Genomic DNA, 144,179 nt, shown 5'->3' with positions numbered 1-144,179 from the left:
TCTCTCTCTGCCACTCCCCCATTCACAATCTGTCTCTCTCTCAAAAATAAATGTTCTAAAAATTTTTTTTAAGATAGATTTCATTATTATTGAAGGATATGAACCATTTATATACTTTTTCATAACATCTATAAAATATAATAATTTGGAAGGAATTATAATCAAAGTGTATATACAATAACATTTTCTTGACAGATGGGAATGGGTGTGTAGTCCATCATTTGGTGAATCTATCCCAAATTACAAGTCTAAAGACAAGATAGTTATTGATAATTGGTAATAGCAATTGAAAAATTAAATGAACACCAGCTTGCAAGACCTTATATTGGAGATGACTACCATTCTACCCACCAGTCATTTTCTTGCTGCCCACTTTCTCCTCTTAGAGAAGATGTCTGACTGTGACCAGAAGGGATCCTAGAAAATGTGTCCTTGCCTAGCAGACAGCCTGAGCTGATTGGACCAAGGTTGAAATCTCCCCAAACCTGAGGCCATTACATTCTCTCTCTTGGTTTTGGATATGCAAACTAAAATTCCATTTGTAATTGGAGATGGAAGCTGCTATTTTTAGGGCCATATGTAATAGAATATTTTTCAACAGACAAAAGCATGAAGCAGGTGCAGCAGGATAGGACCTGGAGCCAAAGAAACAGGGAAAGAAAAAAAAGTGAGCAAAAGAGAGAATTTCACTGATAACTGTTTGGTTCTGTAAAATTTGGCTATACATCCTAAAGTTGGGCACCTTGAAATGCATCTATATCCTTAAAATAAACTTCTCCTTAATTAGCCCAACTTGAGTGAATTTGTTCTTGCAACCACGCATAAGAAACTTTTCAACCACTATAGTAATTTTCAAGACTTCTAAAGATGGTGATAACTTAACATTTTTCTGCCAGAATTTCAGAGAAAGGCAAGCAAAGCAGATATCAGAAATGCATTTGCCTCACTTTTGATTTGGATCTCAAATCAGGTTAGGGAAGCAGTGTGTGAACATTACCTTTACATGACCCACAGTCAACTTACTCTACTCAAAAGTGGGACTGCAACTCTATGGAGACAGAAATAGCCAAGAATTTTTAAATTATTTTATTTTAAGTGATGGTAATACCAAGTGTGGGGATTATGTGGAACAACTAGATCTTTCATAAATGACTTACAGAATTGTTAAATGTTACAATGACTTTGGAAAACAGTTTTCTATAAAGTTCACAATATATCTACCTTTCGATCCAGCAATTCCACTCCTAGATATTTACCCCAAAGAAATGAAAACATGTCCAGAAAAATATTGAAATAAGAATTTACTTATTGTAGCATAAAGTATCACATATAGCATATGGTATCACTTATTATAGCATAAAATTAAAAACAATCAAACTTTCCATCAACAAAAAGATGAAGAAACCAGCTATGGCATAATCACACAAGGGAATGCTACTTAGTGATAAAAAGGAAGAAACTACTGATACATACAACAGCATAAATGAATTTCCAAAAGACTACTGAGTGAATGGAGCTAGACCCCTAACCTACATGCTGTGTATTCAATAACAGGCAAATTTAATATATTGAGATATATAGAGGAGAGAGGTTGTAGACTTCAAAGAGAATTTTCTAGGGTGATGGCAATGTTCTATAATTTGATTGGAATATTGGTTTATAAGTGCATACGTTCATCAAAATTCATCAAACTTTACACTTGCAATGTGTGCACTTTACTGTGAGAGGAAAGTAAAGATATTATTTGACCAAAAGATATATAAGAGGACAAAAACAGTTACTAAGACAGAGTTGGTAGGGGTGCCTGGGTGGCTCAGCTGGTTAAGCATCCAACTCTTGATTTCAGCTCAGGTCATGATCTTGCGGTTCATGGGCTCAAGCCCTATGTTGGGCTCTGTGCTGGCAGCTCAGAGTCTGCTTGGCATTCTGTCTCCCTCTCTCCCTGCCCCTCCCGTGCTCACTTTCTATCTCTCTCTCTCTCCAAATAAACATTAAAAAAAAAAGAGAGTCGGTAAAACAGGAGAACAGAGGTGAGACACATTCAGAGGAAACATGCTCTAGCTTGTTGTTCAACTCCAAGGTTTTTAGCATATCTGCTTCCTCTGGAGACCCAGTAATAGACACTGACCTTGAAATTCTAGCACACATGAGATGTGTGAGACCCTAGACAAGTTAGTTAACCTCTCAGCTGTAATATGGTGATGGTGACAATGATGGCACTCACTTAGTGGGACCACTATAAGGATTAAATGACTTAACACACATAAGGCTCTTAAAAAGTGCTTGGTATATAAGAAGTACTTGATAAATGTTAGAATCTTGTTCTTTTTTAGAAAACCAAAAAAGAACTGTAAAGTGGATCCTCTTGCTTAGATACACTATTGTGCAAGTCTTAATACACCAAGTTAAAAAAAAAAAAAGATATATGGACTTTTGAAAATTTGAACCTGCCTATGTATTTCTCTGAAAATAATGGTTTCTATTCAGGGAAGAGGCAGTTATGAACTTGATAGGGCTTTTCGCAGGGAATCAAGAGGCTGTGAATTGTAGTAACGGTTTCACTATGTTGCGTACCACAGTTGGGCGGGAAAGGCACTACTGGGGTTAAAAGCATTCCTTCCCATCCAATGATTGTAAAGTGAACATCCCATTAACTGAGGCAGTTATTGTGTCTGCTTGTTTTCTCCAAATTACATGAACTATAACTAGTCAGACTACTAGTGGAATACAGAATGGTGCATTTGCTCTTATTGGTTCATCCTTCATTTGATCAAAGGCCATGAACATCTTCATTTCACTTCAGATTTTACCAACAATATCCATGAATTAGACCTCAAAATGACTACATTACTGCAAACTAGATTAACTTAGTAGGCTTATGTTACTGGCAATAGTTTGTCTTTGTTCTGAGATAGATATACTGTCCTAAAAATCTGATATAGCCCTCTTTAAAAAAAATTTGATGAATTCCCCAGTAGTGTACAGGAATCCAGAGACATTACTTACTGAAATGGATGCAACTGTATAATGTATCTTATTGAATCAGGACTATTTCCCAGTTGATTATTGGATGCATAAATCCAATCAGAGTTATCACCTATCGAACTGAAAACATTAAACTTACAAAGAAAAATGGATCACCTGGCAAATCATAAATATTGCCATGCCATTCGACATCATGGTACTCTGTTGTTTTGAGTCAGGACTAGGGAGAAACATTAACTCTTTCAGGGGACCAGGAGTTAAAGTGTATTCTCCTAGAGATGACCCCCTGTAATCAGGTTTAGGAAGCCAAACTATCCTTCACATCTGAAAAGTTACCTTTCTAAGCAACACATGACAGCCTCCTTCCATCTCCCTGTCCTTTCTCCCCCTGGAAGCCAATGACCTCCAGAGCTGTAGACAAATCAGCTTTTCTGCTGCATTTGAAACAAACAAACAGCACAGGAAGGTGACCCCATGTGATCAAGAGAATATTAGGCTGTTCTCACTGATCATAAGAATGTAAAGTTGAACTCTCATTAATATGCTGTTCCTGCCTTCTTCCAGAGAGAACGTTGAATTTGGGGTTAGCAGGAGAAAGCAGGGCCATCCCAGGGTAAAGTAAAGTGGGCTTTTAATTTTAATTTTAGAATGGCTTGTCAAATCCTCTATTATTCCCCTCCTCTGTATGCCCCATTATGTTTTTCTTTGTCTTGTATGTACACTTACACATCAAGTAACCATACATCTTACATATTTCTAGACACTTCTGCTTTCAAATATGTTATGCTATTTTAATTTGGAGACCAAGGTCACTAGTACACCCATGATGAAAAGACTGCCCTGTTTCCATACAGGCTGTCTGTCTTCATTCCTCTATCATTAAAGTGTGGCAGACATTTTGCTACATTGGTATTCTCTGCCATAGTCTGTATGTTAGTTAACATTCTTTTGGTTGCAAGTGAGAGAAACAGTCTCTGGCTTAGTTAAGTAAAACAGTAGTTTATTGAAAGGATGGTGAAGCAGTTCTCAAAATCTAATGATGAAGAAAACAGCCAAGACTGCTGGCTGAAATCTTGGCAGCAGGAATCCCTGGACCTTCTCTCTGTAGCAATGCCCCTGACATGAATCAGCTCCAAGTGGTCCCATCTCTGTGTGTCTCCATTCAAAATCCCAAATTGGAGAATCCTTCTGGAATCTGATTTTCTTAGATTAGGTCAGATGTCCCTTGCTGTATCATTCAACTTTAGCCAGAAGGGAAAGCACCTTGACATAATATGGCTGCTGAGGACTGCCCCCTCTTCCCATAGGGCATTTCTCTGATAGGCACGGGAAAATAGCTGTGAACTGAGAGGTGACACCAAGAGGCATTTGAAGCTCAGCAACCCCTCTGTCTATTGCTTTGCCTGGCAAGCATTTCTTCAATACTTTGCCAGAGTACTTTCAACAATGGCTGGGAGTATTGCCTTTCCATCCAAAAAGAATGGCACATTCTTCAGCCCAAATGTTTTCATGGCTTTAAAAACATCGTTTGACTCACCTTGACATGGTATATCAAGAGTGCAAGTTAGCAATGGATTACAATATACCTACCAAGCGTGATAGACCAAGTTTTGAAATAGAAAACTTCTAAAGCCAAATAAGATACATCTACCTCCCAAAAGACATAATTTAGGATGGAAGAAAGAAGGGCTCTTTTAAAATGCCAGCTGGTTAGTTTATAGCCTCTATCAGAGCTGCAGAGATGGAAAAGGAAGGTGTCAAAAAAGTAAAATAGCTGATTTACTATCTACAAAAGATTAACAGCTTTGCTAGGCCAAGCAAGTCTGGAAGTAGAGCAGAGTGAAATGTTCCTGTTGGACCCACACTAATGAAAAGGGGTTGGGTGAGCAGATTGACCAACTTCTTTCTATTGTGGTGAAAAAAATTGCTATCCATCATGATGGAATCTAGTCAAGGATTTGGAAAACCAGATTGTTTAAGGTTCATTTTCACAAACAGAGACAAACAATGATTCTGGAACTAAATAACAAAATTTCCACTTCTTATCTAAATTAGTCTCCTTTGAGGATTTAGTCAAGTCCAGGTTTTTAAAGTAGGGGATACCAAAAGCCCCAGAAGAAAGTTGCAACTTGGTGAAGGTTAACATCGGTGGAGTTGATATGACCAAAATGCGGGTCAAACCTGGGAAACAAATGTCAGGCAGGATTGGAGGCAAGCCAGTTTCAGAGCCAGAATTGGCTTGTCCAGGCATCACATTGGCTCATCTTCTCTCTGAACACTGTGAGAGGCAAGTGCCTTGCTGGGAACCACAGCTCCTTCTGGCCTTGAAGCAAGAGCAGCACCAACCTCCCAACCAAGCCTGAGTCTGGAGGAAGGGGATGAGGAACTGAGCACAGGACAGTTGCTTCCACACAATGGCCTGGAACCCAAGACCACTGACTGAAATAATCTAAGGAGGTCATAAAGGCATGGCTAAATTCTGGAACATATTGAGATAAAAATTAATAAGAAAATACCTTTCTAAACCTATAAAAAAAATCATGTTTTTTAGCAGTGTGCTAAGAAAACCCATCAGAACCTTATCTAATTTCTAAGTATTTCCAATGTTAAAGATAGTTTTCTATTTACACATGACCCTGAGTATGACTCATGGAATGCACAGCCCCTATCATATTTAAAGTGTGCTACTTAACCCTCAGAGATATTCGGGTATTAGGGTAGTACTTTAAAACCCTGTCAGACCCAATATCTCCTTATAGAGCAAGTATTTTATAGACTCTTCTTTCCTATTTTGAAATGATAATCACAGATAATGTATCTTAACTTCACTCATAACTTGAAAAAATCAATATAATGCCATAGCTGAAATTTTAAGAAATAAAAGGAATGTAATTTATAATAAAGTATTGTATATTTCAATATGTAAAAGCTCAGACATGCCTGCATTACAAGAATGAAAATGTCAGATGTTGGTACCCATATGTACGATTACTATGACCACAACACCTAAAAACGCCAGTGTTACAGGCACTATGTTGGCAACTCCTGTGCCCCAAGCAGTATTGCTGTCAGTGATAACAATTTTCTGAAGTGGCTAACAAGTTTTGTTAAATTCACAACAAAGCAAAGTATAATCTTCCATCAATTTGCATGGTAGTTGCACTCATAGATAATTCAGTATATATTTAAACTATACCCAATATGGTCTGTGTTTATGTGAAAGGAGAGTTAGGCTTTAGGCTTACATAATTATAAACAGGTTATTCACCTACATTGATGTCTTTTGGGATGTTTAAAAGTCGTGTAGATCATGCATCAATTATTCACTATGCACAACCATCTTGTTTATTGCAGAATATATACAATCCCTGACACTTATCTCATGAATGGTCATTGTGCCCCCTAAACATTATGACAATCAAAAATTCTCCTCCGTGTTTCCAAATAGTCTTAGGGGAAGGTATCCCTGACTAAGGCATCTTAGTATGAGATACCATTTAAAAAATAAGGATCAATTAATTGGCCCTTAGGCTGTATCTTAAAGCATACAAGACTTGAATCTAGGGGCAGGTTGAGAGAGGGGACAACTTGAGGGTCCCTCAAATAATTGAAGCCAAGAACAAATAAGAATGTTATAAAAATTAGGCATTTGATCTAGAGAACTAGTAACTATATTGTTGAAAACTAAAATCATGGACTAACTTACAAGGCTGAACCTGCCAGGTTTTAATCAATAGTCCAGAATGGAAAGTGTCTGTCCATTTTAGCTTGCCTCATCCAACCGAGAAATCACTAACATGGTGTTAGATTCTACTCTGTCCTGTGCTTCTGACCTTCTCGAACCCAGGACCACAAAAGCAGGTCCTGTGGCCTGCTTTTATGAATGGGACACTAGCAAGCATACCAAAGGAAGCTTGAAATATGCTTGCATGTTGGGGTTCAGAACTATTGCTTGGAAACCATGTAAGCAAGCTTGAACTTGCCTCCTAAAGAATAAGAGGGTATGGAAATAGGTTGCAGCCATCCAGTCCATCCACGGGCCGACCAAAGCCACATGAGTAAGCCTGGAAGACCAGCAGAACTGCCTATGTGAGTCCAGCCCAAATGGCCAACTCCTAGAATCATGATCTAATTGGTAATTGTTGTTTTAATCCGCTAAGTTTTGGGGATGGTTTGTTACATAACGCAGTTGAACTGATGTAGTAACTCCACATCTCTCGGCGATAGAGACCTCATCACCACCAACAGCCGCTGTGAAGTTCTCCCGATGGCGCTGCAGAAGGCTTCATTATCTGGCTCACTGGAGACATCAAAGTTCCCAGCTTATCCAAAGGAACACTGGCCACTCTGATTACTGACTTGTTTTATATATCCAACTTTCACACATAAGGATTGCAATCTTGCGAGGTTATCAGATTCTGAAGCTGCCTGAGAAAAAGAAACTTCATGGTCCAGTACACCTACCTGACATTTTTAGGCAGTTTCTCTGACTTTAATTTTACCTTTGGCTTATGAAACCTTATATAATGCATCAGTTTTGCTCCCTAAAAGCTTCAGGGTTTTATCAAATTACATGTTGTTAGTTGACCTCTATGTATTTCTTCTTCGTTATGCTGGCTTACTACAAAGTACATGTGATTAAATAGCATTGACCAAAGGGAACTAAAGAAGTCTCATATACAGACGGGCCAACCATTGAGCAAATACAGTTCACAGGCTATTTCAGAAAAGAAATGCTGGAGTTTTCTTTTGGCACGTCTATTTCTGAGTTAAATTGGGGCCATATGAGGTGAAAGGAGTGCTAATGTAAGAGTAGAGAGGCCTGGTTTCCTACCTAGGCCATTCCCTCTATTTGCCATGAGATCTCAGAGTTATGTAACTTCACTTAGCCTCAGTTTTCCCATTCACTAATGGGGATGATGAAACCTGTTTTGCCACTCACAGGGTGCCACTCACCACGTTGGATCAATGGACACTTTCTGTGCCTGCAGGATTTCTACACTCCTTTTATCCATACCCCCTGACTTTCGAGGGGCCTGGGGCAGGAGGAAAAATGGGAATCCACATTCTCTGTGTGTAAATATTTTTAAGGTATCAAGTAAACTGGGGCTCCTCGGTGGCTTCAGCTCAGGCATGATCTCACTGTCCATGAGTTCGAGCCCTGTGTAGGACTCTGTGCTGACAGCTCAGAGCCTGGAGCCTGCTTCGGATTCTGTGTCTCCCTCTCTCTCTGCTCCTTCCCTGCTTGCACTCTGTCTCTCTCTCAAAAATAAATAAACACTAAAAAAAATAATTTTTAAAGTACCAAGTGAAATAATATAGTGGTTAGGTAAATATATTGTATTCTCATATTTTGACAAACATTGACCTTGAAGGCCAGTTTCAAATTTAGAATTCCTCAGGCTTCTCAGACTTCCTTTCCAGGACACTGGCTCCTAGCTCACCCTTTATATTCCATCCTGCACGTGGAGGGGGTCTTATGATCACACACATGTGGACATCTCTGTCCTCAAGCCCAAGCTCCAACCATACTCTCCATAAATGTTAGTGTTTTGGCCACTGGTCAGGCTGAAGAGTGTGCTGGGGGAGTACTGTCCACATTCAGCAAGGCAGGCCCAGGCAGTGGTTTGCACAGGAAGTGGGCCTGTTGGGCAGAGACTTCTAGGGCCCTAGATGCCTGGAGTATGGTTCAGAAAGGGAGTCAGGGTCCCCTTAATGGCTGTGTTCCCTTTGTCCCATAGACTCCTGATACCTTCAGCTCTCAGTTTCACCACTTCCCTTTCTCCATCTTCAAAAGCAAGCCATGACTCAAGAAGAGGTTGGTGATGACATTAAAAGCTGTTGTAAAAAATTTTTTTTAATGTTCATTTATTTTTGAGACAGAGAGAGAGAGAGACAGAACACGAGTGGGAGAGGGGCAGAGAGAGAGGGAGACACAGAATCCGAAGCAGGCTCTAGGCTCTGAGCTGTCAGCACAGAGACTGACGTGGGGCTCAAACTCATGACCTGTGAGAACATGACCTGAGCCGAAGTTGGACGCTTAACCAACTGAGCCACCCAGGTGCCCCTAAAAGCTATTTTAAAATGAACATAGCATGAGTACCATCCAATCATCCAACCATTCTACCGGTAAAAATAGACACAGATTATGAGCAGTTGCTATGGCCATACTTCTGCTTGGAGCTGGCATTGCTTTCTATCTGATATTTGTTCCTGGCTCATCCCACTCCCTGCTACACTGGCAAAGTCCATACAACTGAGGTTCTGTCCCAGTCCACTTGCTAGAGCTGGAATGCTTTCCTGACTCCTGTGTCCTTGACCGGAGCCCTGATACCCTTCCAGTTCTTCCCAGCTCCTCTTACAGGGACTGGATGCCCCAGTCAATAAAATGACCTAGATGCCTAGTGCCATTACCTGTCTGGCTGTGGTGAAACCTGCTGCCTGTATCCCCACGCCCCTCCCCACCTGCTGGCATGGGCCCCATTGAGCTTGTCTGGAGATATTCTTCCCTTTCACGTCCTGGGCAGTGGGGAGCCATCAAACTAGTTAAATGGATAGATGAGATGTGAACACAGAGAACCAGAGGCAAGTCTTTGATTCAAGCAGAGTCCCATACATCTGGCCTCTGCTGTCCCTGTTTCCAGCCTTGATGGTCCCCGGTTTCTACCTTTGTGGCTAGGAGCTCCCTTTCATCCCATCCCTCCAGCCCAGAATTTCTCAATTCAGCATCTCCTTGCTCCACTTTCTTTCCACCCCTTGTTGGCTTCCCTCATTGGCTCTTTCTGCTCCCTGCTCCTAGCAGAAGCTGTGTCCTGTGCTCCAACATACCTTCTTGCTCACCCAGGTAGAGCATCTGACTTGTCACCTCCTGCCTGGGAGAGGTGGGATTCCTGGTGCCCTCCCTGGGGCAACAGGCCCTGTGTCCCGGGCAGGGTCATGTGGAGGACCTGGGCCCCAAGTAGAAGTACAAATAGAGGTCTATATATAGCATGTCTAAATATGTTGAAGTTCTACATACATCAGGCCAACCAACCGCTAAATAAAACATGTTCTATTATGTTATCTGGACAAATATACCTTCACACTGTCCTTGAAGTCTAGATTGAAAATTCGTTTATTGAACTCCTCAGAGTTTTATGCCAGAGTGTGGAGGTGCATAAGAACTAGGCCCCAACCTGCCCGACAACCCCCTTTTCTTTCTGACCTGGCTTTGCTCCACATGGGGAGCAATCATGCAAGGACATGTGTGGACGGACATCCCAGTCCTCATGCCCACCTTCCATCCAATTTCCTTGAAAACATGTTTCCTTTTCCCACCCCATCCCTGGGGTGACTAACCCAGGGAAGAAGCCAGCACAGGCCCTGGAAGCAGGCCTGAGGCTATCTGGACAGGGAATTCTGGGGTACTGGATACCCACGCAGGTGTGGCCTAAAGAAGGGGATGTGGCTTTAAATGGAGAGTTCCTGTGACCCATGGACTTCTTGCCTTGTGGGGACTGGTGGGGAAGGGAGGGAATGAGGCCCTGTAATGCCTGAGGTCCAATGCAGGGCTCCTCTTCCTGGCCTGGAGGCTGTTAGAAGGGAATGAAGAAGTTTGGCTTTAGATGTGTCCAGTTCGAGGATGTGGCCAGAAACCCACGTGGAGATGTCCTGAAAGCCTTTATAAACATGGATGTAGGGGCCCCTGGGTGGCTCAGTCGGTTAAGACTCTTGATTTCAGTTCAGGTCATGATCTCACAGTTCTGAGATGGAGCCCAAAGTTGGGCTCCTCGCTGGGCATGGAGGCTGCTTAAGATTCTGCATCTGCCTCTTTCTTTGCCCCTCCCCCACTCCTGCGTGCCCTCTCACTCTCTCAAAAAGAAAAGGAAAAGAAAAAGGAAATAAAAGAAGAGAAATATGGATGTAAAATTTGATCAAAGAACCACAAACAGCAGGGGCACCCTGGTGGCTCAGTCGGTTAAGCGTCTGACTTGGGCTTAGGTCATATCTCATAGTTCTTGAGTTCAAGCCCCAGGTTGGGCTGAGCCTGGAGCCTGCTTTGGCTTCTGTGTCTCCCTCTCTCTCAGCCCCAACCCCTGCTTGCGCTTGCTCTCTCTCTCTCTCTCTCTCTCTCTCTCAAAAATAAACATTAAAAAGGAAAAAAAAAAGAAACACAAATAACAGAAACTTGAACATCACTGAGCTAAAGAAAAAAATTAAGTGGGATTTCCCATACTAACTGAGATGGTAGAAAGTTGTTAGACAGTGGAGCTTTGCTATGCCCCTAAAATCACTGCTCCTAACAGTGCAAATGTTGTTGCCTCTGTTTGCTTGGTAAGGCTGTTTTAGTAGGATACATGGCTTACCAGGGGCCATCAGGGGCATTTGAAGGTATACTAAGACTAGGTGTGACTACAAATGCCAAAAAATATTAATGGCTTATATAGTAGCAGTCCAAGCTGCAGTGTTGGTGCTGCAATCACTAGGAGCCCAGACTCCTTCTATCTATCATTCTGAATAATAGTTTCTACCTCATGGCTCAAGGTAGTTGCTCAGGCTCCAGTCATCACATCCACATCCTAGCAAGCTGGAAAGAAGAAGAAGAAAGTATATACCTATCCTTTTAAGGACATTTCTCAGAAGTCCCGCAAGGCATTTCTGCTTTCATTTCATTGTCCAGAACTTAGATACATGGCCAAATCCAACTGCAAGGGGCTTGGAAATATGGCATTTATTCCAGTCAACTTGGATTATCTTCTCACTTCCCTAAAATGAGGGATTCTATTACTAAAGAATAGAATGGAGACTTAGGGACAATCAGACAATTAGGGACTCTGCCATAGGTTGGAAGAGAAGAGGTAACAAAGTTGCCTTAGCAACAGCCTCCCTTTGCTTCTGATACACTGAAAGGTCCTCGAGGGTATGCTCATGTTTACACCCTGGTCCTTCTGCTGCTGTTTAGGAGGGGGTGACAGAAACCTCCCCTACTCCCCAGCCCCATTCCTTTTCAAGAAAAGCCTGCAGCAGTAGGTATCTAGATACTGGGTGAGAGTCACGTCTTAATTTGTCCTTGCTCTGCTCATCAAAGGCTATTTCTCTCTTTGAATGAGCTGTAGCTGTAGCCGTTATTATGCCCGGAAAGGCTGTGAAGTTTCCACGGATCAGCAGTTTTGGTAGTTGACTCTGCCTGATCAGATGTAGAGCAAATCATAAACTATTCAACATGTAAACACTGAGGATGTGCTCTGCATGGGTAAATCATAGGAGGTTTGGTTTGGCTCAATGGGTCCTGGGAGGGCTTTAATCCAGTCCTTGTGGGGAGGGGCGATTCTAAATCCTATCAGCCCAGTGTGGCAAAGTTAGGGAAGGAGAGGCAGTTGAAATGAGGGAAAGGGAAAAAAATAAGGAGTGGAGTCTTCCCTATAAGAGTCTGTCCTTTTCCTTCCTGATTAGCCCCTAGAAACCAAAGACTTCCTGGGAGCTTATTGATGGAAGTCTTCCACACACCATCACACAGCAGCTTAGGGAAGAAAAGATGGCAGTACAAGTCCCCTGGGGCACCAGCAAAGTGGCCACTCAGGCTCACTCCCAGCACCAACTTGCCTCACCTGCTAAATCCTTCACCAGAACAACGATCTCATTGATCTGATCTTTCCACCTCTTATCACTCACTGGAGGCGCAGGATGGCAGAGCACCATTATGGCAGATGCTTTGGGTTTGGGGCCAAGTAGACCAGGTTAAAATTCCAGATCTGCTATCTACTAGTTACATAGTCTGGTTTTTTTTAAAAAATTATTTATTTATTTTGAGAGAAAGAGAGCGCATGTGAGTGGGGGAGGGGCAGACACAGAGGGAGACAGGGAATCCCCAGCAGGCTCTGCGCTGTCAGTGCAGAGCCCCAAGCGGTGCTTAAACTCACGACCTGTGAGATCACGACCTGAGCCGAAATCAAGAATCAGATGTTTAACCGACTGAGCCACCCAGGCTCCCCACGTAGTCTTAAACGTAGTAGCTTTCTGAGCCTTAATTTTCCTACCTGTAAAAGGAACGGGAGGGGGAAATACCTCACAGGACTGCTATGAGGCTTGAGTCAAGATAGTACGAATAAAACCCCAAATCCATTCTGGCCCATTCAGGTGTATGAGCTGTACTCTCCTTTCATCTTCCCTTCTTCCCCACTGGAAACACCGAAGCGTATGTAGAACCTGGCCAGGAAGACCTGCTGTATCTAACAATTCTTGCCCACCCCCGCTGCTCCCAGCAACAAACTCCCTCTCGGCTCTGGTTCCTGACTCTCTGATGGAGCCCCACCCTTATCCAATTCTGTTCTCAGCAGTCACAGCATGTCCTTCCTCAACAGCTGCCTGGCCTGCATCAAGTTCTCCCTGCCCCAGAGACTCATGGAGGAAGTCTTTAATTTCTCCTGCTACAGAAAACTGCTTGTTGGCTACGCGATACCTCAGCCCAGATGACCTGCCTCTGGCCAGTCCAGGGTGACGGTAAATCCACAGCTGTGAAAACATGCAGTCCTCATAACTGAACGTCCCCTGATTCTGAAGGCCCTCTACAATACCCTCACAGGGACAAAAATCTTCTCTTGGATCAGAGCAGGATACAGGACTAACTGGAGAAACTGGAACCCTGGAAACTTCCTTCTGGGCTGTTGCACGTATTTGCAGTTCAAATCCCCTCATTCGTTCCTCAACTGCCTCTGACCTGTGACATCAGCTGCGGCCCAAGGAGCCTGGCCACAGGGAATCCAGTTAACCCTAGAGGCTTAGAGTGGCAGATACAGAACTTGCTCCTGATCCTGACTTGCTTTCTCAATAAGACACACTGGGGAGAACTGCATCTGCCTTATTGTCTTCTTCCTGCAGCCACAGGGCCAGGGCCCTGGTGGCCAGCCCTCTGCTTGGGCTCACACCCCAGTCCTTGAAATGGTGTCTGCCATTATCTCCTTTCTCCTCTTCATTATGAATGCTTCCTTCTGGACTGGATCATTCCAAACACCATACAAACACACTTTATCATCTCCCACTTAATAAACAAAATAAAAGAGACTCTCTCCTCACCCTGCATCACTCTCCAACCATTATTCTACTTCTCAGAACCTCTTAGAAGAATTGTCAGTACTATCTGCCTCCTCTTTCTCATCCCCATTCCCTCCACAACATAGTCATAGTTGTGGCTTCCCTTCCTTTCTCTCTGCTGTCACTGTTGTTATCAAGACCCCCAATGATCTCCATGTTGGAAAATCTAGGAGAATATTTTCTATCTTCATCTCGCTTGACTTCACATCAGCTTTCAGTGAAGTTGACCACTGTCCTTTCAACCTTTCCTCCTTGGCATCCATAATGCCAACTGTCTCCTGATTTCCATCCTTATTCACTAATCTCCCTCTCTCTCCAGCTCCTTTGCTAGTCTACCCTCTTCTGTCCAACCCCTAAATACTGGGATTTCTCACTGCTCAGTCCGAACCTCATTTCCTTCTTTACACCCTATCAAGGGCCAGATATGTCTCCTCAATTCTCTTGGGTTTAGATCTCTTTAAATACCATTTATATGCTGATTACTCCTCAATTCACAAATATTCCTCAAACTTCACCTCTGAAATTCAGACTCAGCTCACTAGTAGAATTCTCCATTGGGGATCTCATAGGTATTTATTTGCAAATGGCCAAAATGAAACTTTTGATTCCCTTAAACCTCTTTTTATTCCTCAGCATTCCTCAACCAAGAAAAAGGCATAGCAATTCTACCAAGTTAGTTGCTCTCGCTAGTGATCCTTGTTGAGTGTAAGATCCACAAGGGAAGGGATTTTTGTCTGTTTTCCTCGCTGGCATATCCCAGACAACTACAACAGTGACTGGCACATAGTAAGCACTCAATATGTATTTGTTGAATAAATGATTCCCTTAATTTTTCTCATGCTCCACACCTAATCCACCAGCAAATCTGATTAATTATACTTCTATTTCAAACCATACTCCCACCTGCCCATGTCTCTTTATCTCATGGCTACCATTCAGATGATCTCTTACCCGGATGTCTGAAATAGCCTTTCTTTTTGTCTTGCTGCTTCCACTTTTGCTCCTTGCCAATCTGTTTTCTCTATAACATCAGATGGTATCACTCCTTTGCTTAAAATCCTTCAGAGGCTTCCCACTGGGCTGCAAGAAAAAATGAACTCCATTCTTTGGTTTACAAAGACTTGAATGGCTCTAACTTTTTGACCTCATTTCATAACCTTTCACACTTTCTCATTAACTTTTAGTCATTGGTCTTCCATGAATTCCTGGAAATCTCCAATTTCCTTCTGCCTCAGGGTCTTTTCCCTCACTTCTCCTTTTGCCTAGGAGTGTTCTTTCTCTTTGCTCTTTGTATGGAGAATTAAGGTCTCAGCTTAAATATTCCTTTCCTAAGAGACCTCATTGACTATCCTACATAAATAGCCTGCCTTGGTATTTTTTATTACAGTCCTCCCATTATTAACATTGGATAGAATCTATCTTTTTTTTTTTTAATTTTTTTTTAACGTTTACTCATTTTTGAGAGACAGAGTGTGAGCGGGGGAAGGGCAGAGAGAGAGGGAGACACAGAATCCGAAGCAGGCTCCAGGCTCCGAGCTGTCACCACAGAGCCTGACGCAGGGCTCAAACCCACTGACCTGAGCTGAAGTCAGGTGCTTAACCAACTGAGTCACCCAGGCACCCCAGAATCTATCATTATTTTGACCATTTGTGTCAATGTTTATTGTCTCTCCCCCTGAGTCTTCCCCTACTCCTCCCACACAAATGTTAACTTCATAAAAGCAGAGGCTGTGTCTGTCCTGTCCATCATCATATGCTACTGGGTCTGGTATATGTACCAGCATTTGCTCTATACTGTATTTATTGAATAATGAGTGAATGACTCAGATGTGCCTCATCTGTCAATTTACATGTGCATTCTTGAGATATCTGGTCCTCCTTCACAGGTATTTGAATGTTAAGTAACTCAGACATCAGCCTGAGGTACCCATTCTTTCAGATTTACATATAGTTGAGAGGAACTCTCTTTCCTGCAAAAGTTCAATGTCCTCTTCAGGATGTTTATGAATTCCTGGTGTCTTATGTTCTCAAGAGCACTTCTGGTTTTAATTTGCTGCTCCTATAAATTCTCCGTCTCATTCACATCTTTCCTCACGAAGCTGTTCTTAGATTTCTGCTCCAACATGACCCAGATGAGAAATGGCTTTCTCATTGGTTCCAAACACCACCTGACCAGGCATTTGAGGATGAAGCAGACTTTCTTGAAGTCTTGGAGCATTAGTCAGGATGGAGAAGAAGCCAGGGAAGCAACAGTGTTTACACTTCAGCACTAAGCAACAAATAGCTTTAAATTTCAATGTTGAGCAACAAATAGCTTTAAATTTCAATGTTGAGCAACAAATAGCTTTAAATTTCAATGTTAAGCTTCTTGTTCTTAAAAGTCCTAGAGCCACCACCATCACCACTACCACCTGCCATTGGTGACTTTCCACGGATGACATTTCATGGCTCCTCTTCTCCTTTCCTATTGTTCTTCCCCTGATTTCTTTTCAAAAGTAGCTTAATGCTCTTTTCCTGTTCTTTTAAACCAGAAGGTGGTGGGAGAAAGCAAAATGGGAGGGGAAAAGCAACACTTGCCTTTCAAATAAATACAGACATAGTCCGGTGCCTTAGAAACAGAGTGACTTCAGGTTGTGGTTCAAAAAAGCACTTCTTTTTTACTCTATTTTACCCACTTATTCTGTGTACCAATTAAGAGAAGTATATTTATTGCTATAAGTACCTACATTAATAGTGATATAGAGGGATGATAGAGGGATAGTGAGATAGAGATAAAGATAGAAACAGATAGAGACAGAGATAGAGACAGAGATAAAGATAGAGACAGAGATAGAAATGATTGGGCCACTGTTTTGTTTTTTTCCAAAGAACACCTGTGGAAATGCCAGAGTCCCGTGGGCTCGACTCTCGATGAGTCATGACTTTGGAGTCTGAGCAAAGATTCCTTTTGACTGGGTCTGCAGCCCCCCAACCTCCACTCCTTCACAGTGTACCTGTTGTATACCTTGGCTCAGGTAGACCAAGTAAACAAGTCTGGTAGAGTGAGCTGTGAAAAGGATTTAAGACATTCACAAAAATCCCAGTTAATATTGGAGCCAGAGAAAAAATAGGAATCCTTATTTGGATATAAAAGTATGGAACACCAGTGCAATGGTTTGACTTGATTTCCAAAGAACAACTCTGAGCACATAAGAAACCCCACACATCTCAGAAACAATAAGGAAAATAATAAAAGGACAATGTTCCTCTGGTGAAAGAGAGTGAAATCATTTGCTTTAGATGAAAACATTTGGAAAGGTCATGTTTAGATTACCCAAGGAACATAAGAGCTGACTCCCCAGAGCTCAGAGCAAACTGCATTCTCAGACTTTACTCTGCAATTGAAGTAGATTCTCTTTTGCTCTGAGTACAAGTCGATATATTCTAGACCATTCAGGTCAAGAAAACCTGGTCTCTAAATACAGAAGAATTTCTACTTTAGAGAGAGGTCTGAGCCATTGCCAGCTTGCTTAAATTAATGGGGAATGGGATTATACATGGAATGGTAAGCATCAATATTTCTGTGGGTTACTGAGAGAGATACATGCTCTAGAAAGAACAGAGAGAGGACCGTCCCACCATCTATGGATCCATGGTGAGGTGGAGAAACGAGTGGCTGTTGTCGTTCCTGTGGCTGTCCTCTTCCCCACAGATGGTAAACAGGGCCAATGCTTGCTCCCAGCTCACTGCCTCTCCCAACATGCTTCCTTTGTAAGCCAAGCCTTTGAAGGAAGCTGGGGCCTGTCCACTGGGCCAGGCGCAGTCCCCCTGATGACCAGAGCTGTACTCTTGTTCTCCACATGGCTTCTACTACCAATGCTTCCATTACACCCTCCTTTGCCTCTTGCCTTCTTGACTGCTACCTCATTAGATTAGGTTCAGTGGAGGTCACTTGGTCAGAATTAATGACTAAATGAATTCCTACTCAGTCTCTTCTCCTCTGCCTTCAGTCATAACTCACTCGGGATACTTACAAGTGAGGATTTAGGGGGCTTCTGGATTGATGTTTGTGGTCAGTAGGAACCCAAAGTACTTTTACTTCCTTCACTGAGTAGTTCTGTAGCGCTACAGGCACTGACATGACTCCTCCCCTTCCTCCACTCCCTCCAAATTCAGTATATAGGCCACACATTCAGATAGATCTCTCAAAGCCACCTCCTTCTCTCCATCCCCACTGCCACCAGCCCAGCCCAAATCGAGACTGGTGTGATTACAATTCCAGACACTTCCTTTTCTTCTCTCTGTTCCCCATTTTCCATACATTGCAGCCAGAATGATCTTTTAAAATGCAAATCAGATGATATCTCTGTCCTGCTAAAGCCTCCACTGCACTTGCAGCTTCAGAATTTCTATACAGGTTGGAAGAAGGACTGTTGAGTGTCATTTACCTAACATTGTGGAAGCAGCAAGTAAAGAATGAGGGGAGGAAGGACTGATGGGGTTATTGGAGTGGGGGAAACCTCAAAACACTTTGAATAAAGTCTACTGTATCCTATGGCTTGAAAAGCCCTGCGAGGGGCAGCCCTCCTCTTTCTCTCTGACCTGGGATAGGCCTGCTGTCCCTTTGCTCACTGTGGGATGGCCACACTGGTGCCTCCCACAAGCCGAGCTGCTCTGGCCTAAGGTCCTTAGCACATGCTCTTCCCTCCATCTCTGCTTCTGCATGACTGGATCCTCCTTAGCCACAACGTCACCGCCTCCCCCCCCCCCCCCCCCCCCCCCCGGAGAGATCTTCCTTGTCCTCTGTCTCTGTGAACCCCTTTCCCTCCGCCCTTCTCCCTCCCTCCCTCCCATTATTCTGTATCACCAGTCTGGGTTTTCTTCATAATGCTTTTCTCCATTTTGCCAGTCTTCCTGACTAGACTGTAAATTCCAAAAATACAAAAAAGCATTTTGATTTTGCTTCCCAGCACCTAGTACAGTGTTCATCCTAGCACAGTGCTCAGCACTCACAATATATTTGTGAAATATTCGTGAATGAATGAATGTACACCGGCTGGCTATTATTCCTTTTCTGGTTAAAAGAAAGAATCATGTGTAACTAAATTGAGAAAGTAGCAAGGATTAACAGTGAACTTGGGCTCTGCACACACAGTTTCAACCACTCACATGCATAATCTTAAAACCGGAGTTGGAAGTATAGATATATTATTAAAGGAGAGTCTGATGGCGTCTGTATCCAGAGACCAGGTATCCGGGATCTGGGAAGGCACATGCAGAAATATATCATTACCACGTTCAAGTACATCTAGAACCATATGGTCTAGTGCCGGGTTTCTCAGCCTCCATAATGCTTTATTGAGGGACTGAATAATTCTTTATTGTGAGGAGCTTCCATGTGTGTTGCATGATGTGCAGCAGCATCTCTGGCCTCTGTGCGCTAGATGCCAGTATCATCAATTGTAAACAACCAAGAATGTCTCCAGAAATTGCCAAACATCTCTAGGGAGCAAAATCATCCCAGTGGAGAACCACCGGTCTAGGGAAACACTTACCGTCTTCAGGTGGATTACAATGATCTGAAAAGCCTTGGATACCACAAAAGAAAGCAAGGAGAAGATGAAATTGGTGATAGGTTGCTTTTTATTCCTGGCATGAGGACGAGCACGAAGTATTCAAAGGCCAGAATGTGTAATCAATCTAGCTTTAGCTTCAGAAATAGACAAAAGATCTACAGGATGAAGCCTGAAGCTCACTAGAGATTTCTAAAAGAAGAGAGAGGTGAATTAAATATGACGAGATAAAATAATTCATGCAACAGCAACAGGACTTAATTATGGGTGACTGCAGACTATGAATGTGAATCAAAAAAGTGCCAAAGGCACATCGAGCAATGATGACTGAAATGATGCTCATCATAAATGACTGGCTTATAAACCAGGGCTTGCTGGATGGAACGCATGGAATAGCTGCATCTGGTAGTGGCCTTAATCAATAGGCGAGTCCAGGTAAGCAGTTCAGAAGCGGCGAAACTGATGGTATCATTGGCCCATGGCACTGGGATGAGAGTGCTTTATAAATCATCTTGACATCAATCCAAGCAGTAGGAAAGCAAAACTGAGGTTTCAGGTCTCAGGTCTGGAAGGATGCGGCATGTGCAGAGATAAACTGAGCCGAGAGAAATGATAGGGAGGAGACAGAAGTGAAATGTGCTCTGCCCATAGGAAATAAATGCCAAAACTGTTATTGCGGAAATGCAAATTTAGACACAGAGAAGGCGTCAAAACAGTTAAGTAAATCAGCCCAGAAGGCACTTGGAATGGAAAACCGATTACAGCACAGAGCCCTCCCAAAGAAAACAGGAAACACGCTGCACAGGGAAGGGGGGGGGGGGGGCGGGGCACAAAACCTTCCTCAAACAGACGATCTTCCATGCAAGTAGAAACTTGAAATGAGACATGGAGCCACAAACTCTCACACAAACACTCAGTAACCACATAACAGCTGCCTGATGCAGAGCAGAGTCTGTGAATATGTCTTTGAAATTATCAGTGGCAACAGCTGAATAAGACAGAAGCTGTGAAGGCTTCTTCTCTGTTAAGCGAGGCTTTTAGAAAATATCTAGGAGACCACGGGCTTCATGATTTCAGCAGCAGGGAAAGCGTTTTGAAGCTCCAAGCCACAGCTTGAATGTAGGGATTGCTAAGAAAGTTATGTTTAATTACAAAGAAATCAGCACACATTTTCAGCAGGGAAACTGTCTTGCAAACCTGTGAGGTTAAGCTGCAAAGGAACATGTTAATGGCTGAAGCAGCCTATCCAAATAATTCAAACACCTTTCTGGAAAGCATTTGACACCATTCTTTGTAAAAACCCTAATCTGCCAAAATATATTCTGGCATTTACAAGGCAAGCTATTTTAACCACAATGAGGAAAATAATCCTCCCCACCCCCCCTCACCAATTTTGAGATAGGCTATCGGGTTACAGTCAATATTCTGGCATGGCAGGAAGAACACAGGCTCATTTGAAATACGGTGTGCAGCTCTGATAAGGACATAAATATGGAGAAGGTGGAGCAGAGAGCAACCAAGTGATAAAGAGACTCAAAGGAGACATACTTTACATTAGCACGTATCTTGCAAAATCAGCAACTGCACAGCACTTGGTCAGCAAAGAAGGGGATTTATGAGAGAATTTCATTGAGATGTTGAGGGAAAATCTAAAGGGATTACAAATGATAATGCAACAGGGCTGCTTGATTTTGAATGTAAGACCAGGGTCTGCAAATTTAGGTGAATTTTAAAAATGTAAAAAAAAAAAATCCTGTTTGTTCATTGGTGAGGGCTTCGGTTTTCTGAGGTGGGGAGGGGCCTTGAGCAGTGTTGGGAAAGAGGGCACAGTGGAGCTGCTGTCAGAACAGTGGGAAGGATAAACAAAGAAGGAAATGAATCTTATAGCATCTTGGACATGGCAGGGTAGACTCATCCCATCCGAGACCAGAGAAATAGATATTTTCCTCTTTGGGTCTATCTCATGGTTTTATGTATGGATATTTTTCTTCTTGGATCAGCCTCATGGTGGGTTTGTGTAATCCTACTCCATGAGGCAGAAAGCAGGTTGTTTCACCGTCATAGAGATTCTAGACCACATACATCAGGCTTCTTAATGTTCTCTCTGGCTTTTCTCTTCTCTTATTTCAAGCCCAACACATCTTCCAAGATTCAACCCAAATTCTATCCCCTCTGTGAAGTCTTTGCTGGCTTCTTCGGTTGAAAGTGATTTCTTCCTATTCTGAACCCTTCTGGCATTCTCTTCTTTTCGTGACACCATTTATTGTGCGTTTACCTTGTACCTAGCATAAGTTATATCAAAGAAAAAAAATGAAAGACTATGGCATTTTGAGTGGGGAAATAAAGTAGGAACAGATGAAAATTAGAGAACTGGGATCTAATTCTAGTTAAGATTTGAAATGGAAGAAATCAACTTTCTTAGAAAAGACAAAAAGGACTTTAAATGCTAATATAGGATTATGTTTAATGCTATATTATTTCATTATGTTTTCATTATGTAAGCATAGTCTATGATATATGAGTGTGTACACACATGTACGTAAAAAAAAATTTTTTTTTTAATTCTGGAGGGACAGATACCTGCTAATAACTGTGACTTCCTCTAGGGAACGGAGTAACTGATAGGCACTCAAAAAAGACCTAATTTACTTGACCACATCCAATATGGAGTATGAGAAGGGAGAAAGGATGATTAAGGACTTGCATTTGCCTCTATTAGTGGATTATTTTTATTTTTGTAAATGCATGTTCCCCTGTGTATCTGCCAAGGTCTCAGAAGAAATAAACCACCCTAATTATTTTAACAGTGAGAATTTAACATAAAGAATTTTTAACCAGGTGTAAAAGAATTAAAAAAGCATAAAGAGAACACTGAAGTATCACAGAGGTAATAACTGCACAAAGTACCCACCACCTCCATCTAGGGAATAAAGAGAGGCCAGGATTATTAGTAGTAGTATTTTTTGGATTATTACATTTTAGACGTTTGGAAGGGAGCTTGGCTGGTGCTGGTGCCTGAGGATCTTAGAGAATGAATTCAGATCTCCGACAAGGGGTGTCAGCGAAGATTGGGAAAACTGCACAACTGAAATCATTGCCTCTGGGCGAGAGTCAGGGGGAAGGGCCATTGCTGGGTAACCCCCACGGGAACAGAAAGAACAGGAAGCAGCTAGTTCTTCCTCCTCCTTGCACCTTTGTCTCCTCTTTGGCGCCCCCTAATGGAGACAAATGGCAGAGCTTCCCTTTCAGTCCCAGGGAATTGTGTATAGCTTGTCGATGAACCTTATTCACAGTTTATCGAGTAAGTTGTATTGCAAACTCTACGATCCTTGTGGGTGAAATAAACAATTCAGCTCTATCATAATCCTAGGAGTCAGAAATAGCCTCAAAGAGGTTAGAAACATAACTAGTTTTCTTGGGGAGGAACATTGGTTTGGTAGAGAGTATGCATAGGTAGGAGACAACAAGTTTTATTCTTTTTCTGGCTCTGCCACTAAGTAGGCAGTCTCATTCAAACCATGTAATCTCTTTTAAAATAGCAATATTACGAATTAATCCCTGTCTAGTGCTTTTTATGTGTTGAGCACTAGGTGTTTTACATATAGTAACTAATTTAATCCTTACAACATTTCTATGAGGAATAAGGACTTGGGGTGCCTGGGTGGCTCTGTCAGTTAAACATCTGACTTTGGCTCAGGTCATGATCTCACAGTCAGTGAGTTCGAGGTCCGTGACTTCAAGCACCACATTGGGCTCTGTGTTGACAGCTCAGAGCCTAGAGCCTGCTTCAGATTCTGTGCCTCCTTCTCTTTTTGCCCCTTCCCTGCTCATGCTCTGTCTCGCTCTCTCTCTCAAAAATAAATAAAGATCAAAAAAAATTTTTTTCTTTACAGGAATAGGGACTTTAGTTAATTCACCCAAGGCCACAAAATAGTAAGGGGAAGACCAGCATATGAACCCAGCAGTCTGATGTAGAGATTTTTCTCTCCACTAACAAGCTTTGCTGCCTCTCAAACATTTATATGAGGCTTATCACATGCCAGGCACCTTTCTAGGCCCTAAAAATATAGGGCCTCATCTACAGATTAGGAAAATGAAGCCTGAAGAGACTGTGACTCTCTGGCCTCCGTTTCCCTGTCTGTCAAATGAGGAGGTTGGACCAGCTGACACTGAAGGCTTTTTCTACAAGACACTAGGATCCTATTACAAAAAAGCTCAAGGGTCCTGACTAAAACATAACTACAAAGAAAGCCTGTCTCACATATTTAGGGACCCCTGATCTCACAGGACTGATAACAGCACAATCTTGTACTTCAGTACAAAAACTGCCAACTTGACATAGGTTATTATTCTCCATCATCTATTCTCCTGCTAGGAGCTAGGTGGGAAACAAAAGGAAGGGGATCAATAGCTTTTTAGGAAAAAATCATTTAAGATAATCTGTTTCTTGCTTTGGGCATGTGGCACTGTGGTCATTTCACATCTGACTATAGCCCTTAGTATTAAATTGGGGAGAGGATAGCACATATTTTTTTTATTACTTTTTTTCTCCCATTTTTATATCCTGTTTGACTTTTAAATTTTCAGTCTACCACAGGCCTTTGAGATGGGTTAGTGTTTTCAAAACGGGAAGGCCCAGAGACCACGGATGCTTGAGAACTTGCCTGAGGACACCCACCTGGTAAGAACTGAGCTGGGATTTGAACTTGTTATGAGTTTTACCTATAGTGACAGTACTAGGACTGCCAAGGCTAAAACTGATCTTGTCTTAGAAATCCTAGTTTTTAAATAAAAACTCTCCTGTCAGCGTGTAACCTTGTAACTCTTGACAGGCCAGGGATAGGGACATTAATAAATTGCCAGCCCCTCAGTCAAATGACCCGACACTGCTGAGTTCCTGGAAGCATCACCAAAGCAAGTCACAGGCCAGCCGTCCACCATGCTGATGGGGTACACAGGTGTCCAACATCCCCAGGAACTTCACACCCCACTATAAGGCCTGATAGGTAAAATACGACAAAACCCCTAAGAGCCTCAGGAATTAAATGATTTTATAAGGACAGACACCCATTTTCTTAGAAATGTTCCTGTGGAAAAAAAAAAATTGTGCACCTGAGCTAAATCAAGCCTTTTTCACCAACATATGCCACTTTGGGCTTATGAAAAAGTCCCTAATAGCCTTTAGGACCCTACTCTGCTGGGAAATAGAGGGCTCACTGTAATAACAAGAGTCCTGCCTTAGAGGAAGATCTTGATTCTTCATCTGAATATCCATAGAGCCCAGGAAAGAGCCTGGATAAGGAAGCAAGTGAAGGGAGAGAACAAGCCTCCCCAAAGAATGGTCCTGGAGTGCACATTCCACGGTGGCTCTCCAACAACAACTAAGCAGGAGGCTGGCACGCGGTTCCTGTTTCTCCTCTCCCCTCCCCAGATGGGCTAGAGGTCTTTTAGGAATTCCATACCCTGTTTGCAATGCAGCCACAGCTTGTGCCCAATGTCTCCCTGGAACCTGAAAATGAATTACTTTAATCCACTATCAAAGTTAACAACTAATTGAATCCAATATTGCTGAAGGGAAGTTGGAAGGCACTGGGGGTTTCTTAAATCAGGGCTCAAATTCCAGGTCCTCCACCGGCTGTGCAAATCTATGCAGGTATGTAGCCTCTTGAGCCTGGTGTCTTCATTTGACAAAGGTGAGTAATAATGCCCCTCTCATTGGCTGGCGTGTTAGTTTCCTATGGCTATTGTAACAAAGCACCACAAACTGGGTGGCTTAAAATAACAGGGACTTTTACTTTCATAGTTCTGGAGGCTGGAAGTCCAAAATCAAGGTGTTAGCGGGGAGGGGTATGTTTCTTCTGAAGGCTCTAGGGAAGAATCTTTCCTTGTCCCTTCTGGCTTCTTATGGCTCAGACATATCTTGGTTTATGGCAGCATAACTCCAATCTCTGCCTCATCTTCTCACTGCCTTCTCTCTGCATCTTTATGTCCTCTCCTTTTCTTTGAAGGACATCAGTCATTAGATTTAGGCCAACCCTAATTCAGATGATCTCATCTTGATTCTTAACTAATTACATCTGCAAAGACCTTATTTCCAAATAGGGTCAAATTCTGAGGTTGCAAGTGGACATGAATTTGGGGACAGGGTACATGAAAAGTGCCTCACACAATACTTGCATGTTACAGGTCTTTCAGAAAGGAATGGTTCTTGGTTTTGATATTATTGCTGCCCCTGGAGCCATTTTCTTCCTAGAGAATTTTAAAAAAGGTTTGACCTGGGAATGAAAGGGCAGGCCTGAGGAGTGGTAGGGGAAGGGACAGCATAAAGGCCCGACAGAGAAAGTAGGAGGTTCAGAAAGAGGGAGGAGAAAGTGCTGAGGTGACAATTACTGTGTGGGCTTGCTGGGTTTCTGAGTGCCCCCAAGGCTGAGGCCCAGGACAAGCTATCAATGTTGGTCAGGAAAACTGGACCTCAGCTGAGCACAGCCTGGCCATCTCCCAGTGTGGCTGAACTTTTATGAGGGAAAAGGAACAGAAGAATCTGGGGAAAGAAACTCTCCACATCCCCATTTCTAGTGTACGTATTTCAGAACATTTCTTACAGGAGTGGAAGAAGAAGAGATTCTGGAAGCCACACTCCCATGGGCTGAGACCTTCTCACTGAAAAGTAAGTGACTCTCTCTCAGAGCTGAGCATGGACAGAAACTCCTACAATTTCAGATGATTCCTCAGGTGATTTCAACCAAGTGTAGTGAAAATGTGAAATCAAAGGCACTGGAAAAGCTAGGTCCCTTCCTCCCCCAGGTCAGGATGACAGGCCCTAAAATTTACTCAACACAATTCTGAATACACTAAAATTTCATTCTGATATAAATTGTACACTGACAAGCACTGTAACTGATACTTTTGATATGTTTGACATATCTTTATGTCACCAGAGGAGATGGAAGAGCAAGAGGTGAGTCACAACTAAAAATTATTAAGTGTAAAGATTCCCTTGAAGACTAACTTCTTTTTCCCAGAGACCAGCCTAGTGGCTTCTCAGCCAAGTGTTCCTAACCTTCTCTCTATACCATGAATACTTTTGACAGTTTGGTAAAGTCCATGGGCCTCTACTCAGAATGTTTTAAACAAAACAAAGTAAAATAAAATGACATAAAATAAAATAACATAAAATGACATAAAATGACATAAAATAAAATAAAAATAAAGCAAAGTAAACTAATTTTCTCAATATTAAAATACCAATAACAAAAAACAACAAATTTGCTCTATGGTCCATATGTGCTTCTTTATTAATGTATTAAATAACAAGATCCAGCAGCAGGTCCTCTTGCTACTGGAATTTTGAAGTAATGAGGGATACAACCAATATTTCAAGATCTCTGCCACAACTATGTTGGGATCCACAGATACCTGTGATTTGTTACCTGCATTCATAATTAAAGAAAATGCTAAATTTCAGTTAGAGATTAGTGAAAATAAACAGTTTTTCCCTCACCCAGGTTCACAGAATTCTATCCATAGAGATGGTGGCCCCCAAATTTAGAACCCCTGTTCTAAGCAAGCTTTTCAGAGGTACCCAATTTCTGGTGGGTAGCCTGAGCTACCCAGCTAGCCTGAGCTAGCCTGAGCACCAACTCAGTTATGTTGGCAAAGGAGGCCCCCTGCTGGCCGGAGGGCTCATGCTAGTCCTCGGAAAATTCATTTAATTGGCCGTGTTGGAAAACAATGGGTCAGGCAATTAATTCACTGAGTCATATCAAGAAATGGAGCAGGAAAGCTACTTGTCAGCCAGGCTCTGGGGTATCTAATCAGTGCAGATTTAGAAGTTCCATTTGGCTTAATGGGGAAGTGCTGATGGCTTGTAGCTGTTGGTCATTAGTTGAAGAGGACGAGATGCCAGCCTGGCAGGCTGTTTGTAAGGGGCTGCTTTGACCTGCTCCTGCTCAACAATAACAAAAGCCCTGCAGATTGCTTAAAGGTTAGATTTCCCAATAGGCTTGTCTAACCAAGATCTTTAGGACCTGCTTTCAGTACTTGGAGCATGGAGCCAAGTGGAAGGGAAGGAGAGCAGAAATGAATTTAGGACTTACTGTGCCGGAAACAAAGGTGTGTACAAATATGCTATCTCAATCAATTCCTAAAGCAACTCTGCATGGAATTTTTAGATTATTTTGTTTGTGTGTTTGATTTTATATACAGATGTGAATGAAGTTTGGAGAGGAAACTTGTCACTTGCCCATGGTCACTGAAGGAACTGCCGTGTGGGCTGGGGGGATGGGAGCCCATCTGATGCCCAGTCTCCACCACCAGAGGCAGGACAGTGAGATACCCACAGCACTACCCATTCAACTTGGCACAGAGTTCGGGACCCTGTTGTCTGGTTTGAATCCCAAGCTGTACCACCTACTAATGGTGTGAATTTAGACAAGTTAACGAATCATTCTGTGCCTCAGTCTCTTGATCTGTAAACTGAGAATAACAGTACCTGTAGTAAGGGATGTTGCATTGATTACGTGTAAAACCCACAGAACAGTGCCCAATATCTGTAGCAATCGCTAAATGAAAGGTACCGTCACTCTCCGACAATACTGCCTCCTGAATACCAACACGGCAACACAGCAGCCAATAGCTTAAACCCGTGTTCTTCAACTGACGGCGAGTTTGTTCCCCTGGGGACACTTGGCAATTGCAAAGACGTGTTTGGTGGTCACAACTCGGGGCCAGAGATATTATTAAATACCCTCCAGTGAACAAGACGGCTCCTCCCACAACAAAGAAGTGTGTAGCCCAAGTGTCAGTAGGTCCGAGGTTAAGAAACTCTGCCCTGAACCGAACACAAATGAGGTAAAGAGTATTTTGCCAGATATGAGGAGGCACTAAGTTGAAATCAGAAGCCCCCATCCTAGTGGAGGAAGGCCAGACAATACACAAATAAATAAACAAGAAACTACTGGATGACAGTAAATGCTGTGAGAAAAATAAAGCAGGAACAGAGCATGATCGGGTCGGGCTGCTTCAGACTGGACGAGCAGAAAGTCTTCCTAGAAGAGGTGACATTTAAACTGGAACCTTCTGTCATTGAAGATCTGAGCAAAGAGCACGGAGCTGGCAAAGGGACAGGTTTTGCGGAGATACCACAGTAGGGACAACCTGGATGTGCCTCAGGAGCAGAATAGGAAGCTAGTGCTGAGGAAGGAGGTAGAAAGGCAAGTGAAATTCCAATCAGGCCACACAGAATGGCTTCTTTTGGACAATGCTGCCTCGTGGTGTACTCCCTAGGAAAAAATGTTGCCTCAAAGCACCTGATGGTAACTAAAATACATGATTTGGTATGTGGCATAAATTTTAAGTTGGTCTTTTTCCTCCTTTAGGGAGCAATAAGAGGGAGCCTCTTTCCTAGCAGTAAATTAGTTAACAATAAATTAGCCAATTATTGGAATTGCTGTTTCTGTTTGAGATCAACCGTATTTTGCTCCATCAGAGCTTTTGCCCTGAGTAGGATGCTGTATCGCAATGCATATTCTGAGGAGGGATAAAGCCAGGATAGGGGGCGGGGAGGGGGGCAGACAGGGTGCTCCGCTAAACTCATGCAGCTTTGCCCATATCTCCTCTGCACTCACAGTCAGAGGCTAAGGAAAGTCTCACCAAAGGATCTGATTAGGTACTTTTTCCACCGTTCCTGATGGATTTCTTCACATGAAGGCAAAAAGTATCACAGGATACTTTAACTACTACTCATACAAAATTGAACCAGAGTTGTAATTTATTAAGCAAGTGTATGAGGCAAATTTTGATAGAATGTCCAACAGACTGATTTGGTTTATAAAATGGAGGGGAGGACAGTCAAGAGGAGGTTTCTATTTTTGAATATGGGATAAACTATATCCAGAGTCCTCCAGGCAGGAATGTGTGTGGTGTAAACAACAGGAAGTGAGCCCTCAAAGGTCTGGATATATTATCTGGAGCATCTTAAGCCACTCTGGAATCAAAATTTTCTCTGGGTGCTCTATTACATCAAGGTTTTAAAAACTAGTTGGGCAATGTTTAGGACTACTACCAGACCCCAGCTAGAAAGCATGTGGGGTCTCTAAAAGCTCGTTCTCAGTCAGCAAATCTGGCAAGGCGAACGTGTCAGCCATCTACCAGAGTCCACACTCACGATTCAAATAACCTAATTAGAGCAAATTGCTAGTTGCGTCTTCCTCTTCCTTTAGTCTTAGAACCCCTAGTTTTATTTGGGGCAATTAAATGTACCCAGCTAAAACACTGTATTTCCCAGACCTAACAAAATTGTGTATGGTCGTATGACTAATTCCTAGCTAATGAAATTAAGTGCAAGGGTTTTGTATGATCTCTGGGAAAGCATCTTAAAAGACAACTGATGTATATCTTTGCTTATTCTTTCCTTCCCCCCATTCTGCCACTGGAATGTGGATTTAGTGGCTGGAGCTCCACTAGCCATTTTGTACTATGAAGACAAGGGTCATACTCTCAGGAAGGCAATGCTGACTGGAAGAAGCGTGGACGCCCAAAGAGTGTCTCTGTGGAGACTCCCAACTCTGTGGAGACGCCCAACTCTGGAGTTGGCATACCAGTCCAAAGAATCCTATACCTGGACTTTGTGTGTAAGAAAAATCAACTACTTCTATATTATTTAAGTCATGATCTTAAAAGTTTATTTCACGCAGTCAGAACTAATCCTAAATGATATATCGATATTTGCATAATCTACTCGAGATTGAATGACCAAGATTAAGTACTCTCATAAGGTCTTATTTTATCTAAGTTTCTTAAAATTATTATTTTGAAGCAATAAACAACTTATCGGGGTGCCCAGGTGGCTCAGTTGGTTAAGCATCCGACTCTCGATTTCAGCTCAGCTGGTGATCTCAGGATGCGTGAGATGGAGCCCCGCGTTGTATGGCTTTGCAGTCATAGCATGGAGCCTGCTTGGGATTCTCTCTCCACCCCTCCCCTGCTCAAGCTCTCGCTCTTTCAAAATAAATAAATAAACTTGGGGCTTCTGGGTGGCTTATTTGGTTAAGTGTCTGACTTTGGCTCAAGTCACGATTTCTCTGTTGGTGAGTTCGAGCCCTGTATGGGGTTCTGTGCTGACCACTCAGAGCCTGGATCCTGCTTCCAATTCTGTGTCTTCCTCTCTCTCTGCCCCTTCCCCACTCATGCTGTCCCTCTCTCTCTCAAAAATAAATAAACATTAAAAAAAAGATAAACTTTAAAAAATAAACAATATATAATAAAGGTTGACACTACATAAAGTCTTAGCCAATCAATTTTGAGTTTGTTTGATGCCCCCATTAGTCTAAAAGGTTTTGTCCTTTTTAATTCACTTATTTATTTTTGAGGGAGATTGAGAGCACAAGTGGTGGAGGAGCAAAGAGAGAGAGAGGCAGACACAGAATCCAGAGCAGGCTCTAAGCTCTGATCTGTCAGCACAGAGCCCGTCATGGGGCTTGAGCTCCCAAACCATGAGATCATGACCTGAGTTGAAGTCAGATGCTCAACGAACTGAGTCAGACAGATGCCCTGCATCAAAGGGGTGTTTTATTCTTTATTTTTTTTTCAGTATATGAAATTTATTGTCAAATTAGTTTCCATACAACACCCAGTGCTCATCCCAAAAGGTGCCCTCCTCAATACCCATCACACACCCTCCTCTCCCTCTCACCCCCCATCAACCCTCAGTTTGTTCTCAGTTTTTAAGAGTCTCTTATGCTTTGGCTCTCTCCCACTCTAACCTCTTTTTTTTTTTTTTCTTCCCCTCCCCCATGGGTTTCTGTTAAGTTTCTCAGGATCCACATAAGAGTGAAAACATATGGTATCTGTCTTTCTCTGTATGGCTTATTTCACTTAGCATCACACTCTCCAGTTCCATCCACGTTGCTACAAAGGGCCATATTTTGTTCTTTCTCATTGCCACGTAGTACTCCATTGTGTATATAAACCACAATTTCTTTATCCATTCATCAGTTGATGGACATTTAGGCTCTTTCCATCATTTGGCTATTGTTGAGAGTGCTGCTATGAACATTGGGGTACAAGTGCCCCTATGCATCAGTACTCCTGTATCCCTTGGATAAATTCCTAGCAGTGCTATTGCTGGGTCATAGGGTAGGTCTATTTTTAATTTTCTGAGGAACCTCCACACTGTTTTCCAGAGTGGCTGCACCAATTTGCATTCCCACCAACAGTGCAAGAGGGTTCCCGTTTCTCCACATCCTCTCCAGAATCTATAGTCTCCTGATTTGTTCATTTGGGCCACTCTGACTGGCGTGAAGTGATATCTGAGTGTGGTTTTGATTTGTATTTCCCTGATAAGGAGCGACGTTGAGCATCTTTTCATGTGCCTGTTGGCCATCCGGATGTCTTCTTTAGAGAAGTGTCTATTCATGTTTTCTGCCCATTTCTTCACTGGGTTATTTGTTTTTTGGGTGTGGAGTTTGGTGAGCTCTTTATAGATTTTGGATACTAGCCCTCGAAGGGGTGTTTTAATGAACCTTGGTAGATCTCATCAAATGAAGAAAATGGAATTCAGGTGTTCTATGGCCTTTTTCATTTAACACTGGTTTAAGATCTGCAATCATTGGTATATAGAAATAGAGACCTTCACCTTCAGGCTCCTATAGAAGAGTAGTAAATAATTCTCAACTAATAATAAGTCACCAGAAGATCTGGGAAGTTCCTTTTTCTCCTGAGCTTCCTGATCTTTCTGATGCAATAGTATGAGTTAATTGGCTCTACAATAGCCATTCTTAGAATTAAAACAAGAGAGATAGTTACCTGCAACATGTGCTAACTATTGTTACTGCTTACCCAATGCTTCTCAATCTTCCAGCCACATGATAAAATTGTACTTGGGAGACCTCTATAGTTGAGAAGGGTCATGTTCTGGCCAATAAACTGTATCACTTCCAGGTTTAGTATTTAATTGCTCATGTGAGATCCTTCAGAGGTAGTGTCTCATTTACCATCATATCAGAGGCTGACCATCAGCTGAGTCCAGGAGGGCAGGTGATACCACTGCGGAGCACAGCCCCCAAGTATCTCTTACTGGACACGTAGTGTGAACAAAAAATATACCTTTTGTTTGTTTGTTTGTTTGAATCCACTGAGATTTAGAGATTGATTGTTACTGCATAATCTATATTATCCTAACTGATATACTACACCATCCAGAAAAAAACCTTCTGAAGATGGGGGTAATCACAGCAGAACTCAATGATAAAATCTGTGGTTCCAGCAATCAGAGAAGAGATGTAGGTAAGTTCCCTCTGATTTGACTGATGCACTTAACCCTTTTAACATCAACAAATTCTGTCTATTAAACTTTTTACTGAGCAGTTTCCTACAACATATCCATCTACGAAAAATCTGCCAGTAAGCAAAGCCATCTTCCCATTGCTCAGTGACTTCAGACCCTATCAAATTTACTGCCCATCCTGGCATTTAGATTCCATACACAATTAGCGCCACCGTGTGGTATTTAGAATAAATGACATTTATTATAGGACCGTAAAAGCAAGTTCACCTTTCAAACTATACCATTTACCCATTGAGAAGGGGATTATACATAATAAAAGAAACTACATACACCTTGCTAGGGCATCAAATCAAAAGCAGGAGGGAAAATGTTCCTGTCATGTGAGCATGGAAACTCAGTAGTAGTGAGGCTTGCTCATTGATTTATTCATTCAACTAATATTTCCTGAGGTCTGCCATGTACTGGATATTGTTTTGGGCCCAGGAAATACAGCAAGGAACAAGATAGACAAAGTCCTTGCCTTAGTTGGAAATACAGACAATGGAATAAATCAACAAAGTAATATATACTACAATGGCAGATATGATAAGTCCTATAAACCAAAATAAATCTGGGCCAGGGCATAGAGAGTGAAAGGGAAGGAATTATTTTAAATGTTGACAGAAATAAAAGAAAACAGTCTACATTTAGCTGCCCCAAAATTACTTTAGATAAATGATCCAAATTTGCAAATATATATAAATATGAGCATTCTCTTGCAGATATTCAATGTTTCAAGATACCCAAAACTTGGTTTCTAAACATTATCCTGTTTTGGTCCATTCAGGTTGCTGTAATAAAAATACCATAGACTGGGTGGCTTAGACAACAAACATTTATTTCTCATAGTTGGAGAGTGGGAGGTCCAAGATCAAAGTGACAGCAGATTCAGTGTCGGTGAGAATCCCCTTCCTGGACTGTAAATGGCCATCTTATCACTGTGTCCTCACATGGCAAAGGAGCTAGGGAGCTTTCTGGGGTCTCTTTTTTGAGTGCATTAATCCACTCATGAGGTCTCTTCCCCCATTACTGAATCCCTCCCAAAGGCTTCATCTCCTAATGACATGATATTGAGGGTTGGGATTTTAACATATGAATTTGAGAGGGACACATTCAATCTATAGCAATCATTCTGAAAAGAAATCATGATTCTTTGAGGTAACATTGATTTTTTTCAAGTCTGAGGCAGGATATGAAGATCCTGGGGCATTTTGTTATGCTAAAAAATGCAGAAGCATTCAAAAATTAAAAAACAGGGTGATGATAGTCTTTAACCTGTCACAGTAAACAAATTATAGGGGCTCCCATTAGCCAAAATGGGGACTAGTTAAGCATCAAGAGAACATTAACTATAATTGATATTACATTGGATGATTAAAAATCATGAGTTTGCAGTGATTTATTTCTTTGAAGGGAAGGGGCTCTGTTTTATAGAATGCCAATAGAAGGTATTATGGAATTAGAGAATCATTATTTTGCAAACTGTAATAGAAATTCATGCAAGGATCATCTTGTATATTAATTTCCTCTTGCCGACATAACAAATTACTACAATCTTAGTGGCTTAAAACAACACAGATTTATTATTTTATAGTTCTGGAGGTCAGAAGTCTAAAATGGGTCAGCATGGCTGTTTTCATTCTGCAGACTCTAGGGCAAATCTGTTTCTTGCCTTTTCTAGTTTCTAGATGCTGTCTACATTCCTTGGCTCTCATGGCCTCGCATCTCTCCCACCTCTGCTTCCATTATTGCATCTCCTTCTCTCTGACTCTAACCTATCTACTTCCCTTTTATAAGGACCCCTGTGATAACATCAGGCTCACCCAGAGAATCCAGGATACTCTCCCCATCACAAGATCATTAACAGTATCTGCAAACTATCATTTTGCCATGTAAAGTAACATATTCACAGATTCCAGACATTAGGATATAAACATCTCTGGAGACTTATACAGCCTACCACACATATATATGTGTGTATATATGTGTATATATGTGTGTAAATATATGTGTATGTGCATATATATGTGTATATACATATACATACATATATATATACACAGAAACACATATATATACATACATATATATATGATATTAAGTACACAGATCACTTGTAGGATATTCTTGCCAAAAATGTTTAACTTGAATCTAATCAAACCTTTAGCCCTAAGTTCCAGCCAGCTTACAGAAATGACACCATAATAAAATAACAACACATATTCCATATATGGGACATGCTATGTGTTTACTACCCTAGACTCCTCAAAATTACAATGTCATAAAAATGAATGAAGGATATTCTAAAAGTTTTTTTAGTTTGAAAAAAAATGTTTTTTTAATCTTTATTTATTTTTGAAAGAGAGACAGAGTGTGAGCAGGGGAGGAGCTGAGGGGAGGGAGACACAGAATCAGAAGTAGGCTCCAGGCCCTGAGCTGTCGGCACAGAACCCGACAGACCCGACGCAGGGCTCGAACTCACAGACCGTGAGATCATGACCTGAGCCAAAGTCGGACGCTTAACTGACTGAGCCACCCAGGTGCTCCTCTCCTTTAAAAGTTTTAAAAGAACTTAAGAAACATGATAAATATATGCAATGTATAAACCTTGATTGGATCTTGGTTTAAAGTTATTTTAAAGACAATTGGTGGAACTTTAAACTTGGCTTAAATATTAGATGATATTGTGGAATTATTGCTAATGTTCTGATATTTATGTAGGATAATGTCCTTTTTTTTTGGAAATGAATGTTGAAATATTTAGGAGTGAAATATACACTGCCTGAAACTTACTTTCAAATGATTTAGATAAAAACTGTATATGTAGAGAGGTGGGAGAAAGAGCAAACATTATGGCAAAATGTTAATGTTTTTTGACTCTAAGGAGAGAGTATGTAGTTGTATCTTGTACCTGTGACAGTTATTTTTATGAGTCAATTTTGCTAGGTCATTACACTCAGATATTTGGCCAAACATTATTCTAGATGTTTCTATAAAGGCATCTTTAGATGAGATTAACATTTAAATCAGGAGATTTGAGTAAAGCAGATTTTCTTGCATACTGTGGGTGGGCCTCATTTAATCAGTCGAAGGCTTTCACGGAAGAAGACGGATACCACTCCTCTGCAAGAATGAATTCTGTCAGCACACCACTTTTGTCTTGAACTGCAGCATCAACTCTTCCCTAGGTCTTCTGTCTGCTTGCTTATCTTGCAGATTTTCAACTTGCCAGCCTCCACAATCACATGAGCCAATTCCTTAAAATCTCTCCCTCCATCTCTCCCTCTCTCTCTAGCACATGTATACCAGGAAATATTTTATTATATATCATATATAGAGCATTATATAATATATATAGCACACACATAATAGGATATATATGTTACATACTAGTGTATATATATATATATATACACAGTTACACAGTGTATATATATATATATATACACTGTGTATATATATAGTATATATATATATATACACTGTATATATATACTGTATATATATTGCGTGTGTGTGTATGTGTGTGTGTGTATACATATATATATACATACAGTAAAACCTTGGTTTGTAAGCATAATTCGTTCCAGAAACATGCTTGAAATCACAAGCACTTATATATCAAAGTGAACTTCTCATAAGAAATGGAAACTCAGATGATTCATTCCACAACCCAAAATATTCACATAGAGATTATTACAATACTGTAATATAATATAAAATAGTAAAGAAAATACAAAATATAAGAAAAACAAACAAATTAACTGCACTTACCTTTGAAAACCTTTGTGGCTGGTGTGAGAGAGAAAAGAGAGAGGAGGGTTACTGTGCAGGACGACTTCCACTATTGCTAATGGAATCACTGCTATCTATTGGCTCAATGGAATCTTTTTTCTGCATGGGGCCATTATATTCGCTTGCACAGATGTTGACTACAGTACTTACTAATAAACTCTTGTAATATACTGTATTTAATGTAACTGGCAATAAGACAGCAGAGGAAAGGGTCTATATCTCTAGACAGCCTGACCTAGAATGAAGCAAAGAATTCCTAAGCTTACTCTTGCATGGAAAAAGAAAGGACTCTCCATATGTGCTTTGAAGTGACAAAAATTACACTGGTGCCAGTTGTGGGCACCTTCCAACGTTGTGAAAAATCATTAATTTCTGCCAAACACCATACCCTGAGACTCAGCATCCAAGCATAGGAGACGATCACCCACAATCCCGCAGAGAGAGAGAGAGAGAGAGAGAGAACCATTGGCCCAGTTGTGATCATGTGACATTGGACGTCACATACTTGTAATTCAAGTCATTGCTCATTTATCAAGTTAAAATTTACTATAAATGCTTGTTCATCTTTTTTTTAATGTTTATTTATTTTTGAGAGACAGAGAGAGCATGAGTGGGGGAGGGGCAGAGAGAGAGGGAGACACAGGCTTGGAGAGGCTCAGAGCTGTCAGTACAGATCCCGATGCAGGGCTCAAACTCAAGAATGGTGAGATCATGACCTGAGCCAAAGTCAGATGCTTCACCGACTGAGCCACCTAGGTGCCCCAGAAATGTGTGCTCCTCTTGCGGAACACTCGCAGAACAAGTTACTTGCAATCCAAGGTTTTACTGTATATGTATCTTCCCTGGCTATCTAATTTATACAGTTAGCTTGCTTAATTTCTAGCCTCTCAAAAAGCAAAAAAATGATTAAAAGCAGCAGGATGGGGGACAGCAGGAGGAGATTTAAATAACCCAACTGTGCATAAGAAAATGGCTTCGAAAGGGAAAAATATATATATATATGAATTGCACTACATAGGAACATGTCATTTTTCTGTTATGGATAATTGGAGGCAGATTCAAAATTGTAAAGGAAGTGATGATAAATTAATAACAGACTTTAAAAATAAACTTCAGGAAACTTTTAAACAGTTAGAGTAGACAGAGTACACCCACCACCTGAAAGAAAGGAACATTGTTCTCTTAGCATGACTGGGCTCACACCTAAAATAGGGGATTTAATCAGAAAAAGTACAATGAAATGGAAATTTGCCAATTTGGAGAGTTCTAACATGTAGCTGAACATTTTCAAAGAGCTTTAAATGGTAAACTAGCTAGAAATCAAACCAAACTTATGTCCCTTTAGATAAAATAACTGGCTCCCAATTTAATACCTTGGCAATTGTAAATAATGCTGCAATGAACATGTTTTAACTTTTCTAGAATTTCACAGAAATATAATTATACAGTAAGTCCTCTCTTGTATCTGGCTTCCTTCACTCGATTGTCTATCCATCAATCTACTGAACATTTGGGGGTCTTTCCAGTTTGGAGTCATTAAGAAAAAAGCTGTTATGAACATTCAACACTTTGTGTAGATGTATGTTTTCACATCTCTTGGATAAGTACCTAGGAATAAAACTGCTGGATCCTATGGTAAGCACATGTTTAACTTTATAAGAAACTGCCAAAATACCTTCCAAATGGCCGTACCATTTTGAGTACTGACAATGTTAGAGAGTTCCAGCTGCTTCAGATCTTCATCAATATTTGGTACTGGCAGTTTTTGTTATTCAAGCCATTTGGTGGGTTTGTAGTGGTATCTCCGTGTGGTTTTCTTTTCCTATGGACTAAGGATGTAGTGCATCCTTCTATGTGTTTACTGGCAATTTTAATGTCTTTCATGGAACATCCATTGACATTTTTTTGTTTTTTTTAATTTCCTTAAAGCCTTTATTAGGTGAGATCTCTCTTGCAGTTTAGATACCTGGAGAGAGCCTTCCTGGTGATTCCCCGTGGTCATACAGCATGTTTGCTTTTAGTGGGTTTCTATCAGAGGCCAGGACAGATTTTAACTGGAGGTTGTTGGAAGAAGGCCTCTTTCTTGCTCCATGAGGATGTTCTGACCCCAGGAATAACCTGCCACATCAGCCCTGAAGGTGGGCCCTTTGCCTTTTGTGCAGCCTTGAAGCCAGCAGGGAGTTCCAGTGGATACCTGGAAGCCTCAGGGGCTTGGAATTAGGCTGGAGCTTTTCCCTGCTCAATATTTAGCTCATTATGGACCTATAAGCATTATGTATATATTCCAAGTATAGGTCTTTTGTCGAATATATTTATCCCAAATATAGCATAAGTTTTAATGTTAATATATTCCAATTATTATTTTTTTCTTCATGATTCATGCTTTGTGTGTCTTAAGAAATCTTTGTCTATCAAAAGAAAGCGATTTCAAAATTCAATTTCTCTCTAGAATTTCTAGAGTTTTAGCTTTTATTTAAGTCTATGACCCATTTCACAATCTCAATTTTGTACTAAAATTACGTATGGTGTGAGGCAAAAGTTGAGCTTTATTTCCCATTTGAATATGTAATTTTTCCATTTGTTAAAAAGACTACCTTTCAGAGTGCCTGGGTGACTTAGTCAGTTAAGCGTCCCACTCTTGATTTCATCTCAGGTCATGATTTTATGGTTTATGGGATCAAGCCCCACATCGGGGTTCTCGTCCCCTCTTTGGCTCTTCCCCACTCGTATGCACACACATGCATGCTCTTTCTCTCTCAAAAATAAATAAACTTAAAAAAAAAAGACTGCCTTTTCCTTACTAAATTACTTTCGCACTTTTGTCGAAAACCAAATGTCCAATAGGCATGGATCTATTTCTGAACTCCATTCTGTGCATTGGTCCTTAACATTTCTTATAAACCAGGTGTGCTGGTCTACTGGCAACAAATTTACTCATCTTTTCCCTGTCTGAAAAAGTCTTTTCTCACCTTTTCTGAAGGATATTTTGGCTGAATATATAATTTAGGTTGCCAGGCTTTTTCTTTAAGCACTTTAAAGATGTTATACCAAGGTCTCTAATTTCCACTTTGAGAAAAGACATATATAGTCATTCTCTGTATGGAATGTATCTTTTTTTTTTTTCTCCAGCTGCTTTACAATTTTCTCTGGTTTGATAATGGTATACCTTAGAGAAGTTTTCTTTATGTGTCACCCTTCCTGTTGAATTTCTTGGATCTGTGAGTTTATAGTTTTCATCAATTAGGGAAATTTTCAGACATTATTTCTTACATTGTTTTTGTCTCCCCTACCCCAGCTTCTAGGATTTGAAATACAAGAATGTTAGAAGACCTGATATTATCCCAGAGGTGGCTGAGGCACTGTTGTAATATTTTACTCTTGGTGCTTGTAGTAAGCTTCAACTTCATTGATCTTTAGTTCTGCAGTGACCGATACAGAATTCCATCTAGTCCTTCTCAACTAGCTAGTGAACAGAGGTAATCAAATAGCAGCAGTGATTTTTAAAAATAAATCTTAGACATACTTGAATTATTGGTATAGATGTATTAACCACAAAATATTTAAGGACTATTAATTTAGAAATGTGTAGTTTTTTCAATACCTTCTTTACTGTCTATAAAATTAGCTTATGTATATACATAATATAGGTAACATTAGAAATGATACTGAAGGGGAACAGCATGGAAGTTTTTTTGTGTGTCTCCCATCCATGAAATACAGCCAGACCAACACTAAACCATCCTGCACACCTAGAAAACTGGAGGATTAACACAACAATCTGCACAACCTGAACCACAGAATTCAGCAGGCACCCGGTGCGGAGAAGTGAACTTGGGGAGCAAGAAGGCACAGGAAGGGAGGTGCTTTTGCAAGCAGAGAGAGGATGGAGACTGGGTGGGGGGGAGAGAATACAAGAAAAGCACCCTTCCCCAAAAGCAGCTGGAGAGAAAGTGGAAAATTGGAAACAGCCACAGGGACCAAACTAAAAAGGGAGAAAGGAGAAAGGAGGGGGTTTAAATTCCATGAAGACTGTAAACAAGGGGATCGCAAAGGCTGCAGCTCTGCAGCTCGATACCTGGTGGTGCTCTGGTGGGAAGGGCGAATCCCCAGGAACAGAGTGGGGTCCGGGAGGTTCTCAGGCCACACAGGAAAAAGCAGTTCCACTGCCGGAAGGACATTTGGTAGAGACTGTTGAAGCCACCTGGTCCAAGCAGACCCCAGAAAACGACCACATTCACTGGTGCTGGAACAAGGTGGTTAAGGGTAAAGCCTGGTGCCAGATGTGTGATGTGATTTCCCATAATCCCTGAAAAGCTGCTGCTACACTAACTCGTGAACTTTTTCTGGGGCGGGCTGGCACCTGGCTGCAGTCTCGGGGCACTGGCAGCAGCAGGGTCCAGCAAGCGTTCCTGGGTGCGGCCGACATTTGGCCATTGCTCATTCGGTATTGCTTGGTGAGACCCTCCCATAGAGGGGCAGAATGGGTCAAAGCCACAGTCCTTCAGAAGTAAGGGGTCAGGGAAAACAGCTGCATCTGTGACAAAACTCGGGAGAGAGGTACTGCCTGGAGTCTGGTCACGGAGAGGGAAAAAGTGGGGAGTGGACAAGGCTGAAGACAGAGGACAGGTGCATGATTGCTGATCCTGGAGAACAGAGTTCCCAAACTAGAGACTGGGTAGCTGGGTGGCACCATTTTCACCGATCCCGTGCATGTGCACATGCACCTACGAGCGCCACAACACTCCACCCAGGCTAGCAGTGCCATCTAGTAGAGAGCTGAGCTGTTACACTGAGCCCCGCCCAACTGGGCCAACTTCACTCCTCAAGAACACAAATCACACCGGCTGCTTAGTTTATGGACTATAAAGCACTACATAGTCTGACTTCTAGTGGAAAACAAAGTAATTTCAGTCCTACTTCAATCTGTTACCAGCTCCATCTATTCAATTTTTTTTTCTCTTCTATGCTTATTTTCTTTTTCTTGAATACAGAAAGAGAAAAAATTCATTTCTATTTTCAATTTTTATTAAAAATCTTTCTTTAATTTTTATTACTATATTTTTTACTTTTGTGTAAATTTTTTCAAATTCTACTTTACTTCCATCATTTTATTTTAGTCTACTACAGGGTATTCACTTTTTCAAATTTTCAAACTATTTCTTTTTTTAATCTTTTTCCCTTTTTCATTTTTTTCTTGAATACAGAAAAATAATTCATTTTTATTTTTAATTTTTATTAAAAATATTTTCTTTAATTTTTTCCTACCATATTCTTTACTTTTGTGTATATTTTTTCAAATTCTATTTTACTCCCATCATTTCATTTTAGTCTACTTCAGTGTACTCAATTTTTCAAATTCTCAATTTCCTTTTTTTTTTTCTTTTCTTTCCCCCACCCCCAACCCTTTCAACCACTTTCAACCCCCAGACCAAAACACACCTAGGATCTAGCATCATTTATTCGATTTGTGTGTATGTGTGTTTAATTTTTTAATTTTAATATTTTTTTAATTTTAATTTTTCTACATCATTAATTCCTTTATTCCCTTCAAAATGACAAAACAAAGGCATTCACCCCAAAAGGAAGAGCATGAAGAGAGGGCAGCCAAGGATTTAACCAACACAGATACAAGCAAGATGTCTGAACCAGAATTTAGAATCACTATAATAAGAATACTAGTTGCAGTAGAAAATAGATTAGAATCCCTTTCTTCAGAGATAAAAGAAGTAAAAAATAGAATGAAATTAAAAATGCTATAACTGACCTCTAATCACGGATGGATGCAGCAGCGGCAAGGATGGATGAGGCAGAACAGAAAATCAGCGATATAGAGGACAAACTTATAGAGAATAATGAAGCAGAAAAAAAAGAGGGAGATTAAGGCAAAACACGATTTAAGAATTAGAGAAATCAGTGACTTATTACAAAGGAACAACCTCAGAATCATAGGGGTCCTAGAAGAGGAAGAGAGAGAAAGAGGGTAAAAGGTATGTGAGCAAATCATAGCAGAAAACTTTCCTAACCTGGGGAAAGACACAGACATCAAAATCCAGGAAGCACAGAGGACTCCCATTAGATTCAACAAAAACTGAGCATCGACAAGGTATATCATAGTCAAATTCACAAAATACTCAGGCAAGGAGAGAATCATGAAAGCAGCAAGGGAAAAAAGTCCTCAACCTACAAGGGAAGACAGACCAGGTTTGCAGCAGACCTATCCACAGAAACTTGGCAGGCCAGAAAGGAGTGGCAGGATATATTCAATGTGCTGAATCAGAAAAATATGCAGCCAAGAATTCTTTATCCAGCAAGGCTGTCATTCAAAATAGAAGGAGAGATAAAAAGTTTCCCAAACAAAAATTAAAGGAGTTTGTGACCACTAAACCAGCCCTGCAAAAATTTTAAGGGGGACTCTCTAAGGGGATAAAAGATGAAAAAAAAACATATATATATATATATCTGTAGATATATATATCTACAGATATATATATATATATATATATATATATACACACACACACACATACATACATACCAAAAGCAACAAAGATTAGAAAGGACCAGAGAACACCACCAGAAACTCCAACTCTACAAACATCATAATAGCAATAAATTCATATCTTCCAGGACTCACTCTAAACATCAATGGACTCAATACTCCAATCAAAAGATATAGGGTAACAGAATGGATAAGAAAACAAGATTCATCTATATGCTGTTTACAAGAGACCCACTTTAGACCTAAAGATACCTTCAGATTGAAAATAAGGGTATGGAGAACCATCTTTCATGCTAATGGTCAACAAAAGAAAACCAGAGTAGTCATACTTATATCAGACAATCTAGACTTTAAAATAAAGACTGTATCAAGAGATGCAGAAGGGCATTATATCATAATCAAGGGGCCTATCCACCAAGAAGACCTAACAATTGTAAACATTTATGCGCCAAATGTGGCAGCACCCAAATATATAAATCAATTAATCGCAAACATAAAGAAACCCATCGATAGTAATACCATAATAGTAGGAGACTTCAATACCCCACTCACAGCAATGGACAGATCATCTAATCAAAAAATCAACAAGGAAACAATGGCTTTGAATGACACACTGGACCAGATGGACTTAACAGATATATTCAGAACATTTCATCCTAAAGCAGCAGAATATACAGTCTTCTCCAGTGCACATGGAACCTTCTCCAGAATAGACCATATACTGGGACACAAATGAGCCTTAAGTAAGTACAAAAAGATTGAGATCATACCGTGCATATTTTCAGACCACAATACTATGAAACTCAAAATCAACCAAAGGAAAAAATTTGGAAAGGTAACAAATACTTGGAGACTGAGCAACATCCTACAAAAGAATGAATGGGCTAACCAAGCAGTTAAAGAGAAAATTAAAAAGTATATGGAAGTCAATGAAAATGATAACACCACAACTCAAAACCTCTGGGATGCAGCAAAGGCAGTCATAAGTGGAAAGTATATAGTAATCCAGGCCTTCCTAAAGAAGGAAGAAAGATCTCAGATACACAACCTAACCTTATACCTTAAGGAGCTGGAAAAAGAACAGCAAATAAAACCCAAAGCCAGCAGAAAACAGGAAATAACAAAGATTAGAGCAGAAATTAATGCTATCAAAACCAAAACAAAAAACAAAAAACAGTAGAACAGATCAACGAAACCAGAAGCTGGTTCTTTGAAAGAATTAACAAAATTGAGAAACCACTAGCCAGTTTGATCAAGAAGAAAAAGGAAAGGACCCAAATAAATAAAATCAAGAATGAAAGAGGAGAGATCACAACCAACACAGCAGAAATAAAAACATAATAAGAGAATATTATGAGCAATTATATACCAATAAAATGGGCAATCTGGAAGAAATTGACAAATTCCTAGAAACATATACACTACCAAAACTGAAACAGGAAGAAATGGGAAAATTTGAACAGACCCATAACCAGTAAGGAAATCGAATTAGTAATAAAAAATCTGCCAAAAACAAGAGTCCAGGGACAGATGGCTTACCAGGGGAATTCTACCAAACATTTAAGGAAGAGTTAACACCTATTCTCTTGAAGCTGTTCCAAAAAATAGAAATGGAAGGAAAAGTTCCAAACTCTTTCTATGAAGCCAGTATTACCTTGATTCCAAAACCAGACAGAGACCCCACTAAAAAGGAGAACTATAGACCAATTTCCCTGATGAACATGGATGCAAAAATCCTCAACAAGATATTAGCCAACTGGCCCCAACAATACATTAAAAAAATTATTCACCACGACCAAGTGGGATTTATACCTGGGATGCAAGTCTGGTTCAATATCCACAAAACAATTAACATGATCCATCACATCAATAAAAGAAAGGACAAGAAACATCTGATCCTCTCAATAGATGTAGAGAAAGCATTTGACAAAATACAGCATCCTTTCTTGATAAAAACCCTCAAGAAAATAGGGATAGAACGAGCATACCTCAAGATCATAAAAGCCATATACAAGTGACCCAATGCTAATATCATCCTCAATGGGGAAAAACTGACAGCTTTCCCCCTAAGGTCAGGAACAAGACAGGGATGTCCACTCTCACCACTGTTATTCAACACAGTATTGGAAGTCTTAGACTCTGCAATCAGACAACACAAAGAAATAAAAGGCATCCACATCGGCCAGGAGGAGGTCAAACTTTCACTCTTCACAGATGACATGATACTCTATATGAAAAACCCAAAAGACTCCACCAAAAGCTGCTAGAACTGATTCACAAATTCAGCAAAGTTGCAGGATATAAAATCAATGCACAGAAATCGGTTGCATTCCTATTCACCAACAATGTAGCAACAGAAAGAGAAATCAAGGAATTGATCCCATTTACAGTTGCACCAAAACCCATAAAATACCTAGGAATAAATCTAACCAAAGAGGTGAAAAATCTATACACTGAAAACTATAGAAAGCTTATGAAAGAAATTGAAGAAGACACAAAAAAATGGAAAAAGATTCCATGCTCCTGGATAGGAAGAATAAATACTGTAAAATGTCAATACTACCCAAAGCAATCTTCATATTCAATGCAATCCTTACCAAAATAACATCAGCATTCTTCACAGAGCTAGAACAAATAATCCTAAATTTGTATGGAACAAGAAAAGACCCCGACTAGCCAAAGCAATCTTGAAAAAGAAAATCAAAGCAGGAGGCATCACAACCCCGGACTTCAAGCTATACTCTACAAAGCTATAATCATCAAGACAGTATGGTACTGGCACAAGAACAGACACTCAGATCAATGGAACAGAATAGAGAACCCAGAAATGGGCCCAAAACATATGACCAACTAATCTTTCACAAAGCAGGAAAGAATATCCAATGGAATAAAACATTCCCTTCAGCAAGTGGTGTTCGGAAAACTGGACAGCGAGATGCAGAAGAATGAACCTGGACCACTTTCTTACACCATACACCAAAAAAACTCAAAGTGGATGAAAGACCTTAATGTAAGACAGGAAGCCATCAAAATCCTCGAGAAGAAAGCAGGCAAAAACCTCTTTGATCTTGCCCGCAGCAACTTCTTACTCAACACGTCTCTGGAAGCAAGGGAAACAAAAGCAAAAATGTGAACTCTAGCGACCTCATCAAAATAAAAAGCTTCTGCACAGTGAAGGAAACAATCAGCAAAACTAAAAGGCAACCCACAGAATGGGAGAAGATATTTGCAAACAACATATCATATGAAGGGTTAGTATCCAAAATCTACAAAGAATTTATCAAACTCAACACCCCAAAAGCAAATAATCCCGTGAATAAATGGGTAAAAGACATGAATAGACACTTCTCCAAAGAAGACATCCAGATGGCCAACCGACACATGAAGAAATGCTCAACATCACTCCTCATCAGGGAAATACAAATCAAAACCACAATGAGATTCCACCTCATACCTGTCAGAATGGCTAACATGAACATCTCAGGCAACTACAGATGTTGGCGAGGATGCAGAGAAAGAGGATCTCTTTTTTTAATTTTTTTTTTTTTTTTTTTTTTTCAACGTTTTTTTTATTTATTTTTGGGACAGCGAGAGACAGAGCATGAACGGGGGAGGGGCAGAGAGAGAGGGAGACACAGAATCGGAAACAGGCTCCAGGCTCTGAGCCATCAGCCCAGAGCCTGACGCGGGGCTCGAACTCCCGGACCGCGAGATCGTGACCTGGCTGAAGTCGGACGCTTAACCGACTGCGCCACCCAGGCGCCCCAAGAGGATCTCTTTTGTACTGCTGGTGGGAATGCAAGCTGGTGCAGCCACTCTGGAAAACAGTATGGAGGTTCCTCAAAGAACTAAAAATAGAACTACCCTATGACCCAGCAATTGCGCTACTAGGCATTTATTCAAGGGATACAGGTGTGCTGTTTCGAAGGGACACATGCACCCCCGTGTTTATAAAAGCACTATCAACAATAGCCATAGTATGGAAAGAGCCCAAATGTCCATCGATGGATAAATGGATAAAGAAGATGTGTTATAGATATACAATGGAGTATTACTTGTCAATCAAAAAGAATGAAATCTTGTCAGTTGCAACTATGTGGAAGGAACTGGAGGGTATTATCCTTAAGTGAAATTCAGAGAAAGACAAAAATCATATGACCTCACTCATATGAAGACTTTAAGAGACAAAACAGATGAACATAAAGGAAGGGAAACAAAAATAACATAAAAACAGGGAGGGGGACAAAACAGAAGAGACTCAAAAATATGGAGAAAAAACTGAGGGTTGCTGGAAGGGTGGTAGCAGGGGGGATGGGCTAAATGGGTAAGGGGCACTAAGGAATCTACTCCTGAAATCATTGTTGCACTATATGCTAATTTGGATGTATTTTTTAAAAAAAAGTAAATATAAAATAAAAATAAAAGACACACAAATATAACAAAGAAAAGAAAAGAAAAGAAAAAGAAAAGAAAAGGAAAGGAAAGGAAAGGAAAGGAAAGGAAAGGAAAGGAAAGGAAAGGAAAGGAAAGGAAAGGAAAGGAAAGAAAAGATACTGAAGGGGTGCCTGGGTGGCTCAGTTGTTTGGGCATCTGACTTCGGCTCAAGTCATGATCTCGCGGCATATGAATTCGAGCCCCAGGTCGGGCTCTGTGCTGACGGCTCCGAGCATGGAGCCTGCTTCAGATTCTCTGTCTCCCTCCGTCAATCACACTCTGTCTCCCTCTGTCTCTCAAAAATGAATAAACATTAACAAAAAAAAAATTTTTTTTTAATTTAAAACAAAAAAAGAAATGATACTGAATATGACACCAACAATGAGCTGTTGTAGTTTTTTTACTTTGATCTCTTTTATAGAAGGTGATAATAATCTGTGGAAAAGGCTTTACTGTACCATGCCAATATACTACAAGGAATATTTCAAAATAATACAAAAGTGATCCACAGACTTGACTATGTGAAGATCAACTGATCCAAAATGGTTTTTTCCTTAATTTTTCCTAGTAATTGCCAAAAGTCCAACAAGCTGATTTTTCAAGAAAGATCATTCTAATAACTTTGAGTGTTCAATCCGTGCGATGGTCCAGTCAGGCTTTACTCCTTGTGTAAACTCCCTCTGAAATCTAGGGAAAAAAATTACAAATAATATGAATCTTACATTAGTCCAAATACTTCTTGGATAACTATATCATTTCCAAATGTACATTAGAGGCAATTTTTAGCAACAAGCTAATGGTTAATCATAAATAAAAATCAAAACAAAACAGTTTAATTTACCAATTCAATCAGGAAAAGTATCGTCACAAAATTAGAACATTTTCCACTAAAATGAGAGCATGCACAGAGGAGGGGCAGAGGGAGAAGGAGAGAGAATCTCAAGCAGGCTGCACGCCCAGTAGAGCCCAATGTGGGGCTCAGACTCATGATGGTGAGATCATAACCCGAGCTGAAATCAAGAGTCAGACATTTAACCACCCGACCTACCTAGGTGCCCCTAAAATGAGTATTTTTAATGAACTGATATATACTCCAACATCTACCAGTCCTTGAGAGAAACTTGGGTATTATTCTGTTGTTAAATACTAGCTAGAACATATGCCTAATACGAGAAAAAATAAATTGGGTTATGGTGATGGAAAGGGTATTTTAGTGGAATTTGGTTTATATACATTAGATCAATCTTGAAAATAACAGTGTTTATGAGCTGCCCATGGCCTTAGTAGGGAATATCAGAGGAATCAAAGGTGAGTATTGATTATATTGTTCTTTAATTACAAGTGATATCTTTAAAAGGAGATGATTCTGTAGATTGAAGTATTTAAATATATATTTTATATAATTACAAATAAAGCAAAATTTAAAAAAGAAAAAAAGCACATTTCTTTCAAATAAAGTGAAAAAATAAGGATACAATTCCCTTTTACCTTACTGAAACAGAACAGATTTTCTTAGGTCATTTTTGGGATTTGTTATTTTAAATTAGGTTTATATACTTTCGGCAACGTAATAGTATTCTCTTTTAAATATTAAATTATGTCTCCAGTAACCTGCTTGACTGGTTCACTGTTCTAAATTTTATTAGCAAAAAATACACGATAGTGTCTCTTTTAAATACATTGCTAACCTACTAGATAGTACCTCTTTACAGGCAGGAACTCTTCATTTTTGTATCTGAAACCCTAACAGGGTACTTGATAAAGAGGGAATGATCAGTAAATGTCTAGTGAGTGAATCACCCATGTGCCACCTGTGGCAGATTTTATTTCCCGAGTAAGGTTATAACCATACGCCCATCCCACATGCTCTTCTGCAATGGGACCCTGCTATTGCCCGATAAAAAGTGGAATCTCTCCATGTCCTTTCAACTGTGTAGGTCCTATGACTGCTTTGACAGGTAGACTAAGGTGGAAACGATGTTCCGATCCTGGGATAGCCCTTTACCAGACTAGCTGACCACCTGGTAAAACATGTGAACAGCTGGAGACTGCCACAGGCCCAAGCCATGAAGAGAGGCCCTGGGGAATGAGACATTATGTGCGGAAGTCAAGGAGCACCAAGCGGGGCACGTGTGAGTGAAGAAGCCATCGTGGAAATGATTTCTCCAGCCCTTGCCACCCTGGTTGATGGCAGGTGAAGCAACAAAAACCTCATGGCTGTGCCTTTCCAAAATTCCTGAGCAGTAAAGCAGCAGACAAAATAAATGGCTGCTTAAAGTTACTGAGTTCGGGAGTGGTTTATGACGCATCGATAGACAGCTGAAACACCTTTTAATTACATTCAGCAGCATTACCTCTTTCTAATTTCTCAACACTTCTGTTTCATATCCAGTATGCCTTTATGACTTTCTCTCTTCTTAAATAACTTGCCAAATTTCAATGCTTTTCTTCCTAAAGCTCCCTTTAGCTTTCATCCCTTCATACTTCCTTCATACTACCTTCCATTTTCTAGAGAAAGGAAACAATGAGATGGGATTAGACTTACTCATAGCTTGCACTAAGAAGTTGTTTAGTTTCCACGTTCTGATCTCCCAATTTAACCTGGAATACACTGGCTCCACTTAAAGTTTCACTGGGGATGTTGGCACTGGTTAGATACCAAAAGCACATCAGGATGTTAACAAACTTCCTTCCTTAGAGAAAAAACACACACACACACATACAAATACAAATCACAATAATCTATCATCCATATATTCAAAATGAAATTAGAAAGTGGCAGTAGCTACACGAGTTTGTATAGATCCTATTTTGTACGTATTCTAGTCTAACTAGAATAACAAAGTAAGATACATTGATTTCTTCTTATTTTTAGAAAATTCTCCTAGGGTTTATGACATATTTACCTTCTCTGTATCTCAGAAATAATAGTTATGATTTATTGAACATGTACTATTTACCTTCATTCACTCTGCTATGTGCCTAGTGATTCTAACAAGGTCCTGGGTTAAAATCAAGTAGTGACCATGGTGCTGAGATTTAATTTGAAATGTTAGGGAGAAGAAAATATTTATCACTAGAAGTACCTATAAAAATGTTTCAAGTTAACATGCGTATGAAAAATGTTTAACTATTAAAGAGTCCTATGTCAGAACTGCCTTGGAAAGTATGTAAGCAAAGGCTAGATTTCCTGTGTGCCTGGCACATAATACATTTGCAAATATTTGTAAAAGGAACAAATGAGTCAATAAATTTTGGGGAATAGTATAGGGGAAAATGTTTGCATTGGACAAGGAGAAAAATGAGATAACCAGTAAAGTTCCTTTCAATCTTTTTCATTATCTCCAAATAAATCCAATTTGGGAGTTCCACAGTTAATCTTACTTTCAAAACAGTCTTTAACTGATATTTTTTACTTTTTACTCCTCACTCTTATTTAATCTACAGCTAGACATTTAAAATGTTCAATTGTTTCCTTCAAATTAGGAAATCTGAAACATATTTTCTATTTGAGACATGATAGCAGCCTTAGACAATCGTCATCAACTTAAGTGACAATACCTTCTCTTGTGAATGAAATAATAGTAGAGGAAGGTGCTTAGATAGAAGGGCTTAAATAACTATTACCATATCTTAACTCTTTCGTAGGTAGGTCCTTAAAGAATGAACGTATTATTTTTCTTGAATTTCTAAACATATCCACTGTACCAACAAAACCCCACTATTTCATGATTATCCACTAGTTTAGCCTATCTGGGCAATTATTTATCATTTAAAGTTGACTATGTCCCAGCAGTACCTTTCTCATCATAGTAAATGGAGATGTCTCCTGTTGATGTGTATACAATCTCATCTATGTCAGCAGCAAGGGCATTTTTATGGTTATCAGGTAATGAAGTAACCTTTTCCTTCAATACATGTAGCACCTAAGTATGGAAAAAAGCAAACCATAGTTCACCTACTGAATTTTCAAAAGCCTTTCAGTAAGCAGATGAATTCTTTATGGAATGAATTTTTCTAAACCTACTTTTTTTAATGTTTATTTATTTTAGAGAGAGAGCATGAGCAGGAGAGGAGCAAAGAGAGAGGGAGACACAGAATCCAAAGTAGGCTCCAGGCTCTGAGCTGTCAGCACAGAGCCCGACGTGAGGCTCAAACCCACGAACCGCAAGATCATGACCTGAGCTGATGTCGGATGCTTAACTGAGCCACCCCAGCACCCCTAAATGTATTTTTAAATTTACTACATTTACTCATATTCAAAAGCAATCCTGAAAGGCATCTAATTGTTCAACAGGTAATTCCTACAGAACATTCAGTACAAAAACAAGTGTAAGACATCGTATTTACTTAGCTATACCTTAAGTAGCAAGCATTCTATACTTTTATATGACCCAAAGTACCCAAAAGTAAAGATACAAGGACTCTACTTTGGCTGATGGCACACATACTACTTTTAAGCATAAATAAGGGTAATGCATATCATTCTATTGCAAGAGAGTAATACACTTATTTTTAAAGGAAAATTAAAAGTATACTTTACCTCTTTGGCCACAAGTTCTTCCAATAGATCAAATTTGCATTGTGACAGCAACTTGGACACATGAGCAAAAGCCTTTTTAAAAAAAAAGGTGGAGTGGTAATCATTATTTCAAAACATCATGCAAAATACCATACAACATACAATGCTCATACTTAATTAGCTTAATATCACAAAGACTATTTTATGATAAAGGATAAACAATGTCAAATACTATGATATGCTTCAAAGTTGCTTGGCTTGTCTCTTCTCATATGGCCTTCCCACATATACAGTAGTGAGCTGATTGCCAATTAGGTAACCACTCTTAGGACCTGGGAAAAGATGGTATGTGTATAAACATAACTCTTCACATAAAAATCCTCCTACAGAATTCCTTTTAAAATAATAATGAAGTAATCACTGTTATCACTGTAATGACTATTATATGACCCCTCCCCCTTCCCCAAGAACCCAAAGAATTTTGTAAGTAGTACATTCTAGATTGTAATGGGAGTCTGGAGATCTGGGCTGCAATCTGAACCTCATTAAGATAGGGAAGGCAGGTTTGGGAAAGTGGGAGAAAATATAATGAGTTTACACAGTCTAATACAGTGAGATGTATGAGATCCCATTTAAAAAAATATTTTATTTATTTTTGAGAGAGAGAGAGAGAGAGAGAGATTATGAGCAGAGAAGGGGCAGAGAGAGACACAGAGAATCCCAAGGAGGCTCCACTCTATCAGTGCAGAGACCAATGCAGGGCTTGAACTCATGAACTGCGAGATCATGACCTGAGCCAAAGCCAAGAGTTGGATGTTTAACCAAATGAACTACCCAGGTGCCCCGATACCCCATTTTAAAGTAGGGAGGAACCGACTACAATCCTCCATATTTTTAGCCATGAGAAACGAAACTCTGTATAAGACCTACCTGTTTTCAAGTAGCTTTCAGTCTACTTGAGAAGGGAGGCAAGTAAACGGACAAGTTCAAGAATTATGACAGGGGCAAGAACAGGATGACTTGAGCAGAAGCACCACTTAAGTCAATCTGGGAGGACCAGAGAGGGCCTCTTAAAGGAAGGAACATCTCGGATGAAATGCAAAGAACTGGCAAGACAAAGCAGATGCAAAGGCATGTCAGACAGACAATAATTGTTTGGGATGGAATGTTATGGGATGAACTGTTTCCCCCAAATTCATATGTTGAAACCCTAACTCCCAGTACCTCAGGGCTGAATTTGGAGACAGGGTCTTTAAAGAAGTGATTAAGTAAGATGAGGGGGGGCCTTAGCCCAACCTGACTAGTGTCCTTATAAGAGGAAATACTGACACACAAAGCACCAGGGGCACATGCACACGGAGGGGGTGGGGGGAACAAGAGTGAGGACACAGAAGACAGCCATCTGCAAGCAAAGGAGAGAGACTTCAGAAGAAACCAAACCTATCAATACCTGGATCTTGGACTTCTATCCTCTAGAACTGTGAGGAAATAAAGTTCTGTGCCCCAGACTGTGGTATTTTGCTACGGCAGCCCTGGCAAACAGACAATAAGAGTTGTTGAATTTTCAGAAAATGCATATATCCAAATGGATTCCAGGATGCCTTGCAAACATGTGAGAGGCCCTCAGGGTTCAAAGACACTATCTGTATTAATAAGCCTTCGTGAGGAAGGCGGGTGGTATTTAGGTAAGAAGAAAAAAGACCATAACGATCATGGTGAAACCAACCACTACATTCTAGTTTGTATGGCCAAGGTGTGATGTTTGTGTGGCCTAAGAAGATCACACCTGAGCAAACTATCTGATCAGATAATAACGATCAGGAGGCTGCTCTGAGAAGGCTTAGATGATACAGGAGTGTCTAACCTAAAGAGGCTAGGAAATAGCCTATACAACATGCAAGAAGATACAGGAAGATACAGGAAAATAAACACTATATGATTAATGTAGTTTGATGGCAGTAATAGGGAAGATGGATCACATGCACATATCCATAGTGTGACATTGTGATATAAGAAGAAAATATACACTTGTTCTCTGTTCCACCTCCTGGCACAAAGTTCCTAAAACAAGCCCCTTTCAACCATACTGGAGTTCAAGCTAATGAGGTGACTGTTGTCAGAAGAACCAACCACGTGATCAGAGGGTTGAAACTTTCAGCTCCACCCCTAGACTCAGGAAGGGAAGAGGGGCTGGGGATTGAATTAATCACGAATGGCCAATGATTTAATCATTCGTGGCTAAATAATGGAACCTCCATTAAAAACCCTAACGAAGGAATTAGAAGAGCTTCCAGGTTGGTGAACATGTGGAGATGCTGGGAAAGTGGTGCACCCAGAAAGCACGGGAGCTCCATACCCTTCCCACATGCCTTGCCCTATGCATCTCTTCCATCTGGCTGCTCCTGAATTGTATTCTTTCTAAAAAACTGAAAATAGCAAGTAAAGTGCACTCCTTAGTTCTATGAGCTGTTTTGGCAAATCATGGAACTTGAGGAAGGGGAATGTGGGAACCCTCCATTTATAACTGGCCAGTTAAATGGAGGCCTAGACTTGTAATTAGCATCTGAAGTGGAGTCAGTCATGTGGGACTGAGCCCTTAACCTGTAGGATCTGTATTAACTCCAGGGAGTTAGTGTCAGAACTGTCGTAAGCTGCCCTGATGAGGTATTGATGACAAAGAGTATCTAACCTAGAGAGGCTTCTAAGAAATAGCCCTCTTTTTCATAGAAAAGGACAAAACTTAAGATATATAAGAAAACATACAGTATATGATTACTGATGTTTGATGGCAGTAAGAGGGAAGATTCCATATTATATGTACATATTAATGGAAAGCAGGGTCTGTGGAGCTAATAAAGCTATAGCACTGGACCACATATTTCCCTGGCTCATGTGATGAATAAAAGCTTATTCAGACCATAATTAACCTTCTCAATTTCTAGTGACTGGAGGACCAAGACTGCTTATAGACAGGGTCACAAGACATTGCTTACAATGCATCCTTGAGCCAACTGTTTTATCATCTGTAAAGGAGAATTAGGCTAGAATGGTCCTGAAGATGCCTTTTTGTTTTCATGTTCTCTGATATAAAAAAAAAAATCTGAATGAACGTGCTCTAATGATAACTTGATATTCACAACCCAAGATAACATTTTATTGCTGAGAGGTTAGATTAAGGAGAAAGGGCAAGTGGAGCCCATGAGAGTAGATGAACTAGCTAAGGCTTTTGCACCAGATTATTCCTAAGCCCTAGACTTTTAAACCCATGCAAAGAAGACACAGTTGCATTATTGCATAAAGAGATCTAGTAGGGTGAAGGTTTTTTGGCCATGTCCTCTTAAATCTTAGGTGTTAAATAACTGATTTGCTTGATATAAAAGGTATGTTATAAGTAAGCACTGGTTTAAAGGAATTGATAAATATTTGCCATGGATGGCCCAACATTCCTTTTGGAAATCACAATGGTTAAATGCACAAAAACCGACTTAGATGAGGCAAAACGTGTATACAGACTGGCTGATGCTACTTAATAGCAAGGATGAGGGCAAAAATAGCTAATAGCTGGAGACCAGAGAGTGATCTGGATCAGAGAGTGGCTAAAAAGTGTCCCATGCTCCTCTGTGTTCAGAGGACATGGGGTGTAAAACCTGATTCCTGCCCAAGAAGGGGAGAGGGTTTCCATTCCTCACTGACACATAAATGAGCTGGTACAGTCATTTAATATGTTATGAGGCACACAAGTTCATGTGTCCTCAGTGGGCATTGTGGAGGATAGTAGAATCACACCAATTTACCTCTACATGACAAAAGAGTTTGAGAACTGATATGAGCAGAGGTTTACCACTGATAACGCTATTAATCAAGCCTGCCTTTTGCTTTTTAACTTTTTTATAAACACATAAATCAGTCAAGAGTTGATTCAGGGAAGCAGGAGGCAGGAGTTAATATTGACACTGATTATATGAAGTTGGAAACATTTATTTATACAATCAGTACTGCAAAATAATTACAGTTATAGTATAAGTTTAAGGTATATGGCAGTATGAACTGGGAAATAAACTATGACTTCTATTTATCAACAGTTCTGAAATGTTTGGGAATGACAAACTCTCCGAGGGATTCGAAAGACATTTATAGATGGACTTTCATCCTAGAAAAGTGCATGTACACAAAAAAATCCGTAAATAATCTCAGGACCCAAAGTGACTGTTATGGGACAAGGGTAAGGCAAGGTATTATCAGCCACTCAGAAAGAAAGAGAAAGAAAAGGGAAGGGGTCAGGGTTATGAATCACCAAAGGCTATTTCTCAGTGTGTAGGATGTTATGCACTTATTAGCGACCAGGTTGCTCAGCAAATTCTTTGAAAGGGTAAAACTCCTTATCTCTAAATTAGTCTTTAAAGAGTATGATGGGGGAGAATTCGGGGGTAGGGAGATGGGCTGGGGAGCTCTGCCAAATGGCTAGCAGGAAGTTTTGTTTTTCTACCTAAAATTACATTATTGCATTTGAAAATGCTACCTTATTTACTCTTCAAAACGATCGCATCTACTCATTCATTTATTCAACTAACATTTGTGGAGCGCCTGCTATGTGCCAGGCATGGTCTTAATTTTGCAGAAAGTGATGTTCAGAAAGATAAAACCATGTAGCTTTTAGGTAGCAGAAATGGGCTTTGAATCGAATTCATTTCTATCGGATTCAAAACCTGTAGAGCAGAAAAAAGGAATTGGAGGACTTCAGCTGGTGGAACTGGTGTCTCAATCGAACCCCTCTTCCTCCTCGGCGACCGTGCAAACGTAAGAAGCAGCTGAATTTTAGTCAAGAAGTAGCGGAGGGCTGTGTCTGGGTCACTACCCACTTTGGATACCTTGGGACCCAGTGAGGAAACCTCATCGCTAAACACTTTTTGCATGGAACCGCTGAATGCAGGAGAGGCGAATAGGTCACCCCCAAGCAAATGAACAAACCTGCTTCGCTCCCTCAGAGAATTCTGCGATGCTGAACTCTTGGTCGAAATAGGCCCAGATCAGGAAAGCGTAAATTCGAGTCCGAACCCAGTTGATGGGGTTGGAGAATCCCAGAATGATCATCTTGGTTTTCTGGCGCGGCTGGGGCTGCTCCTCGGCGCTGTAGCTGCGCCGGGGGTAGGCAGGGAAAGCGGAGAGGGCTGCGGGTAGTCCCGGAGGGCTGAGCAGGGGACGCTGCGGGCCCCGAGCGGGCAGCGCCGAGGCCCAAGTGACTCGAGGAAGCGGGACCGGTCCGGAGCCGAGGCGGCGGCGGCAGAAGCGGCAGAGTTCAGCCAACGGCGGTCTCACCTCGGCTCCACGGGGAGTCCGGGGTCGGCCGGCCCCGCCGGGCAGCGGCGGAGCGAGCAGCAATCGGGGCAAAAGACGAACGGCCAGCGCCATCTTTATGGCTTTTCACCCCAGTCCCTGTCTGTGCCATGTCGAATGAAAGTCGGTGGGAAACCAGCTTGGCCGCATCCGGAGGAGACTAGAGAGTGAATCTGGCCTGTTGCTGCCACCTCTGGTGAGTCGGCCTCACTCGGCTCTCCGGCACGCAGCTCACGCGGAGGCCCTGTGGCCCCGGGCCCGGATCTCCGACCAGCCGCTCTAGCTAGTCGAGCGGCCCCGCGGACCTTTTCTCTCCGGGTCGCGTTTCCGGGCGGATGGAGCGCTGACGGACGTGTCGGGCCGGGGTTCCTGGGACTCGAGCGGGACAGGCGTGAGCGACCATGGCCTGGCAAAGCATCCCGGTAGCCCGGCTGGAGGGCGTTTCGCAGGAACAGTTCACGCAGCAGCTCTACCCGCAGGTGAGGCCCTCGGGCAGGCCGAACCGCAGGGAGCCAGGGAATACCTGTCCCTGCCACTCGGGCGGCTCCGAACTGGTTTCTGGAGACCCAGGGTATGGGGAGGAGGCGGCAGGCGGCTGAAGATGGCTTGTTGGCTCTGTGGCCAGGGTCGAGAGAGCACATGGGGAATGTCGAATGGATCATCTGTCAAGTTTTCCAGGGAGAACAGCGCCACGTTTTCGGGGAGCAGGGTGACAGCGGAGCCAGGAGTGCGAGAAATAGCTTGCCTAATAAGCGCTGCTCGCTGCGAAGGGTGGCTCTGGAAGGACTCTATTATTTTGTCTTCCTCCGTTACCATGGCAACGAAGGGAGTTGCGTTGGGTTTCTTAAAGTTTAGAGGTTTCGTCGCCCCACTGGTTGCGTGAAAGGCGCGTGTTAGTCTACTCCACTGACTGGGTTCAGAAGAGCAATTTTTCACTGCATCGAGCCAAAAGGGAAAGCGATGGGAATCCCTCGGGAAACTGACTTCCCCTGGTCTTGGGTTCTAACTAACCTGAATTCCAGTTGAGACGTTGGAACCTCTTATATGTGTAATTCGAACCTCAGTTCCTTAAGAGAATACTCAAGAGGATAATATTAAAGAGAAGTGTTTTGACTCGCGGTGCTTTGTAAGGGAATCCAGGCTTCAGAACAGACTAAAGAGTCCAGCAGGTACTTAAAAGAAAAAATATAATCCACAAGCTTACAGTTAGTATGCTTATGGTAGAACTCTCCCTCAGCAATTTTACTTGATATTTAGAAGGGTGGTCACAGACCTACAGTTCTCAGTATGAAAAAAGTCAGGAACGAAGTTTTTTGCTTGTTTGCTTGTTTGTTTGTTTGTTTGTTTGCTTTTAGGAGTTAGCAATCTAGAGCGAAGATCTAAGCCTTCATTTATTTGTGGGTCTAGTGCTGGATGGGTTGTTGCCCTCCCTACTCCCACCTCAGGATGTGCTCGCATAAGATGCTTGTAGGGCACGATTGTGGAGAAACAATGTATGTGAAAATGCTTTCTAAGATGCATGGCAAAGAGTATTTTGTAACGTAATCTTTACAGACAAGATACATATAATATGTCACAAAGTGGACATACTTAAGTTTCCTAAAGTGGAATATTGCAAACAACACCCTGGCCACGATGTAATAAAGTAGAAACTAATAAAACTGTGAAACAAGACCTTTCTACTTGGAAACACTAAAGAAAATCGATGAGGGGGCATAGTCCTCAGATTAACATGTTTTAATAATTAACAGTGTGATATAGGTGCATGAATAGATAGACCAGAGAAACAGAATAGAAAGTCTGGAGGTGTACATCTAGAAATAAGTTTCCATTCATATGGGCATTTAGTATGTGATGACCATGATGTGTTAAAAATCACTGGGGCAGGGGCGCCTGGGTGGCTCAGTCCGTTAAGCGGCCGACTTCGGCTCAGGTCATGATCTCGCGGTCCGTGAGTTCGAGACCCGCGTCGGGCTCTGTGCTGACAGCTCAGAGCCTGGAGCCTGTTTCAGATTCTGTGTCTCCCTCTCTCTGACCCTCCCCTGTTCATGCTCTGTCTCTCCCTGTCTCAAAAATAAATAAAACGTTAAAAAAATATTTAAAAAATCACTGGGGAAAAGGAACTTTTAAATAAGTGATGCGGGGGCAGCTAGTCATTTTAAAAAATGATAAAATTAGATTTATATCTGACATCATACACAAGAATAATCAAATCTCTAAATGGATCAGAGACATAAATGTAGAAAAATTAAACTACATGGTGTTAGAAGAAAACATGGATAAATTCCTCCATAATCTAGGTCAGTGGACAGTCTAACTGTGACTGAAAATTCAGGTGTGGTAACAGATTAAAATTTGAATACATAAAATACAAGCTGGGGAAGAAAGTATTTGCAACATGTTTCATAAAAGGGCAGAAAAGGCCATGTATATAAAGAACTTCTAAAAATTAAAGGGGTGGGGTGTGAAAGGCCAAAAATCTGATAAAATGTGAGCAGTTGACCAAAAAAAAAAAAAAAAAAAAAAAGATAAAAAATAGCCTCTACACATGAAAAGATGTTCAACTTTACTCATAAGAGAACTTAAAGCTACACTGATACACCATTTCTTATCTATGGCTTTAATAATACTCTTGGTGAGGCTGTGAAGGAACTGGAACTCTCACACTTTATGCCAAGTGGTACAACCCTTGTGGAGAGGAATTTGGCATATCTAACAAAACTATGTGTGTTTACTTTATAACTCAGCAATCCCTCTTTGAGGAGTTTACTTTGGGGATTATTGCAAATAATCTAAAAATACTATGCACAGGAGAGTGATTGGTTAAATTGTTCATTTACATTATGGTGTACAAAGCAGTAAAAAAGAATGAGGGAGATAATCTGAACTGATAGCAGCGATTTCCAGGATATATTTTTAAATTAAAAAAAAAAATCAAATTACCAAAAAAAAACCTCACAAAACATGCCACTTTTTTTTTTTTTTTTGTAAAAAAGAAGGGGAAATAAGGAAGTATATGTGTTTCTGTTCTCTGCCAAACAAACAAACAAAACCAGGAACGATAAGACAAAAATGAGACTGGTTATCTATAAGGGATGAGTGAGCAGGAAGTGGAAGAATATGGATGGGATGACCTCTTCGCATAGTTTTGACTCTGGGGATCACATTAATGTTTTACATTCTAAAGTAATACTGATAATAAAATTAATGGTGAGTAGTGATTAAAAAAACCGAAACTCTAATGTAGAATTTAAAAAAATAACAAGTGAACTTAAGTAAGGGAGAGGGAGATAAGTAACCCAAATCACTTTTGAGCACAGTACTTGGTATGTCTTCAGTCTAAAGACAAAAAGAACTGTAAACAAATACTGAAGTCTAGTTAATAGACTTGCTTTTTACAGTGATATGACTTAGCAATCGCGAAAGTATTTATTGTGAATTCTGGGACTATGCAATTGATTAAACATTGAAGATGATAGCAACAAGGTTTCTCACTGTTAACAGAAGAGAGTTACAAATATATAAACAATGAAATTTAAAATGAACCTTGTGTAAGTTCGGTATTGGTGGTATTTTAGTTCATACATACATCTATTAAGTGCATATGTGTATATAGTGTATATGTATGCTTGGAGAGAGAGAAATAAGGATATAGGTATATACATATGTGGGCTATGTGTGATTATGTGTGTGTCTTTGGGAAAAGGAGAAATGAATATACACAGACTTTCACACATTTCTTAGCTCTGTCCACTGAGAAGGCCTAGAAGTAATGACACCCCAATAGCAATGAGCACACCTAATACCAAGATCATGGTTTCTAAATATGAAATGACTGTAGGGCTGGGACAGAAAAAGTATAAAAGGATTCTGGATTGTGGTTTTTTGCTATAAAGAAAGGATGTGTTCAGGTAAAAATTCACAAGAGCCAGCTTGATTGGATCCTACTGGCCAAATGTGAGATATTTCAAGCATCAAATTAAATCAGTAGATTAAACCAAGTGAATAAAATAAATAAATGGAGATGTTAGAGCTCATTTTGACATTAGAATGCTACCTAATGTAGAAAATGATGAAATTTTTTAAAAATCATGATTTTTGCATTCATCATAGTAATACTTGATTCAGGCAGGAATTACCAGTTGCTCAAAATTAACATGACAAATAATAGAGCAAAATATGTGCTACCTGATGTGTTGCACTGAGGAAGACACAGCATTGCTTCTGTGGTACATTTCTTCCAAAAATGTATGACCTGAATCTAATCACGGAGGAACATGAGATAAACTGAAATAGAAGGGCATCCTACAAAATAATTGGCCTGTACTTTTCAAAAATGTCAAGGTAATGGAAGAAAAAGGCTGAGGAACTGTTCCAGATTAAAAGAGACATGGCAACTAAATGCAATGTGGGATTTCAGAAATAGACAAAAAAAAAAAAAAAAAAAAAAAAAAAAGCTATAAGAGATAATAGGACAATTAGCAAATTGGATATGGATTGTAAAGTAGTAGTATTTTTATCAGTGTTAAATCTAATTTTGATAATTATTCTGTGGCTATGTAAGAAAACGTCTTTGTTCTCAGAAACTATACTCATGTTTTTGGAGATAAAGAAGTGTGATGTCAGCAACTTACCTTGAAGTTAATTTATTTTTAATAATATGTTCCTCTCTATACACATAGTGAACATGAGAGCAAATGGTGAAGTAAATGGGGCAAAATGTTAAATTAACAATTGGTGAATCAGAGTAAAGAGGATATGGGAGTTCTTTGTAATGTTCTTGCAACTTTTTCACAAGTTTGAAATAGTATCAAAATAAAAAGTTACAAACAATATTGACTGTACACATTTTAATTATTTATATTTTTGTTATAAATAGCACTTGTGAAAATGCTGTAAGTAATGTTCAGATTTGTTGTTCCTAGCTAGTGATGGCACTGCTGTTTTGTTTGGTTTGTTTTCCTAATGTTAAATTTTGTTCTAAGTGTATTACATTGTTGCTCTTCCTGTTTCAGTTACAGCATGAATTGTCAAAAGGTCTGAGTCTGAGCATTTTAGGATCAAGAATCATTTCTTACTGTTTTTGTCCCTGTATTGCCAAATATAACTCCTCATATATTATTCATTTTCCCTAATTTTTTGTTGTATGTTTTTGCCACTTACAGAGAAAACCTCTAGTGTTGGAAGGAATCGATTTGGGGGCATGTACAAGCAAATGGACAGTGGATTACCTGAGCCAAGTTGGAGGGAAAAAAGAAGTAAAGATTCATGTTGCTGCAGTTGCCCAGATGGACTTCATTAGTAAGAACTTTGTATATAGGTATTTTCTTCTGAGGCTTACTCTGGGATTACAAATAGCTTTTAAACCTTTATAAAATGGTTTTGTATTATTATACAAGGACCATACTGCATTTCATCTTTTGGCTAGTTTGATACAGTCATGGAATAGCTTACTAATTTTTAAATTCTAAATTTACATAATTATATAGAGACATTTTCAAAGACCATTTTTTAAATAGGGTATATGCCTGCTACCTTCTGGAACTCTGGAAGGAACCAGATTTCTATAACTTGAGTTAGATTAACCCCCAAATTGGGTCTGCTGTAGTCATTCAGTGCTTCATTAATTAATTGATCCTACCTCATTAGTAATTGTTATCTAGAGTAATGGATTCTAAAGTTTCCCTTCATAACCTAGCTTGATTTTTAATGCCCTTATTTTTAAAAGATTTTCTAATTCTTCATTGTTAGAAAAGCATAAGCCCATGTTTTCTTTTTTCTGCTCCCTCCAGAAATATAGGTCAGGTAGTTGCTATGTTTGCTATAGGTTTTCATCAACTTGGATAACTTAAAAAATCATAATTTTCTTTTCTGACACAATAACCTTAGATGCTTTTAATTTCCCTTGTGTTTATCATTTTATGCTTGAGATGTCTTAAAAGTAAGTAAGATAGTTAAAAGCTGCTGAATGTCCAAACTTCAATGTTTTAAATGCTATAATCTTACAGATTTAATATGCTATTTATTCCCATAAGTTTCATTAAAAATGTTTAAAAAAAAAACAAATTTTTATATTCTGTGCACATGCAGTTTCCAGCAAATTCAGTTGAAAAACCATGTAGTTCACAAAAGACTGATTTTTAAAGAAAGGTGGTTCTCACTGTTCCTTCCAGAGTTTAGAGATGAGTTAAACAGAGCTTCTAATGTCCAGAGCCATTCCTTTATCATTAGAAATATCCAAGCTCATATAGCAGCTTGCCAAAGTATTTCTTAGTTTTTGAGCCTTTGAATATTCACCATTATAGTTTTGGTGTTTAGTAGGCCATGAATTGAATTTAATTGCCATAAGTTTTAATAAGCGCAAGAACTTTTCATTTTTTATTAAACCAGAAAAGTGGAAGAAAGTGCTGGAATGATGAACATTTTTAAGCCAGCAATTAATGATGTTTATTTTCCAGAGAGTCCAAAACCATAACAAATGGGCATTGAAACTTCATCTTGAATTGCTTTGATGTTTTGTCATGTTCCATAAACTTTTCAAAACTTGTTTTGAAGCACATACATTATGTAATAGTTCTTATCCCAGCTTTCTCCAAGCCTTTCACTAGAACTACTAAAGAGTTGCAAGATTATTTTCTTAGTGCAAGAAAAAAATAGATGCAGTCATTTTTGGCATTTACCAACCAGGGAGTAGGAAAGAAGGGAGGCATCTAGGTCAAAAGGAGTCTAGAAAGTAAGAAATCCTACACACATGTATCATTGTTACCACTTCAGTTTAAGGTTGCATTTCTGCTTATTAAATATTTGAAAAACAATACATTCCCAAGTCTTAGCTTTTACTTCTTCCTTCTTGGTGCCTTTCATTGTTCCTCTAGAATCAGGGTAGTATGAGGAGAGTCTTGTGTGGTGAAAGAATATTGTTGGTATTTTTCTGGGCGTTCAAAAAAATAAATAAGTCTGACTCTTACATAAGCTTTATTTAACTGCTTCTGTTTATCACGTCATCTAATTCCTGTCATCATCCTGCTCTTACTTATACTTTTATTAATCCTGATCTTGATTTTGCAAAGCAGCCTTTGCAAATGGGGACCAGGACAGTGAAGATTTCTTTTTCTTTTTTAAAATGTTGGTAACTACTTTCATGCTGCTAATGGGTACATTATCATTGTTGTTCACCCTACCATCTGTCCTTTCCTGAGCACTTACTATATATATGAGGTGCTGTGCCAAGCATCCTAGATTATATTAGTCATTTAATTTGGAAACTGTCTGTGAGGTAGTTTTTGTTGTTTGTTGTTGTTGTTTATGATTACACAGTTGAGAAAACAGAGGCTTAAAAACATTAAGTAACTTACCCAAGATCATATACCTTGAAATAATGAACCAAATCTATACCCAAATTTGCCTGACTCCACAGAGCCCATGAGACTAACCCCTCTTTGATACTATCTCCCTTACTGGTCTGTCTACCAGTCCAGACAAATGGAATTTAAATAGCAGGTGTCCTTTTTTTTGAAACATGCATAAGATAGATAAAATCTCTAGACCAAGGAACTTCCTAATTCATACCTCATTTCCCCCTGTCTCAGCTTTGCTTACATAGACGCTCTGACAGGCACCACTACATGAGGGAAAAGATTGCTGATAGCACCCAAGTTCTGCTTTTCTTCCTTGCCCTGTTCTCGTGCAGGTCTTAAAACCCTTCTGAGTTTTCCTAGTAAAAAGATAAGCCTGGGCTACTGTGCCAATGACAGGGGTAGCTCTGGACCAGAGAAGCTTCTGCATTTTCCCCAAACTCTTCAAAGATGCTTTAGTAGGAATAAGGGTATGTGATGAGGTCAGAGAGGAAAACATTGCATAGGGGGATTCCAAGTAAATTTGTTGATATAATAGCCAGAAACTGTAGTAGGAAATTGGTCTGAGCAAATGGCAGACTCCTTTCTTCTCTCTTGGCAGTGCTCACTCTTGTACATAATTATCAGCAATGTCCTCAAGTTCAGACTGACATTCATAGCCACAGGACTCACTAGTTCGTAATCTGGCATCAGATTCACTTAGCTTTACAAAAGGATACAAGGCGGGAAACCACATTCTAGCAGTATAGGATCAGTGGGAGTCTTTATTCCAATACAGTAGCCATTTTTTGGCTCACCAAGTGACAGCTTAGTTGTAAGGGAACAAGACTATATAGGTGGGTACAGAAACACCTTAGTTTAGTCAAGCCACAGAATCCACAGAAACCAGTGACATGAAATGGCCCCGTGAATTTAGCTTCTAGGTTCCACCAAGGGACAAACTCAGTTACAAGAGTTACACTGCACACAGGGAAGCCAAATCTTTTGCTTCTTAACAAATATTTACAGTCCACTCATAAGCCTTTTAGTTCAGACATAGTTTATCAATCAAGGGTCATTTTTACAATACACAATGTTACCTGATATCACAGCTAACATTCCACATTTATCTTAAATCAGTAAGTTTTTATGAAAACATTGCTAGGAGAAGGTAGGCCCAAGGTCATCTTCTTATAGAGAAGGAGAAAGGGTTTTTGCTAACCCTTTGTCCCCACCTCCTCAGTACACATTTAAGTAGGAAGATATTAGGTAGGAAGAATGAAAAGATTACAACTCTTAATTGGACTTTTGGAGGTTGGAGTGCAGTGGAGGGGTGGAAGAGAGGCTTTTGACCCAGATGCTTTTGAAGACTTCATTTTCTTGATGTTACTGTTGTCATCTTCATGTGGGGGTCAGTACTTTTGATTCTAGAATGTTGAATAGATAGGATGGGACCCAGAGAAATGGTAGCCTTCCAGGCTCAAGAGTAAGACAAAAGGAAACAAACTGCTTCTGTGATGTTCATCTCTGTTTATAAGGGTGGAAGGAGATAGCCATTTAAACAGAAATATTGAAGAAGAATAAAATTTGGTCACTTCACTGAATTCTTCTTGAGGTATTCCTCAGGATCTTAAAAAAATTTTTTTTAATGTTTATTTATTTTTGAGGGAGACAGACACAGAATGCAAATGGGTTGGGGCAGAGAGAGAGGGAGGCACAGAATCTGAATCAGGCTGCAGGCTCTGAGCTGTCAGCACAGAGCCCGACATGGGCTCGAACTCACAAGCTATGAAATCATGACCTAAGCTGAAGTCAGATGCTCAACTGACTGAGCCACCCAGGCGCCCCACCTCAGGATCTTTAAAATGACAGAGTGGTGGTGGGGCGCCTGGGTGGCTCAGTCAGTTGAGCATCTGACTTTGGCTTAGGTCGTGATCTCATGGATCATGGGTTCAAGCCCCGCGTTGGGCTCTGTACTGACAGCTCGGAGCCTGGAGCCTGCTTTGGATTTTCTCTCTCTCTCTCTCTCTCTCTCTCTCTCTCTCTGCCCCTCCACCATTCATGCTCTGTCTCTCTCTCCCTCTCAAAAATAAATAAACACTAAAAAATTTTTTTTTTTTAAATGACATAGTAGTGAAGGAGACTGAGAGCAGTGTTATGGGCCTCTGTTTTCTGTGGTAGTGCCTAAAGGCAGGAAGATCAGTGAGAGAGGGAAGGACTTGATCTTCACTGGACCATTCGCTTACTATCTCTTCCAAAGTAGCACTAGGAGTTTGTTCCATTTGTCAGTCACAAGACTTGTTTTGCCATGACACTTGAAAATAAGTAGCAAGTTTGAAAGTTTGTGTATATGGAGAGATAACCAGATACCACAGACACATTTTGCTAACAGTAACTTGGAATAGGAGGATATTGACATTAGAATGATTCATTTGCACCATAGATTTAAAAACCTTTAATGTTTGAAATCAAAATTTTAGACAATCTAGGTCAAATAAGCACACTGTTAAATGAATTTTGAAAAATTGCACATAATAGATATAATAAAAATTATGGATACTGTAAAACAGAAGATCATACAACTCCAACAAACCTATATATATACCTATAGAATATTACTGGTTGATTTATTATTAAGTCTAAGGCTACTTTTTTGTTCATTTCAGAACTTTACCTTTTGATTTATTAAGTCTAAGGCTTCTTTTGTGTTTATTTCAGAACTTTACCTTTTGATAAGTTGGTTCAAAGGGCAGCTGAAGAAAAGCATGAAGAATTCTTTATTTCAGAGGTAACTGCTTTGAACATTATTTTCTTTAGAAAGCATTAATATCTGTATACTAGGTGGATTTTCTTGTACAAGAACATTAGATATACCAGAGTTGTCGCCTTCTCTGATAGCTGTTTTTAAGGTTTGGTTGTATATGCCATAGATCTAGTTTTGCTATTTATTAGATCTCAAACCTTGGCCATGTTATTTTTCTGTGCTTTGATATACATCTATAAAACAGGAACAATAATAGTACCTATTTGATAAAGTTTTTGTGATAGTTAACTAAATAAAATCAATGCCTGACATGTAGAAACTACTCACTAAATGTTAGCTATTAATAATACTTTCTTAGAAGATGCTTTGGTGTGTGGGCACCTAGGTGGCTCAGTCAGTTAAGTGTCTGACTTCAGCTCAGGTTATGATCTCACGGTTTGTGAGTTCAAGCCCCACATCAGGCTCCATGCTGACAGTATGGAGCCTGCTTGGGAATCTCTCTCCCCGTCTCTGCCCCTCACCCACTCATGCTCTCTCTCTCAAAATAAACAAACTAAAAAAAAAAAAAAAATGCTTTAAGAAAAATGGTTTGGTCTGATATGCAAAGTCCAAATGCTAAAAGAGAACTTTATTTTCGTATCTTATTGACTGTTAGACTGTTTCTATATTTTATTATTGTTAGTTATTATCAATGTGATTGCTGTTGTATTTGCTGTAACATTTGTTCAGGATTAAATGCAGAAGAATTCTACTTATTTACATTATAATCCAGTTTTAAATAATTCAATTTAAATATCTTGAGATAAGACATTGCGGCTTATATAGAAATACATTTTTAACAAATTCACTGTTATCTCTAAAGCACATTTTAAAAATAAACTGCTTGTTAAGTTTTGAATAAAGCTGTTGTCTGCATTTGAGCCAGCTGGGCTGGTGGCCAGTTTGGTTGTGATGGGTGCTGCCTGTTCACAGTTGTTTCAGCAGGTAGTGGTTACACTAGATTATCACCAGGATCCCTCCATACTCTGCAGGGCTGTGATTCTATGATATGATTAGATTGTCTACTAAAACTGAATCCATTAGCTTTACCTGAACTAACAGTATATATTCATCTTATTTACAACTTTCCATAATTTTTAGACATAAATCCATAATTTTTAGGTGTAAGATGAATATAGACTATCAACTCAGTCCTCCAGGAAGCAGGTGCACAGATGGGCTTAGGAGTGCAAAAAAGTTTATTGGGGAGTAATACTTCTGAAAAGAAAGGGGAGGGTTAGGTGGGGGAAGACAGCATCTCTGCCAGCTCAAGGTGGAACTCCTCAGCAAAGACTGCCTGTTAGAGGAGTCCTGTGTGGGTGGGTGACAGTGTCTATCTAGTCCTTTTCCATCTTGCTCAGTCAGTGGTTGGGGCTACCCCGACAAGAGCGTGACCTTGAAAGGCTGAATTTATTTTTTTCAATCCTGAAATATTAGAACGGACAGAAAACTTAGAATTCCGAAAACCATACTTTGAAACCTATTTACCCAGTAAGAAATTTATAGAAATTATATGACGCTAGTTAAAAACATAAAAACACTGGATCTGAGGGGCGCCTGAGTGGCTCAGTCGGTTGGGCGGCCGACTTCGGCTCGGGTTATGATCTCACGGTCCGTGAGTTTGGGCCCCGCGGCGGGCTCTGTACTGACAGCTTGAAGCCTGGAGCCTGCTTTGGATTCTGTGTCTCCCTCTCTCTCTGCTCCTCCCCCATTCACACCCTGTCTCTCTCTATCTTTCAAAAATTAATAAATGTTAAAAAAAAAATTGAAAACACTGGATCTGAGACCTGAGTTAAATTTTTGGTCCTAGATTTATAATATGTTGTTAAGATAAATAATGTAGATTTTGAATTTTGTGTTATGATGGTAAGGTGTAGGTATAAAAGAGGCAGAATTCCTGAGTTGGATTGCCCCTGAATTGACCCAGTATCTCAGTTCTTTAATTTTTAGAGGAAATGCAAGCAACAGTAGTGTTTTATAATTCAAACACTTCTCTACTCTAGCTACTCAGTGAAGGGTAGTTGACAGTTTTTTAAAGTATCAACATAAATTTACTACTCTGATGTGACGTATTTCTAATTCATACATGAGCTGACTCTAAAGGATTTGGCTTGAGAATTTATATGATCAGTTATAAGGCTTACCTTGAGAAAATGCAGTGTTCCGGATTTTTAAAATATTTATTACTGAAAATATAAATTGTTATATTTATCTCCTATTCTACATTTGCATTACATGAAGAAGTTTGTTGTTAGCTTCCACAATACGTTGAGATCATGTGTGTTATACAAATGAGAATTCTTTTCAGTCTTATAAACTGTTAAGAGTCTAAGTAATTTAGAGCATAAAATCTAAACTAAGCATTGTCGGGACGCCTGGGTGGCTCAATCAGTTAAGCTTCCAGTTTCGGCTCAGGTCATGATCTTGTGGTCTGTGAATTTGAGCCCTGTGTGGGTTTCTGCGCTGAGCGCTCAGAGCCTGGAGCCTGCTTTGGATTCTGTGTTTCCCTCTCTCTCTGCCCCTTTCCTGCTCGTGCTCTATCTCTCTCTCTCAAAAATAAATAAACATTAAAAAATAAATTAAGCATTGTGTTTTAGACATAGTAGGTATGTGTTGCCTTTCAAATTTATTTCATATAACATTTTGTGGATCTAGTCCTTCTAATAAGCGGCCTATAAAGCTATTTCTTCATATGGCCACCAGAGAGCATTAGTAGAAAGGGTAAGAAAACAGAACTGTTTCGAAAACAACTTAACTGGGTTAGATTTTAAGACTCATTTCCTTCTGTCTTTACTTTCTAGTATTTTTAAGTGAACATTTATGTTATTTTTCTTTGCCATATTTAAGGATGAGAAGTACTACTTACGGTCACTTGGGGAAGACCCTAGAAAGGTAAGAATTCTGAATGTAAAACAAATGCTTAAAACCTAAATGGATATATATTTTTAATTGGCACTGTAGTTTTATACTTAGTGCCTGACACATGACTTGTTTCATCTTTTTCCATTCTTTTCTCAATGATTTGTGCCCTTGAATAAGATAAAATTATTAAAAGTTGGTTACTTAGTTCTTAGGCAGGACCATAGTATCTTAGTGTTTAAAGTCATCTACTCTAATCTCTATATAATTAAGAAATCCTTTCAACAATATATTTTACAGATGGCCATTCAACTAATAAAATATAATCTAAAATAATTATAAACATTCTGAATAATTCATTATATAAGTTTTGACATGTATTCAGAGTCAAATTAATATGGCTGCCTAAAATGATCAAGTAAGGGGCGCTTGGGTGGCTCAATCGGTTAAGCATCCAACTTAAGCTCAAGTCATGATCTCATAGTTCATGGGTTCGAGCCCCACATCGGGCTCTGTGCTGACAGCTCAGAAGCCTGGAGCCTGCTTCAGATCCTGTGTCTTCCTCGCTCTCTGTCCTTCCCCTGCTTATGCTCGCTCTCGCTCACTCTCTCTCAAAAATAAACATTAAAAAAATTAAAAAATAAAACGATCAAGTAAGATTCTGGTTTTTCCTTTTATTTCCCATTTCATTCTTTACTTTCTTTTAGTTTCCTCCCTTAGTAAAGCCCACAGGTTTTACATAGTTGATAATGTTCAAATTGTTGACTCATAGATTTTAAATACTTAATGTTGGAGTAGATGGCAATTGTATGATTGTTGTTTAAATAGGAAGAACCTCTCTATTAATTAAGCATATAAAGCTTAACAGTACTGATATTGTTGAATCTGCAGTCTTGTTACACAGTCTGTTATTACTTCATTTGAAAGAGTATGTGTTGGCTGTGGTCACCTACTAGTATTTTAAAGCAATGAACAGACTTTTGCCCCATTCCTCCTTGATATCTTGGGCTCTGATGGCAGACTGAAGTAAAACAAGCATTACACCAATATTGCATTTATTATTAAAATTTTTTACCATGTTTCTCTCAATGCAGGATGTTGCAGATATCAGAAAGCAGTTTCCTTTACTGGAAGGAGATATTAAGTTTCCAAAATTTTTCAAAGAGGAGCAGTTCTTTTCCAGTGTTTTTCGAATTAGCTCACCAGGATTACAACTTTGGACCCACTATGATGTATGCTACGTAAATGAGAAATCTGAAGCTATAGTCAATCTTTCGCATTTATAGATATAACATTTACAGTTTTAACGTTCTGTAGACTACCCTAAAGATCTTGGAGATATAATTTGCTGAAACATGAGCTTTGAAAACAGGTGCTCTGCAAGTTGGTGCCTAGTTTCTCATATTTGCATTTCTCTGTGGTCTTGTTATATTGTGTGTATGTAAGTTTTGTGCAGCTTTTTTTTTTTTTTTTGTGAAAAATGGCCACCAGATGAGGGGGGAAAGTTGCACAAATGGCAAAAGTCATAAGGTTATGATATGAGGATGTGAAGATGACACATGTGACTAGGTGGAACTATTTTTCAAGAGAAAGGCAGAAGTTTGTGGAGAGCCATTTCCAGTTGTAAGAATTTGGGGATATCTGAAGATGTTAGATTATATATCCCTTGAGAATGTGAAATGTCAACTGTATTGGTTGAGCAGCAAGATGTATAGAATATTGTCCCTGATCATATCATGGTATTATAATTTTACTTGCTTAAATATATGCATATAAATATTTTAAACACATTAATCCTACACGTTAAAAGTGTAGGATTGTGTATGGTTTGTTGTTGGGTGGAGAAATTTAGGAAGCTAAAGCAATACCTAATAAGTTTCTAAACATAAAATAATTTTGGGGGTGCCTTGGTGGCTCAGTTGTTAAGCGTCCGACTCTTGGTTTCGGCTCAGGTCATGATCTCGTGGTTCGTGGGTTCTGGCCCCATGTTGGGCTCTGCGCTGGCACTGCAGAGCCTACTTGGAATTCTCTCTCCTCTCTCTCTGTCCCTCCCTCTGCTCTCACTCATGTGTCCACTTTCTCTCTTTCTCTCTCAGAATAAATAAACTTTAAAAATAAATAAGGATAAAATAAATTTTTTTAAGTTCTAAATCAAGCTATATTGTTCTAAATCAAGTTCTAAATCAAGCTATAATAAATGTATTATAATTCAGCTGAGGATCTCTTGGGAGGATTGTAACATAATAACTCTAATTAAATGAGGTAGACAAATTCTTAGCTTAGTTTTTAAATGTTTTACATAAATGATATGGTGAGAAAATGATATGGTAACTGAAATATATTTTTAATTGTATTATGTGACTATTTTAAATTTTAACTAGTATCACTTTTATCTGGATTTATAATGAAATTTGATAAATCTTTTCTTAAATTAAAAATAAGTCAAAGGAGGGGCGCCTGGGTGGCGCATTCGGTTAAGCGTCCGACTTCAGCCAGGTCACGATCTCCCGGTCCGGGAGTTCGAGCCCCGCGTCAGGCTCTGGGCTGATGGCTCAGAGCCTGGAGCCTGTTTCCGATTCTGTGTGTCCCTCTCTCTCTGCCCCTCCCCCGTTCATGCTCTGTCTCTCTCTGTCCCAAAAATAAATAAACGTTGAAAAAAAAAAAAAATAAGTCAAAGGAGTGCTTGTTATATAGTTAAGGTTTACATAAGAAAAGGGTTAGTGAAAGGAGAAATGCTTAGGTAGAAGCAAAATGTAAATAATTATGAATATATCTTGCTTAGTATATATTTTAATTCCTTGGCTAAGAATTATGTATCTCCACCTTTTAACATTTTCCACAATGTGTACCAACAAAGTATATCCTTGCATAGGCAGAAATCAAGATTACTCCATTAGTAAGTACATAAAGAACATTTGCCAAGTTATAGTCCGGTAGAAATAATTTGGAAATCAGGATGCCGTAACTAAATTATGGTTGGCTATATAAGAGTTTAGTAGTGGTTGATTACAGCAATACTTTGTGTTTTTCCAGCACCTAATTTTTCTAAGTGCTTTTCAATCTGTTGTCCAATGTTCATTGCACAGCATCCCCTGACAAATAAGTAAAATAAGTACTAACCAAGGGGAGCCTCAAATAGATGTAACTACCTTCTCTGTCAGAATACTGGGGCAAGGGCAAATAGTCCTCAGATTTCCTAATGGCTTGCCAGTCCTTACCATTTTAAGGCAATGCTGCTGGAATACCTCTAATAAAGGGACAGTTGTATTTAGAATACAAATGTTTTCTTTGTTAGATTAGAATATTACTGTAAGAGTTTTAGATAATGTGAGGCAAGTCTTACTAAAGGATAGGGTTTACATTTAACTGTTTGGAATACCACTGGTTCTATTTATTTGAATTTTAGATATTGCTTATCCATAAGTTCTTATTGGCCTTCAGGTAATGGATAACTTCTTGATACAAGTGACAGGAAAAAAACGTGTTGTACTATTCAGTCCTCGAGATGCCCAGTATCTATATTTATCAGGTACTTTTTTTTAAGTTTATATTTCTAAGGTCTGGTCTATTCAGTTTCTCTTTTTAAGAATTCTATTTTCATAGAAAAATATCTTAGGGCTTCTTCCTAATTATGATGTATTTGTGTTCACTGTGCATGTGTATATAGGTAATAGGCTGTGTGAACAATGAAATTTTCAAATTTTCTTTATTATATTACATGGATGTCCATGGTCATAAAGGGTGGGTCACTGAAAACTGGCTTAGGTTTCAGAATAGTAATTGTTCTCACAGTGTGGATAAAATAAATAATTGTACAGAAAAGAATACACTTTCAAGTTTATATTTGCGATTACCTTTTAAGAAATGCTAACTTTGCTTAATCTTTATTATCCTTTTTTGCAACTTTTCAGGTACTAAATCGGAAGTACTGAATATAGATAATCCAGACTTAGCTAAATATCCACTGTTTTGCAAAGCTAGAAGGTATGAATGTTCCCTTAAAGCTGGAGATGTATTATTCATTCCTGGTAAGATTTCTAGACCTCATTAATTTGCTGTTTATAAACTCTGTACTCTGTCACTCATCCATTATATGATATTTTTTTTAGTACAAAAGTATATTTATTATATGTTCTGTCCTATACAAGTTGATTTTTATATACAACTGTGTATGTGTGTTTAAAGTATGCTTAAGCAAATTCTTATAAAATTAATAATCTTGTTTTTCAAAGGCAACCTATAAATATATTATTAATTAATATAATACTCTTAATTATTTAATGACATCAAGCAATAGATTTCTATCTGGGAAAAGATTAGTTTGTTCTTTTTAATCACTTCATTTCTAAAATATTTATATATTTTAGAATTATGTCACTTAAGCATTTACAAAGAAATGGTAAATATATTCTCAAAGCCAAAGGAGATTAGAAATTTTATTAAGTATCAAATTATTATAATCTTAACACCTATGATGTCTTTTTTGTGCATTATATTCTAAGGTCTGAATTAGTGTCGCTTAATTTCTTTGTACAATAAATAGGCATTAGTTGTAGTTAGTGATGTAATTAATATCTGTAATTATTATTCAAAAGTGAATACCTGAAGATAAAAAAATCATAATTAAGATTAAAGGAGTCCATTAACAAATTCTGTTTATATAGTCCTATTTCCCATATTTAATATATTTTTAATCATTAATACCTCTTTTTCAGGGACAGAATTAAGTAAAAAAGTGTTAGTAAAAATATGATGAGGGGTGTCTGGGTGGCTCAGTCGGTTGGGTGGCTCAGTCGGTTAAGCGTCCAACTTCAGCTCAGGCCATAATCTCACAGTTCCTGAGTTTAAGCCCCACATCCAGCTCTGTGCTGACAGTTCAGAGCCTGGAGCCTGCTTCAGATTCTGTCTCCCTCTCTCTGCCCACCCCCCACTCATATTCTGTCCTTCTCTCTCTCTCTCTCTTGCTCTCGCTCTCAAACATTAAAAAAAATTTTTTTTTAATATGATGATTTCATTTGGGGCTACATTATACACTGCTTGAGGATAAGTAACCATGTTTTGGTAATTTTTGTATTCTCCAAGGGGCCTGTTACCATGTCCTTAACATAATACTGATTTGATACATTGACTTATTTATTCTTATGTTCTCTGTAAACAACCAGCATACTAGTCTTTAAATCTATTGCCATTATTTAAATCTTGGGGTTTTATATCTTTAGACAATGGTTAGGAGCTATGCAGTTTTCCCTTATTCTATATACAAGTTAAAAAAAAAAAAAGCCAGAAATACTGAACATTTGCATATATTTTGAAATAAAAGCAAAACCCCCATCTTTGCATTCAAATTTAACAGAATGGTTAGCTTTTTTTTCCTGTTATACTGAATAAGGCAAAAAGATTCTTAAAGAATAATTAAGATTAAATCCATGTTTGAAACTAGTTTTGCAAATCAAAATATTTTAAGCTTTGTTTTTCCTAGAGCACTCTTAGAATGAGTTTGTTTGTAAAATTTAGCATCTTGTAAATCTTACTTTCTCCCATTCACAAGATTAAACATTTTTTGATGTGACTAGTATTTCATCTTTATTATATTGTGATGTTGCTTTCATATTCCTATAGCACCTGTAAGTTTGAAAATGTTTAGACTCAATGGAAAACAAAGAAATGTTCTAGAGGAAGTGAAAAATTAATTAGCTACATCATTTGACAAAGTTTACTCATCATCTCCACCACCAGATATGTGCTTTAGTTTTATATATTGTAAAGGAGCTGAAAGAAATATAAGAAAATTATAATTAATTTAATTAGAAATATGAAACTAAGGAGGCTACAATGAATGCAAATTTAAGCAAGTTAGAAAACCAAATATACAGCTTGAATAGGAAGTCTTTGAGAACAAAAGTACTGTGCTGAGGCAGAAAAGGTCAAAGATACTCCTCAAATAATTGAAATGTTCTGTGTACAAAAAATAAACACTTTTGATGTGGTTGTAGGACTCAGGAAGTGTAAACAAGTAACACAAAACATAGCCCCAAATTACAGAACTACAAAACAAATACAACTTTATTATGTCTTTCAAGTTAAAAGGGAAAATTGCTATTTCCAAAGGTTTTAAGCGTAGGGTTGTGTTATTGACACTTTAAATTGGTTGGCAGTTCATAAAAGTTAAAATGATTCTGTTAAAAGCTGGGAGTGTGCTAACGAAGGCATCTAGTTACAAGAATTTCTTACATTGGCTATATGCAATTTGTGATATTTCACTGACATTTTGGTGTTTTTTTTTTTTTTTTTTTACTCTAGGTTTTATTTTTAACTTGGTTGTTTTTTTTTTTTTTTTAAACTTTCTCTAGCTTTATGGTTCCATAACGTAATCTCTGAAGAGTTTGGAGTGGGAGTGAATGTTTTTTGGAAGCACCTTCCGTCTGAATGCTATGATAAAACGGATACCTATGGAAACAAAGACCCTACGGCAGCATCAAGAGCTGCACAGATTCTGGACAGAGCTTTAAAAACACTGTCTGAATTACCAGAGGAATACAGGGACTTCTATGCACGGCGAATGGTCTTACACATTCAAGATAAAGCCTATAGTAAAAACTTTGAGTAAATAATGAAGTGAATGCAATGAATATAAACTTTGCAATACAGTTCAACTCAAATATTAGAAAAGTATAACATAAAATATTTTTTAAAGATTGATTCTTTGTTAAAATAGGAAAGATAAATCAATCTCAGACTTATAGATTAAATATGAATTTGTATTTATATGGTTTCTATTTAATACAGTAGGTTGAAAGAATGTTGTACTGGGTGGGACCACTCTAGCTTTCAGATGCAAATAATTAAAAATCCAACTTAAAATGACTTAATAAAATACATTGGTTGGCTCAATCGGTTAAGTGGCTCAGGTCATGATCTGTTTGTGGGATCGAGCCCCATATCAGGCTCCATGCTGACAGTGGCGAGCCTGCTTGGAATGCTCTGTCCCTCTCTATTCTTCTCCCCCGCTTGTGCTCTCTCTGTTCTTCTCCCCTGTATGTGTGCTGTCTCCCTCTCAAACTTAAAAAAAATAAAATGACTTAATAAAATATACTGAATCATTATACATGAAGTCAACTGATAAACGAGCTTCAGTATTTCTGATCCAGTGATTCAGTAGTGTCACCAAGAACCTCTAGGTTTGTTTCTCCCATTTTCAAATGCAGCATTGGCATCATCCTAAGGCTGGCTACCCTCGTGGTCACGGGATGATTGCCAATAGCAGTTGGAGCCATGTGCTTCTTCATTTACATGCAGTGGAGAAGTCAGGCTGGATTCCAAGGGCCTTCTCTTAATATGCAAAAGCTTTTCCAGGGTCTCATTGATCTAAAGTGGCTTAGACCTGTCTACCGCTGAGCCAGTCACTGGGAAACGGTATGGAATAACCCTTAGAACAACTAGGTCTCCTGGAGCTTATAAGTAGAATCCTCTTCCTCTGAGGTACATGAGGTATACATGCGGACAGCATGGATAATTTTTAAAATTAGGATTCAGGTTAGGAAAAGAAGATGAGCAACCAACGATGTCTGCTACATTTTTCCTTTGAGCTTTTTAAAACATACAGTTGTCTAGGCACCAACTTTGTAGACTTTATTCGGTATGTTTAGGGTTTGGTATAGTATCTGTATCTGGTAGACCTCATAGGTTGTTTTGATGTATAATCAGGATTGAGAAAAACTGGATTAAATGATAGTAATTTGGATTATTGGTTTTGTGATTTGTCCAAAAAGTTTAATCTGATCCTGGGGTTTTTTGGCACCCAATATAAGTCAGATCTGCCCCTTTTTTCAGTTATTCAACGTCAGAAAATGTTCAAATCTGTTTTAATTTATACTTACAGCTAAATCTCAGCCCAATTAGTTTTCCCCACTAAATGATTTTCCACCTCTTTTTAAAGAGAAAAATTCTTTTTTTAAGAACAAATACAGGAGAGATCCCAATAATGTTGTCATCATTGAAGACAATGAGCCATTGTATGTGGATCTGTGCCATTCTTTGTAATTATATTGCAATTTCATTGAAGAAAGACCAGATATATTTACTGAACACAAATGTGTTCATCTAAAGCAATCTGAGTGCATCAAGTTGGTGCGTTTTAATTATGGACAAAATAATTTTCTGTTAAAGTAATTCGTCTGTTCATATCCTGTGTTTGGAGTTTGATTAATTTCAGGTATAAAAAACATGACGATAAATAACGGAAAAGTATATAAAAAATCATTCTGAACTCCCTAGGTGCCTTTGGGAAGAGATATTGAAGTTACTCAGGTCAACAAAAGTAAAAAGACGGTCTGTTATAAAAGCGATTGTCACATTAGCCTGATTTAATTACTAGTTTTTTTTTTTTTTTTTTAATTATCTTTAGTTCTTAGATTAAGCAAAGAAATTCTTTAATGATTCCTTTTCCTTTGGGAAGAAAAAAAAAAAAACCAAACCTCTGTTAGTTTGAACAGTATTTATGCTCAGCTCTTTAATAAACCTCCTGGATTTTGCCTCTTTAAAAAAACAACAACACAAAGAGAATCAGTGCAAAGTATATATCCAGAGTCATGTAGAAAACTTGGAAGTAAAACAGATTATAATCTTCCCAATGAATATTCATTTTAATAGTTTATTTGGGAAGCACACTGCATGACCTTAGGCAAGTTAAATCTTTCTGAAGCTTATTTTCCTCATCTTTAAACTTGTACTTTATACGGTTGCTACAAAATTACAGAGATAATTCCAGGGCAGGGACAGTGATGGCTGGTGCTAGCTTTGAGATTTGGGGTGGCTCTTGTGGCAGTATTAAATTATAATGCCTACAAAACTAGAAGTGAACCCTTAGGGAAATTTTAAAATGATTTCCTTGGTCATATTTTTTAATGGTAGAGTCTTAATTTTGCATTTATCTTTTTTGCTGACCTGATTGAGACCAAATGAGATATTTTTAATATATAACATATTAAACAGTATGTGTTAGCTGCAACGTCTCAGGAATTCCAAATCTTAGAACTTTATTGCTGAAAGGGATCTTAGAAATCATTTTATCAATCCACATCGCCTAGGTGATTGTCCAGGCTTGTGACAGAAACTGGAATTACAGCTGTGGTGACCAGGTCAGTAATTGTCTACGCTTTCTCCCTTAGGTGCAGCACATCTCTTGTTATTCTTTGACTACAGTTTGGGGGCTTGACCTGATACACAAAGGAATTTTTCTTCTCTGTCAGCAAAACTTGTCACTGTACCACTCACTGTACCACATAGACAAGGAATACAAAGTAAGACTAACAAGTAAACAACAGAGTGTAAGAGAAAATGGAATACTATGCAGTCAAACAATGAGACAGAGGTATTGTAGTACTGGCAAGAAAGTTTTCAAGGTAATTAAATGAGTAATTAAATGAGAAAAAGGTTGGAAACTATGGATATAGTATACTGCCGTTTGTGTAAAACAAAGGTTTGCTGTAAGTAAACATTTATATTTGTATATGTATAGAATTATCTCTGCTGGAATATACAAGAAACCAGTGATAGTGATTGCCTTTGGGAAGAAGTTAGACAATTTAGGTGTGCAGACTGGAATCTGCAGTTGTATATTTTGACTTTTTTTTTTGGCCCCTCTATCATTCTTTCAAAACAACTTTTTTAAATACATGTGTTAGACTGTATTAGTTTTTCACGAACACTAACAGTATTTGTCTTGGCACATAATTACATTGGAATTCTACTTATTCAGTAATTGATTTAAAACTTGTCACTTACAGTTTTAAAAAGGGAAATAAATTCAACAAGGCTTATTTTGTATCTTTCCACCCTTTTGAAGAGCGGCTATGGGAACATTTGGAAAGAATCTTGGTAAGGAGGCTTTTCTCTCACCTATCTGAAGTTGCCAACAGACATCTAAGCTGAACCTGAGAAGTTGAAGGAAAGCAAAATGCAGGAAGCTGGAGTGCAGGTATGCGTGGGGTCAGAGCTGTGCTGCTGGGACTCCTTCCTCCAGGGCTGAGACCAGACGTGGTGAGGAGCCAGTCCACAGGCAGTCACTCACACATCCCTGCTGTTACCTCAGTCTTGTTGCAAGCACACATGCTGAGTGTTTGGTGTTTTAAGTATGCCTAAGTTGTATTCTATTTTTAAAGCTCCATTAAATGGGATCCTAAAATGACCACCCTAAGCAACTGCCTGTCTCTACCACTAAGAGCTACTAGACCAACCTGAACTTACAGATGAGGTCTACCTATGTGTCGATCGTATCCTCTGAGGCCCTTAAATGAAGTATAACAGAATAGCTCTTTTAAAAATACTACCTTTTGTTTCATATTTTCACTTTGAAGCCTTAGTCTATTACACATTTCCATACTCAAATGCTTGAGACTGGTTTGTCCGAGCCTAGATCTTTCTTGCCTGGGTGGGTGCTTATATATATCATTACATGGGTGAAATGAAAAGCAGATCACACCATATTTTAACTAAGACTCTTGAGAGCACAAGAAATACATATACCTGAAATTATTAGCACATGAAAGGAAAAACCTACTTACTTGAGAGAGTTTTTCTTCCACAAGAAATTCAGCAAAAGAAATGGAAATAAAGCAAATTTTTGGGGGGCAACTTAAAGGAGAGAAGAAATGTATTTTTACAGGAAAGACTCAAAGTTGCTCATATGAAAAGACATGGAAGGTTAATGAAGACATATACAAACCTAAACTAGCAAAGTGGATAGAAATAGCTTCCTTCCAAGTAACAATCTAAAAATTTTAACAAATCTATTAACATAAAGCACATCCAAACAGACTTCTCTGGATTAAATTTAATACAATTGTACATTCATGCTGTGGCGGTAACAACTTTCACATTATCTATATGACTTCTCAGTTGATTCTCATGACACAAACACAAAGGCACAATCCAAAAGGATACACTAACATTTACAATAGTTTTAAACAAATGTAGAGAAAGAACAAATTGGAAGTCATAAATATTTGAATATGGATCGGCTGGAATATGTTTTCATTCAAGAAAATATTTCTACTTTCAACACTCTCATCCTGTTGCAATGGCAGTTCCAGGTGTCCAGTGAGTTATTCTTAACATCCATTGAACACATAACAATTATAATTAAGCAGTCATATGACTAGATAGCTAAAGAACCCAGATTTTTAAATATCTCAGATTTTTAAGATAAATCCTTCTACAAAAGTCTTTTTTCCATTTTACCTAATCCTGTGAAATAAGTGCTTTTCCTTCCCCCTCGGTAGTGCATTCAGTAACTTAGCTACTTAACATTAGATACACATGAATTTAACCAAGGATTATTAAACATTGAAAGAAGCCATCCGACCAATCATGATACTTTAAGATTAGGTAATAAAATGCTAGAATCAGGTTGCTGGTTTCCTTACTGGGAATTTTTGGTCTTAAAAGCCGGTAAAGAAATTGAACCAACATAAACTAACTTGTCCTTAAAAAAAATTGAGATACTATTCTGTACTTTATACAATTAAGGGATGTCATTTCTAAGCATTTGGTGAGCAAGAATTCTGATAAGTTTGAATATTTGGAATGTATTATAGAGTCATTAAAATATAAGTCTGGGAAGAAACCAAGAGATTAACATTTTAATTCTGTATTTTATAAATTTAGGTCCTCTGGGTTATTAAGATATTAAGCTTCGGTATCTTTTTTTTATCAATTTGAAAGCGGCAATGCCTGCTTAATTATTTCATGACCTGCAAAAGCTAATTATTAATAAGCAATAAAAAAGTGACCGCTCACCTTTTATTGTAATCATACAGCTGTCAGTGTTAGTTGACACTCATTAGATCTTGGTTTCTCAAAATGTATTTATCTAGGTCAAGAAAAACAGGCAGAAGGAAACCTCACCCAAATTATGTAGCAGTGTTAAGCAAATTCAGTTTTTGAGCCAAAACTAAATCATTTGTGTCTTCAAACTTTCCCTTGTAACTTTTCTTATAGCAATATAATTTTGCATTTTGGCCAAAGAGAGCTGCTTTCTTTTGGCAGACAAAATCAAGCTTCTGGAGAAACACTGACTTAGATGTATAGAATCTGCCTCCTTTTCAATAGAGCAGTAACAAATCGAGTGTTATATATTTATTTCACCTAAGTTGATCTCTTTCAAAAGACTGATATGATGAAAAGATTTTAAATTTGTAGTCTATTTTTACGCAGTATACCTAATTATGTTCTAATTAAAACAATTTTGCCAAAGAACTTGTTTTTGGCCAAGAGTCAAGTCCAAAATGTCTTATCTAAAAGCCACAGTGCTTAAGTGTAATGTTTTTAAAAACCAACTGTACATTACTACATGTTTTTGGAAATGTGGAAACAAATACATTTTGACTTTCAAGAAAAAAAACACTTGGTGGCACATTAAAAGATGACTATGAGTTTATAAAACATAAGAGGCAGGATATAGTTATTCCAGAATTATGGAAAACATCAGTGTGCCTTTGCTTTATTTGAAGAAAAATGGAGTTCTGAGTGCCAAAATAGCTAATAACCGTTAGTGTCACCAAAATTAGTTCCAAACATTAGTACTCAGAAAATAAACTATTTCCAACAATAACAATTGTCATTACCTTTTAGAAGGACTATATCATAACTTTCATTCCTAAGGGTCTTGTATCTCCTTGTAAGGTTATCACAAATCACCTTTTACTTTTCAAATGAACTAATTCTAACCCAATCCAAATTAAAAACTGTTCACATTCATGAGCAAGGAATACTATTGCACATTACACTCTTTAGGAATGTGTGCTTCCTCCCCCCACCCCCCCGCCCCCGAAAAACTGACAGTGCATCTATGAATTAGATCTCACTACCTGAATTTATAACACTCAAAGTGCTTCTGCTCTTCCACTGAACAAGGACATTAATGTTCTTGTAGTCTCAAAATACTTCATGAACCCTGAAGTGATTCTCTATGGAAGGAGCTTCCTTTGCAAAATGAATTTGGCTAGTCACCTGCATACCAAAATCTCCAAGTATTTGAACAAATTTCTTGTGCTCCTTTCCAATCCAAGATCTCATTGGATCACATACTTGGTAAGGTGTTACATGGGTATGAACAATAATTCCTGTTTGTGCAAATTCTTTCAAGACTTCTGGATAAGTAACCCAAGTATTGCTTCCTCCGGAATGACCACCATCCAGCCAGTACATTGTTCTTATGCTTTTGATAAAAGCATCTATGTTCTTGTCTTTCTTGGCTTCTTTTAATTCAAAAAGCAATTGGTTCAAAACAACACAACCTTTACTGAATCCGATCAAAGTAAAAGAAGCACCATTTAGTGATGGTGGATAAAAACTCATGGCGGACTCATCAAACTTTTCACAGGTCCTCTCTTTTTCTCCCTGGCAACCATTAGTAGTGTGAGAAGAACTGGATCTACAATTAGATGCTTTGGAGTCCTGATTCAAATCTTTCACATTCTTCTTTGATAACAAACTGTTCTGACTTAAGTTAAAAGCATTAACTAATAACATATAAAGGTGCTTAAAAGCTCCAAAGTCAGTATTGTGTTCTGGAGCACCAAACATATTACTTTTCACAAAATTATCATAGCAGCTGAATTTGTGCAAATGCATTCGAGAACACTTTATCACCCAAATGTAACTATTGGGGAACCGGTGGGCTAAAATGTTGGCCACATTTTCTAGACTCCAGTTTTCCCACTGATAATTCTCAGGATGACGAGTCATAATTTCATGGTAATTCTGAAAGGTAAGAAAGATGAAACAAGCATTAAATACACATTTACATAAAATTATTTCCACAAAATAGTTTCCCATTTTTATTGTGGAGAAAATTGGGATGTTATATGACCGACCCATGGTTAACATGCTAGAAATGAAAACTACAAATATGTCATTACTTTCTGATAGAATTTTAAACAAATCGTTTAATCAGTTTAAACCCCAAAACCATCAAAAGACAGGGTTATGAGATACAGCTAAATAGCACAGTAGAAATTTAAAAATAAAACTTACCTTAAAAGGATTATAAATAATTTTAAATAAATGTTATTTAGTATACATACAATTTCCTACTCCTAACATATTAACTGAAAATAAAAACTGGTTTATTAAGCAGACTTTTTGACCAAGACAGAACTTTAAAAATATTTTCCCTTTAAAGCTGTTACCCTGAACCCCACCCCTCTTTGGACTACTGGAATGAACTGAATGCTAAATTTGATTTCATTTTTGTATTACATACAGTTGACCCTTCAACAACATGCATTCAATCTGTGAAGGTCCACTTATAAGCAAGTTTTTTCCTATACATACAGTATACTGTAAATGTATTTTCTCTTATGATTTTTTAAATAACATTTTCTTTTTTAAAAAAAAGATTTTATTTTTAAGTAATGTCTACACCCAATGTGGGGCTCAAACCACAACCCCAAGATCAAGAGTTGCATGTTCCACCTACTGAGTAGCCAAATGCCACCTTAATAACATTTTCTTAAGAAAAATGTCACTTTATTGTAAGAATACAGCATATAATACATATACAAAATATTCATTAATTGACTATTTACATTATCAGTAAGGCTTCTGATTCTAATCAGTAGGCTATTAGTAGTTAAATTTGGGGGGGGAATCAAAAGTTATGTAGATTTTCAACTATGTGGGGGTCAGTGCCCCTAACCCCTGCATTGTTCAAGGTTTCATCTGTACAAAGCTGCAATGGATGTTCATAGAAACATCTTTTTATATATCTGTGATTATCTCTTTAAAAATAAATTCCTGCATATGGAAAAACAGGGTAAAAAAATATCCATAATTTAAGATTAGTTATACAGACTACAATACTGTCTTCCAGAGAGATATGTATAATTTTTCTTCTATCTTTGTGCAATTTCTTAGGCAAAGGATAGCTTATTCTAATTTGGATTTGTTGAAAATTTGAATGAAGTTGAAACTTTGTTTATATATTTATTAACGACCTGGATTTCTACTTGTGTTTGTTCATAACTTTGGCCCTTTTTTATTTGGATCTTATTTATTTATAAGCATTCTATATATAGTAGTAACTTTTTGCTCAGGTTCTAGGATATGCACATAAATTTTGTTTTCCTTTTAATTTGTATTCATAGTAGCTTTTTTAAAAAAAGAGGAAATTCAGATTTATTCATTTATTTTATGAAATTTATTGGATACCTACTGATTGGGTATAGATGAGAATAGACTAAACCCCTGCCCACATGGAGCTCACATTCTAGTACAGAGATACACAATAAACTACTGTGTAAGTAAACAGAGCAACACTGTCCAACAGAAATATAACATGAGCCACACATTTCTAGTAGCTACATTTTAAAAAGTAAAAAGTTAACAGGTGAAACTATCTTTAATAATGTATTTGAGCCCAAGATGTGTAAAATATTATAATTTCAACATGTAACCATTATAAAAAACTGAGAGATTACTACATTTCTTTTTCTTACAAAGTCTATGAAATCCAGTGTGTATTTTACACTTATAGCACATCTCAATTTGGATGCTGAATTTTCATTGGAAATACTAGATCTGAATTTAGATTTCGTAAAATTTACAGTCAAAAAAGTAGACTCATTTATCCAAGTTGTTCAAATATACTTAAAAGTTTTCTAGGAACTGAACTGAGTATCAGTTTTTAGATTTCAATTTAAAGTTAAATATAATTAAAAATTTCATTCCTTGATTAGACTAACATTTCAAGTGGTCAATAGCCACAAGCGGCTAGTAGTCGGCACAAAACATTAGATGGTAGTTAAGTGCAATGGAGTAAAATTTTTAAAAAGCAGGGCAAAAAGAATACAAGGCTTTGGAGAGGGTGGAAGATTCTTATTTAAAACACAGGGTGGTCTCCAATAAGGCGGCTACTTGAGAAGGAACAGAGGGAACCAAGGGAGTGAATCATGACATTTCAGGCATAAGGAACTGCAACCACAAAAGGCCCTGAAGTGGAAGCATGTTTGGTAGAGCCAAGATACAGTAATGAGGCTAGCGTAGCTCCGTATCAGGAACAAATAGAAAAGTCAAAGTCAGAGAGATTGTTGGGGAGGAGGGGAGGTATGAGGGCTGTGGGTTTTGCTTGGTAGGGTTTGGAACAGAGGGCTGAAATAATTTATGTCTTGAAATGATTACTCTGGCTCCTATGTTGAAGGGTTGGGAGTTGAAGCAGGGAGACCAGTAGGGGGCTACTGAAGGATAATCCTGAGAAAAGAAGGTAGTTTGAATAAAAGTGGTAGTAGAAATGAAGGCAGTAAAAAGTGGTCAGACTCTGAACGTATTTCAAAAGTAGAGTCAATAGCATTTGCTGACTGACTGGATACAAGATGTGAGAAAAAGAGAAACAGAGTTGTGATTTGCCTTTTTTTTCTAACAGCCATAAACTATATATGTTGAACAATTTTAGAATTAAAAACATTTTTTTTAACGTTTATTCATTTTTGAGAGACAGAGCATGAGTGGGGGAGGGGCAGAGAGGGAGACAGAATCCAAAGCAGGCTCCAGGCTGAGCTGGCAGCACAGAACCCCATGAGGGGCTCGAATTCACGAGCCATGAGATCATGACCCGAGCCAAAGTTGGATGCTTAACTGACTGAGCCACCCAGGCACCCCTATGTGGAACAATTTTAAATGAACTTCTCTTTTGACCTAGTAACTCCACTTTTAGGAATTTATCTCAGTGGCATACTTGCATATATGCATGAATAATTAAGTATGTATAAGGTTATTTGTTTCAAAAGAATAGACATGTGTGAGTACTAACACGGGTTGTAAAATAAGGGCTAAAAATCCACTGTATGCTATGCTACCACTTGTGCTTTTTTTAAAAAGTTTGCATCAGCATAGAATGTCTCTGGAAGGACATATAAATCAGTAACAATGGTAGCCTTGGTGAAGAGAAATGGGAGATTGGAGAGACTGGGGTGAAAAGGAGATTTACTTACCAATGTATAACCTTAAAGAAACTGAATTTTTAACAATATGCATATATTTTCTATTAAAAAACTAAAACTAATAAAATACTCACTATAAAAACTGTCTATATGCAAAGGCATAAGGAAGATAGAAAAATCCTCCATAAAATTATCAATTAGAAGTAATCATTATTAAACCTTTGGAGTCTAGTATTCCAGTTTTCTTTAGTATACATACACATATACAAATACATATGTAAGAGAGCATTCTTGGGGCACCTAGGTGCTTAGTCAGTTAAGCGTCCAACTCTTGATTTCAGCTCAAGTCATGATGGCAGTTGTTGAGACTGAGCGGCGAGTCAGGCTCTACACTGACAGCCCGGAGCCTGCTTGGGATTCTCTCTCTCCCTCTCTCTCTCTGCCCCTCCCTCCCTCGCACGCTTGCACACATGCACACTCTCTCTCTCTCTCAAAATAAACATTAAAAAAAAAGAGCATTCTTTATTTCTCCCTCAACAAGCTTATGCATACAGTTTTCACTTAAAAATATATTACAGGCATGGTTCCATATCATAAATACAGATTTGCATCATAATTATTAGACTTTCCATAAAAAGATTAATATCAATTTACATTTCACTGGAAGTATATAAGAATTTACCCACATCCTTACCCACAGTGGCTATTAGCATCAATTTTTTAAAAATTTCTACTATGATAAAAAATCTTACTTTTATCTTTTATTATATATATATATGTATTTTTTTTTAATGTTTGTTTATTTTTGAGAGAGAGAGACAGAGCATGAGCAGGAGAGGGGCAGAGAGAGAGGGAGACAGAATCTGAAGTGGGCTCCAGGCTCTGCGCTGTCAGCACAGAGCCTGACATGGGCTTGAACTCACAAACTGTGAGATCATGACCTGAGCCAAAGTCAGATGCTTAACCAACTGAGCTACTCAAGCACCTCAAAATAGCTTACTTTTAACTTGCATGTTTTGATTCCTAATCAGGTTGAATTTTTTTCTATGTTTATTGGCAATTTTCTTTCTCTTCTTCTGTTCTCGGTTTCATGTCCTTTGATAATTTTCCCAGATGCTCAAGTCCTTCTTAACAGTTTGTAATCTCATTAATGTTGACTATTTTGTCATACATGTAAAAACTTTTAATTCTCAGAAGGCTATCACTTAATTTTTTATGGATTCTGCTACTGTACTCTGCATATTGATTTGTGACATATAATTAAAATAGGAGCTTAGATCTGAAAGGGCTTATCTAAATCCTTTATATAGCTAAGGAAATGGAGATCCTAGAAACTACAGTTATTATATTATATAGTTATTTAGTTAATGAGCCAAAATGAACTCAAGATTTTACAATTCTCACAATTTACCACATAGGAGGTGGTAAATCTAAAAACTTGGTATTTTCTTTGACTAGCCCCAGGTTACATGATCAGAGGGGGAAAATGCTTTTAATGCATAAAACTAAAACATAAAACATAAAAACAGGATGGTTACTGTTGTATCAAAACCTTTGCAGCTCTCAAAACAATGGATAAGTACTCCCATATTCTAAAAAGAGACATCCCAATAGGACTTGCTAAAGGTAGCCAAAGCTGGTTCTGCAACTCAGGCTATTAAAACAAGGCCAATCTACAGAAAAGGCTAAAGACTGCAGGAAGAGAGCATTTTCTTTTGAGAATTTTCATCCCAGTTGGGAAGGCAATGCATTTATTTACCTTTTAAGGGGGAATGCTTCTAGTGGGGCATGCTTCTCTTCATCACCAGTGAGACAAGTGGCAAAAGAATGTCTTGGAGCAATTAAGAGGTGGTTATTTCACAGGTAGATTGACCTGCAAAAACTTATAGGCCCACCCCATACTGCTATTGAAGTAAAAGTACAAAAGATTTTTAGGAAAGCTTGACATGCATGTGTCTCCAATAGTTTGGAGACATTCAAGATAAAGTTTTAAGCTAGGTGAACTATTCTTACACCAGAGCAAGGATAACTATATGGGATACGAGCTGTACTTCCATCAAAAATGGGGGAAGGGGACATCTTTATTGAGCATAAAGTGGACATCCCAAGTAAGCAAGCTAGAAGGACCATAATAGCCTAATAAGGCTGCCCAACAAGAAGCACAAGAAACCCCAGAGCACATGATCAAGTGCAAAATAATAGAATACACACACACACACACACACACACACACACACACACACATATATACATACATACACACACCTGTCCCTGGCTCCTTGCACAGAGCTCCTAAAACCCTTGGAATTTCCTGGGTGACAGGAACATCTTTGCTCTAATGAGATGACTCTTGGTAGACTCCTGGATAGGAAGTGGTCAACCAGAAAGACCCAAGACATGATTAGAAGTTTGAAACTTTCAGTCCCACTCTCCATTCTCAATAGAGAGACTGGAAAATGGAGTTAATGATTGATTATGACCATGCAATGAAGCCTCCATAAAAAAAAAAAAAAAAAAAAATTCCCAAATATGGGGTTCCTGGGTAGCTCAGTTGGTTAAGCATCCGACTCCGGCTCAGGTCAGGATCTTGTGGTCCATGAGTTCAAACCCCACATTGGGCTCTGTGCTGACAGCTCAGAGCCTGGAGCCTGCTTCAGATTCTGTTCTCCTCTCTCTGCCCCTCCCCTGCTCACGCTTTGTCTATCTGTCTCTCAGAAATAAACATTAAAAAAAAATTTTTTTTAAATCCCCAAATATGGGTTTGGGTAGCTTCTAGGCTGGTGAACACATGGAGGTCCTAGGGTAATGGTGCCCTGAGAGAGGGAATGGAAGCTCCATACCCCTTTCCACATACCTTATCCTATGCATCTCTTCCATCTAGATATTCATCTGTATCCTTTATCACATCCTTTCATAATAAGTGGGTAAATAGTAAGTAAGCTGTTTCCATAAATTCTGTGAGCTGCTCCTGCAGATTAACTGAACCCACGGAGGGGGTCACGGGAAGCCCAATTTATAGCCAGTTGGTCAGCAGTACAGGTGACAACCTGGGACTTGGATGGGCATCTGAAGTGGAGGGAGCAGTCTTGTGGGACTCAGTCCTTAACTTATGAAATGTGACAATAACTCCAGGTAGATACTGTCAGAATTGAACTGTAGGATATCCAGCTAGTGTCAGAGAGGATCACCTGGTATGGGGAAAAACCCCACATATCAGGTTTCAGAAGTACTGTGAGTGTGGTAGTAGTGTACATAGTAAAGGAGTGAGTCTTCTACTCACCAGGACATATATGTAGGGCATACTATGTATCCTAGCCTTTAGGAAAACAACATTTCTTTAACGGTTGGAAATGACCAAATGTTCACCAAGCGCTGAATGAGTAAACAAACTGTATATCTATACACAGAAAACGACTTGGTAATAAAAAGGAACATACTAATGATACAGGCAACAATAATAATGAATTTCAAAAGCATTATATATTAACTGAAAGAAGCCAGATACAAGACTACATACTATGCTTCTAAATTATTGAAAATCTAGAAAAGGCAAAACTATAGTGAAAGAAAGCAGATCACTAGTTGCCTGGGGCTGAGAAAAGAGACTGACAGAAGTAGGACACAAGGGTACTTTTTAGGGTGATGCAATGTTGTATAACATGATTGTGATGTTGGTTACATAATTGTAACATTTGTCAAAATTCATCAAATTGTAAGCTTATACTTAGAGAGACAGATAAGTATAATTTTACACCCTGAGGCTTCAAGAGAACTCAAGAAAATTGGAAAGTGTCTACTTAAAAAAAAATAGATTCCCCCTCCAAAATCAGAGCACCTAAAGAAATATGAATTACTATGTTCTCAGCTCATCTGTTAATTCATATGAGAAAATAAAAAGTATAGAATAAAAAAGGACAAAATGATTGCAAAAGGAACATCAACAAAGTAATGATAATTAAAATTTTAAATTACATGGACCATCAGATCCAAATGATACCAAATCTGTGTTAACATAAGGTAAGCTCTTAATGGTACCCTACAAAGTTCCGTTGGCCCTATTTTGTTCAGTACTTATCCAAATTAAGAATAAAGATACAGAAAGAATGCTTATTTAATCTATGTATGATACAAAGCAAAATAATGGTTCTATAAAAGGATCAATAAAAAAGCTGAGCTGTATTTAACAGCGTAAATTTCATATAGATAAACATTAGGCTCAGAAGAATCAAGTACAAAGATACAGATGAGGAAATCTAGCCCAAAAGCATTTCATATAATAACAGCCAAGATTTATCAAGCACTTCATCATGCATTGCTCAAAGCAACTTACATATATTCATTCATTTATTTCATTCAAAAAATTATCTACTGAATATTTACAACATGCCAGTCAGTAAGCATCATAAACATATTAGTGACGAAAACAGACATGAAGCTTACATTGTAGTGTTTGAAGACAGGTAAAAAACAAAATGACTAACTAATACAGTAAATGAAATGGATAAAAATAAAAGAGAAAAACTGACAGGAATCCTGTGCATATATATGATTACTAAACAGGTTGGTCAGAAAACACCTCATTGTGAAGGCAACTTTTGAGTAGCCTTGAGACAGGTGATGTAATGAATCCTACAGGTATCTGGAAGAATACTGTTGCAGGCAGTATGTGCAAAGCTTTTGGGGTGAAGTATGGCTACCATGAATGACATTTAGAATGCTGGTGTGGCTATGGCAGAGTAAAACAGAAAAAGGAGACAGGAAAGCAACAGAATGGGAAAACGTAAAGCTAGTGAAGAGCCATACAAACCATCAAGTTCTCTGGCTTTTACTCTGAGTGACATGGAAAACTATTGGAGAGTTTTGAGCAGTGGTATGGCATGATTTGACTTACATTTCAAATTGATAATTCTGATCACTTCCAGATACATTTAGGAGGAGAAGCAACTTTGTTGATTGAGTGAGATATGAAGTGTGAAAGAGAGGTTACTAAAAAATAACTTCAAGGTTTCTAACTTGAGCAACTAAAAAAAGAAATTCCATTAACTGAGATGAGGAAGACTGCAAGAAGAACAGATTTAAAAGCAAAGATTCATGTTTGCTTTGAGATATGTTTGAGATATCTATTAAATATCCAAAAGGCAATATTGTGCAGGTGACTGGTAAGTCCAAAGTTCCAGGAATCTAGGCTACATACAAAAGTGTTGAAGGTCATCAGAGTACAGATAGTATGTAAAACCACAAGACTGAAAGATTACTAAAGGAATAAAGGTAGAGTAGAAAAGTTCACAAACTGAGCCCAAGGGTAGCCCAATAATAAAAAAGGTCATCAGAAAGATGAGAAGAAACTGTTAGTCATTAGGTATTCATATAGTTAGTCCTCACTGATACCTTCTAAATTATTACTCCTATTTTATAGTTGAGGTAGCTGCAATTGGCCAGAGATTTCATAGCTAAAAAGTGCAGAATCAGGGTTCAAACCTAGGCAATCTGGCCTCAAAGTCTTTTGATGCATTATCCTATTCTTCTCTAAAGGACCTGAGTTTTTAAAGCACTTCATATTCTGCATAAATCAACACTATATCACTGTCCAAAAAGCTAATGGAATCTCGGGCTACATTAGGAAGTGAATAATGTCAAAACGAAAGGAGGTATTACTCTAAGTGTATTTAGCACTTTTTAGACCTCATCTGAAGATACTGTATTCTGGCTGGTACACTTTATAAACATTTAATAGGTACTCAAGAAAGGTTAGTTACTATCCTTTACTATCTACTATCCATTACTATCATCACCATCATCATCATCATTATGATGCACACAGTAGCTGGTCCTCAAATCTCTGGAAGTCGCTGCTGTCAGCATTGCCATGCTATTTTCCCAAACTGAGCAACAGAGCATCAATTGAGTAAATTAAGTATCTTGTCTTAAATCTAAATACTAGTTTTTTCAGAGTTTTTATTAGAAGTCAATTAGACTAGTCAATTGTTTTAAGAACGAGAGAAAAAACTACATATATCTTAACCATTACTCGACACAAGGCACAAAGTTTGTAACTATATCATTTAAAGCATCAATTTCAAAAACAATAAAGTAATATTGTTTCATGGTATAAGAAACCTATCTAGCCATGCTGCCTAGACAAGCCATGCTATCTACATCAGCACTACCGAACAGAACTTTCTATGATGATGGAAACGTTCAGTGGAAATGCTTTGTATTTGTGCTGTCCATTAGGAAACACACAAACCTTAGGTGCTACTGAGCACTTGAAATGTAGCTAGTGTGACTGAGAACCTGGATTTTTTATTTAATTTAAACAGCCACATATACCTAATGGCTAGCGTATTAGACGACGCGGTTCTGAGTTAAGATCCAGATTAAGACCCGGCATTCCAGGACAAAATAGCCACAGATATTTGCCTGAAGCTATAAAAATAATAATTAAGATAAAATCACATACAAAAACAAAAGTAAAGAATTTAGGTGATCATCAAAATATTGACATGCTTAATTACTGTCCCTTTTCTTCCACCCACCCTCCCTTTCTAGGGTAACTGAAAGTGTCATACCCTTGTATTTTTTTTTTTTTTTTTTACTTGCTTGCTTTTTAATTACTGTCAGCGTTTTCGGAACCCTAAAGTGCTAAGTTAATTTACAAGTCATTCCTGTCTCCTGTCTAACACACACACACACACACACACACACACACACACACACACATCCGAGAAACGAAGTTATCGAATGTATATATACATTATGTGTCTCATTCCTTCTGTCTCAAATTCCAACCCATCGAAGCCTACACTAAACAGCTGGCTCTTTCGAGGTCGTAACCCTCCAAGGACACCTTCCCTCTGGGGCTCCAGAAGCACAGGGTCAGGGGTGTGGCAGGGGCGGTTTTGGATTTCGTGGAGCAACGGAAGAGCCACGCCGTGAGCGCATGTGTGGGTGTGTTCAGGACAGGCAAGGAACCGCGCACTAATACGAGGGGGAAATGGGGCATTCGCATATGCACACGAGGAAGGAACAGGTGTCCAGGCAGGCCCCAGGTTACCTGCACATCCCCCGGGAAATAGAGAACGTGATGCTGGGGCGCTGGCTGCGGCTCCTCCTTCGCCCGGTCCCCAGGGAGGGCCCGCCGTTCCGGTCCCTCCCCGGCTGTCTCCGCCGCCAGCAGGAGCAACTCGTTGCTGCGCTGCGGGTCAGCTCCCGGCACCGTGGACAGCTGCAGGCACTGCGGCCGGCGCCCCTCCGCCGACGGGGAGAACGGCGCACCGCTGCCGCCGCCCAGGTTCATGGTTTCGGCCTGCGAGCGGGACGCGGCGATTCCGAGGCTGAGCTGCGGCAGGAGGAGCAGCAGCGGTGGCGACCGCAGGAGCCTGAACTCCCACATGGGTCGCTGCCGCGAGAGCAGTTCAGGGGTGGGGGGAGGTCCTGAGGGAGGGACATCGGCAGGCCGCCCAACGGTCGGCGGGAGCGGCCCGGGCGGGACTCGGCGCGGGGGCGACGACGGCGTCAGAGGCCGACGTCCGCGCGCAGCGTGCGTAAAGGAAGGAGGGGTGTGCACGAAATCCGACTCGGCTCCCAGAGGGGGCGATGGGGGCGTGGCCCTAGGAAAGACGTTTGTGATTGGTGGGTTCTGCTTTGCCCGGGAAGTTCGAACGGAAGTCTGGGAAAGAGTTGGGAGCGCAAAGGAAGAGGGAATGTAGTAAGGACTCTGAAAGAAGGGCAGCAGTTGTAGCGTACTCGCAGCAGCAGGAGTGGCTCGAAGGTCGTTGTCCAGTAACTGGGTAGAATTTTGAGTATGCTATACTCCCGTTTCAGTAGGCTCACCTTGCAGGTGAGGTGTTGTTTGTTTGTTTGTTTGTTTTGTAGTTCTTTGAATGTTAAATGAAGGGAATCTCCCTTTTCTCACCAGCTCGTTTTCTTTGTAGATAAACTAAGATTTCTAGGTTGATGAGAATTTGTGGTTAGATACGAAATCTAATGCACCTTTGACTGGTACTGGGGAACAGGGCACATGAGTTGGAACAGGAAAAATGGGGCAAGGCATTAGCTGTTACACAATTGTTGTCCCTGGGGTTTGCAGCCAACAAGATTTGCTGTTTTAGGGTTTTCAAAAACCAGTTCGGACAGTAGGAAAATGATAGGTGTCCAACAACCATCTGTGTCCAGTTGTGTAAGAGGAAGATTTGGCCAAATGTATGCTAAAGGCAGGGAGGGGAAGGGGAAGGGTCCAGTATTCTAAACTTCAGGTGCCTGTGAGGCAAGGCACTGTAAAGAGCCCTATAGAAGACAATATTAGTGATGATTGTAAAAATTACAGCCAACATTTACTGGGGCGTTACTGTAGGTCAGGAGTTGATACAATAAAGGGAATTCTCAACTTTCAGTGTTTGTGTCCTGCTCACGGGCTCTCAGGGAAGCCATACATTTACCAGAGTCAGCAAAATCTCAAAGCATGGGCTCTGTTTCTGCCTTGAGTACACATTGTACATCTGCTTTGTTTACAAACAACCTAAAAAAGAGCATTTCAATCATAAAGAGTTTAAAAAAAACAAAACAAAAACCTCCCTGGTTCCCATAAGATTAAGGTCATACAGCCCTGCATGTACCAAAAGCTTAAGATTAGGTAATTTTCTGAAATGTCTTTTACCTAATGATTTGTAACTTTTTATGTAGACCCTACACAAAATATTCCTTCCCTGGAGGACTCTCTATGATGATTGTTTATCCTGGGAAGCCGTCCTAACTTGGGATGAAATAAAACTTTCTTTCTTTTAGAAATTCTAAAAGATTGCTCATTTTGACAAACTAAGAACTTCATATTATTAACTGTTCTGAGTCTGTATATGATTGTGTTTATACATACTGTTTTCTCCACATTTCAAATATTAACAAATAGTCTTGAAGTAAGAACACAAATGAATAAATGATAAAATATAATTTTCTTATATATACTATAGTGACTTCATTGAAGTGTACTATGCTAACCTACTTCGGTTCAAATTATTGGGTTCTATCTGACATCATAATAGTGTAACCAATCAAGAATTAATTATTGTTATTAAGTAGGTCTGTTTTTTTTTTTTTACAGAGTACTGGTTAAAAAGAAACTGAGGCCAATTATATAATTATGAATATAGAATCGTGTTTAGGAAACCAGCCTTCACTCTATTTTGTGAATCACATACATATTGCTACTTTCTCTTGTTAGGTAAAGGATTACTGAAGTGTAATCCAGTAACCCAAACACGTACATGTACTCCAAATGCAGTTTTTGATTTATGTAGTCTTGTCTTTAGGTTGACCTTTTAACTGAAATGGTCACTACTGAAGAGGATGGAGACGGTGCCTGGTGGGTGGCTCAGTTGGTTAAGCATCTGATTCTTGATTTCAGCTGAGGTCATGATCTCACAGTCATGAGATTTAGCCCTGAGTTGGGCTCTGCGCAGCATGGAACCTGCTTAAGATTCTCTCTCTCTCTCTCTCTCTCTCTCTCTCTCTCTCTCTCTCTCTTTCTCTCTGCCCTTTCCCTTAAAAAAACCAAGAGGGTGAGGAGTTCTTGTGCTCTAGAAAGATTAATTGTAGTAAACATTAAATACTATAAGTTGTCCCAGTTGTTCTAAGATAATTGAGGTCTTTAAGAAATACAAATAAAGATTTAAAGGGTCAAGTAAAGAAACAGACTGAAATAAGCACAAGGTGTTTTTTTTCCCCCACAGTTAAGGATTTACATAACCCTACAGGAGCCACTTCCAGAGAAAATAACAGCTTTTAATTCATTAGTTGAGGTATGTATGTCATTTATGTTAAATCATTGACATTATAATTCCTTTTCATTGGTCCTATTGATGTTACCGTAATATCTCTTTTCTTTCCCTATCTCCTCTTCCTTTTTCCAGGAAGACCCAATTTTGTAAATCTCTACTTAGCTAACAGCAGTAGGCACAGACTGCCCACCACTTTCCCCCTTTATTCTCTCTTGGAGATGGGCTTTTCTTCCCTGAAAGAGGTCTTGCATATACAAAGTTAGTGTAACCAGTTGTTTGGATTTCCCCTTTGTTTTTATCAGATAGCAGTCTCCACAGGAATTTTAACATGTTTATAGGGCCCAAAAGGCCACAGCTTATCTCTGGACTCTAGACATTGCTCAGGGGATCCTGTGGGGCTTTCAGAACTTTTGTTATACTATTCAATATAATAAATAGAAAAAGTTGCAGAATTGGAAGGAATCTGAGAGAGCGTAATTAATATATATTAAAAAGGATAGCATTAAAATGTCATAAATTCCAATATCTACAGAGGCTAAGCCTGTATCATAAATAGTAAAATTGGCCATGTGTAATACAATAGGGAATGGTAAAGACCGCAGCAAACTAGAAGAAAATAATCATATTTGAAGGAGGCAGTCACTATTCACTGCCAGCCAGTAGTAAAATGAAGGCACCATTTTACCAAACTCCAATTTTTCTTTTTTTTTCAAACTCAAATTTTTCAAGAGAAATCAGATACATAGATTTTTATGTGTCATTTCCTAATTTATAAATCTTGCAAACTAATTAAATTTGTATTTAAAATGTTTTATCAAATTAAATGCACACATAGACCAAATTTGGCCTATGGGACACAAATGTGCAGTTTCTCTACTAAAAGGTAAAATGAATGGATACAGGAAAGCAGAGAATGGGGGAAAAAAGAAGACCTCAAATATGGGTTCCTATGGGAGACTGAATGTGAAAGAAATGGAAAAAGGTTTCTAAAATTTTTTTTTAATGGAACTTGAATCAGATCGCATTTGATATTCTTTGAGAGATTCCAATAATGTTTTAAATCTTTTCAGTTTTTCTCGATTTTGGGCAGGTGTTTAGCGTGCTTTCATATGCCTCTGTACCAAAATTGGACACTGAAAGGAACGGGCTTCAGATGAGGTATGCAACTCTAGCATATAGTTTTGCCCCCAAATGCCTAACAAAACTAAGTTAGAGAATAAAGGCATCTGGGGATTTGGAAGCTTACTTTTTGGCTAGTCTCACTAGCTAAGTGACACTCTTTACACTGGTCTTGTAGCATATGGTTTAAATATATACTTCAGCAAAATCCATTGCTTCAGCAAAATATAATCACTATGTGTCAAGACCTTATGGATTATTTTTAACACTCAGTGAATGCTAAAATGCAATGATTTAACTAATTGTACTTGCATACATTATACTTAATCCACTATTAAAAAGTTAGGAAATACCAACTAAAAACTTAATAAATTTTCAACAAAATACTAGCAAGCCAAATTTAGCAACATACAAAAAGAATTACGCACAAAGTAGGATTTATCCCAGAAATGCAAGGTTGGTTTCACATTTGAAAATTAATTAACATTATACACCATACCAATAGAAGAAAAAACAAACGTGACATGATTATCGTAATGGACTCAGAAAAGGCATTTGATAAAAATCCAACACCCTTTCATGACTGAAAAAAAATTTTTTTTCAACAAACTATGAAATAGAAGGGACTTTTTTCAACCTAATAAAGGATATCTATGAAAAGTTCAGAGCTAACATCATTCTTAATGGTGAAAGACTGATGGCTCCCTAAGAACCAGACACAAGATAAAGATGTCTACTCTTTCCACTTCCAATCAACACTGTACTGGAGGTTCTAGCCAGGGCAGTTAGGCAAGAAAAGGAAATAAAAACCATCAGATTGGAAAGGAAGAAGTAAAACCATGCAGATGACATGATCTCGTATACAGAAAATTCTAAGGAATCCACTGAAAACTATTAGGAATAATAAAAAAGTTCAGCAAAGATGTAGGATGCAAGATCAATATACAACTATCAATCATATTTCTGTACACTAGCATTGAACAATACAAAAGTGAAATTAAGAAAATTTCATTTACAATATCATCAAAAAGAATAAATAGGCATAAGTTTAATGAAAGAGATGAATTTATATACTGAAAGCTACAAAACGTTGTTGAAGGAAATTAAAGACTTAAATAAATGGAAAGACATCTCATGTTTGTGGATCAGAAAATATTAAGATGACAATTCTCTTGAAGTTGATTTACAGATTCAGTGTAATCCCTATCAAAATCTGAGCTGCCTTCTTTGTATAAATGTACATGCTGATCCTAAAATGCAGATGAAAATGCAAGGGACACAAAATAGCCAAAATAGTCTTGAAACAAGATGCTCAAAGTTGGAAGGCTCCTAATTCTCCCATTTCAAAACTTACTACAAAGGTACGATAATCAAAACAATGTTGTACTGGCATAAGGATAGATATATGGACCAATGGAGTAGAATTGAGAATTCAGAAATAAACTTTAAGTTTATGGTGAATTGATTTTCAATATGGGTGCCAAGAAAATTCAATGGCAAAAGAAGTCTTTTCAACAGGTGGTGCTAGGGAAACTGAATAGCCATATGCAAAAGAATGAAGCTGTTACCCCTTTCTTATACCATACATAAAGACTAACTCAAAATGGATCATAGACCTAAATGTATGCACTGAGACTATAAAACTCTGAGGAAAAAAAAAAATAGTAAATAATGACCTTGCATTAACTAAAGCCTTTTTAGACATGACATCAAAAGCACAAGAGTCAAAAGAAAAACATAGTTAAGTTGGACTTCATCTAAATAAAAAACTTACAGTGGCTCAAAGAACACCAGTAAAAAGTGAAAAAACAACCCACAGAATGTGAGAAAATATTTGAAAATCACATACTTGATAAGGAACTTGTATCTAAAATATATAAAAATACTTACCAATTAACAATAAAAAGAACCCAATTTTTAAAATGAGCAAAGGATTTGATATTTCAGAGAAGATCTATAAATAGACAAAAAAAGACATGAAAAATACTCAAGTCACCACTAGGGAAATGCAGATCAAAAGCACAAGAGATCCCACTTTATACCCACCAGGATGGCTATAATAAAAAAATATAGATAATAACTAGTCTTGGTCGTGATGTGGACAAGTTGGGGAACTGTCAGGCATTGGTAGAAATGCCTGTTGGTAGAAATGGGGAAGCTGCTGAGGAAACAGTTTAACAGTTTTCAAAATGTTAAATGTAGATTTGCCCTGTGGCCCAGAAATTTCACTCCTAGATCTATACTCAATAAAAATGAAAACATATCCAGGTAGCAACTTGTTTGTAAATGTTCATAGTAGCATTACTCAAAACAGCCAAAAAGTGGAAACAATAAAATGTCCATTAACTGATGAATGAATAAATAACATGTGATATAGCCATATAATGAAATATTATTCAGTAATAAAAAAGAGTGAAGTGCTGATACATGCTATAACATCAATTAACCTTGAAAATATCATGCTAAGTGGCAAATACTAGTTACAAAAGACCAAATATTGTATGAGTCCATTTATATGAGGTGTCTGGAAATAGCACAGAAGTAGATTAGTAGTTGCATAGAGCTGGGGAGGAGGGAGACTAGTTAAAAACTACTCACTAAGTGCAGCCCACACTCAAGGGAAGAATTAGGCTCTACTTGAAGGGAAGAATGTCAAAACTTATGGATATATCTTAAAACAACCACACCCAGATTCTACTCTAGTGTATTAGAATTCAGAGATCTTTGAACTTAAGCACAAGGGAAATAAAATAAGAAGGGAAGCAGACTTGGCTAAGCCATTATCTATAAAACAAACATAAGATGACTCTGAAAGGTAGAAAAAAGAAAGCAGACAGGCCAGGGACCTTGAGACTCAAAGAATAATAAGATGGTAAATACACTGGGTTTTCTTTTTGCCTTGTATACTATAGAATTAAAGAATCCAGCAACTCAGAAACTCCATTAGGCACAGACAACAAAAGTTTCAAGGAAAGGCTGCTGTCTGTAGGGACAGCAGGAGGGAAGGGGAAGCCTTGCAAGATAGCAAACTTTTAGAAAATCAATGCTCTACTCCAGCAAAATGTCACAGGAAACACTGCACCACCCAAGAGGCAAAGGCTGAATGGAGAGCCTAGACTTCTACCCTCATGTTGAACGAGGTATCTTGACACCCTTGCTAGGGTGGTGCCAGAGAGGCTCAAGTAGAGAGCCTGGACTTTTATCTCCATCTCCAGTACAGGCTTCTCCTTCCACCACATTGTCAGTGGATACGATATGGAAATTCAGGACTTTTGCCATTGCCCAGCAATAATGAGGCAACCCCTACCACAGTGTCGTTATAGACTGTGTGGAGAACTGGAATATCTCTCTATACCCAGTAGTAATGAGAAGCTCTTCCCTCCCATCCACTGTCAAAGCAAGCCATGCAAGGAATCTGGATTTCTATCACTACTTGGCAGTAGCAAGCTAATAGCCCTTCTCCCCTGCTGGAATGGTATCAAAGTTTAAAACCAAAGGTTTAAATAAGATAGAATCATATAATATGAAAAATTCCAGGTTTTGTTTGAAAACCACTTGTCATACCAAGAATGAGTTAAATCTCAAACTGAATGAAAAAGACGATAGATACCAACAGTGAAGTGTCAGAGGTATTATAATTCTCTGGTGAAGAATTTAAAGCAGCAATGATAAAAATGTTTCACCAAACAATTGCAAACACACTTGAAACAAAATTGAAAAAGAGAAAGTCTCAACAATGCAATAGAAGACATAAAAAAGAACCTACATAGGCACCTGAGTGACTCAGTTGGTTAAGTATCCAACTCTTGGTTTCAGCTCAGGTCGTGATCTCACAGTTTCATGAGTTCGAGCCCCACATCAGGCTCTGCGCTGACAGCACAGAGCCTGCTTGGGATTGTTTCTCTGCCCCTCCCCCACTCATGCTGTCTCTGTCTCTCTCAAAATAAACACATAAAAACTTAAAAAAAAAAAAAAAAGAACCTACATAAGAACCATTGTGGATGGGCTCAAAAGCAGTGTAGGAAATAGAGGAAAGAATCAGTGAACCTGAGGTAGAGTAATAGAAATTACCTAACCTGAATAACAAAGAGAAAATAGACTGAACGAAATTAAAAATAAACAGCTGTAGAGGGTAGTGAGACTATCACAAAAGGTCTAATATTCATGTCATTAGAGTTTGGGAGGAGAAGAGGAAGAGAGTAGGGTTGAAAAAGCACTTAAAGAAATAATGGCTAAAAATTTCCCAAATTTAGCGAGACATAACCTACAGATTCAAGAATCTGAATGAACCTCAAGCAGGATAAAGCAAAAGAAATCTATGCCACTGTACATTGTAGTTTAACTTGTGGAAACTGAAGACAAAGGAAAAATCTTGAAGGCATCCAGGAAAAGCTGACACCTGATAAAGGAAATTTTCAACTTTTAACGTTTGTGGGCTCTGCTCTGCTACTGGGCTTCCAGGGAAGCTATACTTTAATGCTAGCCAAGGACAAAGTGACTTGACAAAACTTCAAAGCATGGGCTCTATTTCTTCCCCAAGAACATATTGTACATCTGCGTTGTTAAAATAACCAAAAAGGAGCATTCTGAACAAAAGATAAGGAAAAGGAAGAAACTTCCCTGATTCCCATAGGAGTTAAGTCATATAGCCCTACGTCTATTAGCAACTTAAGATAAGGTCTGCAACTTTCTGAAATGTTCTTTGTCTAATAATTTGTAACTTTTTATGTAAAAAAATGTATATAACCCTACACCAAATATTCATCTGTGGAGCACTCTCTTTGTGAAGTTTGTGTAACCCCCTCAGCTGTCCTAACTTGGACTTGAATAAAACCTTCTTTCCTTTAGAGATTTAGAGGTTTGTTCATTTTACTTCAACACACCTTACCTATAGGAAAAAAAAAATTTGAAATGACAGGAAATTTCTTATCAGACACATGGAGGTCAGAAGGAAATAACGTGCTTCAAGTGCTGAAAGAAAAGAACTGTCAACTCAGAATCCTATACCTGGTGAAAATATCATTCAGGAATGAAGACACATGAATCTACAATTTGAAAATAAGTTCAGTTTTTTTTTTTTTTTAATTTTTTTTTTTCAACGTTTATTTATTTTTGGGACAGAGAGAGACAGAGCATGAACGGGGGAGGGGCAGAGAGAGAGGGAGACACAGAATCGGAAACAGGCTCCAGGCTCCGAGTCATCAGCCCAGAGCCCGACGCGGGGCTCGAACTCACGGACCGCGAGATCGTGACCTGGCTGAAGTCGGACGCTTAACCGACTGCGCCACCCAGGCGCCCCTAAGTTCAGTTTTTAAAACTTTCATTAGACTCATTTTTCATCTTCTTGTTGTAGGCAACAGTTTTGCCAGTTGTTTGCTATCATGTAACATAGGGCATCATTTTTCAAGCCTTCAATATAATTTCCTAGTTGACTTAGTATCCTAGACTCCTTACACTGTCACCAGCCTCAGATATCAATCTATGTCTTTCTTGGTGGAGGCAGTGGGGAATACCATTATTCCTGACATATGAAGAAAGCAGGTTTTCAAAAAACCTGCTTACTTATCAGAAAACAAAAAAACAGAAATCAAATTCTCAGTTTTAGGGAGGCAGGTGGGGGGATGGGCTAAATGGGTAATGGGCATTAAGGAGAGCATTTGTGGTGAGCACTGGGTGTTATATGTAAGTGATGAATCCCTGAATTCTACTCCTGAAACCAGTACTACATTATATGTTAACTAACTTGAATTTAAATAAAATCCTGGGAAAAAAAAAATCTCAGTTCTAGTCCCTAAAGCCCTGGGCTGTCTTTGTTTCTGGGAATCACCTCAGTAACATTTTTTTTTTAAAGCTCAACCTTTTCATTTATATTCAATTACATGAATTTTACATATACTGCTTAGAAAAAATTTAAATTTATAACTTTATTTTTAGAACAGTTTCGGGTTTACAGAGAAATTGAATAGAAAGTACAAAGAGTTCCCATATTTCCCCTATCTCCCCACCTTAGTTTCCCTGTATTAACATCTTCTATTAGTGTGGTAACTTTGTTACCATTGATGAGCCAATAGTGTTACATAATTATTAACTAAAGTTTATAGTTTGTTTACATTAAGGCTCACTTTTTGTGTTTTACATTTTATGGATTTTGTCAACTGTATAATGCCATGTACTGACCATTACAGTATCATACTGAACAAATTCCTTGCCCTAAACGTCTCCTGTGCTCCAACATATTCATCCCCTCATCACTCCCCACCCCAAACCCCTGGCAATCTCTGATCTTTTTACTGTCTCAAGTTTTGCCCTTTTCAGAACATCATATAGTTGAAATACTATAGTATGTGGGCTTTTCAGACTGACCTCTTTCACTTAGCAATATGCTCTTGAGTTTCCTTCATGTCTTTTCATGGTATAGTAGCTCATTTCTTTTCACTGCTGAATAATGTTCCATTGTATGGACGTACCACAGTTTGTTTATCCATTCACCTATTGAAGGACATCTTGGTTGCTTCCACATTTTGGCAATAATAAATAAAGCTACTATAAACACTTGTGTGCTGTTTTTATGTGTGTGTATGAACATAAGTTTTCAAGTCATTTAGGTAAATACCAAGAAGTGTGATTGCTGGATCATATGGTAAGAGTATGTTCAGTTTGGTAAGAAACTGCCAAACTGTCTTCCAAAGTGGCTGCACCATTCTGTATCCCCACCAGCAGTGAATGAGAGTTCTTGTTCCATGTCCTAACCAGCATTTGTTGTCAGTGTTTTGGCTTTCAGCCATTCTAATAGATGTGTAGTGGTATCTCATTTTATTTTACACTTTTCTGCTGACGTGTAATGTTGACTATGTTTTCATAAGTTTATTTGTCATCTCTATATGTTTTCTGCTGAGATGTCTGCTTAAATCTCTTGTCCTTTTTAAATTGGACTGTTTGTTGTCTTATTGCTAAGTTTTAAGAGTTCTCAATAGATTTCAGATATCAATCCTTTACCAGATATGTGCTTTGCAAAGATTTTCTCCCAGACTGTGGATTGTCATTCCATTCTCTTCAGTTTTTTTCACAAAGCTCTATATTTTTTTAATATTCATAAAGTCCCACTTACCAATTTTTTCTTTCATGGATTGTGTTTTGGGTGTTGTATCTAAAAAGTCATCACCAAGCCCAAGGTCACCTAGATTTTCTTGTATGTTATCTTTAGGGGTTTTTTAGTTTTGCATTTTACATTATTTTTAATTTTATTTATTTATTTTGAGAGAGAGTTGGGGAGGGGCAGAGAGAGAGGGAGAGAGAGAATCCCAAGCAGCTCTGCACTGTCAGCATGGAACCCAACATGGGACTTGATGCCACAAACTGTTAGATCATGACCTGAGCCAAAAATCAAGAGTCAGACACTTAACTGACTCAGCCATCTAGGTGTCCCAGGTCTACGATACATTTTGAGTTAATTTTTGTGTAGGGTGTAAAATTATGTCTAGATTTTTTTTTTTTTTTTTTTTTTTTTTTTTGCATATGGATGTGCACTTGTTCTAGCACCATTTGTTAAAAAGACTCTTTGGTCCATTGTATTGCCTTCGCTCCTTTGTCAAAGATCATTTGATTATCTATGTGTGGTTCTATTTCTGAGCTCTCTATTCTGTTCCATTGATCTTGTCAGTAGCCTTTTAATAATTTCCCTTATTTGCTTATGCTGATTTGAGTTGAATTTTTATCAGTTGCAGCTGAAATATCACTGATTAATTCAAGCACTTAGTACATGCCAAGTACTGTGCTAATCTCTTTACATAAATTTAATCACAACAGTCTTTTGAAATAAATGAGGAAATTTGGGGTTTGTGAATTTAAATAACATGTTCAAGATCATATCGCCAATAAGTGACCCAGGTCTGTCTGCCTGTCTATATTATACCGCCTGTTAAAGATGACCTTTTAACTCCTCACTCAGACTATTATGATTGCTCTAATAGTTTTCTTCTGCTAATTACTGCCTTTAATTACACTATAGTTGCCTTCTAAATTAAATACTCCTTAGCTAGCATTTGAAGCCGAAACTACTTCTCCAGCTTTTTTCCTATATTCTCTTACGTGTTCAGTGAGACTACTCTGTGATCTTGTATTATACCTTCTGCTTTACTATATCAGTATGTGACCTAACATATTCCTTATACTTGCTGCATCTCCAAACATCACAATTCCTCTTGTCAGAATCCATCTCAAATGCCATCTTCTCCCTTGACCCTTCTTAATTTTGTACCCCCACCTCACCTCAAAATTGGAACTAGGAGCTCTCTCCTTAAAGTCATCACAGCTTTTTATTTAAACTTCACTTGTGGCATATTTTATGCCTTATGTTTTAGTTATATGAATTTGACTCACTCTTACTACCAGACAGCCACCACCTTTGCAGCTTGTATATTGTGTAGAGCCTGGCATGTATTTTTTAAAAATTTGATTGAGTATATATCTATACCAAAAACTTCACTGAATGCTGGGATGGCCAAGATAAAAGACGTAGCCAGCACTTTAAAAACAAACACACAAACAAAAGCCCTACTAGTCTAGTAGGAGAAGTCAGACCAGAATACAGTTGTTTTTCTGTGAATTACATTCTAATATGAAAGTAAACCTCCAGTACTGTAGGATGGAGCAGAGTATGGAGTACTTAATGTAGTGTGAGTCTGGGAAAGAGAAGACTTATCAGAGGTCAACAAATAGGAGGTAGGCTGCTGAATGGACAGAATATTCAAAAGCAGAGAGGCCTAGGAGAGCATCACATTTGGAGTGCAAGTAGTTCAGATTAGCTATACTGAAATGTTTGAGTTAAAGAATGTCTAAGGATGAAACCATACAAGTAGGGAACAGCTACATCTTAAATTTCTGAGTCTTGCAAAGGAATTTGCATGGCATCTCCTGAGGGACATGAAAGTCATTGTAAGGTTTTAAGCAAGGAATTTCATGACCTTACTCATACTTAGATGGATCACTCCAACAGATATGTGCATAAAAGATTAGAATTAGCTGAAACTAATGTCAGGAAGGAAGAGCAGGTAGCAGAATGCTACAGTAGTCTAGATAAAATAGGATCTGAATAGGCCAAGGTGAAGAGAGAACTTATTTGCGAGATATTTAGGAGATAGAATTTATAAGACTTGGTGATGGGGTAAAGGAATTCTTTAAGATCTCATATTCTGTACACCTGGGGATTCATTTAAACAGTGTCTTTCTCATGCCAACTTAAAGAAGTACTGCTTCCGGGGCACCTTGGTGGCTCAGTCGGTTAAGCATCTGACTTCGGCTCAGGTCATGATCTGGTAGTTTGTGAGTTTGAGCCCCGTGTTGGGGTCTGTGCTAATAGCTCTGAGCCTGCTTCAGATTCTGTGTCACTACCCCTCCCCCACTTTCTCTCTCTCTCTCTCTCTCTCTCTCTCTCTCTCTCTCTCTCTCAAAAACAAATAAACATTAAAAAAACTAAAAGAAGAAGAAGAAGTACTGCTTCCTCTTCCACTGTATAAATTACTGGGATCCATCTCCTTTCTTATCACCAAGAACCACTTTGCCAAGACAGTTTCTGCTACCAAAGGGACTCTCCAAGAAGGTTCTGCCTTATCAGAGCCTCTGGTGCTACCAGAAGGTAAAGGAGCCTCTGCTCACACTGCCACACTTGGGAGAAATATACTTCTAAAATTAAAATTAGAATTCATTTTGTCTTAGGAATAATATTAAAAGATAGGTACTCAGGTACATCACATGTTAAATGGCCCCTTTATGGTCTATTCCAGGAACATATAACTGTTTATGGCACTTCAATGACAATTGCTAAACAACCTTCTTTTTAAAAAACCTTGAAAATTAAGTTGAAGGCATCTGGGGTGCCGGGTGGCTCAGTCAGTTGAGCATCTGACTTTGGCTCAGGTCGTGATCCCAGGGTTCGTGAGCTCAAGCCCCACATCGGGCTTGCTGCTGTCAGCCTGTCAGCACAGAGCCCTCTTTGGATCCTCTGTCCTCCTCTCTGTCTGCCCCTCCCCTGCTCAATGCTCTCTCTCTCTCAGAAAATAAATAAAACATTAAAAAAAAAATAAGTTGAAGGCTCCTTATAGATACTGGTGTACCTAGGAGTAGGGAACATTTCACCTCAGCAAGAAGGAATGTTTTATTGGTGACATTCTTTGGAATTGCTGTCACATGATAATATTAATGATAAGAAAGTCGACCTATTTTTAGTCTGCTTGATTATTATCTTTAAATTTTCTTGCAGCCAATGCAGCCCTTGTTGCCTGCTCTTAAAGCTGCTGCTTCTAGTCTTCCTTCCACCTCACTACTTGGTCCAGTGCTGCTTATATGTGAATTAGAAGTTGGGAAATGGAAATTCAAGGTACGTTGTAAGACAAAAATTCTGAAGGAAAAAAGCCTAAACATGAATCTGTGTTCTCCATTTTACCCACAAAATGATCTGCGGCTACTAACAACTTCTCTGAGCATCAATGTTCCCATCATTAAAACAGGGTCAAAACATCTATTTTGTTGAAGATTAAATAGTGTCATCTATTTAAAGCACTTGGCTCTTAGCATACACTCTCAAAATACTAATTCTTTCCTGTAGAAAACATTTTCATATTCTCTGGGTGCCCAGGTTGTTTTAAATATTTACTTGTTATGCTTAGGGAATTCCTAGTCTTAATGTAAGTGCTGCTTCCCCAAGGTAAGCTCTGAAAATGAAATTTCCAGACTGTCGCAGCTAGAGCGCAGACATATGACCTGGGCTTCAACATCCAGCACACCTGCATAAGACTTTGACTGGAAGTTAGTAGCTTGAGGAAGGAAAGATTCTGCTTGGAAACCAATTTGCTGGCAAAGGCATCAGACATTTGGGAGTGTGAGTGTTCGCAAGGTTAAATTCCTAGTGCAGAAGTGGCCCTAGTGGGCAGTAGAAATGGCAGCAGTTGCTTTTAGTGTTTGTTGGAATAGTTAGTAGTGGCTGTGACCTCACTGGGCCAGTTCCATGGAGCAGTTGTGGGCATTGTTGTTGGGAGCTCAGCTCCACACTGTCCCTCAAGCCTCCCAGCCATTCTCTAAATCCTTCTCCTCTTAAACTTCTTTTCTGCTCTGTCAGCCAGAATTAGCTTATGTTTCTTACAACTGGGAGCCCTGACTAATCTATGTGTCTTCACTGGTATTTCCACCTGTAAGTAACAGGCCAAGAAGAATGTCAAGATAGAGCAGTGATGATGTAATGTATAGCCACCTTAAACAAAAGTACATGGTTCTAGAAAGCAAATCGTAGAAAAGTGTAATGAGCTATAATTGAGTGGAGATTGAAGAATAGCTTTTGAGGAAATTATAATATTAGAATACTTCTACCAAGTTTTTCTTTCTCTGTTATGTTGGAAATAGTTAAGAGACCTAGATTTTCATGCTCCCCCAAAGAAATTATTTCAGAACCAGTTTATTAAACAAACAAACAAACAAACAAACCCATTTAATCCCTGGATGTCGATTCTGCAGAGCAGTCCCAAGTGAGTTTATCAATTCGAGTCAAAGCCAGAATCAAAATAAATCAGGCATTATATGGCATATTAAATTTCTGGAGCTCAACTCAGTTCCCTTAATCTCTTAGCAGCAGTAACAGAGTGGCAGCTCTCACTCATTGCAGTGGGGAAATAACAAAGCAAGAGTAAAATTGCTGTTGCAAAATGAAGCACATCACCACATTTCCATCTAATGCATTATAGTTCATGAATCTCCCAGGAGCCAGAAAAACACAGTGAAGTCTTTAAAAGTGAATCCAGATGTCAGCCATCACCATAGCAGTGCTTTAATTATCAAAAAAACAAAGAAATAACTCCTTAGGTACATTCTAAGCAGGTGTTCCTTCACAAAAAAACAGAATAGCTGAAGAAACAGCTGTGGTATTATATCTGCTTCAGACTAAAGAAGAAAACTACAACCTAAATAACAGACTACCCAGAGGGAGCACAGAAAAATCACAATTATTAGGATTTTGCAAGTATTAATCTATACAACATAATGATTGATTAATGTTAATTACTCCATTTTACAGATGGGAAAACTGAGTGCCTCCTATAGCAGCCATTTCTTTTTTTTTTTTTTAATGTTTTTATTTATTTTTGAGAGAGAGAGAGAAACAGAGTGCAAGCAAGGGAGGGGCAGAGAGAAAGGGAGACACAGAATCCAAAGCAGTCTCCAAGCTCCGGGCTGTCAGCATAGAGCCCAACATGGGGCTCGAACCCAAACTGTGAGACCATGACCCGAGATGAAGTCAGAAGCCTAACCAACTGAGCCACCCAGGCACCCCTATGGCAACCATTTCTAATTCAAAGTCTGTCAGTCTGGGACAAGTTCACTACTTAATATATTTATTTTGCAAGATTTTTTTAAGTATACTGATAGTATGGGATTTTTTTTTTTTTTAGAAAACATATCTCAACAGAAAATATCTTCATTTTGGGAAAATTAGAACATAAAGAACACAAAGGAAACCTTTAAACCATCTCTAATAACTGCTATTTTAAACTGGAATTTTAAAACTAGGTCCATGCTTGGGCTTCAGAAAATCTGTGAACCTCTGAAACTAAGCAAAAAATGACAACGTGCATTTTTCTTGGGTAGGGATCTATGTACCTTTTATCAGGTTCTCAAAGTGTCATCATTCAAAGATTAAGAACTCTCTATCCTTCTGGGCTTTATCTATGTGACTCTGAGCAACAAAGATACCAAGTCATGGCCTGAAAAAGAAGGTAGCCTTTATCTAAAATATTAAATGGGCCAAAACGAATAGTTATTTCTAAAATTTGGCTTCGCTTTTGTGCATTAGTCTTGCTAAATTATGGAATATTAGGAAAATATTTACTTTCTTAAGGGTTTTATTTTTTGTTTTTGTGGGGTTTTGTGTGTGTGTGTGTGTGTGTGTGTGTGCGCGCGCGCGCAATCTTGACACTTAGCTGCTGTTTAAGCAGAAAAATAGATACTTTCGCAACTCACATTAGTGGGAAGATGTGACAATAAAGTGTCTACAAGGAGTAGCATAGCAAAGGTGGTGATATGAGGGATGAATAATTAAAACCTGAATATACTTGATGGCAGAGGGGAAAAAAGCCAGTTCAAAAAGAGTGAGGAGATAAATGAGGGAATGAAAGAACTGATAGCATCTTTTGGATGCATAAAAGAGCTGGGAGTAGGGCTTTGTGACTGAACATAAGAGGAAAGTGGGGGACCACGTTCCTTTGATGTTAATGAAAGAAGAAAAAGGAAAAATATCGAGAGATACCCTGTGGTATAAAACATAGTAGATGGATGGGTTATTTGATGAATTATATCATCCATGCAACAAACTTTTAGTGACAACTTACTATGTATGAAGCACTATGGATAGAAATAGATATAAGAAATAACTCTTGGCCCAAGGAATTTACAGCATAACTGGGGAGACAAATAGAAATTAGTCCTGCAAGGTATCAGAGTCACAAATCGGGAATAGTAATGTCTGTGAGATCATAGTGGGGGTGGTCAGGAAAGGCATTAAAAAATGGTACTTGGGGCACCTGGGTGGCTCAGTCGGTTAAGTATCCGACTTCAGCTCAGGTCATGATATCACAGTCTGTGAGTTCGAGCCCTGCGTCAGGCTGTGTGCTGACAGCTCAGAGCCTGGAGCCTGCTTCAGATTCTGTGTCTCCCTCTCTCTCTGACACTCCCCCATTCATGCTCTCTCTCTGTCTCAAAAATAAATAAACATTACAAAAAATTAAAAGAATGGTACTCAAAATGGGTCTCAAAATATGAATAACCATAGAGGAGAGAAAAGACAATGCAGGAGAAGAGAGCAAATACAAAGGGACGAGAAAGCATAGCATGGGTAGAAAAATGCCATATGCATTGACAGGGTGGGGAAACACAGGACTCCATAGGGGCAGGGCTGATAATGATGCTGGTTTCTGCAAAAACCCAGGGAAAAGAAAAAGATCCTCAGCTAAGGCAGTGACAAGTGGGGAGAGGGAAAAGAGGATTAACTTGAGAAATATTTAGAAAGTAAGAGTATCAGGATTTAGTACCTTTTGGGAAAGCCATTATGAGCCCTTGCCAAAGCTGCATTACCAACAAAGACATTGATAACTTAAAGAACTTAAAGTTAGAATCAAAATCCCACCCTTCTTAACAGACTGCAAGAAATAGTTCTCTGTTTACCTCTGTTTATCTCTATTGGGGACAAGCTTCCCCCAAACGCCCACCCTTATACTTCTTCAGTTACTAGCTCCAGGGCCCTCATGATGCAGGACTCAGGGAGTACTATTTACATTGTATTCTATGTGAATAGGACGCAGGGTACAAGATGAATGATGACCTGCTTGTCCCTTCCTTAACTCCCAAATCCTTTCACTGTGATCTTCAAAATGCCCTCCAGAATGTCTTACTCTGTGATCAGCAAACTGTCCTACAACCTCAACTTCTTGTTTGAATGCTTCCTTGCACAACTGAAAGCTGCCTCAATTCTGAAGTCCTTGCTGTTATTGCAGCCTGCCCATGTGGAAGCTGTCTTATCTCGCACACCCAAAGCATCTCGGGCCAAGAGGTGGAGTAGATGGCTTTGTATCCATGGCCTCTTTCGAACCATTTCACACCCTTCTTTTCTTTCTTCAAAACTCATTCCCACTTCTTCCCCTCATCACCAATATTTAATGTTCTCCCTCCCATCTTAACCACTGAAGACTTCAGCTGTTGATTCAGTTTTTCTCTTCATCTCCTTCTTTGCCATCCCTAGAACTGTGTCATTCGTGTGGATAATTCATTATCCACCTGCTTTCTCAGTTTTTGGATCTTCTCACCTCCAACAACTATTCCTCCATTACATCATAGCCATACTACCACAGTCATTTTTTTGAATCGATCAGAACCAAAGTTTGGTACCACTGAAATCTGGGCTGTTGATATCTGGCTTTGGGCCATTATCCTTTTATCCTTTTATACTCTTTTCCTGTAGAACTCCCCCAGCCACAATCTGTCAATTTAATTGAGATTCCCAGGACCCTGATCCCACCCATTTTCATTATCAATCAATCCCCTTTGCCCTTTACCTTTTGTGTCTGGCTTAAATTATATGGGCAATTATTATGATGACTCCTTTGAGAATACCTATCTTTGCTTCTTTATTCATTCTGCCTGGAGAGGTAGAGAAACTTGTCTGATTGGAAAATTTAGGAAGACTTTACTGGCTGTGCTCAGCTCAATTTTTCCTTTGTCCGTTTGGTGATAAGGCTGCCTAAAAAGAGGCTCTAAAGGCAGGCTTTTCCCTGGGCAAAGATGGGAAGAGGCCTGGTCTGGACCAGTGCTGCACAGTTCTGGGTGAGCAGGTTCAGCATTAGGAAACTCATTTCTGTTTTCTCTTTTGCCCCTGGTGTTTCAGCCATACCAGTCTTTAATTTCCTAGAAAAACCAACTCTTTGAACCTTACTGATTGTGGCCTTTCTCTACCTGGTTTACTCTTTTTTCTGCCTTTTTTTTTTTTTTTTTTTTTTTTTTTTGGTGAGCTCTTAATTTTTTCAAGTTTCAACTTACACTTCTCTAAAGAAGTCTACCCTGACTTCACTATTTAAGGTAGGTGGTTGTCCTCCCATTATTCTTACCTCAGCCTCTTGTGGAGTTTGACGTGAATATATTGATCTGGATCTCAAAGGAGAAGGTATATGCCAATTAGGATTTAGACATATGGAGGCATATAAGATGGCCCAAGGAAACAGTGTTGGATAAGTGGAAACAGTGTTGGCCAAGATCAAAACTCTGAAGAGTCTGTAAGAATTATCTCCAGGAAGAGAAATTCAATGATGGAACTTGAAAATGAATGGTCAGAGAGATAGGAATTCCTTAAGACAGGTGAAGAGGGGAGATCTTTAAGGAAGGTTTAGTTTACAGTGTCAAAAGCAGTGTTGAAAACTATCAAAAGGAATCCAAAGTTGGGGCCTGGACCTTTGTTACCTTTGCAAGAGAAATTTTAGCATTAAGTATGGGGGTCAGAGCCAGATTATACAGTGCCTTGGAGACTAAACTAGAGATGTGGACCAATTTAGAATAAATATTTTTGGAAAGTTGGCAATGAAAAAAAGGTAAAGCAGAATGACTAGAAGGGAACTTAGGACCAAACAATTAGTATGAAGGCTGCTAAAGATTTCACCAGTTTTGGGGCGCCTGGGTGGCTCAGTAGGTTAAGTGTCCAACTTCGGCTCAAGTCATGATCTAATGGTTTGTGGGTTCAAGCCCCACATCAGGCTCTGTGCCGACAGCTCAGAGCCTGGAGCCTGCTTCAGATTCTGTCTCCTTCTCTCTCTGCCCCTCCCCCACTTGTGCTCTCTCTGTCTCTAAAATAAATAGACATTAAAAAATATATATTTCACCAGTTTTATAGGTGAGAATATCAGGGAAATTGATGGTACAGATAGTCTAGGTAGCTACAGAAGACAAGAGGCAGGAGGGTAATCAGCCTTTCAGAGGAGTAGCTAACTCCTCCTAACATAGGAACACTTCTTCCTCTGACCCTGGAGGGAAGGATACATATGGACATAGATCATGTTAGGAGACAGATGGACAGGAAATCCATGAAGGAAACAAGACCATCAGTTGAAAATGTAAGAGTCGGGGCCCTGAGGAGAATGGTAGAAGTTTATAGTAGCAGCTTGAGGTGGTAGGTGGGATGAAAGGGGGAATAGTAAGAGGATCAGCAAATAGTATTAAAGCTCCAGCTGAGACCAGTGTGAATCTTTATCCACTAACTCAGGTCTGCAGAAAGTACCATACTGTTTGTTAAAGCCAATTTAAATTTAACTCTGACCCTCAGATTAGTAAACCTGGAGAGTAATTCATTCTCAATCATTAGTGGGGCTCCTAATAATTATACAAAATTGTACAATCCCAGAATTGTACAAAAGCTTCAGAGAGCCTTCCAGAAAACTGGATTTAAGTTATTGGTTCATTCTGTTTACTACTAAAATAACCACTACTCCAAAATGTCCACTGACAGAAGGATGGATATATAAATTCTTGTTTATTCAAATTATGGAATATTATACAACATTGAAACATAAGAAAACTATAACCAAAGGCAATAACTTAGGTGATTGTCAGAAATATAATGTTAGTAAAAAAGTAAATTACAGACAAACATAAGGTATGATATCATATAAGTTCAAAGACATATCAAACTAAATGTGATTTAGGAATATACACACTCATTTATATTAAAAGCTATTTTGGAAAGAAAAGGAATTATAAATAATAAGATAGGTAGTTACTTCTGGAAAAGGTGATAAGGATAATCACAGAGAGGCTGGAAGGATTTCAAAGGTAATGTTCCTTTTCTTAAACTGGGTGGTAGCTATATGGATGTTTTTTTTTTTAAATCATATATATTATTTTATATGTATCATTTTATATATGTGTGTATTTGCACTTATATATACATATATTCTTTTGTTAGCATGAACTACTCCATAATTTTAGAAACTCACAGTAAAATAAAATAAAGTGAATTTATTAGATTTCCAAATTGTGTCTCAAAGCTTAAGAAAAATTAGTTTTACATTTACAACTTGAATAAATTGGCTGCTATAAAAAGCACAACAGTTGTTAAGTGCTGGGGTCCTCTTCACGCATAGGAACACTTTAGAACATTTCAAAACTCACCTGGCCCAGTCCATACCTTTCTTTCTGGCTGCCCTTTCTCCACTCCCCAGTGGGGTCCCTACCACAATATTTTTGATGAATTTTAGCTTTTACAAAAGATGGAAGAAGTTTGAATACATGCAACTTTTTCCTTTAAATCACACCTGACAAAGGGAACCGTAGCTACAAAACTTCCCTGATAAAAGGGATCCAAAGCATAGCTGTCTGCTTGAAATGGAGGGAGAGAAAAATACAGGGAAATAGAGAGAGGACAAGCACAAACTAATAAATTGAGTTACTCTGCTATAGATGTTTCATTACGCTTTTATAATTTCTTTTTCCCCATTCAATTTTTTTCAGGATTTTTACCATTTATGTGATCCCTTCCTATCAGTGTTATAAATAGTATGTTCATTTGAAAATGCCATATGCTATTTTAATAGTATTAACAGCCAGAAGCTTTTCTCCTCTCACACATATTTTTTCAAAATGTTTTTTAAATTGGTCTATTCCTGAAAGTTAGTCTTTCATCCTAGCATCTGAGTCAATGAAAGAGCCTTAAATCATCCCTAGTGACTTTATAATCAAATTTCCCTCAGTGAAATCCTTGTGTGGGTATTTGCTGACTTAAAGCAAAAATCTCCCCACTACAAATTGCCCTTTAGGCTCTAAGTTCTGTGCTCTTCCCTTCAAAAATTCTGCATAGTTTTTTTCCTTTGGCAGAATTTTCTTTTATGGATTTTAAAGTAATAATTAGGCAAGAGACAAATTTCAGAACACCCCTGCCTTCCTTTTGCGTGTGACCTTCAGTTTTCCTCCCTCGTGTATCCATTCTTTTTCTCCCTGTACCTTTCGCTACTTTTCCTTTGAACTCCTCCCCTTTTCTGAGTGTGTAACTATTAATTCTCCAATTTGCAAAATAAACATATGAGATTTGGTATTTGGTTGCTAATCTGCCCCATATTTTTGCTGCATCTCTGTGTTACTTGTCTCTAGTCCCTTTTCAATTTTTGTCCTGCCTCATTCCAAACATAATTTTCTGCCTTGTGCCAAACACATTTTCTCTTGGTTTTATTCCTTTTAAAACTTTAACTCTCCCTTTCTTGGCCATTATTTGAAAACTTAACAAAAGTTATTACTTTATAAATTTTAACTTTACAAGTCATTAACTCACAAAAGTTATTCTATTATTTGAAACTTACAAAAATTTCTCCTGGGACCAAGCAATAGATTTGATCTCTAAATTCTCATTTAGTATTTTATGATAAAGGTGTATTTATTACCCACAGTTTACAGATGGCCAAAGGAGGTATAGAAAGGAAATATCTTGCCATAAGCCATATGTTAAGTCTGTGATCAGAGATCAACTGCCCCGCATCTACCAACACCTGGTGCACTGTCACCCGAACCACTTTATTCTCAAGAGGGATCTAGGGACCATCTGCATCAAAAGTCATCTTCATGCTCTTTTGCTCTAGACCTGAGGATTCAGATTCAGGAGATAAGGCCCAGAAATCTCCATTTTTAACAACCCCAAAGTCATTCTTAGGCAAGGAAGGAAGGAAGGAAGGAAGGAAGGAAGGAAGGAAAGAAGGAAGGCAGGAAGAAAGAAAGGAAGAAAGAAAGGTAGAAAGAAGTGGAAAGAAGAAAGGAAGGAATGAAGGAACGAAGGAATGAAGGAAAGAAAAAAAAAGAGAGGAAAAAAGCCACTGCTCTATTTTAGCTTTGCTTCCTAAGACAGTGAAGGAACTAATCCTTTTTGTGTATATATTGTGTGTCCAGTATTGTGGTCTATTTTTACATAGACATGTTATTAATTGATTTAATTCTATAAAAATCCATTGAGATAGTTCTTATATTCATGTTATAGTAGAGAAACTAGGTTTGAGCCAAGGTCATTCAACTGGTAACTAGAAAAGTCCATGTCTGACTCCATTACCTTGGATTTTAAGAACCATGGCATGGTACTTGTTTTAAATTTAGCATAAAGAGCTATCAGATATAATAATGTTATCATATATATGGGATTATATTAATCCCATAGTATACTGCTGACTACAAAACAGATCAGTTGATTAAACTCATTCAAGTGTGTCTGCTTTTTTTATTGATATGCTTGACATAAACATTATAGTAGCTTCAGGTACACAACATCATGATTTGATATTTGTATATATTGTGAAATGATCACCACAATAAAATTAGTTAACATCCATCGCCATTCATAGTTACAATTTTTTTCTTGTAATGAGAAATCTACTCTCTTAGCAACTTTCAAATACACAATACAGTATTATTAGCTATAGTCACCATGCTGGACATAATATCACCAGGACTTACTTACTTTATAACTGGAAGTTTGTACCTTTTGACCAGCTTTACCCATTTCACCTACCCCCAAATCCCCATCTCTGGGCAGTCACCAATCTGTTCTCTATATCTATGATTTCAATTTTTTTTTTTTTAGATTCCACATATAACTGAGATATTTGTCTTTTTCTGCCTGACTTGTTTTACTTAGCATAATGCCCTCAAGATCCATCCATGTTGTTGCAAATGGTAGGATTTCCTTCTTTTTTATGGCTGAATAATATTCTGTTATATATATGTGCCACATTTTCTTCATCCATTCATCCATTGATGTACACTTAGGTTGCTTCCATATTTCAGCTACAGCGAACATGGGGGTACAGATATCTTTTCCAATTAATGTTTTTGTTTCCTTTGGATAAATACCCAGAAGTGGAATTGCTGTTTTCTATAGTGGCTTCACTAATTTACATTCCCACCAATAGTGCAGAAGGGTTTTCTTTTGTCTACATCCTTATCCAAATTTGTTATTTCCTGTCTTTTTTATAATAGCCATTCTCACAGTGACATCTCATTGTGGTTTTGGTTTGCATTTCCCTAATGATTGGTGATGTTAAGCATCTTTTCATGTTATCTGTTGGCCATCTGTGTATCTTCTTTGGAAAAATGTCTATTCAGATCCTCTGCCCATGTTTTTAATTGGATTGTTTGTTTTTTTGCTATTGGGTTGTATGAGTTCTTTATGTATTTTGGATATTTATCCCTTGTCAGATACATAATTTGCAAATATTTTCTCTCATTCGGTATGTTGTCTTTTCATTTTGTTGATGGTTTCTTTTTTGTGCAGAAGCTTTTCAATTTGATGTAGTTTCACATGTTTATTTTCGCATATGTTGTCTTTGCTTTTGGTGTCAAATCCAGAAAATCAGCATCAAGACTGATGTCCAGGAGCTTACTGCCTGTGTTTTCTTCTAGGAGTTTCATGGTTTAGGTCTTATGTTCAAGTCTTTAATCCGTTTTGAGTTGATTTTTGTGTATGGTATAAGATAGTAGTCCAGTTTCATTCTTTTGCATATGGTTGTCCTGTTTTCCCAATATCTTTTATTAAAGAAACCATTTATTTCTTTATTGTATATTCTTGGCTCCCCTGTTATAAATTAATTGAGTGTGTATGAATGGGTGTAGCTCTGGGCTTTCTATTCTGTTCCATCGATCTATGTGTCTTTTTTTTTTAATTTTTTTAAAAAGTGGATTTGTGGGGTGCCTGGGTGGCTCAGTCGGTTGAGCGTCCGCCTTCAGCTCAGGTCACGATCTTGCGGTCTGTGAGTTCGAGCCCTGCGTCGGGCTCTGGGCTGATGGCTCGAGCCTGGAGCCTGTTTCTGATTCTGTGTCTCCCTCTCTCTGCCCCTCCCCCATTCATGCTCTGTCTCTCTCTGTCTCAAAAATAAATAAATGTTAAAAAAATTAAAAAGACCTTTAAAAAAATAAAAAATAAAATAAAAAGTGGATTTGTTTTTTTTTTAGAGGGGAGGGGCCACAAAAGAGGGGGAAAGAGATCATCCCAACCAGGCTCCACACTGTCAGCACAGAGCCCATTGTGGGGCGTGAATTCACAAACTGTGAGATCATGACCTGAGACAAAATCAAGAGTCCAACGCTTAACTGACTAAGCCATCCAGGTGCCCTTATGTCTCTGTTTTTGTTTTCTTTTCTAATGCCATATTGTTTTGATTACTATAGCTTTGTAATATAGTGTGAAATCAGGAAATGTTATGTCTTCACCTTTGTTCTTCTTTCTCAAGATTACTTTGGTGTGAGAGCCACAACTTTACCTTTTCCTGAAAATTATCTTTTAATATAGGAAACATATAAACAAACACAATGACAAAAGAATTAAAAATTATGAATATGCTAACTATGTCAAAGAATCACGATCACATGCTAGTCATAAAAGCTACAACGAGGGGCGCCTGGGTGGCGCAGTCGGTTAAGCATCCGACTTCAGCTCAGGTCACGATCTCACGGTCCGTGAGTTCGAGCCCCGCGTCGGGCTCTGGGCTGATGGCTCAGAGCCTGGAGCCTGTGTCCGATTCTGTGTCTCCCTCTCTCTCTGCCCCTCCCCCGTTCATGCTGTGTCTCTCTCTGTCCCAAAAATAAATAAACGTTGAAAAAAAAATTTATAAAAAAAAAAAAAAAAAAAAAAAAAGCTACAACAAATTGTTCTGGGTGGGGAATGCCTATTTTTAGTTCCTTCTACCAAGACTATGAATGCAACAGCTAGAGGTAGAGCTGCCATATCAAATCACAAACTAGAAACTGAATATTGGAGATGATGAGAAGAGCCTGAGTCTGAATGTGTATCCATAATATCCTGAACTGCTTTCTAGATTTTAGATAAGAAAGAAACTTCTCTCTCATTTAAATTCTGTAATTTGGGGTTTAGTCTCTCACCATTGAACCTAATCCTAAACAGTAAATACTTCTGTTATAAAATTCTATCATGATAAATATTAATGATTGTAAAAGTTAACAAAGCTATATTTGGTATAATTTAGTAAAATACTCATTACATTTACATACAAAAAATCATTACATTTAGTAAAATACTAAATGTAGTTTTTTAATAGTATTAATGCATGTTAATGTAGTAATGTAGAATGTAGCATTTTACTAGTAATTAACATATATGTTACCATTTTTATAGGTTCTCAGTTACAACAGTTAAAATTCTGTTTTGTGGTTATCAAACACAGGAACTGTTTGTAGCATACTTTGAATGTAAAATGAACTCAAGGTGAAAATGACAGAAAACCATTGTTAAAATAATTATTTCTGATTCCATGATAACTTTTTAGAGATAACTTTGCTATGTCAAAACCAAAATGTGAATGCTATAGGACAAGTAATACATTGAGAGAACAGAGATACTCTCTTTTCCCAGAGTTTACAGTTAGGTTTCTGGCTCTACTGAACCAAAGCCAAATGTCCTATGTCTGTATTAAGTACTCTAGCAGCTTTAGGATTGAAACGCAAGAATTAGGTTGTAATATTGGATAAAACTGGAGCTAACAGGAGGAAATATGAACTCTTGGGGAAAGTTCAAGTATCAACTAAGCTAGTCAGAGAATTAAAATTTATCATTATAATTGATACTTTGAAAAATATCTTCTGAAGAATTAAGTGAAAATCCTACATTCCCTATTCTAGAACTTGACCCATTATGCCCATGGTTAAAATTATTTTTCCACCTTGCCCTCCTCAGAGGGACAGCATCATATATGTAGGAGGTGTTTTTGTTACTTTAAATCTATATCCATTGTATATTTAGGGAGTGGGTAGGTGGATGAATTTGGAAACCCGTAAAGAGCAGGAAGAATCAAACAGTGTGATTCAAAAAGGGAAATTAATGTTTTATAACTAATGATTAGGGAGCGAGGAGCAAGCTGAGGGCAGAGTACAAGCTAACAGCCCCCCCACCCCCAGGTGGGATATGTGTGATACTCCTCAGACACTCCTGGATGTCCAAGTACAGGGAAAGGAAAGAAAGCAGATGGTTGGCTGATAGAGATCACAGTCATGCAGGACAGGAGTTTCTTTCAGTTTATGGATAGCTTAGTAAACTGCAAGAAAAAGGCCATTTTATCCATAGCCTAATCTCTAGAAATTTATAGACTCCATTTCCTGGAGTCCTAATATCACCCTCATCAAGATGTAAGGGGGTTTAAGTGCTTGCCCTGGTGATGTGGGAAACAAAGGCAAATGAAAAATTAAATTCCCTTACTGCCTACAGCCCATCGATGAGTCCTTGAGACAAGCAGAGTGACCTTCCTCTAGGAGCTCAGTTGCCTCCATGATACTTGCTAGGGGCAAAAGGGAATCTTGGCTTGACATTATCCTGATCTCCCACCCCTCAGGATCCTGTGAGTCTCCTTAAATACATAAAAATTCCTTTGCAAGCCTCCTTTATCTTTAACCCCCAAGTATATGTCAGCAATTATACTCCAAGCATATGGCCCCTGACATACATCTGAAGGATCTCATGATTGAGGTTTTACTAAACAGTAATAAATGATGTTTTCCTAATAACAGCTAGCCCCTCAAGGTCCTGGAAACCTTGCTTCCAAAATTCCTTAGAGACTTACACTGTCCCTAACCCCCTCCCAACCTGAGAGTATATTATCAGTCACTCTTCACAACCCCAGTGCAGCTCATCCTGCCCGCAGGTCCCATCCCGGTGCTTTGTTTTTGTTTTTTTATTTTTTTTTTAATTTTTTAATGTTTATTTATTTTTGAGACAGGGAGAGACAGCATGAACGGGGGAGGGTCAGAGAGAGAGGGAGACACAGAATCTGAAACAGGCTCCAGGCTCTGAGCTGTCAGCACAGAGCCTGACACGGAGCTCGAACTCACGGACCGTGAGATCATGACCTGAGCCGAAGTCAGATGCCTTACCGACTGAGCCACCCAGGCGCCCCCCATCGTGGTGCTTTAATAAAGTCACCTTTTTGCATCAAAGACATCTTTAAGAATTCTTTCTTGGCCATCGGTGCTGAACCCCACCATAACCCCAAAACCCCGTCACTAAGGTAAAAAATTTTAAGAAATTACTCTCTTTCTTGTTACTGCTTTCGAATGCAAGATTCAATGAACAGGCCCAAGCAGGAATTGAGAAGTGGACTTTGGTGGACTTAATGAGGACTAATTTTCTGCATTTGAAATACTTACTACTAATATTTTCCTAAATGTTCAGGTTTTAAAAAACAGATAACTTTGATCTCACGATCTTAATAAGTTGGATTTCCCCCTTTTTTATTTAACATAAATAAATGTTAAAATCTAGAGGCATTCTCCAAAGCTGTTAGAACTACTGCAAGGCCACACAAGGATTCCATTTGAAGATCTCTCCTAGAGGACATGTTTAATGAAAGCTCAATTCTAATTTTCCTCCTATATAATGCCAGAAGACCAAACTGACCCTGTTGGGATGTGATCCTTTAACTCAGTGATTTCTCACCTGAGATTTGGACCACATAATCATGCTTTAAGTATTTGAGCAAGGCGTTCTGACACTGCATTTCTAATCAGGGAAACATAAAACAAGATTTGTCCTCAAGCTGTTTTACTTGGCATATAATGGTCTCCATTTCCTTTCATGAGGCATTATCTTGATAAATTGCTGTTTTTTTAAAGATCACTTTTTGCCTGGAAAATGTGCAATAGATCAGACACTGAAGGTTCTTGTTGGGGTTGAAATTTTGGCCACATGTATAACCTTACTGCATGCTGTATTAATACCCCATGATATTCCTGACTTTGCTTGTTGTTTCTAATTTGTACACTGGCAATTTTAGCAAATTAGACTGGGTAGATTCTCCCAACAATAAAGCACAGTCTTTAGTTAAACTAAGGACTAAAAAGCATACAAGATTATCATACTCAGAAAAATCTGTAAGGTATTGAAACTCTGTGAAAGAAAGAAAGAAGGAAGGAAGGAAGGAAGGAAGGAAGGAAGGAAGGAAGGAAGGAAGGAAAGAAAGAGGAAAAGGAAAGAAAGAAAGAAAGAAAGAAAGAAAGAAAGAAAGAAAGAAAGAAAGAAAGGAAGAAAGAGAAAGAAAGAAGAAAACAGTCCTGCAAGTCAGATCACATTCCTTGAATTCAAATGTTAATTATTCCCAGTGAAAATTACTGACGTAATTGATTTATAGAGGTATGTTAGAATTTGAATCACTTACCTGCATTCATCCCTAGAAATCTAGCGGTAGTTCAAAGAAAACTTACATGGTAATTTGTCTGTACTTATTACACTTGGAGGAACACTTAAAAAACACTACACATAAACAAAGTACAAAGCAGGCACATCAGGGTGGAGTGCAAGTTCCTTAGAGTGACAATAACAATTAGTATAAAAAGAGCAGCGTTGGCTCCATTGAGGACTATTTCCTCAAAAGCAAAGGAGAAATTTAGAGGAAAACTATTGGAATCAGTCACCATATCAGCGAGTCAATTGTTAAATAATGCCCTGAACGAACTCTGAAATAATACATGGGTATAGCAGTGCTACTGGCAAATGGTAAAGAAAACATTTCTAAATTCATTTATATTTACCTGAACTTTCTTTCAGTCAAGTAAGTTTTTTTTAAATTTTTTAATGTTTTATTTATTCTTGAGAGAGAGAGAGAAAGACAGAGCATGATGTCAAGTAAGTTTTTTATCACCAAGAAGTCAAGAAAACACCTGTCCCTCTGTTAATTTTTTTATAATATTAGACTTATACCTCTCATAGAGGATTAAAAGACTAGTTTATAATTATCAAGCATGACTCTCAATTTCATATTTAAAAATAAAGTTCATGTCATGCCCAAAGTCATGGAGAAATTTAGAAGTGGTGTTTAAAATAGAAATTTAGACTACTGACTTGAAATCTCATGTTCTGACCACTAGACCACACGCCTGCCCAAGGACACTTAAATTTTTTTACTGTGTTATTCTTCTTTGTAATTAGATGCAGTGATTAGAGTGTCTTTTGCATTACTCTGCATTTTTCTTTTAAGTTAGGGTTGTAACCCACATAGGGCAATGTCCCTTACAAAACTAAACAAGGGATTTTCAGTCTTGCAATACAATCTCTTGATATTTGTTTATAGGTTTCACACATCAAAAAAACAATGAAATCTGTAATTTTTCAAATTACAATCTTCTCATTCTCTAAGTTATGTGCCTATGAGAATTTGCAAATCTTTTGAAGAGAATGTAATCTTTATGCTTACAAAATGTAGGCTTTCATATTTGGGTACAATTACAAATCAAGGCCCTTTTTTCCTCCCATAATAATCAGTTCTCAAAGTTGTGGGTTTTCCTCATTTGAAAATAAATTAATGGGAATTTTAAAATATAATTCATCCAGTTATTAAATCTTTTCAATCTTTAAAATTAGAAGCCATTTCTATTCTCAATCTGCCAAGAAGCAAAGGCAGAATATTCCTTATAGCATATTACAATTTAATTTTTGTTGATTGAGGAAATAAAAATAAATAGCTAAAACCATTTTAATCTAAATTTTAAAAAGTAGAAAACTTCTATGTGATTCTTTATTATTTTGCTTTGTTTTTCATGACAGGTATGTATTGTGTGCTTAAATAATTGAGTTTTTCTCTATCAAGTACTTGTCAAGAGAAAAAGTCAGTTTTGGAAACACAAAAACTCAAAGTACTACAGATGGCTTTCTAAAGGAATTTGAATTAGATGGTATTCAGTGTTGCAAAAAACAAAGATAACTTTTATAGCCCTAAACATCAAGTTTTTAAATTAGAGATTGATATATAAGGGAACTGATTTTGCTTAGTCATTCATTTTTAAATAACACATCATAGTTACTAAATTATATAGTTTTATGTAGAGACATACATATTTTCTGAATGCTGTCATGTAATTATTTAAAAATTTCATTCTAGAAGTCATGAGTTTTAGACACCAGTTACTTTTTAAAAATCATTAATACTTTATTTATTTTATTTATTTTTTTTAAATCATTAATACTTTAGAGATGAAGATGTGGTTGTTCACATTTTCTCCAGACCTTGCTGGAGCAATCTGTAGGGCAGGCAGTGGGAGCTGGGGAGCATGGCAGCAATAGTCATATGGGAAATTTGTTAACCCTCATATAAAAAGTGTAGGCTGCTGTAAGTGTGTAAAGAGTGTTCCAGAGGGAAAATAAAGTGGAATCAAGAATGTCAGTAGCTCTCCAAAGAGGTACTCTTCCACACAGTGGTTGCCTCTTTATCAGAACTGTAGAAAATAAGTTTGGAGAATAAGTTCTTTATCTAATTTGCACAACACTGTATCTCCAGTGTCTAGAACAACAAATTTGTATTAAATGAATAAATGAGTGAATGGATGGATGAATGAGTAGTGATTCCTTTGGATACCTTTTAACAAGTTGCCATATTAACATTAATAACCATGGGTAAACTGAAGGTAATCCCCCTGACAGTGAGTGGTGTAGGAAGTATACCCAGTGAAGATGTTTGAGAGTAGAGAACTATGGCCGGGATCAAGGATTCTTGACAGCAAATGGCCACTTGGACAACGTGAACTTTTCCAAAGTAGTTGTAAGTCATGGAGAGACCAGTGATCTACTGACATCAAAACCTCCTCTTAAATTTATGGATGAAACATGATATCTGGTCTGTTCTTTAAAATCATACTTTGAGGGCAAAGGTAGGGGGAACAGGAAAAATGGATGAAGTACAGATGAAATAAAATTGGCTACATGTTGGTAATAGTTGAAGCTAGATACATGGGATCCATATTCTCTTCCCTACTTTCATTCTTGAAACGTTAAAAGTCAATAAACACACAACTCTCCACTTAAGCCAGAGATAATAAACATTTATATTGCCTAATATGTAGATAGTCTAATCTTAAAGAGGCCTGCTTATACTATATAGATCAAGAAAATTTTTAAAAAGATTTGTCTTCATGACAAAAAAATTACTTGTAGCTCTAGATGCAATAAATTATGATGGAAATCATTGCCATATCACTGATATCAAGTTTTTAATAATCTTGGGGGAAAGCTAAGGAGCATATCTTTACCCAAAGCCCAAGTTGTCCTCAGCACATTTTCACACTCGGATGAGGGCTGAGGAAGTCAAGGAGATTAGTGGAAAGGTAACCAAATAACGAAGGTAGCCTTGATAACCCACCTGCTGCTGCCCACTTGCAGAAAAGACTTAGGTGTGGCCCTCTTATCAGGCACTGGAATTTATTACTTTGTAGTGCTTTTATGTTATTCTCATTGCTTGATCATGAGCCAGATTTATTTATCAAATTACATTAATCTTAAATTCTGGCCTAACAACCCTATCTGAGTCTATTCAGGCTGCTGTTAAAAAATACCATAGACTGGGGACCTTATAAACAACAGAAATTTATTTCACACAGTTTTGGAGGCTGGAAGTCTGAAATCAGAGTTGGTGGTTGAGTTCTATGAAGCCCCCTTCCAGATTACAGACCACAGACTTCTCTGTATCCTTTTATAAAGGCATTAATCCCATTCATGAGGGCTCCACCCTCATGACCTAATCACCCCAAAGGCTCCACCTCCTAATACCATCACCTTAGGCATTATGTTTTCAACACATGAGTTTTGGGGATGACATAAATATTCAGACCATAGCAAACCCTTTAATGACTTTATGTTTCTCTTAAAGTCTAATTTCTTAACAAGGAAGAGAGACTTTTCCCTGCCTCTTCAGAGGACTTTTTTGGGTCTTTTTCAGCTCAGTGATTTGTGACTTCATAAATAAACAGCCTAATATATATTAAGTAATTGAGGTAAAATGAGTTTGAATTTTTTAGGCACCATCATAAGTAATATGATGCATTCAAATGCAAGTTGATGAGAGGACATGAAGTGATTTTTCTAGCCAGATCCCCATGCTGCCCTACTCAAAGGGTATTTTCATGGAGATTGATTTGCAAATGTTTGGCATGAAAGCTTTAAAAAAACAGCTATGTATTATAGAATCCTGGAGGGCAGGAATTATCTCTCCACGGGTACCTTTTTTATTTTCTCACAGCACCTTATAAATAATTGTGTCTCATAGTAGACCCCAATACCTTTCTTTGTACTATTAACCATCAGTATCACCACACAGCCTGACATGAAAATAAGTGATTTCCATATTTAATAGTGTTAATCTGAAAATTTTTAAGCATAACTTGTTATTGAATTCAGAAAATCTACAATGGCATCATTGTACAATTGAAACCCACCCCCTGTATATTCAGTACTAAGACTGAAAAATCATACTGTAATGGAAGAAGGCCAAAATTAAGTGAGCTGTTCACTTCAAATTGTACCGTAACTCTAGTATTCATACAATATATTGCAATTTCCAGCTGACCTTTCAAATCTACTTAGAAGAAGAGAGGTTTATAATTCAAATATTGTAGGAAGAGGAAATCTAATTTTGACCTTGAGTCAGATTGATGCCAAAGGAACTTTATGGTTTTCTTTACTTTATAAGCTGTAATTGCAAATACAGTTTCCTTCATCTAAAAAACTATTCCACCCTGAAATTTTCAAACAAAAATAGTTTGCAGAAACATTGGCAAAAGACATCTTCAAAGGAAACTAACTAGTTTGAATTAGAAGGAGAGGGAGGAGAGAGATGGTGGATATTTTTAAAGGGATTATGTTTTCAATATTTTGGGCATTCGATGTCTAATTCCTGTTGCTTTTTTTAAAAGCATTTCTCATTTAAAATTTAAAAGTAGATTAGTAATTTAAATGTGCTTAATTTGTAAATAAGATAAAAATAACATGTGTATAAGATACTTGAAGAGAAAAAAACATGTGAAAATCTTCTCTTTAAATATTAAATAGAAACAAAATTATCATTAGTATATGCCATAAAATATTAAAATAGGTGACTCCATATTGTGGCATTAATAAAGACATAGAAATGGTAAGAAGTTCATTTACCAACAATATTTTGACTATATTTACCAGAATGCTTGACAATATAATTTCATGTTCAATGCCAGTGTTGGTTGCCCCCAACACTGTTCATTATTGTGCATCTATAGGTTAATTTTATTTTTAAAAAATTAAAAAAAAATTGTTTAAGGGAGAGAATGCGCAAGTGCGTGCAGGGAGGGGAGGGGCAGAGGAATAGAAAAAGGGTCTTAAGGGGCGCCTGGGTGGCGCAGTCGGTTCAGCGCCCGCCTTCGGCTCAGGTCACGATCTCGCGGTCCGGGAGTTCGAGCCCCGCGTCGGGCTCTGGGCTGATGGCTCGGAGCCTGGAGCCTGTTTCTGATTCTGTGTCTCCCTCTCTCTCTGCCCCCCCCCCCCCCCCGTTCATGCTCTGTCCCTCTCTGTCCCAAAAATAAATAAAAAACATTGAAAAAAAAAAGAAAAAGAAAAAGGATCTTAAGCAGGCTCCATGCCCAGCAAGGAGCCTGATGGAGTTCCAACTCATGACCATGAGATCATGACCTGAGCTGAAATCAAGAGTCAGATGCTTAACCGACTGAGCCACCCATGCACGCCTGGTGTATCCATAGGTTAAATTTAAAACCTTGCCTAACTTTGAGATTTACTGGCTCATTACCTTTGCCGCAACAATTGCCTAACGTTCAACATAAGGCACCTCTGGATTCTGGTTTTATGAAGTCAGTGTATTATTTCAGTAGGTGAGATGTTAGCATAGGGTATGAGGTTAGCATTAAGTAAAAGTGTTATCCCTTCTTACTTCCCAGTGCAGCAAATTCCAGGTCATTACACTGATCTCAGTTCTCAGATAAGTGTGTGTGTGTGTGTGCACTCGCACGCACACGCACACAACTTTCATATTTGGGTGCTTTTGATTCCAGTTGATTGCACGTGGATTTTCACTACCCAAACCATGTCTGACCAAGGTAACACAAAGGAACCCACCAAATTCAACTCAAATGTTTTTAGTTTACCTTTGAATTAAATGTATCAAATATTGAAGTAATAATTGCAGCAACGGAATAGGAGATACATGAATCATTGAGAGTCTGTAAATGTTGGATTAAGGTAGTTCACTTATCAGTCAAATGACCATCAGATTAGAAAGAAAGTTCAGAATTTCTTCTTTGTCTCTAGGAAGAAATAATTAAACACAATAAAAACAAAGGAGCTGGAAAAGATCCAGAGAAGCATCACATCTTCACAGAAATGGCTTTTGTGTTAGGTCAGGATAAAATGATAGGCTTAGAAGGATAAATCCATTTCCAGAAGTAATAGACCCCCTATAAAAAAAATCCCACCTGATTAACAAAACTAGAATAAACTAAACCAAGAGAAAAACAATAAGAAAATAAAGATGGGGCACCTGGGTAGCTCAGTCAGTTGAGTGTCCAATTCTTGATTTTGGCTCAGGTCAGGATCTCAGGGTTTGTGGGCTCAAGCCCCACATTGGGATTTGCACTGACAGCATGGAGCCTGCTTCAGATTCTCTGTCTCCCTCTCTCTTTTCCCCTCCTTCATTCGTGCTCTCTCTCTCTCAAAAATAAATAATATTAAAAAAAAGAAAGATAAAGATGGATTTCCTAATCATTAAAATTATGGTGAAAGATAAAGATGTATTTCCTAATCATTAAAATTATGGTGACTATTATACATATCCAAGAAGATAATACACCATGTGGTGAGATGCAATCTTGTTTTCATTGTGGAAAACTTACACCTCAGGGAGTAAATGCTGAGCAGGACCTCTTCAAGAATAGATTTTTTACAGGATATGTGATAGTGGTTTGTAAAATATGAAAAGTTCAGAGAATTGAAAACTAGATTTTTGAATAGTAGAATTAGGAGCTCTGCTCTGAAATTTGAAGGAAATATTTACAAGTAAAATGAAATATTTCTGCAGAGATGTATATAAAGAAAATAAATGGCATTAAGAAAACTTAAAAAACTTGGCAGATAGTAATTCTACTTCTAATCACTAGAAGTAGTTAGAGATGGTCTTGTTAGATTCTTAAACTGCGCAGGGCAACACTATTTAAAATCATCCCTTGGTACCCACTCTCAGAAGAAAGAGAATGTGAAGATTGGGCTATGCTTCTACCCAATAGACCACTTCATAGAATCTTAACCTATTAAACTGGAAAGGACGACAGAAGCCCTGGTCCAACTCCTTCATCTTACAGATTTGGAAACTGAGGAGCAGAGACCCTGTGTCATTCATCCAATATTACACACTTGATGATGACGGGCTGGGATAAAAACATGGCTTCCTGATCTCTGGTCTGAATTTCTTTCCACTATGCAATATTACTAATCAGGGACATCTCTATATCAATTCAAAATCACAAATGTAGTTCAATCATCTTCTTACAACGGTAATGTGGGACCTAAATGCCTTTGCAATTATTATCATGGTTGTTAGATTTCATGGCCATTATCCACCTGCTGGGGCTCTACTTAAAGGCACATAGGCAAGCAAAGTAGTCTACTGTCCTGTAACATACAATAGTTACTTTGAGGTCAAAACAATTATGTGAAAGTTCCTGCAGGAAAAGTTCTCTTAATAATACCTTTGCCTTCTCCCATTTTCTAAAGTAATGGTAACTTACCCAGTTGCCCCAGGCTGAAACTGGTTAGCAATTATTGGTGTTTCCATTTGAAGAGATGAACAAAGGAGGTATCGGGGAACAAAAGCTTTTAGTGTAAGGCTATGCTCACTTTATCTCATGGAGAAGAGAAGGCAATTATGTATTAGGATGGGAAAAACAAATAAGAATTATAACCAATTGAACATTTTGTCTGTAAAATTAGAATTTAATTATATCTGTTAATAGAAATGCCTTTTCCATATCAGCAATTCCATATAGGTTTCCCACACTGCCCTTAGCATTTGGTGCTCCTGGTAGTTTGTGCTGAATATTTTCTTTCAAGTCAGAAAGTAAAACTCACATATTTGAAAAAGAGAAGAAACCTCAAATCTATTATGTTTTACATTATCTCCTTTTCATTTTACTGTCCTTTTAGATTTAGAATAGATTTATATAAACACATATTTAGGTTGAATGCCAAAAGGCTTAGTATTGCAACAATTGTTAGAGGTTGAAACCAGATATCAGCATAGAATGAACTTGGATCTAAGAAGAAATGTGAAATGTAATCACAACTATACTTTCACATTAAAAAAATGTCAGTAATTGAATCTTTTTAAAATGTTTATTTATTTATTTTGAAAGAGAGAGCATGTATGAGCAAGGGGTGGGAGGCAGAGAGAGAGGGAACGAGAGAGAATGCAGGCTCCATGCTGTCAGCACAGAGCCTGATGTGGAGCTCAAACTCCCAAACCATGAGATCATGACCTGAGCTGAAATCAAGAGTCAGACCCTTAAATGACTTGGCCACCCAGGCACCCCAGAATTTTTATTTAATGCTTATTTACTGGGGGGGAGGGAAGGGGCAGAGAGAGGGAGAGAGAATCCCAAGCAGGCTCAGGGCTGGCGCAGAACCCATTTCAGGGCTCAGTCCACCAAACCATGAAATCATAACATGAGCCGAAATCAAGAGCAGGATGCATAACCAACTGAGTCACTCAGCACCCCATCACTAAATAGAATTTTTAAAGTTTGATATGGTACAGGAACAAATATTCAGATTTCTGTCAATCTATTTCCCTATTTCTCATTTTAACAATTTAAAATTTCTTGTTTTTGGGGTTCCTGGGTGGCTCAGTTGGTTAAGTGTCTGACTTCAGTTCAGGTCATGATCTCCAGTCTGTGAGTATCAGCCCCACTTTGGGCTCTGTGCTGACAGCTCGGAGCCTGCTTCAGATTCTGTGTCCACTCTCTCTCCACCCCTCCCCTGCTCATGCTCTGTCTCTCTCTCTCTCGAAGAGAGATATAATAAACATAAACATATAAAACATAAAAAACATAAAAATGATAAACATAAAAAAATAAAAATAAAATAAAATTTCTTGTTTTCTATATAACTATCATCTTTCATAACCTTCCCTAATTTTGCAATACTTTGCTCTTCCAATATGTCCAGCATATAAGGAAATTTTAATTCCAAGTTATATCTATACATTCAAAGTGAATATTCAAATGTTAACAAATACATTAGAATGGCCTTCCTTGTTGGCATTATGCCCCTGCTTTGCTGTCTGAACATGATGCAGACATGATGATGATGATGTAGGATTGTGGCTATTTGACTTTTCAAAGGCCATAGGGAGGCTGTAGTTGAAGCCAAATTGAAATCTTGGCCAAATACCAAAGTCAAAAACAAACTTAACTAAATCCCTGATTCAGAGTTTGGTAGAACATTTCAATAAGCGAAGAATGTCCTAATTTTTTTTTTACAGTTTTTCTATTTTTTTTGTCTCCCTTTCTGGAGAAATAACTAGACATTTTAAACTGAAGTCAATGAATTCCTCTAAAATCCACAAGATGGTGCTATGAAGTGGTGTTTAGAAAATTTTTGAAAACCATATGCCTTCTAGGAGCAACTTTTAGGCAGGGCCAAAGAAGTACCATTTAATAATATTGACTACAAGTAAATGCCATTTTAAAGAAAGTAATGTCAACCAGATTAGTTGATATAAGGAAGGCATACCTTTACTTCTAATGTTGCTTTTTAATACTTTGTCCCCCAAATTATACTTCTATAATTCTGTTATTGGTCTCAGGTTTTAAAATGTCTTATGAGGGGCGCCTGGGTGGCGCAGTCGGTTGGGCGTCCGACTTCAGCTCAGGTCACGATCTCGCGGTCTGTGAGTTCGAGCCCCGCGTCGGGCTCTGGGCTGATGGCTCAGAGCCTGGAGCCTGCTTCCGATTCTGTGTCTCCTTCTCTCTCTGCCCCTCGCCCCTTCATGCTCTGTCTCTCTCTGTCTCAAAAATAAATAAACGTTAAAAAAATAAAATAAAATAAAATAAAATGTCTTATGAGAAGACTAAGAATTGAATTTGGATCTCAGCAGGGCTGTCATAATGGAAAAAGTACTGGACTGAAATAGAGACAAGAGTTCTTTTTTTTTCATTTTTTTTTTTAATGTTTATGTTTGAGGGAGAGAGAGAGAGCAAACAAAAACGAGTGGGGGAGGGGCAGAGAGAGAGCCAAACAGAATCCAAAGCAGGCTCCAGGCTCTGAGCTATCAGCACAGAGCCCAACTCGGGGCTCAAACTCATGGACCATGAGATCATTACCTGAGCCGAAGTTGGATGCTTAACCAACTGAGCCGCCCCGGTGTCTCGAGACCAGAGTTCTAATCTCTGCCCGCCACCTGAATGGCTGCATCCAGTCAGCCTTCCATCTATTTCAGCTATACCCCACCAAGGGCAATTTTACCCCTGGGGAATACTTAGCAATGTCTTGGAGACATTTTTGATTATCACGACGTCGGTGTGGGACTGCTACTTGCATCTGTAGGTAGAGGTCAGGGATGCCACTGAGTATCCTACAATGCACAGGAAAGACTTATCCACAGTAAAGAATTATCTTGCCCAAGATTAATAGTGCCCAGGTTGAGGAACTTGTCCTATTCGTTCACTCTTTCATTGGTTTGTCTGTTCATTCATCAATTCATTCATATATTCATTGACTTCTGCATGTATGGATTCATCCCTTCAACAAATTTTTACAAAGTGCCTACTATGATTCAAGACCAGACTAAGGTCTAGGGATTAAAAAGACAAAAATTATACTATTACTGTTCAACCTTATGAGGGAGCAAGACACTTATGAAATAATATAGCAATATGTGATCAGTGTTTCAGTGTTAAATGTAGGATATTCTGAGAATAGTAGAGTATGATGAACACTGGAGAAGAGGGCAGAATTCAGGAAGTCTTCACAAGGGTGGAAGTTGTTTACTGGGTGGGTGAAGGGTGGTCGTAGAATGAAATTTTGAGCAAAGCACAAGCTAAGCCAGAGATATACAGTAGTCCAAAGTGTGTTTGGTGAGCCATATGCTGCTGTGGCAGGAGATTAGAGTGAGGAGGGAGGTTGGGAAAAGGAAAGGTGAAACTTTTAAAAAGGTAGAATGGGGTCCCACTGAGAAGGGCCTTGGATTTCATCCTCCAGGTACCAAAACTTAAAACAGAAGAGTGATATTAAACATGTAGTGGTCCCTTTACCTCTTTAGGGCCTGGGTTTCACACCCTTAAAGTGTTTGATGAGATACCTTTCAGATGGCCTTTAGCTTTAAAACTATGTTTTGTAATTATAAAGACAGTCCATTAGATATGTTAAATGCTGTATATTCTTAGATTGATATTATAACTATCAATAAAAATTGCAATATCTATAAAGAAAATATCTTTATACACAAAAGTTGTGTTCTCACATATATTTTCTTTCATTATAATGAACAAAATATAAGATATTCCCATTAATATATTTGGTGTTTTTTTTTTTAATTTTTTTTCAACGTTTATTTATTTTTGGGACAGAGAGAGACAGAGCATGAACGGGGGAGGGGCAGAGAGAGAGGGAGACACAGAATCGGAAACAGGCTCCAGGCTCTGAGCCATCAGCCCAGAGCCCAACGCGGGGCTCGAACTCACGGACCGCGAGATCGTGACCTGGCTGAAGTCGGATGCTTAACCGACTGCGCCACCCAGGCGCCCCAATTTGGTGTTTGTTTTAAGGGTGGATATACTTGAGAAGATCAAGTTATTCTGTAGAATAGAGTCCCCAATTGGTTAATTCCTATGTCAATTATTACTTTTGGTTATACCTGGGATAAATTTTTAAAAATATTTTTTCCTTAACCTTTTCTACTTTTATCAATACGTTTTACTTATTTTAAAAAATTTTAAAGTTTACTTATTTATTTTGAGAGAGACAGAGACAGCACAGGTGGGGGAGGAGCAGAAAGGGAGAGAGAGAATCCCAAGCAGGCTCCAAGCTGCCAGCACAGAGACCAGGGTGGGGCTTGAACTCACAAAACCACGAGATCATGACCTAAGCAGAAACCAAGAGTTGGATGCTTAACCAACTGAGCCACCCAGGTGGCCCTTTTATCAATAAGTTTTAGATAATCTAATTAGATCTAAGTAATTTACCATGTGTTTTATAATCTGAATAATTACTTTAAAAATATGAGTGTTTTAGGGAAATAAAACTTTGAAGTCTTTTATGTCATACATTGGTAAGTGAAGAGAACCTAAAGATTAATAATTGCTTGAATTTCACTTGAGTAAAATTAGTAGTTATCAACTGAATATTTGATATAATTTGAGTATGATTTATAAAATGTATTTTCATGATATATCTCTCATTTAATATTTTTATATTTGTAATTGAAATTCAGCTTTAAAATATAGGTGGCTGAAACCCCACTGCAGTCAAGTTCAGAATGTTAAGTCCATAGATCAAATGACATATGATGAGATAAAAGGAAAAAAAAATGGGTGGGGAATACAGAAAAGAAAAATGGGCCCTATATCTAAATAGAACTCTCCTATGAGAAACACTGCCATCATTGTACCCCAAACAGAAATGAAAACCCTGATGTTAAAGGTGACAGAGGCCCTGGGAAAGGCGGGGCTGTGTTACAGTCTTCTGAACTGGGCAGGGATGCAGGAACTAAGCCCCTTCCATCCTTGCCTGTTGTCTCACTATATCGGTCTGATTGCGTCTCTTTGAATCCTTTTCTCTCCTTCCCCCAAATAGTGATCCTTGCAGTTTCTGTATCATATTTTCTTGAATATTAATAAAAACCTTTGATGGATCATTTCAGATTTGAATATCCATTCATACTTATTCCCCTCCACAGAAATAATTATTAAAACCAGTAATTCAGGGGCGGCTGGGTGGCTCAGTTGGTTAAGCGTCCAACTTCCGCTCAGGTCATGATCTTGCAGTTGGTGAGTTCAAGCCCCGTGTTGGGCTCTGTGCTGACAGATCAGACCCTGGAGCCTGCTTTGGATTCTGTGTCTCCTTCTCTCTCTGCCCCTTCTCTCTCCTTCTCTCATTAAAAAAGAAAATAAATAAAACCCAATAATTTAAAGTGTGAGTTTTCCACAGCACTCATGTTTTGAGACAGCATCACAGACTTGTTTCAAGAGAGAGTTAATCTCCAAAGATGAGATCTTTGCATGGTGCTATAAAAAGGATTTCAGGCCCCAGAAAAGTGGTTGAACTAACTGGTGGTTTCCCAAGGCAACTTAGGGTTCAAAGAGTGGCCATGGAAGAAGCAGTGATGGGGGCAAAGAGTGAAGGTGACTGGTAATGCCCACCCCAACCTTGTGCTTCATCACAAGCTCTGCTTCCATGTCTGTTATCTCTGTTCCAGGCCAGACATCATTTGAACAAAGGTTATGAGGAAGTGCCAGATGATTTCTAAGGGCTTTTCTGACCTGAACTTCTATGAGTTTATATTTTCTAATCCCTTCCAAAAAACATAGAACTTCAAGCTAAAAGAGGTGCATAATAACTGAGAGGCACAAGGTTGGATAAAGAAAACACTAAAAACAACAGCACCCAAAAATTAATCTTGCTCACCTCTTCTTAAGAAATTAGCCATTTGCTACTTAAGGAAAAATACATTTAAAAGTTAATCCCTTCAAACCCTGAGATATACAATAAAAAACAAACCAGCAGGAAAAACTTCATTTGAACCTTCAGTTTGAATGTCTTGCATAGGCGGAGCTTAGAGATCTGACCAAGAGCAGAAGTGGTTCTCTCTAGAAGGGCTTTTTTTTGTTTTTGTTTTTGTTTTTGTTTTTGTTTTTGTTTTTGTTTTTGTTTTTGTTTTAAAGCAAGGAATGACTCTGAACACACATGTGAATTAGGAAATGCAGACATCACATGCATTCACAGAAGCTTCTGTTCAGGTCTCTGATTCCTGTGCATAGAGGAGGTTGCTTTTTTGGTGTCAGTAAGAGTTGACATTCTCTTGCATATACAACAATAATAGAGAATTGTCTACAATTGCACAGAGTATGACTGGCCACTACTGGGATTATCACAAGATATATTATCTTTCTTTTTTTTTTTCCTTAATTTTTGAAAATGTTTATTTATTTTTGAGAGAGGGAGAGACAGAGCATGAGTAAGGGAGGGGCAGACAGAGAGGGAGACACAGAATCCAAAGCAGGCTCCAGGCTCTGAGTGCTCAGCACTGAACCGGACGCAGGGCTCAAACTCACAAACCACAAGATCATGACCTGAGCCAAAGTCAGATGCTTAACCGACTGAGCCACCCAGGCATTACAGATGTATTATCTTTCTTAATGAAAATTGGCAGTCATCACCTAGTGGTTGGCATTTTAAAGTAAATATTTATTGACAAAACCTCATGACACAACAAAAATTCATGTTACTTAGGGGAAAATGTTTCTAAATATTCCCAGCATTTTTTTTCTGGATATAATAAGATACATTTTGTGAATTATAGTTTTAGAAATAATTCTAATGTAGCCCCCATAAGTTAAAACAAATTTTCAGCAAAAATTCCAAGGCTATTTTAGGAATTGCTTTTCATCTGCAATATGACTAATGGCTATAAAAAACAGCTTTGGAGAGAGGCTCTAGGAGACACTTCATTGCATTCAGTGCCTAGGTTCCATAATAAAGGAGTGCACAACTGAATGACCACACGGAATAAAAAGGTATACATGGTATAAAACATGGTGTACCTGGTATAAAAAGGCAAAGAATGAATTAAGGGGTGGATAGGTCATAGACTTTTAATTTTTGGCTAGTTACATGAGATATTCCTAGTATGAATGAATAGAATGCATAACAAGTGATTCCACTTTAAGCTAATAACTATGCTTACATTCCAGTCTACTGGTCTTTTATGGCAAATTTAGCCAACCGAGTGCATGTTATGTAAAGGGAAAGACATTTCCCAAAAATGTAGGTGAAAAAAGGTTAATTCTGGAAATCCTGTGGGCTTTTTTTCCTCCTTCATTAAGACAAAAATGGCTGGAGATCATTTCCCATAATTAAGGCAGCAGTATATGGGCAATGGAGTTATTTCTGTTAGTTGTTATAACTTCTTTGTGGACATTAAGCTCATTATATTCATTTTAAATAAATTAATAGCATAGCTTCCCCCACTACAAACTAAAAATGGCAGCAGTGAAACCCATTTGCTCTTTTAGAAAATGACTAATAGAACACATATTTCATAATATCACGATTCAAATTGTTTAATACAAGGAATTAAAACCACTTCTGCATTTAACTTGTCCTAGAATGATAACTAAAGTCACTTGTTAAAATTTTTCCTTTACCAAAGGACATTTATATCAGAGAAGAAATAAAATATTTTCATGTTCCATGAAGAAGGCAGAATGATAAAGTAGAAAAAATAGGGTGAAAGTAAAATCTTCAAAGAAAAAACATTGCATTAGGAATTAGATTTCTGTCTAAGCGAAATTATCACATTTTCCTGAACAGGATAAATGCTGGAATACGAAGATATGAAAGAGACTCATAGCATTATTTAAAATGTTATTTAAAACATTATTTCAAAGTTATTATTTCCCAATAGGAAACTTTCTAATTACCATATTTTGAAATGTATAAGGTAGGGAATGTATATAGGTAGGGAAATGTATTTAGTAGAGTTGATTCTTTTGCTTGTTCTAATAAAGGTCTGCCTTCTCTTGAGATAAGTTGGCCAACTATCCTATATATGGAGGACTAGAAAACTCTTGAACAGACTATAAATAATATATAACCACTGGCTGGGAAATTTCTACCCTTGACATTTCTGGTTTTGTTGCCCATTTTGGGGACACAAAGAGAGGATGCAGGCAGGGCAAAGTGGTGCCATTTCCTCTTAACCCTACAATCAGGAACAGGCTGTACCAAGGGGAACACAACCACAGGGCAGGGATCAGGGTGAGGTGAGGGAGACCAAGTTGGACAAGTACAGGGTAGGATTCTGTCTTACTTAAAATGTTGCTATTTTGTTCACCATGGATTTCTTATTTTGCATTAGTTTTGACTTTTTAAGACACTGCATTACCAAGTGTTTTGGCACCCACTTAAATTTTGCACTAGAGGTAAATGCCTCACTCATTCACCCCAATCCCAGACTCGCTCGAGTAAGTGCCTGAGTCAGGTTCCAGCAGCTCTGTGGACCCAAACTAGAGCACAACCTCCCCCTTTTACCCACCTGAGCCCTCACGGGCCATGGACAGCTTCTGCAAGAACTGCCCTCTCCTTGTTTGTAAAAATGAAGGGTACAGAAAATTATTTTGTCTTACAAGGGCCCGGTGGGAGTATTAGGAAACAGGTATCACAGATAGAACTGAAACTGGGACTTTTAGCTGTGCTCTTTTCCAGTGCTTATTTGTTTTTGGACAGAAACCATATGAGCAAAGGAACAAATGCTCTGAACGTGGACTTAGTAGGAAAAACAAGGAATCAGAATAACACATTCACCCAAAAAGTATTCACCCCCAAACTCCTCCAAGCATGCTAAGTTAAATAATGAGAGGTTTGATGCCCATACATAGTACCTGTGACATAAAGCTCTTTCAAACAATGAAAAAGGCAGGATTACATGTGGTTGAGCTAAACGAACACCAAGGGTACTTTTCTATCCTTGAAGAGAACAAAATAAGACTTTCGATCTTACTGCCGAACTTTTCATCAGACTTGCTGGCATCTTTCTCTTTGTCTTTTCTGTGTTTACAGTCCTCAAGCAGAGGCAGACCCTGCCCTCCTCCACAAAGAACTTGGGACCCTGCCTTCTCTCCTGTGTCTGACCTCAGTCTAGTGGAGAAAGGGATTAAGGTTTACTGAGTAACTGCTGGGTGTTGATGCTTTCAGAAATGTTATCTTACTTAATGCCCCAGCAGTCCTGTCAGGGGAAAGATATTCTCATGAGAGGATTAGGAAATGTGGGGAAGAAGGTTTAGGTCTGGCAGCTGTTACAGCTAGACCCATGAAGCCCCTAGGTGTCACACTGTTTTCTCTGAAGGGACAGATAAGCCTAGATGTAATGTTACTTTATCTTCCATTGTAGCAAGTAGTCTCACCACAGAATTGTTTGGAAAGGTGAGATACAGGGCCTTTAGTTCCGTTGTTCTCCTTGGAAGGAAAGGTTGGTTACACCACCGTTAATTGGAAGCTAATGCTATGGGCAATAAAAGCTCTCAAAAGAAGAAAAGAGAAAGTTAGGGACATCAATCTAGTTAAAGTATTTTGCAATTATCTGTTGACATTAGATGGGTATTGGTTTTTGGGCATTAACATGGGTATATGTCTATCTTATGCATGTCTGTTGCAGATTCAGTAGAAAAAAAATACCTAAATATATATTTAATTCCATAGGATCCCAAAGCACTTTGAGGATTTAAATTGATAAGCCAACCTCAAAGGGACTCATTCTTGCAACTAAAACACAGACACCTCTGGGGTGAAATGTGGCAACAGTTTGACAGGCATAGCAGTAGCTTAGGCCAGAAAGGATTTATCCAATTAAAATTATGGGATGAATTTTGGCTGGCAGAATGTAATTACCAGCCTTGGAATGGATCCAGGATCCTGAGGTTAACACCCCTCCTCTTGCCAACAGCCCTCCTACCTGCCAACACTCCGAGATGGAGAAGGCTGGATCTGACACAATCGCACATAATACTGTTGTGACATCTAAGTACAATGATGATGATGTGAGAAGCATCATGAACCTGATTTTTTTTAACACTCATTATGTTACTTATTTTTATGCCACATTAGGCTAGAAACCAAATGTCCACATAAATGTTAATTTCCTCAAATCTGTATTTAAAAAGTATAATTAGAAAATAAAAAATAGATTTAAAAATTAATTTATTCTGTCAAAGTAGTTATTTAGTGATTACTTCACTTCAGGAACGAAACCAGATCAAAGTGGTAACATTTAATCCTTGCTATATATATCAAAAAACAAAAACAAAAACAAAAACAAAACAGGTCCTAATTTTTTGTAAATGTGTTCTCAAGGTTCACTGGCCTAGAAAAAAGAGAAATAATTATTAATGCCCGGTTCATGTAGCTCGTAAGTACGTGGGCAGGTATTAGTACTGCTTTTGTCCTGGGGTGGTTCCGGCGCTTGCCTACTCACAAGCGCTCCCGGGCAGCATTTCTCAGCAGAGACTTAACTGTAAGAGTGCGTTTGCATGTACGCCAAAGAGCCCCCTGCTGGTGTATGATCAATGGGTAATGACCTCATCATTAGATTCTAATGCCCTTTAAAAAAAGTCATTCATTTACAAGAGACAATTGTGGAGAATCCCAAGGTAAAGCAGAGGGGTGAGAAGGCAATTCCACGCTGAACGTTAAGGCTTCCGGGCCGCCGGCACGCGGTGGGTGCGGGGCCCCGCGGAGTGTAGGTCAGGCAGCGACCAGCAGAGCCTGCTCCCGGAGGCGTGCAGCGGGCTGGAGCGCGAGCTGGACGCCCGGGTGGGGGGCGGGGCTGGCGGCGTAAGCTGCGCGTCGCTGCGGCGGGGCGACCCCGACTCGGCGCCGTGCTACTCCGCCACCCCTCCGCGCGCGCAGGTCGGTTCTCTCCCCGACGCGGAGGCGCGGGCGCTGCTCGAGAGCCGGATCCAGGGCAGCCCCGCCGCCGGCCGTCCTTCGCTCCCGGGCCCCGCGGCCCGTGGAAGCCGATCGCGGGGCGGCGAGGGAGTGCCCCAAGGCCCGCGCCCAGTCCCTCGGGTTAGCCTTCGGCCCACGTGGCCCTGAGCCACTTCACACCGAAACCGGGGCGGGGCCATGCAGGGAGACCCAGCGGCGGGTTCCAACCCGAGCACGCGCTACCGCCCCCTCGGGGAGCCTTTTTGCAGCCCTAACAGCGCGAGCGGTGGTGCGTACGCAAGAGGCAGGTGATCTGGCGGAACTGTCTGTCGCGAACTGCTCCACTCCGCGCTGGCCCTGCTGGTTCCTCCCCCGGGGGGGGGGGCTGCGGGGGGGGGGGGGGAAGGCCGGTTTTTGGTTTATGGCCGGAAGTAATCGAACTGGGATTGGAGGGATGGGCTCACTAGGAGCGCCGTCTCCCAAACCACAGAGTGTTTGCGGGGTTGCTCTGGGTTACTTTGTAAGTGGAAGAGGCAGAGAAACACTTACCCTTTTGACTAACAAGCTTGACTGCTCTCCAAAATTCCGGTGGCCGCTAATTTCAGCTTTTGCTGTGAAGGTAGATTTTTCTAACACCATCTTTGTGTGATTTAACTGTCCACAGGGAATCAAAATGTGGAATGAGAGGATGAAACTAATCCTTTCTTTTGCACTGTTAGGGGTTGCCATAAACACCATTTGTTAAAAAGCATAATTATGTTGGGAAAGTGCCTGATGAGACAATTAAGCTACATAAACACACTGAAAACAAATGAAAGCCAGAAGACGCCCACACCCCTTGTGTAAAGCAATTTTTTGTTTACACAGAAGAGAGAGGTCTGAGCTGCCTTATTACAACAATGTTATTAATGTCTACAAAAGCCTAATGACCGTATTTTCATGAATTTTCAATCATGAGATGATGGTCACAAGATGAAAACTTGCTTACAAACCTGAACTAACATGGAGCCTTGCGTTCCCTCTAGGTTAGGATGATTAGGCCCATGAACAATCCTAGTGAACAGAAGCCAGAGGATTGATGCATCGAGAGTACTATTATTTGCAGCAGAGCACACGGTTTAGCCAAAACTCATAAGCTTAAAGTTTGTCTCAAGCTTGGGCACATTCACTGCGGTATTCCCCACACTGAGAACATTACCCGATACGAAATAACCCTTATCAAATAATTTGTTGAATGGATTCGTGAGGGCCACATTTATTTTTAGTTACGATGTTTAAAAGAGACCTAAATATGGCCTGGTCTTGAAAAGGGGAATTCTTTTCTTATTATTTTGAGATATTTAAATTTCTTTAGTCAATAATATTTGAGAGTCGAAAAATGCGATTCTAGGTACTAAAAAGAATCAAAGCAACCTCCAAAACTTGTGTAATTAATGCATTTTCACCAAAAGGATCAGTCACATTTTTGGCATTGTTGGTTCACGTAGGATATATATCAGATTTCAGTTCCAGGAAGAGAATCCTGTGAAAAGATTTTCAACTGATACAGGAATTTTGGAGACTGAAGTATAAGAGGAATTTAGTCAAATAGTTGTCACTTAAAGCACCCAAAGAGTCCCTTTTATTTGTTCATATATTGCCTGTGGCATGGCCCATAGAGATAACCTTTCTTTTTGCCAGAAAAATAATTTTTATAAGAATCTTCATTTCTCTTTTTAACAGTTCCCTAGTTAAGTCTCATTTAACAAGAGGATCATGCTTATTTGATACATAGGACAGACCTCAAAAAGAGGATAAACTAAGGAAGATGATGTTTCAAAGGGAATAATATACTTTAACAAAAAAG

General features: G+C 38.6%; 3 protein-coding genes and 1 long non-coding RNA gene across 7 annotated transcripts; 2 read left to right on the top strand and 2 right to left on the bottom strand.

Moving 5' to 3' along the window:
* Positions 1 to 35,784: 35,784 nt before the first annotated feature.
* Positions 35,785 to 57,804, bottom strand: MAIP1 (matrix AAA peptidase interacting protein 1). 4 transcript variants are annotated; one of them, XR_006296900.1, is made up of 6 exons: positions 57,150 to 57,804; positions 52,203 to 52,274; positions 51,459 to 51,585; positions 50,205 to 50,306; positions 36,706 to 36,723; positions 35,785 to 36,054 (listed from the first exon to the last, which is right to left on the bottom strand). XR_006296900.1 is itself a non-coding variant. In XM_043577419.1 (6 exons), the coding sequence occupies exons 1-6, from the start codon at positions 57,588 to 57,590 to the stop codon at positions 36,006 to 36,008; spliced, it is 855 nt and encodes a 284-aa protein (XP_043433354.1). In that variant the 5' UTR covers positions 57,591 to 57,800; the 3' UTR covers positions 35,785 to 36,005. The 4 variants fall into 4 exon arrangements, 2 of the variants coding, with proteins under 2 accessions (XP_043433354.1, XP_043433353.1); XM_043577419.1 differs by having other exon boundaries at positions 50,205 to 50,352; positions 57,150 to 57,800; XR_006296899.1 differs by lacking the exons at positions 35,785 to 36,054; positions 36,706 to 36,723 and adding an exon at positions 48,042 to 48,346 and having other exon boundaries at positions 57,150 to 57,802.
* Positions 57,805 to 57,880: 76 nt separating this feature from the next.
* TYW5 (tRNA-yW synthesizing protein 5) lies at positions 57,881 to 80,698 on the top strand. Its single transcript, XM_043577417.1, has 8 exons — positions 57,881 to 57,994; positions 62,681 to 62,835; positions 67,568 to 67,637; positions 70,500 to 70,544; positions 71,606 to 71,743; positions 73,953 to 74,040; positions 74,423 to 74,539; positions 76,862 to 80,698. The coding sequence occupies exons 1-8, from the start codon at positions 57,917 to 57,919 to the stop codon at positions 77,116 to 77,118; spliced, it is 948 nt and encodes a 315-aa protein (XP_043433352.1). The 5' UTR covers positions 57,881 to 57,916; the 3' UTR covers positions 77,119 to 80,698.
* Positions 80,699 to 81,327: 629 nt separating this feature from the next.
* CC1H2orf69 (chromosome C1 C2orf69 homolog) lies at positions 81,328 to 94,963 on the bottom strand. The gene is made up of 2 exons (XM_043577416.1): positions 94,503 to 94,963; positions 81,328 to 84,272 (listed from the first exon to the last, which is right to left on the bottom strand). Exons 1-2 carry the CDS (start codon positions 94,839 to 94,841, stop codon positions 83,445 to 83,447), a joined length of 1,167 nt encoding a protein of 388 aa, XP_043433351.1. The 5' UTR covers positions 94,842 to 94,963; the 3' UTR covers positions 81,328 to 83,444.
* A 73-nt stretch (positions 94,964 to 95,036) lies between these two features.
* Positions 95,037 to 98,379, top strand: LOC122481623. Its single transcript, XR_006296901.1, has 2 exons — positions 95,037 to 95,288; positions 97,174 to 98,379. It is a non-coding gene; the product is annotated as an uncharacterized LOC122481623 (long non-coding RNA).
* Positions 98,380 to 144,179: the final 45,800 nt, after the last annotated feature.

Source organism: Prionailurus bengalensis, chromosome C1 (genome assembly GCF_016509475.1).
Source record: "Prionailurus bengalensis isolate Pbe53 chromosome C1, Fcat_Pben_1.1_paternal_pri, whole genome shotgun sequence".
Lineage (NCBI taxonomy): Eukaryota > Metazoa > Chordata > Mammalia > Carnivora > Felidae > Prionailurus > Prionailurus bengalensis.
Note: the sequence above shows the minus strand (reverse complement) of the source record. Positions and strands in the feature narration are given on the sequence as shown.

Bases quoted from the DNA above. Each gene is read 5' to 3' on its own strand.
- MAIP1 (XM_043577418.1), bottom strand. From the start codon at position 57,590: ATGGCGCTGGCCGTTCGTCTTTTGCCCCGATTGCTGCTCGCTCCGCCG. The intron at 52,275-57,149 runs GTTTGTTCATTT...TTTTTTAAAAAG, and splicing joins TCTCTGAGGGAGCGAAGCAG to GCTTTTGCTCATGTGTCCAA. The intron at 51,586-52,202 runs GTAAAGTATACT...TTCCATACTTAG, and splicing joins AAGAACTTGTGGCCAAAGAG to GTGCTACATGTATTGAAGGA.
- TYW5 (XM_043577417.1), top strand. From the start codon at position 57,917: ATGGCCTGGCAAAGCATCCCGGTAGCCCGGCTGGAGGGCGTTTCGCAG. The intron at 70,545-71,605 runs GTAAGAATTCTG...CTCTCAATGCAG, and splicing joins TTGGGGAAGACCCTAGAAAG to GATGTTGCAGATATCAGAAA. The intron at 71,744-73,952 runs GTATGCTACGTA...ATTGGCCTTCAG, and splicing joins AACTTTGGACCCACTATGAT to GTAATGGATAACTTCTTGAT.
- CC1H2orf69 (XM_043577416.1), bottom strand. From the start codon at position 94,841: ATGTGGGAGTTCAGGCTCCTGCGGTCGCCACCGCTGCTGCTCCTCCTG. The intron at 84,273-94,502 runs GTAACCTGGGGC...CTTACCTTTCAG, and splicing joins ATTTCCCGGGGGATGTGCAG to AATTACCATGAAATTATGAC.